The following is a 121,896-nucleotide window of genomic DNA, read 5'->3' as shown; positions in this document are numbered from 1 at the left end:
TGCGCAGAAATGGTTTGTGATGGAATGGTCCGGGATGGGGGGGGGGGGGGGGAGGAAAGGGGAATTCTACAGCCGATACAATTTCTAGTCCCCCTTGCTGCGCTGCTGATTAACCCCAAGTTACATTTCCCACCCAATACCTGCGTGCTAGGCCCGTGGCTGTTTATCTGACCACAACCGTCCTTGCTTGGAGTGAGCAAGTTGTGCTGTTACCTACGTCCGCCGTTTAGCAAATGGGCCGACCCGTGGCAGGCGTGACTGTGCTTTGCTCGGAGGGGGGGGCTGTACCACTTTTGCGCAGGGAGGGGGGGGGGGAAATCATGGTCCATCCTTATCCTATCCTGTAACCCCCGACCCCTGCCTCCCCCCCTCTCCCCCCCCCCCCCCCCCCCCAGGTCCCCTTTCCCAGGGTCACTGGCCTGGGGTTACAGGCATGTTGAGCAGACTGGCCCTCTCCACACTGGAGTTTAGGAGAACGAGATCTCATTCAATCGTGCAATCTGATTGAAATATATAAGATTTTGACCGGGTAGATGCAGGGAGGGTGTTTCCCCCCCCCCCGGGGTTGGGGAGTCTAGAACCAGGGGTCACACAGTCTCAGGATAAGGACTCGGCCATTGAGGACTGAGATGAGGAGGAATTTCTTCACTCAGAGGGGGGTTAATCTTTGGAATTCTCTGCCCCAGAGGGCCGTGGAGGTTCAGTCGTTGAGTATATTCAAGGCTGAGATCGATAGATTTTAAGGGAATCGCGGGATCGGGCGGGAAAGTGGAGTTGAGGTTGAAGATCAGCCGAGATCTGATTGAATGGCGGAGCAGGCTCGAGGGGCCAGTTCAGTGCCAGACTGGGTATTTATACAATAAGGAACGACACTACAGGATACGAATGAGACAAACTCTCGCGCGCGCGCGCACAGAGAGAGAGGGGGGGACACAGATACCGGGGACGACCCAGTCACGGCAATGGCCACGGTCAAGTGTGTTCAGCAGAGGACGAAGACAACGGGCCAGCGACCAATCAGACAAGAGTCCGTCCCAGGGGGCCAGCCTCCGAGAGTGGACGATCGACGTTCAAAACGCTGCCTTCGCCCGTGGGGAAATGACCCCGGCTAACTGCGGCGGTCCTGTGTGTGTTTAGCGGTGGTTGGGGAGGGGGGGGGGGGTGGGGGGGAGGGAGGGCTTCACTGCGGTCGCTGTATGACACCCGTCTCTTCCCGCGTCACTCAAAGCCTGACCCATACAACTTCTCCAACTCTTCCCCCACCACCCCGTTATCCCACAGCCCCTTCTCGCTGTTGCCGGGGGGTAGAGTTTGTGTGTGTGTGTGTGTGTGTGGGGGGGGGGAGAAACCGCGGGGACGCCCCCGCCGGGCGGACCGGCCGCTCGACCGCGGGCGGCATCGCGGCGAGAGGGATGGAGTACAAAAGCAGGGAGGTCCTGCTGCAACTGTGCAGGGTATTGGTGAGGCCGCACCTGGAGTACTGCGTGCAGTTTTGGTCGCCTTACTTAAGGAAGGATATACTGGCTTTGGAGGGGGTACAGAGACGATTCACTAGGCTGATTCCGGAGATGAGGGGGTTACCTTATGATGATAGATTGAGTAGACTGGGTCTTTACTCGTTGGAGTTCAGAAGGATGAGGGGGGATCTTATAGAAACATTTAAAATAATGAAAGGGATAGACAAGATCGAGGCAGAGAGGTTGTTTCCACTGGTCGGGGAGACTAGAGCTAGGGGGCACAGCCTCAAAATACGGGGGAGCCAATTTAAAACCGAGTTGAGAAGGAATTTCTTCTCCCAGAGGGTTGTGAATCTGTGGAATTCTCTGCCCAGGGAAGCAGTTGAGGCTAGCTCATTGAATGTATCCAAGTCACAGATAGATAGATTTTTAACCAATAAAGGAATTAAGGGTTACGGGGAGCGGGCGGGTAAGTGGAGCTGAGTCCACGGCCAGATCAGCCATGATCTTGTTGAATGGCGGAGCAGGCTCGAGGGGCTAGATGGCCTACTCCTGTTCCTAATGCTTATGTTCTTATGTTTATGTTGGCGGTCGGCCGGCGATGGCGAAGAGCCCCTGGGGCACTTGTCCGCCTTCCCTCGCCTCTCCCCCACACAGCAACCCCCTCCCCCACTTAGCGGGGGCCCCTAACCCACCGCCCCACGGCACTGTCGCAAGGGCGGGCGGCCAAATGGCGGCAGCTCCGGCTCTCGGGTCCAGGCGGGAGCCACGCGGCGACACTCCGGCCCCGGTTGAGGGAGGGAGGGAGGGACGAGGGGGCCGGGGGGGTGGGAGAAGAGGCAAGCAGCAAACACAAGCTTAGTGCACAATCGCCGGGCAACACAGGCAAACACTGCGATCGGGGCGTGAGGGCGAGGGAGATGAGGGGCGGGGGGGGGTTGTTTTTTGGCCGACACAGGTACAGCCAGCTCGCTGCGTCGCCGCGCTCGACAGTCCAGGCAGCGATTTGCCGCGATGGCTCCACCCTCCCACAGCGTCCGCTCCAGTCCGCCGGCTACATCGTGTAGTACAACACCGGTTTATCCAGCCTACTCACTTTCCGCTCTTCCGCGGCCTTCTGCTCTTTCTGCTTTATCTTGTCGCTCAACTTCTTCTTTCTCTTCTCGGGAACCTTGACTCCTACCCAGCAACGGAGACGGGAGACAACACAGGGGCTTCAAGTCGGAGCGAGGGCTCGGCAGTTCTATCGCGCCTCCCACGCCCGGCGCACGTCCCAAAGGGCGCTTTTCGCCAATGAAGTGCTGTTGCAGCAAACGCAGCAGCTCAACACGCGCACAGCAAGCTCCCACGGACGGTAATGTGACCAGGGCCCCGATCGTCGGTCTTTTAGTGGTGCTCCACATCAGCCCCCCTCCCACCCCTCTTCATCTCCCATCACCATATCCCTCTCATCCTTTCTCCCTCGTGTGTTTATCCAGCTTCCAGGGCTGTAGTGATACCTGCCCTCCTGTACGGCTCAGAGACACGGACCGCGTACAGCAGACACCTCGAGCCGCTTGGAGAAATACCCCCCCGACGGTGTCACCGCGAGATCCCGCAACTCCCCCGGTCAGGACAGACGCACACCAACGTTAGCGTCCTCGACCAGGCCCAACATCCCCAGCATCGAAGCACTGGCCGCACTCGACCAGCTCCGCTGGGCAGGGCCATATTGTCCGCATGTTCCCCAAAGCAAGCACTCTACTCGGGAACTCCTACACGGCAAACGAGCCAAAGGTGGGCAGAGGAAACGTTACAAGGGACACTCTCAAAGCCTCCCTGGTAAAGTGCAACATCCCCACCGGCACCTGGGAGTCCCTGGTCCAAAGACCAGTCCGCCCTAAGTGGAGGAAGTGCATCCGGGAGGGCGCTGAGCACCTCGAGTCTCATCACCGAGAGCGTGCAGAAACCAAGCGCAGGCAGCGGAAGGAGCGTGCGGCAAACCAGTCCCACCCTCCCCTTCCCTCAACCACTGTCTGTCCCACCTGTGACAGGGGACTGTTCAGCCACCTGAGAACTCATGTGTTTATCCAGCTTCCCCTTAAATACATTGATACTATTCGCCTCAACCCCTCCCTGTGGCAGCGAGTTCCACATTCTCACCGCTCTCTGGGTAAAGAAGTTTCTCCTGAATTCCCCGTTGGGTTTATCAATGACTGTCTGATATTGATGGCCCCTGGTTCTGGTCTCTCCCACACAAGTGGACACACCTTCTCTACATCTCTCAAATCCTTTCATAATCTTACAGGCCTCAATTAGGTCACTCCTCAGCCTTCTCTATTGTAGAGAAAAGAGACCCAGCTTGTTCAACCGCTCCTGATGCGTATAACCTCTGGGTTCTGGTATAATTCTAGCAAATCTTCTCTGCACCCTCTCCAATGCCTCTGCACCCTTTTTATAATATGGAAACCAGAACTGTACGCAGTGCTCCAAGTGTGGTCTAACCAAGGTTCGATACAGGTTTAGCATAACTTCTCTACTTTTGAATTCTATCCCTCGAATCCCAGTGCTTTTTATGGCTTGTTATTTCGCTCCCTACGCGGCTAATCTAGTCCAGCAGGAACCTCAAGTCGCTGGAGAAATACCACCAGCGATGTCTCCGCAAGACCCTGCAAATCCCCCGGGAGGACAGACGCACCAACGTTAGCGTCCTCGACCAGGCCAACATCCCCAGCATCGAAGCACTGACCACACCCGATCAGCTCCGCTGGGCGGGGCCACATTGTCCGCATGTCCCCCAAAGCAAGCGCTCTACTCGGGAACTCCTACACGGCAAACGAGCCAAAGGTGGGCAGAGGAAACGTTACAAGGGACACCCTCAAAGCCTCCCTGGTAAAGTGCAACATCCCCCACTGACACCTGGGAATCCCTGGTCCAAAGACCAGTCCGCCCTAAGTGGAGGAAGTGTATCCGGGAGGGCGCTGAGCACCTCGAGTCTCGCCGCCGAGAGCGTGCAGAAACCAAGCGCAGGCAGCGGAAGGAGCGTGCGGCAAACCAGTCCCACCCTCCCCTTCCCTCAACCACTGTCTGTCCCACCTGTGACAGGGGACTGTGGCTCTCGTATTGGGACTGTTCAGCCACCTGAGAACTCATGTGTTTATCCAGCCTCCCCTTAAATGCATCGATACTATTCGCCTCAACCCCTCCCTGTGGCAGCGAGTTCCACATTCTCACCGCTCTCTGGGTAAAGAAGTTTCTCCTGAATTCCCCGTTGGGTTTATCATTGACTGTCTGATATTGATGGCCCCTGGTTCTGGTCTCTCCCACACAAGTGGACACACCTTCTCTACATCTCTCAAATCCTTTCATAATCTTACAGGCCTCAATTAGGTCACTCCTCAGCCTTCTCTATTGTAGAGAAAAGAGACCCAGCTTGTTCAACCGCTCCTGATGCGTATAACCGCTGGGTTCTGGTATAATTCTAGCAAATCTTCTCTGCACCCTCTCCAATGCCTCTGCACCCTTTTTATAATATGGAAACCAGAACTGTACGCAGTGCTCCAAGTGTGGTCTAACCAAGGTTCGATACAGGTTTAGCATAACTTCTCTACTTTTGAATTCTATCCCTCGAATCCCAGTGCTTTTTATGGCTTGTTATTTCGCTCCCTATGCAGGAACCTCGAGTCGCTGGAGAAATACCACCAGCGATGTCTCCGCAAGACCCTGCAAATCCCCCGGGAGGACAGACGCACCAACGTTAGCGTCCTCGACCAGGCCAACATCCCCAGCATCGAAGCACTGACCACACCCGATCAGCTCCGCTGGGCGGGGCCACATTGTCCGCATGTCCCCCAAAGCAAGCGCTCTACTCGGGAACTCCTACACGGCAAACGAGCCAAAGGTGGGCAGAGGAAACGTTACAAGGGGCCACCCTCAAAGCCTCCCTGGTAAAGTGCAACATCCCCCACCGACACCTGGGAATCCCTGGGCCAAAGACCAGTCCGCCCTAAGTGGAGGAAGTGCATCCGGGAGGGCGCTGAGCACCTCGAGTCTCGCCGCCGAGAGCGTGCAGAAACCAAGCGCAGGCAGCGGAAGGAGCGTGCGGCAAACCAGTCCCACCCTCCCCTTCCCTCAACCACTGTCTGCGACAGAGACTGTCGGTCCCGGATTGGGCTTCATCAGTCACCCGAGAATGTGCATCAGTGTGGACACGAGTCGTCCTCCACTCTGAGGGAACTGCTGAAGAGGAGGTTTCTGTTACCTGATTGCTTTACTTCTTGTGCGCATTGGTCCTCCTCATCATCCCAGTTATCCTGCACAGTAAAAGCAGCAGTTAGGGGGGGTGTCGATTCACAACGTGCATTTGAGCAGTGCCTTCTGGCCCGAAGAGGAATTTTCCCAATTTCCCCTGCCCGACACATCACATAGAAACATAGAAAATAGGTGCAGGAGTAGGCCATTCGGACCTTCGAGCCTGCACCGCCATTCAATGAGTTCATGGCTGAACATGCAACTTCAGTACCCCCTTCCTGCTTTCACGCCATACCCCTTGATCCCCCGAGTAGTAAGGACGACATCTAACTCCCTTTTGAATATATTTAGTGAATTGGCCTCAACAACTTTCTGTGGTAGAGAATTCCACAGGTTCACCACTCTCTGGGTGAAGAAGTTTCTCCTCATCTCGGTCCTAAATGGCTTACCCCTTATCCTTAGACTGTGACCCCTGGTTCTGGACTTCCCCAACATCGGGAACATTCTTCCTGCATCTAACCTGTCTAAACCCGTCAGAATTTTAAACGTTTCTATGAGGTCCCCTCTCATTCTTCTGAACTCCAGTGAACACAAGCCCAGTTGATCCAGTCTTTCTTCACCACCCAATTGGCCCGGACTTTTAATAGTCTGACTTTCCCAGGAGATGACATGGATTCCCGAGGAGGGTCAAGGAAGCGTCTGCATCAGAATGACTGACCTCGCTCGACCAGCCCGACACGAGGCTCCCAAAGCAGGCGCTCGACTCGGAACTCCGACACGGCAAGCGAGCCCCAGCTGGGCAGAGGAAACGTTACAGGGACACCCTCAAAGCCTCCCTGAAAAACGGGACAGGCTAGAGGCACCGGTGGCAAGGCCGGCATTTAGTGCCCCTCGAGAAGGTGGTGGTGAGCCGCCTTCTTGAACCGCTGCAGACCGTGTGGTGAAGGTGCTCCCACAGTGCTGTTACGGAGGGAGTTCCGGGATTGTGACCCAGCGACGATGAAGGAACGGCCGATATATTTCCAAGTCGGGATGGTGTATGACTGGGAGGGGAACGTGGAGGTGGTGGTGTTCCCATGCGCCTGCTGCCCTTGTCCTTCTAGGCAGCAGAGGTCTCGGGTTTGGGAGGTGCTGTTATGTACGCTGTTCCCTCACCGTTAATCATCCTGTGCTGGGTCAGGCTCCCGCTGCGTGCCTCGCATTAAACACAGGAGGGAAGTCTGTGTTCCGCTCCGATCTCTCTGCCCAGCAGAAAGTGTCACGCTTCTGTCTTTCTCGCAATCTTCCTCAGGAGTCTGTATACCAGCAGGGGTACCCACCTCACTCCAAACAAACTTCAGTAAAAAACACTGGCATTTATATAGCGCCTTTCACGACCACCGGACTTCTCAAAGCGCTTTACAGCCAACGAAACACTTGGAGTGCAGTCACTGTTGTATTGTGGGAAACGCGGCAGCCAATTTGCGCACAGCAAGCTCCCACACACAGCAATGTGATAATGACCCAGATTATCTGTTTTAGTGATGTTGGTTGAGGGATAAATATTGGCCCCAGGACACCGGGGAGAACTCCCCCTGCTCTTCTTCCAATAGTGGCCCTGGGATCTTTTAGGCTGGTACTGAGGGAGCGCCGTACTGTCGGGGGGGGCAGTACTGAGGGAGCGCCGCACTGTCGGAGGGGCGGTACTGAGGGAGCGCCGCACTGTCGGAGGGGCGGTACTGAGGGAGCGCCGCACTGTCGGAGGGGCGGTACTGAGGGAGCGCCGCACTGTCGGAGGGGCGGTACTGAGGGAGCGCCGCACTGTCGGAGGGGCGGTACTGAGGGAGCGCCGCACTGTCGGAGGGGCGGTACTGAGGGAGCGCCGCACTGTCGGAGGGGCGGTACTGAGGGAGCGCCGCACTGTCGGAGGGGCGGTACTGAGGGAGCGCCGCACTGTCGGAGGGGCGGTACTGAGGGAGCGCCGTACTGTCGGAGGGGCGGTACTGAGGGAGCGCCGCACTGTCGGAGGGGCTGTACTGAGGGAGGGAGGGGCCGATACTTGTGACTCGACCAACGTGGAGCAAAGCAGATTATCCGGCTCGTGAGCACAGTGCTGCCGGTGGGATCTTGCCATTCCCCTCAAACGCAACAACAGCGCCTACACTTGGGCCGCTCCGAGGGGAGAGGCGCTATATAAAGGCAGATTGTACCCACCACCCCCCCGGGTAGATTTCCCGCACCTTGACCGTCCGCTCCTCGTCCTCTCCCGCCCAGCGGTCCGATACCGCTGCCATCGCCACCGCTTTCTGTCCGGCCTCTTCCGGCTCGAAACCTTCCGCGTCTGCAGGGTGGGGGGAGGCAAAAAAACACACCCGGCGTTAAACCCCCCCGTCGGTGTGGGGGGGGGCGGTAATATCGCCTACAGAAGGGGCCCGGGCCTTAATATCACTCCCCGCGGCCCAATATCGCGTGCAGAGGGGGCGCTCGCACCGCCCCGGCCTTAATCTCGCTCCCCCGCGGCCCAATATCGCGTGCAGAGGGGGCGCTCGCACCGCCCGGGCCTTAATCTCGCTCCCCGCGGCCAAATATCGCTCCCCGGGGGTGCGCAACACTCCCCTCGGACACCCAGCCCCCCGCTTCCCGGGCCGCAGCCCTTCCCTCCGGACTCCGGACCCCCCAGCCACCCGCCTCCACCTCCGCCGCTTACCCCAGGTATCCATGGCCGCCATCTTGTGCTCCCTGCACCGCGCCTGCGCTGTCCGGGGGGCTCCTCCCGGCCGCCGGGTGGCGCTGTGGCTTCAATATTTCCTCCTCCCGGCCGCCGGGTGACGCTGCAGATGAAATAGCTTCTCATCCCAGCCGCCGGGTGGCGCTGTGGGGTTAACATTTCTTCATCCCAGCCACTGGGCGGCGCTGTGGTTAAATATTTCGTCCTCCCAGACGCTGGGTGGCGCTACAGATGAAATATTGTCTCCTCCTAGCCGCTGGATGGCGCTGTGGATTAATTATTTCCTCATCCCCATCGCCGGGTGGCGCTGTGGGTTTAATATTTCCTCATCCCAATCGCTGGGTGGCGCTACAGATGAACTATTGCCTCATCCCAGGCGCTGGGTGGCGCTGTAGCTAAATATATCGTCCTCCCAGGCGCTGGGTGGCGCTACAGATTAACTATTTCCTCATCCCGGCCGCTGGGTGGCGTTGTAGATTGATTATTTCCCGATCCCAGGCGCTGGGTGGCGCTACAGATTAAATATTTCCTCATCCCAGGCGCTGGGTGGCGCTACAGATGAACTATTTCCTCCTCCCAGGCGCTGGGTGGCGCTGTGGGTTTAATCTTTCCTCATCCCAGGCGCTGGGTGGCGCTACAGGTGAATTATTTTCTCATCCCAGCCACTCGGTGGCGCTATTGGTGAATTTTTTTCCTCATCCCAGCCTCCTGGTGGCGCTGTAGGAGGAGGAACAATTGAGGCAATGGCTTTATGAGTAATCTGGAGCAGCAAATCCACTGGATTAATTGCAACATGCCCAAAGATTCATGTTTTAGCAAAATATATTAAAATGCATTCATATTTTTTTTTTATTTCGTAGCCAATCTTTCCAATTCTTTGTCAAATCACAAACGCCAGAGGTCACCTTGCACACATCAAGGATCACTCTGCGCCAATGCTCTTAGCCAAAAGGCCGAGAGCCACTGCACCGTTCCTGGAAGTACTGCAATACCAGGTTCGTGCCATGGAGGTGGATGGGTCAGGCCCCCCACACACCTCCTATTGCTTTTTAAAAGTTTAGTCACTGTTGTAATGTGGGAAACGCGGCAGCTCAATTTGCGCACAGCAAGCTCCCACACACAGCAATGTGATAATGACCCGGATCATTTGTTTTAGTGATGTTGGTTGAGAGATAAATATTGGCCCCAGGACACCGGGGAGAACTCCCCCTCCTCTTCATAGAACGTTCACAGAATATTACGGAACAGAAGGATCCACCGTGTCTGTGCCAGAATAGTGGCCGTGGGATCTTTTACATCCGCCTGAGAGGGCGGACGGGGCCTCGGTTTAACGTCCCATCCGAATGACGACACCTTCGACAGTGCGGTGCTCCCTCAGCACCGCCCCTCCGACAGTGCGGCGCTCCCTCAGCACCGCCCCTCCGACAGTGCGGCGCTCCCTCAGCACCGCCCCTCCGACAGTGCGGCGCTCCCTCAGTACTGCCCCGCCGACAGTGCGGCGCTCCCTCAGTACTGCCCCTCCGACAGCGCGGCGCTCCTTCAGTACCGCCCCTCCGACAGTGCGGCGCTCCCTCAGTACCGCCCCTCCGACAGTGCGGCGCTCCCTCAGTACCGCCCCTCCGACAGTGCGGCGCTCCCTCAGTACCGCCCCTCCGACAGTGCGGCGCTCCCTCAGTACCGCCCCTCCGACAGTGCGGCGCTCCCTCAGTACCGCCCCTCCGACAGTGCGGCGCTCCCTCAGTACCGCCCCACCGACAGTGCGGCGCTCCCTCAGTACCGCCCCTCCGACAGTGCGGCGCTCCCTCAGCACCGCCCCTCCGACAGTGCGGCGCTCCCTCAGTACCGCCCCTCAAGCCTGTTCCACCAATTCAATGAGATCACAGCTGATCTGTGACCTAACTCCATCCCCCACGCCTTTATCCCATCGCCCTTAATTCCTTTGTTCACAAAAATCCATCAATCTCACAGATTTAAAATTAACACTTGACCCCCAGCATCGATTGCCTTTTGCGGAAGAGAGTTCCAAACCTCTACCACCCTGTGTGTGTAGAAGTGTTTCCTAATCTCACTCCTGAAAGGTCTGGCTCTAATTGCCCCTCGTCCTAGACTCCCTTCTCTATCTGTTCCCTTTATTATCCTGAAAACTTTGATCAGATCAGCCCTTAACCTTCTAAATTCTAGAGAATACAACACGAATTTGTGTAATCTCCCCTAGAAACTTAACCCTTGATGTCCGGACAATGTGGACCATTTCCCATACCTCGGGAGCCACTTATCAACAAGAGCAGACATTGACGACGAGATCCAACACTGCCTCCAGTGCGCCAGTGCAGCCTTTGGCTGCCTGAGGAAAAGAGTGTTTGAAGACCAGGCCCTCAAATCCACCACCAAGCTCATGGTCTACAGGGCTGTAGTGATACCCGCCCTCCTGTATGGCTCAGAGACATGGACCATGTACAGTAGACACCTCCAGTCGCTGGAGAAATACCACCAACGATGTCTGCGCAAGATCCTGCAACTACCCTGGGAGGACAGACGCACCAACGTTAGCGTCCTCGACCAGGCCCAACATCCCCAGCATCGAAGCACTGACCACACTCGACCAGCTCTGCTGGGCAGGGCCACATTGTTCGCATGCCCCAGACACGAGACTTCCAAAGCAAGCGCTCTACTCGCAACTCCTTCGCGGCAAGCGAGCCAAAGCTGGGCAGAGGAAACGTTACAAGGGACACCCTCAAAGCCTCCCTGATAAAGTGCAACATCCCCACCGACACCTGGGAGTCCCTGGCCCAAAGACCAGTCCGCCCTAAGTGGAGGAAGTGCATCCAGGAGGGCGCTGAGCACCTCGAGTCTCGTCGCCGAGAGCATAGAAACATAGAAAATAGGTGCAGGAGTAGGCCATTCGGCCCTTCTAGCCTGCACCGCCATTCAATGAGTTCATGGCTGAACATGCAACTTCAGTACCCCATTCCTGCTTTCTCACCATACCCCTTGATCCCCCCTAGTAGTAAGGACTTCATCTAACTCCTTTTAGATCCCCAACGTCGAAACCAAGCGCAGGCAGCAGAAGGAGCGTGCGGCAAACCTGTCCCACCCTCCCCTTCCCTCAACCACTGTCTGTCCCACCTGTGACAGGGACTGTGGTTCCCGTATTGGACTGTTCAGCCACCTGAGGACTCATTGTAAGAGTGGAAGCAAGTCTTCCTCGATTCCGAGGGACTGCCTGTGATGATGACGCAGTCCGGAGAGCAGTTGAGAGTCAACCACGCTTGTGTGGGGACTGGAGTCACGTATAATTCAGAGCGGGATTGCGGCCCTAACGTACATTATATTGCCGATCCTGGGGCTGACTACCTCCCGTGGGCCCTGAGGCACTGAATTGGAAGAAGAACAACCGCAGTTAGGATTAAAATTTTATTTTTGTTCCCGGACAAGGGGGCATTCTTTAATTTTTTTTTTGCACACATGGAGGAAATTACACAGTTACTGTTGGCCGAGCCTCATCCAATCAAATGAGCAGGGCCGCCATATTCGCTCGACCAATCCTCACCGACGGGCACAGGAGCTTGGAACCGTCAACCAAAGAGCGAACCAAGCCGGTTGTGGAGGGAACCGCGCGGTACTTGTTGACGTATGACGTGGGCGGGGTAACGGTCTACACTGTGTGAGGCTGCTCACAGGTTGGTAAAGCTGTTGCTGCGTGGAGGGGGTTGCCTGTACGGGCTGCTCTTGCACACGCTCCACCTCACCATCCTCATCTGCCGTCCGGGAAAAATGTTTTTAAATTAAAAAATTTTTTAAAAAAAAAAACAAAAAAAAAATTTTAAAAAAAAATTAAAAAAAATAAAAATAATAAAAAATTTAAAAAAATAAAAATTAAATAAAAAAAAATAAAAATAAATTAAAAAATAAAAATAAAAAGAAATAAAAATAATAAAAAAATAAAAAAAATTAAAATAAAATACATTTAAAAAAAAAAATAAAAAGAAAATAAAAAAATAAAAAATCCTCGTCTGCCGTCTGAACACGCCATGGCGCACCACCTTGCCGTCCGGAGGAAGCGGGGGTTCCCCGGTGGGGTGCCCTCTACGCGGGAGCCCTCCCGTTATCCATCGGGGTCTTGGCCTGGAGGGTGTTGCGCGGGGCAGTCCCGTGCAATCGATTTTTAAAGTCGGTTCGTGGGCTCCCGGGCCGCCTGCAATTTCTGCCGTCGGGAGGAGCCCGTGTTCCACGTGTGTACGTTCGGTGTGCGAGGTTGCAGCCCCCTGTTCCAATATTTGAAGGGGCTGCTCCTCAAATTCTGGCTGCACTTCAGTCCCACTCTCCTGATCTTTGAGCACCCTGTGCGGAGGGGAGCGGGCAGGTCTGAGCGCCTCCTCGTAGGACTGCTCCTGGGCCTGGCCAAGGGGGCCATCAGCCGGTCCAGGCAGCGGGCGGTCGAGGGAGTCGTTCAGCCTGACTGCCTGCCTCTCTTCCGCGGTTACATCCGAGCCAGGGTGTCCCTGGAGATGGAGCACGCGGTGTCCACCGGTACGCTCGCGGCCTTCCGCGAGAGGTGGGCGCCGGAGGGACTGGAGTGCATCGTTACCCCGGCAACCAAATTTTAATTTGATTTATGTTTCTGGCTAAAAGTTAATTGGTTTAATTGTCGGCTTTAGTGCTCCCCTTTAATAGGGGGGGGGGCAATTGATTTGTGGTTTCAACTTAAAATAGTTGTAGAGCTGTTGAGTAGGGAGGGGCTTAGCCGGTCACGTGATGTTCGCAAGACTCAATAAAACCCCAGCCAGTTGGGTTGAGGTCATCCACGATGAGGCATGCAGTTGTGAGCCCGGTGGATGAACTGGTAAATGTGCAGTGGTGTGATTGTTAAATCTACTGTTCGTGGACTGACTCGTTCTCAATTGCAATGTGTTGCGATGAATTCTTAGGCAAAGAACCCAGGAAGCAAATACATCACAGATGGCGTCCGATGTCAAGTCGGACGAAAGTCAAGATGTCAACACAAGGCCCAAGGGCTCACGACATTGAGCAGGCAACAAATACCCACTGCTGCCCCCCCACTCCCTTCCCAACATTCCTGGCCCCTCCCCACACCAAACCTGATGTCACACAACCATGGCCACAGCAACATGCCACAAGGGAGCCACGAGGTGATCGACCAGTTGACCTGTTGGTGCTTGGTTGAGGGGCAGAATGTTGGCCGAGGCAGCAGGAGACCCTCCTGCCCCCACCTCCCCGGACCCCTCTCCCCCTCCCCCCCCTCCACCCCAACACAAACTGCTCTTCTGGGAAAGGTGCCACAAGGGGGCTTTAATGTCCAACTGACCCATCAAGGCAGGGACCTCAGTTTTAATGGTGATTGGACAATGCTGCGTTCCCTCAGTACCGCAGGGAGCCTCGATCTCAAAGGCCACAACCCCGACCCTGACTGCAGGCCACTGGGGTGTCCGTGGGCAAACAAATGAAACCACAGTTGAGACATGGTCGGAGCAAGGAAACGAATATCTCACATCTTAAAAAGGTCTTTGAAAACAGGAGTTTTTTTTCAGGGCAGTTGCCCTGTTATCCTGGGTCCAATTGTCGTCCAGTTACGCCTGGCTCCGATCCAAGTTCCTGTCCCTCCTACTTTAAGGGCGGGGTCCCCAAAGGGTTGAGGATTGGCTGGCAATATGGCTCACAAAGTGACAATGCAGGTAAGTGCTATTAAGGCAGCGGTGCCCACATTTTGACGGTGCAGGAGAATTAATTGGGCGCCAGGCTTGGCGGCATTGCGAACACATTCTTCCCCAAGGGGTCTTCGCCACACGTAGCAGAGGGTCTTCACCACCACCCCACCCCCTTGCGCCCCCCCCCCCCCCCACTCTCCCATGCGCGTTCTTACACAGGATCAGGCACTTGAAGGACACCTGGTCCACCTTAGCATTTTTACTGGTACAGGAACAACGAAAGGGGGGATGGAGGTGCGGGACACATACATTTTGGAGTCACGCTTTAGGTGGGCGGTCTACGATGTAGCGTGACCCTTCGCTGCACAGCGACCGTGACTCGTGACGAGGGCAAGGCGAAGAAAAGTGCGAGTTTTTTTATCCGCTCACTTTGGATGAGGGGAACGACCTTTCACCTTGATTTTTTTTTGCCAGTGGGCGCGCACGGTGAAAGGGGTTGAACCGGACAGCAAATGGCCGACGCCGGGGCAAGACACGGTGGATTTATTAATCCTGTGCCGCGCCCTGAAGGTTGCCTCTTTACCTGAGGCCGTTTGGAGAGCGACTGGGGTCGCAATGCATGGCGTCTTCCGTTCGGGAAATTCAAGATGGCGGACTGCCGACTGGGCCTCTGGGCTGAAGTTATCAATGACCTTTGAACCCCAGCCAATCAAATCAACGGGTGTTTGATACGTCAAAGCCCCAGCTCGTGTCAATTGGGTGAAGTCGTGTTTTCAATCCAACCTTTAGCTACGCAAGTCTTAGAAATGGTTAAGAGCTAAAGGGGGAGGAATTTCCCTTCTTTGCACCGCCTGTTAGCGCCTCCAACGGGGTGCAAGTGGGGCGCTATCGGATTACCGACAAGGGCAGCAGGCGCATGGGAACACCACCCCCTCCACGTTCCCCTCCGAGCCACACACACACCATCCCGACTTGGAAATACATCGGCCGTTCCTTCATCGTCGCTGGGTCACAATCCCGGAACTCCCTCCCTAACAGCACTGTGGGAGCACCTTCACCACATGGGACTGCAGCGGTTGAAGAAGGAGGGTCACCACCACCTTCTCGAGGGGCGATTAGGGGACGGGCAACAAATGCCGGCCTTGGCCAGCGACGCCCACATCCCGGGAACGAATGGAAAAAAAAAACAAGGGATGCATAGCTGTTAATTGCAAACTTCGAGCCGCTGAACACAATTTGGGGGAGTTCGGGCTATGAGTCGACACGTGACTTAACTCACCCCACCTCCAGGTCTGGCGGACTGTCTCCACGCAACACTCGGCCCAGGCCACGTGAAAGATCGGGGATTCTAAGTGATTGATACTTGGGGTCTTGTGTTAGCTTAGCGGCTACCCGTCTGAATGTTAGCGGAGAGTTTTAGGGTCGGGCCGGGATCCAGTGTGCAAACATATTTGCGCGCATGTGCATCGAGGCTCCGGCCATTCGGCCTGTTGCCGCCATTCAGTGGGACCACGGTCGATTGGTAGGCCCATGGTCTCCTGCGCAAGGGGCTTAATGAGGCGTTAGGGGCCCTGGGAGTGGGGGGCAAGAAGATTAAGGAGACTCGGTTCTGTGGCGGGGGGGGAGCCGGATCTCTCGCGCGCCTCACGCGCCCGCTCCCATCGAGCGTGCCGCCAAGCTTCCCTCGCCCCGGCTGCCAGGAGCAGCGAACGGGGAAACTCCGGCCCAAACTCCCCGGGCACGGTTTCCGCCCGGGGCGGAACGGCGGCCGACCAACGGGACGGGTGACGGACCGGCGTCCGGGACAGCGGGGGAGGGGGGGGGGGGTTGGAGATCGCGAACCTCCGCTGCGAAGGCGGACGGGTCGAGCCTGGCGATCTCCGGGTGGGGGAGGGGAGGGGGGCGCGGGCACGCGCGCAACGGCGCCGTCCGCCATCTTGCTCGCGGGCGGGGGTCTCGACCGACGCGCGCGCGCACGCACGGCGGCGAGACGCGGAGGGCCAAGGGGGAGGGAATGCTTATTCCCGCGTTTCCGTCCGAAGGTTGTGGGGGGGGGGGGGGTTGGGGGGTGCGTTAAAACCTCGCGGCTCGCCAATCCACCCCCAATCCTCTTGCCTCACTCCCTCTTCTGCTTGGTCCTGTCGGGACAGCTGCTCTGGAGGAAGGACGAGGAGCAGGGTGACCAGGACAGGAGCAGCGCGAAGATTGCGATGAGCAACAGGTTGAGCATCAGGGCGCCCACCATCACCCCCAGGGTCCCGGCGAGCGACGGCAGTGGCGTGTGGGCCTGCAGCCAAGCCCGGCGGCAGCCCATGTCCGTGATGATGGCCTCCAGCTGGAAGTGCGTGCCGGCCACTGCACTGATGTGGAAGAGCTGGTGGCTGTGACCTGCCGGGACACAAAGACACAAATCAGGACGGCACACGGGAACGTTGGCCTTTATCCCAAAAGGGAGACGCGATATAAAAGCAGGGAGGTCCTGCTGCAGCTGTACAGGGCATTGGTGAGGCCACACCTGGAGTACTGCGTGCAGTTTTGGTCTCTGTATTTAAGGAGGGATATACTTGCTTTGGAGGCAGTATGAAAGCATGGGCCTGACATAGAAACATAGAAAATAGGTGCAGGAGCAGGCCATTCGGCCCTTCGAGCCTGCACCGCCATTCAATAAGATCATGGCTGATCATTCCTTCAGTACCCCTTTCCTGCTTTCTCTCCGTACCCCTTGATCACCTTAACCGTAAGGGCCACATCTAACTCCCTCTTGAATATATCCAATGAACTGGCCTCAACAACTCTCTGCAGCAGGGAATTCCACAAGTTAGAAACATAGAAACATAGAAACATAGAAAATAGGTGCAGGAGCAGTCCATTCGGCCCTTCTAGAGCCTGCACCGCCATTCAATGAATTCATGGCTGAACATGCAACTTCAGTACCCCATTCCTGCTTTCTCGCCATATCCCTTGATTCCCCCTAGTAATAAGATACCCCTTGATTCCCCCTAGTAATAAGATACCCCTTGATCCCCCCTAGTAATAAGATACCCCTTGATTCCCCCTAGTAATAAGATACCCCTTGATTCCCCCTAGTAATAAGATACCCCTTGATCCCCCCTAGTAATAAGATACCCCTTGATTCCCCCTAGTAATAAGATACCCCTTGATTCCCCCTAGTAATAAGATACCCCTTGATCCCCCCTAGTAATAAGATACCCCTTGATCCCCCTAGTAGTAAGATACCCCTTGATTCCCCCTAGTAATAAGATACCCCTTGATCCCCCTAGTAGTAAGATACCCCTTGATTCCCCCTAGTAGTAAGATACCCCTTGATCCCCCTAGTAGTAAGATACCCCTTGATCCCCCTAGTAGTAAGATACCCCTTGATCCCCCTAGTAGTAAGATACCCCTTGATCCCCCCAGTAGTAAGATACCCCTTGATCCCCCTAGTAGTAAGATACCCCTTGATCCCCCTAGTAGTAAGATACCCCTTGATCCCCCCTAGTAGTAAGATACCCCTTGATCCCCCTAGTAGTAAGATACCCCTTGATCCCCCCTAGTAGTAAGATACCCCTTGATCCCCCTAGTAGTAAGATACCCCTTGATTCCCCCTAGTAGTAAGATACCCCTTGATCCCCCTAGTAGTAAGATACCCCTTGATCCCCCTAGTAGTAAGATACCCCTTGATCCCCCTAGTAGTAAGATACCCCTTGATCCCCCTAGTAGTAAGACAACTCTCTGAGTGAAGAGGTTTCTCCTCATCTCAGTCCTAAATGGCCTACCCCTTATCCTTACGCTAAACAAAGGTCCTCCACCAGCCTGTCCTCGCCACACAGCACTGCCCCCCCCAGTCATCAAGATCCACGGCGTGGCCCTGGACAACGTGGACCATTTCCCATACCTCGGGAGCCTCCTATCAACAAGGGCAGACATTGACGACGAGATCCAACACTGCCTCCAGTGCGCCAGTGCAGCCTTCGGCCGCCTGAGGAAAAGAGTGTTTGAAGACCAGGCCCTCAAACCTACCACCCAGCTCATGGTCTACAGGGCTGTAGTGATACCCGCCCTCCTGTATGGCTCAGAGACATGGGCCATGTACAGTAGACACCTCAAGTCGCTGGAGAAATACCACCAACGATGTCTCCGCAAGATGCTACAAATCCCCTGGGAGGACAGACGCACCAACGTTAGCGTCCTCGACCAGGTCAACATCCCCAGCATCGAAGCACTGACCGCACTCGACCAGCTCCGCTGGGCAGGGCCGCATTGTCCGCATGCCCCGACACGAGACTCCCAAAGCAAGCGCTCTACTCGGAACTCCTTCACGGCAAACGAGCCAAAGGTGGGCCAGAGGAAACGTTACAAGGGACCACCCTCAAAGCCTCCCTGATAAAGTGCAACATCCCCCACCAACACCTGGGAATCCCTGGCCAAAGACCAGTCCGCCCTAAGTGGAGGAAGTGCATCCGGGAGGGCGTTGAGCACCTCGAGTCTCGATGCCGAGAGCGTGCAGAAACCAAGCGCAGGCAGCGGAAGGAGCGTGCGGCAAACCACCCTCCCCTTCCCTCAACCACTGTCTGTCCCACCTGTGACAGGGACTGTGGTTCTCATATTGGACTGTTCAGCCACCTAAGGACTCACTTTAAGAGTGGAAGCAAGTCTTCCTCGATTCCGAGGGACTGCCTATGATGGAGTACTGCGTACAGTTTTGGTCTCCGTATTTAAGGAGGGATATACTTGCATTGGAGGCAGTTCAGAGAAGGTTCACTCGGTTGATTCCTGAGATGGTGACAGATTATCTGAATGGTGACAGATTAGGAAAAGGGGAGGTGCAAAGAGACCTGGGTGTCATGGTACATCAGTCATTGAAGGTTGGCATGCAGGTGCAGTAGGCGGTTAAGAAAGCAAATGGCATGTTGGCCTTCATAGCAAGGGGATTTGAGTACAGAGGCAGGGAGGTGTTGCTACAGTTGTACAGGGCATTGGTGAGGCCACACCTGGAGTATTGTGTACAGTTTTGGTCTCCTAACCTGAGGAAGGACATTCTTGCTATTGAGGGAGTGCAGCGAAGGTTCACCAGACTGATTCCCGGGATGGCGGGACTGACCTATCAAGAAAGACTGGATCAACTGGGCTTGTATTCACTGGAGTTCAGAAGAATGAGAGGGGACCTCATAGAAACATTTAAAATTCTGACGGGGTTAGACAGGTTAGATGCAGGAAGAATGTTCCCAATGTTGGGGAAGTCCAGAACCAGAGGTCACAGTCTAAGGATAAGGGGTAAGCCATTTAGGACCGAGATGCGGAGGAACTTCTTCACCCAGAGAGTGGTGAACCTGTGGAATTCTCTACCACAGAAAGTTGTTGAGGCCAATTCACTAAATATATTCAAAAAGGAGTTAGATGAGGTCCTTACTACTCGGGGGATCAAGGGGTATGGTGAGAAAGCAGGAATGGGGTACTGAAGTTGAATGTTCAGCCATGAACTCATTGAATGGCGGTGCAGGCTAGAAGGGCCGAATGGCCTACTCCTGTACCTATTTTCTATGTTTCTATGTTTCTATGAGGGGGTTGTCTTATGAGGAAAGGTTGAGCAGGTTGGGCCTGAAGTTTAGAAGAATGAGAGGTGATCTTATTGAAACGTACAAGATTCTGAGGGGGCTGGACAGGGTAGATGCAGAGAGGATGTTTCCCCTCGTGGGGGAATCTAGAACTAGGAGTCACACAGTCTCAGAATAAGGGGTCGCCCATTTAAGACGGAGATGAGGAGGAATTTCTTCTGGTGAACCTGTGGAATTCTCTGCCCCAGAGAGCTGTGGAGGCTGGGTCATTGAATATATTCAAGGTGGAGATGGACAGATTTTTGAGCGATAAGGGAGTGAAGGGTTATGGGGAGCGGGTGGGGAAGTGGAGCTGAGCCCATGATCGGATCAGCCGCGGTCGTATTAAATGGCGGAGCAGGCTCGAGGGGCCGAATGGCCGACACCTGCTCCTATGTCTTATGTAAATCAGGAAGGGGAAGCCAAGTGATCAGATTGCGCAGGAATCTCTCTACTCCCTGCTTTTATACTCCATCCGCCGCCCTTACCCGGGTCTGGCCGATACGTGACTCCAGACCCACAGCGATGTGGTTGACTCTTAACTGCCCCTCTGGGATGGCCCCTCAGTTGTACCAAAAACCGCTGTGGGAGCACCTTCTCCACACGGGACTGCAGCGGTTCAAGAAGGAGGCTTACCACCACCTTCTCGAGGGGCAATTAGGGCTGGGCAATAAATGCCGGTCTTGCCAGCGACACCCACATCCCGAGAACGATTTATCTTTCGAAACAGCCGCGCGTCTGGGACTTGGATGGGGGGGGGGAGACCAAAGGTCAAAGGGCAGCTCCGATACGCCAACTGGAGTGAATGTTGGTCTAGCGGATCGTTGCGTTTCAGGCCGGGAAAGCGGGGCGGGGTGGGGGGGAGGGAGGAAGAGCGATTGAGGTCAAACACGGCTGCACTCACACCACCCTACCCCCCCGCGACCCCTCACCAATCCCCCTGCTCCCTGCTCCACCCAATCCGGAGACTCACCGATGTAATCGAAGCAGCCAGGAGCCAGGCGTTCCGGGAGATGGGAGGTGAAAAGGAAGCAGGTGAGGAAGGCAAACATCAGATGGTGGTAGTGAGAGGGAACGGCGTCGTTATGGCTGCAGTCTTCGCCCCAACAGAGCAGCAACTGCGGAGAGAGGGGAACGGGAGAGATGAGCGTTATACATCCCAACCCTCCCAACGCTCTCCGGGAGGAACAGCTTGTTCATGCCGACGCGATCTGTCCTTCACACATGACCGCAAATCTTTGCGTCCTGCCTCCGAAACCTCACTTTCTGCCGCCAACTTTCGCGGTCACTTGAATTGTCCCAGTTTCCGCCATTATTTGCACTTCCAGAAGGCATTTGACAAGGTGCCACATGAAAGGTTACTGCACAAGATAAAAGTTCGCGGGGTTGGGGGGGGTAATATATTAGCATGGATAGAGGATTGGCTAACGAACAGAAATCAGAGAGTCGGGATAAATGGTTCATTCTTGGGTTGGCAATCAGTAACTAGTGGGGTGCCGCAGGGATTAGTGCTGGGACCCCAACTATTTACAATCTATATTAACGACTTGGAAGAAGGGACCGAGTGTAACGTAGCCAAGTTTGCTGACGATACAAAGATGGGAGGAAAAGCAATGTGTGAGGAGGACACAAAAAATCTGCAAAAGGACATAGACAGGCTAAGTGAGTGGGCAAAAATTTGGCAGATGGAATATAATGTTGGAAAGTGTGAGGTCATGCACTTTGGCAGAAAAAAAATCAAAGAGCAAGTTATTATTGAAATGGAGAAAGATTGCAAAGTGCCGCAGTGCAGCGGGACCTGGGGGTACTTGTGCATGAAACACAAAAGGATAGTATGCAGGTACAGCAAGTGATCAGGAAGGCCAATGGTATCTTGGCCTTTATTGCAAAGGGGATGGAGTACAAAAACAGGAAAGTCTTGCTACAGTTATACAGGGTATTGGTGAGGCCACACCTGGAATACTGCGTGCAGTTTTGGTTTCCATATTTACGAAAGGATATACTTGCTTTGGAGGCAGTTCAGAGAAGGTTCACTCGGTTGATTCCGGAGATGAGGGAGTTGACTTATGAGGAAAGGTTGAGTAGGTTGGGCTTTTACTCATTGGAATTCAGAAGAATGAGAGGTGATCTTATCGAAACGTGTAAGATTATGAAAGGGCCTGACAAGGTGGATGCAGAGAGGATGTTTCCACTGATGGGGGAGACTAGAACTAGAGGGCATGATCTTAGAATAAGGGGCCGCCCATTTAAAACTGAGATGAGGAGGAATTTCTTCTCTCAGAGGGTTGTAAATCTGTGGAATTCGCTGCCCCAGAGAGCTGTGGAAGCCGGGACATTGAATAAATTTAAGACAGAGATAGACAGTTTCTTAACCGATAAGGGGATAAGGGGACGGGCAGGGAAGTGGAGCTGAGTCCATGATCGGATCAGCCATGATCGTATTAAATGGTGGAGCAGGCTCGAGGGGCCGAATGGCCGACTCCTGCTCCTATTTCTTATGTTCTTATGTAGGAGCTGGTGCTGAGACACACACACGGGCCGTACAATATTAGACGGGAGTGAATCGTTTCCTTGTACCCGCGGTATACAGCCATCAATCTCTATCAGGCAGTTAGTTGATGCCTTACCCTGTAGAAGAGCGGGATATTGTCGAACAGGAAGGGAAAAGTGAAGGCTGTGATTCTCAGTGCTTTACTCAGCTTGGGTTGTTCAATCTCCAGGAACCTGGTGAGAAGAAAGCAGCCAAAAGAACTTTAACAAGGAACCTTGCGGCATCAGTACTCCCAATATCAGCCGTGGCTCAGTGGGCAGCAGAAGGTTGTGGGTTCGAGTCTCACTCCAGAGACTTGAGCACAAAATCCAGGCCGACACTCCCAGTGCAGTGCTGAGGGAGCGCCGCACTGTCAGAGCGGCGGTACTAAGGGAGCACCGCAGTGTCGGAGGGGCAGTACTGAGGGAGCGCCGCACTGTCGGAGGGGCAGTACTAGGGAGCGCCGCACTGTCGGAGGGGCGGTACTGAGGGAGCGCCGCACTGTCGGAGGGGCAGTACTGAGGGAGCGCCGCACTGTCGGAGGGGCAGTACTAGGGAGCGCCGCACTGTCGGAGGGGCGGTACTGAGGGAGCGCCGCACTGTCGGAGGGGCGGTACTGAGGGAGCGCCGCACTGTCGGAGGGGCGGTACTGAGGGAGCATCGCACTGTCGGAGGGGCAGTACTGAGGGAGCGCCGCACTGTCGGAGGGGCAGTACTGAGGGAGCGCCGTACTGCGTTGGTGAAGGGGCAGTATTGAGGGAGTGCTGCGCTGTCGGAGGGCAGTACTGAGGGAGCGCTGCACTGTCGGACGGGCAGTACTGAGGGAGCGCTGCACTGTGCTGTTGGAGGGGCAGTACTGAGGGAGCGCCGCACTGTCGGAGGGGCGGTACTAAGGGAGCACCGCAGTGTCGGAGGGGCAGTACTGAGGGAGCGCCGTACTGCGTTGTCGGAGGGGCAGTATTGAGGGAGTGCTGCGCTGTTGGAGGGCAGTACTGAGGGAGCACCGCACTGTCGGAGGGGCAGTATTGAGGGAGTGCTGCGCTGTTGGAGGGCAGTACTGAGGGAGCGCCGCACTGTCGGAGGGGCAGTACTGAGGGAGCGCCGCACTGTCGGAGGGGCAGTATTGAGGGAGTGCCGCACTGTCGGAGGGGCAGTACTGAGGGAGTGCCGCACTGTCGGAGGGGCAGTATTGAGGGAGTGCCGCACTGTCGGAGGGGCAGTACTGAGGGAGCCCCGCACTGTCGGAGGGGCAGTACTGAGGGAGCCCCGCACTGTCGGAGGGGCAGTACTGAGGGAGCGCCGCACTGTCGGAGGGGCAGTACTTAGGGAGCGCCGCGCTGTCGGAGGGGCAGTATTGAGGGAGTGCCGCACTGTCGGAGGGGCAGTACTGAGGGAGTGCTGCACTGCACTGTCAGAGGGGCAGTACTGAGGGAGCGCCGTACTGCGCTGTTGGAGGGGCCGTCTTTCAGATGAGACGTTAAACCGAGGCCCCGCCTGCCCTCTCGGGTTAGCATAAAAGATCCCGGGGCCACTAGTGGCTGAAGAGCAGGGGGAGCAATTGCCGGTAACCGCATTAACGGACTAGATATTTAACTGCAAAACCCCAAAATCGGAGCTTTAACCGTGAACCGTGACGATATCGGTTGTGGCCCCGAGGGAGCCGAGATCTGTAACGCAGGTAACTAACTCCAACACCATTAGCAGGGGTGCGTCTGTTCAGCGGAACAAAATATTCCAAAAGACACAAAAACGGATCCACTTGTATTCTCCGCGGCAAGAAATTCGAAACCAAGGACGGGGGACACACCTTGAATATTTGTGGAACAGATGGGGAGGACAGAGTTCAGGGAACACGCTGTCTGATCTCAAACTCATGGCTCAGTAATGCAGCTGGAGATGTATCGTGAACACTTTTTATTCACTCGCTCCGCTTCTCCGAGCTCAGTATATCTTTCTCGTCCATCGGCATTGCGGCTCCCGGTGCAGGAATACAGCGTTTCCTGCGATATCTTTGCGGTAACTCGAGCCAAAGTGTCAGTGTGGCTCACTGGGCAGCACTCTCTCTCGCCTCGTGTCAGAAGGTTGTGCGTTCGAGAGCGACTTGAGCACAAAAAAAATCTAGGCTGACGCTCCCAGTGCAGTACTGAGGGAGCGCCGTACTGCGCTGTCGGAGGGGCAGTGCTGAGGGTGCACCGGACTGTGCTGTCGGAGGGCAGTACTGAGGGAGCGTCGTACTGCGCTGTCGGAGGGCAGTACTGATGGAGCGCCGTACTGTGCTGTCGGAGGGGCAGTGCTGAGGGTGCGCCGGACTGTGCTGTAGGAGGGGCAGTACTGAGGGAGCGCCGCACTGCGCTGTCGGAAGGGCAGTACTGATGGAGCGACGTACTGCGCTGTCGGAGGGGCAGTGCTGAGGGTGCGCCGGACTGTGCTGTAGGAGGGGCAGTACTGAGGGAGCGCCGTACTGTGCTGTCAGAGGGGCAGTACTGATGGAGCGACGTACTGCGCTGTCAGAGGGGCAGTACTGAGGGAGCGCTGCACTGTCAGAGGGGCAGTACTGCGGAAGCACCGTACTGCGCTGTCGGAGGGGCAGTACTGAGGGAGCGCTGTACTGCGCTGTCGGAGGGGCAGTCCTGAGGGAGCGCCGTACTGCGCTGTCGGAGGGGCAGTACTGAGGGAGCGCCGCACTGCGCTGTCGGAGGGGCAGTACTGAGGGAGCGCCATACTGCGCTGTCGGAGGGGCAGTCCTGAGGGAGCGCCGTACTGCGCTGTCGGAGGGGCAGTACTGAGGGAGCGCCATACTGCGCTGTCGGAGGGGCAGTACTGAGGGAGCGCCGCACTGCGCTGTCGGAAGGGCAGTACTGTGGGAGCGCCATACTGCGCTGTCGGAGGGGCAGTACTGAGGGAGCGCCGCACTGCGCTGTCGGAGGGGCAGTACTGAGGGAGCGCCGCACTGCGCTGTCGGAGGGGCAGCCCTGAGGGAGCGCCGTACTGTGCTGTCGGAGGGGCGGTACTGAGGGAGCGCCGTACTGTGCTGTCGGAGGGGCAGTACTGTGGGAGCGCTGCACTGCGCTGTCGGAAGGGCAGTACTGATGGAGCGACGTACTGCGCTGTCGGAGGGGCAGTACTGAGGGAGCGCCGCACTGCGCTGTCGGAAGGGCAGTACTGATGGAGCGACGTACTGCGCTGTCGGAGGGGCAGTGCTGAGGGTGCGCCGGACTGTGCTGTAGGAGGGGCAGTACTGAGGGAGCGCCGTACTGTGCTGTCAGAGGGGCAGTACTGATGGAGCGACGTACTGCGCTGTCAGAGGGGCAGTACTGAGGGAGCGCTGCACTGTCAGAGGGGCAGTACTGCGGAAGCACCGTACTGCGCTGTCGGAGGGGCAGTACTGAGGGAGCGCTGTACTGCGCTGTCGGAGGGGCAGTCCTGAGGGAGCGCCGTACTGCGCTGTCGGAGGGGCAGTACTGAGGGAGCGCCATACTGCGCTGTCGGAGGGGCAGTACTGAGGGAGCGCCGCACTGCGCTGTCGGAAGGGCAGTACTGTGGGAGCGCCATACTGCGCTGTCGGAGGGGCAGTACTGAGGGAGCGCCGCACTGCGCTGTCGGAGGGGCAGTACTGAGGGAGCGCCGCACTGCGCTGTCGGAAGGGCAGTACTGAGGGAGCGCCATACTGCGCTGTCGGAGGGGCGGTACTGAGGGAGCGCCGTACTGTGCTGTTGGAGGGGTGGTACTGAGGGGCTGTCGGAGGGGCAGTACTGAGGGAGCGCCATACTGCGCTGTCGGAGGGGCGGTACTGAGGGAGTGCCGTACTGTGCTGTCGGAGGGGCAGTACTGAGGGAGCGCCATACTGCGCTGTCAGAGGGGCAGTACTGAGGGAGCGCCGTACTGCGCTGTCGGAGGGGCAGTATTGAGGGAGCGCCGCAATGTCGGAGGGGCAGTACTGAGGGAGCGCCGTACTGTGCTGTCGGAGGGACAGTACTGAGGGAGCGCCGCACTGTCGGAGGTGCCGTCTTTCAGAAGCAACGTTAAATCGAGGCCCTGACTGTCATGTGTTCAACTATGATTGTAACCCATGTATAAACTGACCTAAGTTGTACACCTTGAGAACATTGACCACAAGTGGGTGAACTTGTGGGAGACACTCCTAACCTGGACTTTCAGGTATAAAAGGGGAAGCTCCACCCACCTTCATCACTTGAGGTCTTGGTAATAAAGGTAACTGGTCACAGAGTGACCTTCTCTCAAGTATGGGCCTCGTGTGCATTTATACTGTATAGTAAGGACATATCATTGGCGACGAGAAACTGGGATTTAAACCACGCAAGCATGGCCACTAACAGCACAGACGAGGGGTACTGTGTTGGTGATGATTGGGATGACTTTATTGAGATACTACAGCAAAGTTTTGTCACTAAGGAATGGCTGGGACAGGATTCGGCCGACAAACGCAGGGCTCATCTCCTGACGGTTTGTGGATCAGGACGTACTCCCTGATGAAGGACCTTCTAGTGCCAGAGAAGCCGGCGGACAAGACGCTCGAAGAGCTTAGTAAGTTGATTGTGGAACACCTTAAACCGGCGAGCAGCGTGCACATGGCGAGACAACGGTTTTAGACACACCGGCGGCGAGAAGGGCAAAGCGTTCCAGACTTCGTGGCAGATCTCCGGCGACTGGCGAGCCTATGTAAGTTCACAGATGCATGCAGAGCGGAGATGCTGCGAGACTTTTTTATTGAGGGTATCGGGCACGCTGGGGTTTTCAGGAAACTGATTGAGACCAAAGACTTGACCTTGGAAGTGGCGGCTCTGATAGCCCAGACATTTATCTCAGGGGAGGAAGAGACCAGAATGATGTATGACAAAAATCTTGGCTCAAATGCGGCAAACGACCAGGGAGTCAACATTGTTAACGCGGCACACAGTTCTCTAGGCAGACAAGGGCAATCGGACATACCCCAGCATGTAGTCGAACCCAAAGGGGGAATTCAACAGAGACAATGGCTAGCTGAACGGCGATTCATGCCATCGCAATGGACAATGCGGCCAGTAATGGGGCCATCAATACCTGTTAATGGTGCGCTTAAGTTCAGTCACAGAGACAGTCAGAGACGATCGACTGGTAATGGACCTTTTGTTTCTCCAGCTCATGCTTGCAGGTATCAGCAATATACCTGCAGAAACTGCAACGTCAGTGGTCACTTGGCGCGTATGTGCAGGAAGCCTGCAGCCAGGTTGATGTATGAGGAGGACGGGCCCGATGTAAGCCCTACGAGGCCAAATGAATACTGGGGGAAATCGCTGGAAGCTGAAGTTCAGCGAGTTCATGTGGAGCACATATACCGTTCATATATCAGGACGCCACCGATAATGATGAAAGTGCTCCTCAATGGCACCCCAGTATTAATGGAGCTAGACATGGGGCCAGCCAGTCCTTGATGAGTATCAAGTTGTGGGTGTCCAAGGCCAGGAGGCCAAAATTATTGCCGATTGACGCATAGCTACGGACATATACAAAGGAGATCATTCCGGTGCTAGGCAGCGCCACGGTAGTCATGACCCACAAAGATTCGGAGAACAGACTGCCACTCTGGATTGTCCCGGGGGACGGTCCCGCACTACTGGGGAGGAGTTGGCTTGCTGTCATGAACTGGAAATGGGGCGATGTCAATGCAATTTCTTCTGTGGAGCGAGTATCATGCTCACAGGTCCTGGACAAATTTGACTCATTATTTCAACCCGGCATTGGCACTTTAATGGGGACCAAGATAGTGATTCTCATAAACCCGGACGCCAGGCCAGTACACCACTAGGCCAGAGCGGTGCCGTACATGATGCGGGAAAAGATAGAAGGCGAATTGGACCGCCTGTTGAGGGAAGGCATCATCTCGCCAGTCTAATTCAGTGACTGGGCGAGCCCGATTGTGCCGGTGCTCAAGGCGGATGGGTCGGCCAGGATATGTGGCGATTACAAGGCCACCATCAATCGGGTGTCACTCCAAGACCAGTACCCGCTACCGAGAGCGGAGGACCTCTTTGCGACGCTATCCGGTGGCAAACTTTTTCCAAAATTGGACCTGACCTCAGCTTACATGACCCAGGAGCTGGCGAGTGAGTCGAAGAAGCTGACCACCATCACGATACACAAGGGGTTGTTTGAGTATAACAGATGTCCGTTCGGGATTCGTTCGGCCACCGCGATCTTTCAGCGAAATATGGAAAGTCTCCAAGTCGATTCCAGGGACGGTGGTTTTTCAAGACGACATCCTCATCACGGGTCGCGATACTGAAGAACACCTCCACAACCTGGAGGAGGTGCTACGCAGACTGGACAGGGTAGGGCTGCGACTGAAAAAGGCGAAGTGCGTCTTCCTAGCTCCAGAGGTAGAATTCCTGGGGAGGAGGGTAGCAGCAGACGGGATCAGCCCTACTGCGTCCAAAACGGAAGCGATCCAGAGAGCACCCAGACCCCGTAACACGACGGAGCTGCGTTCGTTCCTGGGGCTCCTGAACTATTTTGGTAACTTTCTTCCCAAATTGAGCGCGCTGCTAGAGCCGCTACACGTGCTCCTACGCAAAGGTTGCGATTGGGTCTGGGGGGACAGCCAGGAAAGGGCTTTTGATAGAGCACGCAATTCGTTATGCTTCAACAAACTGTTAACGTTATATGACCCATGTAAGAAATTTGTGTTAACGTGCGATGCGTCGTCCTATGGTGTCGGGTGTGTGTTGCAGCATGTCAATGCCAAGGGTCAGTTACAGCCGGTAGCTTATGCCTCCAGGAGTCTGTCCCAGGCAGAAAGGGGCTACGGGATGGTAGAAAAGGAAGCGCTAGCATGTGTACATGCAGTAAAAAAAAAATGCACCAGTACCTGGTTGACAGGAAATTTGAGCTGGAGACAGATCACAAACCTTTAACGTCCCTTTTGGCCGACAACAAGGCCATAAATGCAAATGCATTGGCCCGCATACAGAGGTGGGCACTTACGTTAGCTGCCTATGACTATACAATTCGGCACAGACCGGGCACTGAAAACTGCGCCGATGCACTCAGCAGGCTCCCACTAGCCATCACTGAGGGGGCAACTGAACATGATGCTGAGATGGTCATGGCTGTTGAAGCTTTTGAAAGCGAAGGCTCACCTGTGACAGCCCGTCAGATTAAAGTCTGGACAAATAGAGACCCGCTATTGTCTCTAGTCAAGAAATGTGTCCTGAATGGGGACTGGGCAGCCACGTACAGGGCATGCCCTGAGGAATTTAAACCGTTTCATAGGTGCAAGGATAAACTCTCGATTCAGGCCGATTGCCTACTGTGGGGAAACCGAGTAGTCATGCCCCAGATGGGCAGAGAGGTGTTTATCAGAGAACTTCACAATGAGCACCAGGGCATTGTCATGATGAAGGCAATTGCCAGGTCACACGTCTGGTGGCCAGGGATAGATGCAGACCTGGAACTTTGTGTTCGCAGGTGCAACACGTGTGCCCAGCTGGGCAATGCGCCCAGGGAAGCCCCCCTTAGCCCCTGGTCCTGGTCCGCCAAGCCATGGTCACGCATCCATGTGGACTACGCAGGTCCTTTCATGGGAAAAATGTTTTTGGTTGTAGTAGACGCCTACTCCAAATGGATTGAGTGTGCCATTTTAAATTCAGGCACATCCTCTGCCACAGTAGAAAGTCTACGGGCAATGTTCGCCGCCCATGGTCTACCGGACATCTTGGTCAGCGACAATGGCCCGTGCTTCACAAGCACTGAATTCCAGGACTTCATGGCAGGCAATGGTATCAACCATGTCAGAACGGCACCGTTCAAGCCGGCCTCAAACTTTGGTGGTAAAAACAGAGAGACAGACTATTATCTGAATGGTGACAGATTAGGAAAAGGGAAGGTGCAACGAGACCTGGGTGTCATGGTACATCAGTCATTGAAGGTTGGCATGCAGGTACAGCAGGGGGTTAAGAAAGCAAATGGCATGTTGGCCTTCATAGCGAGGGGATTTGAGTACAGGGGCAGGGAGGTGTTGCTACAGTTGTACAGGGCCTTGGTGAGGCCACACCTGGAGTATTGTGTACAGTTTTGGTCTCCTAACTTGAGGAAGGACATTCTTGCTATTGAGGGAGTGCAGTGAAGATTCACCAGACTGATTCCCGGGATGGTGGGACTGACCTATCAAGAAAGACTGGATCAACTGGGCTTGTATTCACTGGAGTTCAGAAGAATGAGAGGGGACCTCATAGAAACGTTTAAAATTCTGACGGGTTTAGACAGGTTAGATGCAGAAAGAATGTTCCCAATGTTGGGGAAGTCCAGAACCAGGGGTCACAGTCTGAGGATAAGGGGTAAGCCATTTAGGACCGAGATGAGGAGAAACTTCTTCACCCAGAGAGTGGTGAACCTGTGGAATTCTCTACCACAGAAAGTAGTTGAGGCCAATTCACTAAATATATTCAAAAGGGAGTTAGATGAAGTCCTTACTACTCGGGGGATCAAGGGGTATGGCGAGAAAGCAGGAAGGGGGTACTGAAGTTTCATGTTCAGCCATGAACTCATTGAATGGCGGTGCAGGCTAGAAGGGCTGAATGGCCTGTTCTTGCACCTATTTTCTATGTTTCCATGTTTCTAAATGGCCAGGCAGAACAAGCAGTGCAGATAATCAAACAGGGGATGCTCAGAATCCAAGGAGGTTCCCTACAAAGCCGCTTGTCACTCCTCCTGTTGGCCAATAGATCCCGACCACACTCGCTCACAGGGATTCCACCCGCAGAGCTGCTAATGAAAAGGACGCTCAAAACCCGGTTATCCCTTATACACCCGACTATGAAAGAAATTGTTGAGAGCAGGCGTCAGTCACAATGTGACTACCATGACAGGAATGCGAGGGCACGATGTATTGATGTCAATGACCCTGTTTTTGTCCTTAATTACACTGCAGGGCCCAAATGGCTCGCAGGCACTGTGATTGCCAAAGAGGGAAATAGGATTCTGGTAGTTAAACTTACCAATGGACAAATCTGCCGCAAACACGTGGATCAAACTAAAAGGAGGTTCAGCAACCCCACAGAAGAAGCAGAGGAGGAACACGACGTAGAGTTTACTCCACCACAGGTGAGCGAACACCGGAACCAAGTGGAGGAGAGCCCAGTCACTGTGGGCAGTCCGGACAGGCCTGAGGCACCGCAAGCAGCAGACACTCAGGCCAGCGCCCAACAACCAGAGCCCCAACTCTACAAGGGAGCGTAAACCACCAGAGAGACTGAACCTGTGATCCCAACAAGATTTTGGGGGGGGGAGGTGATGTCATGTATTCAACTATCATTGTAACCCATTTATAAGCTGACCTAAGTTGTACACCTTGAGAACACTGACCACAAGGGGGTGAACGTATGGGAGACACTCCTAACCTGGACTCTCAGGTATAAAAGGGGAAGCTCCACCCACCTTCATCACTTGACGTCATGGTAATAAAGGTAACTGGTCACAGAGTGACCTTCTCTCAAGTCTGGGCCTCGTGTGCATTTATACTGTATAGTAAGGACATATCACCATCTGCTCTCTCAAGTGGATGTAAAAGATTCCATTGCACTATTGGAAGAAGAGCAGGGGAGTTATCCCTGTTGTCCAGGGGCCAATATTTATCCCTTAATCAACACAACTTAAAAACAGATGATCTCGCTCATTATCACATTGCTGTGTGTGGGAGCTTGCTGTGCGCAAATTGGCTGCCGCGTTTCCCACATTACAGCAGTGACTACACTCCAAAAAGTACTTCGTTGTACCGCGGGCGGGAGTTTGAGTCTGAACGCAACACCCGGGTTGGCGATTGGCGGCGTCAAGTTCTCGCCCCCCCCCCCCGCCTCCCCCCTCCGCCCCAAAACGCTGGTTTGAAAAGCTCAAGGCTGACCTTGGGCAACCGGGCCTACCTGATCGCCACGGCAACCGGGCCTACCTGATCGCCAAGGCACACCGGGCTAAGTGATCACCACAGCAACCGGGCCTACCTGATCGCCACGGCAACCGGGCCTACCTGATCGCCACGGCAACCGGGCCTACCTGGAGTAACAGGCGAGGGTTGTGCAGACCACGGTGTTGAAGACGGCCACGGGGACGAAGCAGGCGTGGAGAGCGCTGTTGACCCAGCGGTCAGGCATGACGTAGGCCCGATAGGTGACGGCGCAGCCTGCAACAGAGTAACGGGGAGGATGATGGGTAATAGCACAGGTCAAGCGGGGGTGATACAGAAACCTTTGCACTTGTTTTCGAAATAAAGTGCCGGGAACTTGCGTAGCGCCCCTCCCCCCACCGACAGTTTTGGGGGGTGTGGGCATGCGGTAATATCCACCAGGGAGGGGTTGGTGCAACATTCGCAGAGGTCCTGCGCCCCCTCGTGAAATTGGGGTTACCACTCCCCCCGAGAGAGGGGTGCGGGGCTTTGGAAGATGCACTGGGCTGTGTAGACATGGCCTAGGATAGCTTGGGAAGTGTCGATGTACAGAGGAACCTGGGGGTCCTTGTACGCCTGTCATTGAAAGCAAACATGCCGGTGCAGCAAGCAGTTAGGAAGGCAAATTACATATTGGCCTTCATTGCGAGAAGGTTTGAGTACAGGAGCAAGGATGTCTTACTGCAGTTATACAGGACCTTGGTGAGACTGCACCTGGAGTATTGTGAGCAGTTTTGGTCTCCTTACCTAAGGAAGGATATACTTGCCATAGAGGGAGTGCAGCGAAGGTTCACCAGACTGATTCCCAGGATGGCAGGACTGTTGTATGAGGAGAGATTGGGTCGACTGGGCCTGTATTCACTGGAGTTTAGAAGAATGAGAGGGGATCTCATTGAAAGGTATAAAATTCTGACGGGGTTGGACAGACTGGATGCGGGGAGGATGTTTCCCCCGGGGCTGGGAAGTCTAGAACAAGGGGTCACACAGTCTCAGGATACAGGGTAGGAAATTTAGGAGCGAGATGAGGAGAAATGTTTTCACTCCGAGGGAGGTGAACCTGTGGAATTCTCTACCACAGAAGGCTGTGGAGGCCAAGTCACTGAATATATTTAAGAGGGAGAGAGATAGATTTCTAGACACAAAAGGTGTTATGTCTGTAATGAACTTGTGAATGACTCCACGGGGCAATGTGTTGTACTCAAACTGGAGTGACCTTGGTCCTTTATTTGTAACTCCAGAGTGAGGCACAAGCGTGGTGGGCGGCCTTTTATACTGGGCCCTGCACACCTATGCAGGTGACCCTCAGGTCTCCCACCGCAGTGCCCTCTGGTGGACAGCCTCTGCCACAGGGACAGGAAACCCCGGTCTCCACCAGTTGCACCCTCTAGTGGTGCCAGCATGGTATAGACCCAGTGTAAACCTTATTGTTAGTACATCAGGTAATAAGTCACCATCTTATGCAACTATACAGTGACTACAGGGAGCGTATAGATATAGTCTGCATAGATAACAAAAGGCATCAAGGGGTATGGGGAAAAAGCGGGAATATGAGATAGTTGTGATAGACGATCGGCCGTGATCATATTGAATGGCGGTGCAGGCTCGAGGGGCCGAATGGCCTACTCCTGCACCTATTTTCTATGTCGATGTCTATGTCGCTCCCGTCATTAAAGGGGAAGGCCCAGCAGTGCTCTCCCTGGGCCACCGGGGAGCGGGGGAGGGAGCCATGCAAATCAGCCCCCCCTGCCCCTGCACCGGGCAACTCCAGCACGGCGCCGGGAGATGGCAAATGGAGGCACGGACCGCCCGCGTTCAAGGGGGTTACGGCTCGCGGCATGCCACCTCCCCTTTAACGGGCGTCCCGCTAGCACACGGACGCCATGTTTAGCCCCCGTGAAGCTATCTCTGTCACCGCCCGGCACGCCTTCAGTCCCGGCGTTCCCGGAATTTTTTTTTGCTCCGGGGCAGAAACCGCCCGATGCATACCGTGATGACGTCGCTGTCAAATAGAGACATCATTATTATTCACAGGGAGAAAGATTGCAAAGTGTTGCAGTGCGGAGGGACCTGGGGGCCCTTGTGCATTGAAACACAAACCATTAGTATGCAGGTACAGCAAGTGATCAGGAAGGCCAATGGAATCTTAGCCTTTATTGCAAAGGGGGATGGAGTATAAAAGCAGAGAAGTCCTGCTACAGCTGTACAAGGTATTGGTGAGGCCACAGCTGGAGTACTGCGTGCAGTTTTGGTCTCCGTATTTAAGGAGGGATATAGTTGCATTGGAGGCAGTTCAGAGAAGGTTCACTCGGTTGATTCCGGAGATGAGGGGGTTAACTTATGAGGAAAGGTTGAGCAGGTTGGGCCTCTACTCATTGGAATTGAGAAGAATGAGAGATGATCTTATCGAAACGTATCAGATTATGAGGGGGCTGGACAAGGTGGATGCAGAGAGGATGTTTCCACTGATGGGGGAGACTAGAACTAGGGGGCATGATCTTAGAATAAGGAGCTGCCCATTTAAAACTGAGATGAGGAGGAATTTCTTCTCTCAGAGGGTTGTAAATCTGTGGAATTCGCTGCCTCAGAGAGCTGTGGAAGCCGGGTCATTGAATAAATTTAAGACAGAGATAGACAGTTTCTTAAATGATAAGGGGATAAAAGTGCGGGCAGGGAAGTGGAGCTGAGTCCATGATCAGATCAGCCGTGATCTTATTAAATGGCGGAGCAGGCTCGAGGGGCCGTATGGCCTACTCCTGCTCCTATTTCTTATGTTCTTATCCACCTGGCCTGCTACCTTCAGGGATCTGTGGACCTGCACTCCAAGCTCCCTTTGTTCCTCTACACTCAGTGTCGTACCATTTAATGTGTATTCCCTTGCCTTGTTAGACCTCCCCAAATGCATTACCTCACACTTCTCCAGATTGAATTCTATTTGCCGCTGTCCTGCCCACCTGACCAGTTCATTTGGTGAGCCGCCTTCTTGAACCGCTGCAGTCCTTTTGGTGAAGGTACAGCCTTGACTTTATCGTAACTGTTTGGTTCAACTGCAGAGGGGCAGTTAACCACAGCCAACCACATGGACAAGCAATTAAGAAATTAAGCAATTAAGAAGCAAATGGTATGTCGGCCTTTATTGCAAGAGGATTTGAGTATAAGAGTAAAGACGTCTTACTGCGGTTATATCGGGCCCTGGTGAGACCGCACCTGGAGTACTGTGCACAGTTTGAGTCTCCTTACCTAAGGAAGGATATACTTGCCATTGAGGGAGTGCAGCGAAGGTTCACCAGATTGATTCCTGGGATGGGGGGGATTGTCCTATGAGGAGAGATTGAGTAGACTGGGCCGATATTCTCTGGAGTTTAGAAGAATGAGAGGTGATCTCATTGAAACATATAAAATTCTTACAGGGCTTGACAGGGTAGATGCAGGGAGGGTGTTTCCCCCCGGGCTGGGGAGTCTAGAACCAGGGGTCACACAGTCTCAGGATAAGGGGTCGGCCATTTAGGACTGAGATGAGGAGGAATTTCTTCACTCAGAGGGTGGTGAATCTTTGCAATTCTCTGTCCCAGAGGCTGTGGAGGCTCAGTCGTTGAGTGTATTCAAGGCTGAGATCGATAGATTTTTGAATATTAAGGGAATCGAGGGATCGGGCGGGAAAGTGGAGTTGAGGTCGAAGATCAGCCGTGATCTCATTGAATGGCGGAGCAGGCTCGAGGGGCCGAATGGCCGACTCCTGCTCCTATTTCTTATGTTCTTGTGTTAAACAGACCTCTTTGACAACCTGTCATAATATCCCCTTATGTGGCTTGTTGTCAGATTGTGTGTCATTTATGCTCCTGTGAAGCACCTTCTCCATTAAAGGCGCTGTATAATTAATATATTGCATTTATATAGCGTCTTTCATGACCATTGGGAGTCCCAAAGTGCTTTACTGTCAATGAAATACATTCAGAGTGCGGTCACTGTTGTAATGCGGGAAACGCGGCAGACAATTTGTGCACAGCAAGCTCCCACAAACAGCAATGTGATGATGACCCGGATCATCTGTTTTAGTGATGTTGGTTGAGGGATAAATATTGGGCCCAGGACACCGGGGAGAACTCCCCCTGCTCTTCTTCCAATAGTGGCCCCGGGATCTTTTACATCCACCCGAGAGGGCAGACGGGGCCTCGGTTTAACGTCTCATCCGAAAGAGGGCACCTCTGACATTGCGGCGCTCGCTCAGTACTGCCCCTCCGACAGTGCGGCACTCCCTCGGTACTGCCCCTCTGACAGTGCGGCACTCCCTCAGTACCGCCCCTCCGACAGTGCGGCGCTCCCTCAGTACTGCCCCTCCGACAGTGTGGCGCTCCCTCAGTACCGCCCCTCCGACAGTGCGGCGCTCGCTCAGTACTGCCCCTCCGACAGTGCGGCACTCCCTCAGTACCGCCCCTCCGACAGTGCGGCGCTCGCTCAGTACTGCCCCTCCGACAGTGCGGCACTCCCTCAGTACCGCCCCTCCGACAGTGCGGCGCTCGCTCAGTACTGCCCCTCCGACAGTGCGGCACTCCCTCAGTACTGCCCCTCCGACAGTGCGGCACTCCCTCAGTACCGCCCCTCCGACAGTGCGGCCCTCCCTCAGTACCATCCCTCCGACAGTGCGGTGCTCCTTCAGTACTGCCCCTCCGACAGTGCGGCACTCCCTCAGTACTGCCCCTCCGACAGTGCGGTGCTCCTTCAGTACTGCCCCTCCGACAGTGCGGCACTCCCTCAGTACTGCCCCTCCGACAGTGCGGCGCTCCCTCAGTACCACCCCTCCGACAGTGTGGCGCTCCCTCAGTACCCGCACTGTCAGAGGGGCGCTCCCTCAGTACCGCCCCTCCGACAGTCGGCGCTCCCTCAGTACTGCCCCTCCAACAGTGCGGCGCTCCCTCACTACTGCCCCTCCGACAGTGAGGCATTCCCTCAGTACCGCCCCTCCGACAGTGCGGCACTCCCTCAGTACCGCCCCTCCGACAGTGCGGCGCTCCCTCAGTACTGCTCCTCCGACAGTGCGGCGCTCCCTCAGTACTGCCCCTCCGACAGTGCGGCACTCCCTCAGTACCGTCCCTCCGACAGTGTGGCGCTCCCTCAGTCCTGCCCCTCCGACAGTGTGGCGCTCCCTCAGTCCTGCCCCTCCGACAGTGCAGCACTCCCTCAGTACCGCCCCTCTGACAGTGCGGCACTCCCTCGGTACTGCCCCTCTGACAGTGCCGCGCTCCCTCGGTACTGCCCCTCCGACAGTGCGGCGCTCCCTCGGTACTGCTCCTCCGACAGTGCGGCGCTCCCTCGGTACTGCCCCTCCGACAGTGCGCCGCTCCCTCAGTACTGCCCCTCCAACAGTGCTCCGCTCCCTCGGTACTGCCCCTCCGACAGTGCGGCGCTCCCTCAGTACTGCCCCTCTGACAGTGCGGCACTCCCTCGGTACTGCCCCTCCGACAGTGCGGCACTCCCTCGGTACTGCCCCTCCGACAGTGCGCCGCTCCCTCAGTACTGCCCCTCCGACAGTGCGCCGCTCCCTCAGTACCGCCCCTCCGAAAGTGCGCCGCTCCCTCAGTACTATCCCCCTGACAAGATTAAGGCAACTTTCTGAAATCAGGAGGAGGAGAGAGAGGCGGGGAGGTTGGGGGAGGGAGTTCCAGAGCTTGGGGGCCCAGGCAGCTGAAGGCACGGCCGCCGATGGTGGAGCGATGGAAATCGGGGGATGGGCAAGCGGGCAGAATTGGAGGAGGGCAGAGACCTCGGGTGGGGGAGGGGCGGGGTTTGTCGGTGACGGAGATAGGGAGGGAGAGGTGGCCAGGAGGGAGTTGAACACGAGGACGAGAATTTTTAAAAGCGGGGCGATGATGGACTGGCTTGTAACAAGGATTACGAGGTTGTTCCTGGATGGTCACGAGAATTCTCTGTCTTTCTCGCCCCCTCCCCCCCGCCCTCACCGCCCAGCATCTATGTCTGGGTTACGGTCGAGCTGCCCCGATACGAACTCCAGGAGACTGAGATCACACAGTTCTGGTGGGGCTTTGAAACAGCGCAGCATGCCTTCAGAGTGGGGAGGGGGAGGGGGTGTGTGGGGCGGAGAGATGGGGTCTTGGTGTGGGGGTGAACATCGCTACAGCTGCACTCTGTGGCTTTCTGAGTCAAACAGGCCTGACTCCAAGCGACATAGACAGAGCCATTGTCTCGGTGAATAAAGGCCCAATTCACAGCCCTGTTATTGAGCACAGTGCTACATTAATTTACAGCGCACAAACTGCCCTTGTTGTCCACAATGTGAACCTCACAGGGGTGCGTTTCAAGCAGATGCTGCACACTGAATGAGCGAAATTTAAACCGAAGGGACGTCTCGGCCGAGGGAGCCGCTTCTATGTTCGGACTACCTTCCAGAGGGAGTGAACCCGAGTCAGATCCTCGAAGCACAGGCGCAAAAAAACCGCAAGAAACAGGAGTCGGCCATTCGGCCCCTCGAGCCTGCTCCGCCATTCAATGAGATCGCGGCTGATCCGATCATGGACTCAGCTCCACTTCCCCGCCCGCTCCCCATAACCCTTCACTCTCTCGTCGTTCAAAAATCTGCCGGTCTCCACCTTGAATATATTCGATGACCCCAGACCCCACAGCTCTCTGGGCCAGAGAATTCCACAGGTTCACCAGATTCATCTCCGTCTTAAACGGGCGGCCCCTTATTCTGAGACCATGTGCCCCCTCGTTCTAGATTCCCCCACAGCGGCAAATAGAATTCAATCTGGAGAAGTGTGAGGTAATGCATTTGGGGAGGTCTAACAAGGCAAGGGAATACACATTAAATGGTACGACACTGAGTGTAGAGGAACAAAGGGAGCTTGGAGTGCAGGTCCACAGATCCCTGAAGGTAGCAGGGGGAATACAAGAGCAGGGAGGTTATGCTTGAACTGTATAAAACACTGGTTAGGGCACAGCTGGAGTACTGCGTGCAGTTCTGGTCACCACATTACAGGAAGAATGTGATTGCACTGGAGAGGGTACAGAGGAGATTTACCAGGATGTTGCACTAGAGAGGGTACAGAGGAGATTTACCAGGATGTTGCACTAGAGAGGGTACAGAGGAGATTTACCAGGATGTTGCACTAGAGAGGGTACAGAGGAGATTTACCAGGATGTTGCACTAGAGAGGGTACAGAGGAGATTTACCAGGATGTTGCACTAGAGAGGGTACAGAGGAGATTTACCAGGATGTTGCACTGGAGAGGGTACAGAGGAGATTTACCAGGATGTTGCACTAGAGAGGGTACAGAGGAGATTTACCAGGATGTTGCACAAGAGAGGGTACAGAGGAGATTTACCAGGATGTTGCACTAGAAAGGGTACAGAGGAGATTTACCAGGATGTTGCACTAGAGAGGGTACAGAGGAGATTTACCAGGATGTTGCAATAGAGAGGGTACAGAGGAGATTTACCAGGATGTTGCACTAGAGAGGGTACAGAGGAGATTTACCAGGATGTTGCACTAGAGAGGGTACAGAGGAGATTTACCAGGATGTTGCACTGGAGAGGGTGCAGAGGAGATTTACCAGGATGTTGCCTGGACTGGAGAATTTTAGCGAGAAAAGATTGGATAGGCTGGGGTTGTTTTCTTTGAAACAGAGGAGGTTGAGGGGAGACCTGATTGAGGTGTATAAAATTATGAGGGGTCTGGATAAAGTGGATAGGACGGACCTGTTTCCCTTGGCAGAGGGGTCAACAACCAGGGGGCATAGATTGAAAGTAATTGGGGGGAGGTTTAGAGGGGAAATTTCTTCACCCAGAGGGTGGTCGGGGTCTGGGGTGGAGCTCGCTGCCTGAAAGGGTGGTAGAGGCAGATACCCACACCACATTTGGATGTGCACTTGAAGTTCCGTAACCTACAGGGCTACGGACCGAGAGCGGGAAAGTGGGATTAGGCTGGGTGGCTCTTTGTCGGCCGGCGTGGACATGATGGGCCGAAATGGCCTCCTTCCGTGCTGTAAATTTCTGTGCTTGTATGATATCGAGTTGCAATTTCAACACTCACTCCCTCCACCACCGGCGCACCGTGGCTGCAGTGTGCACCGTCTACAAGATGCACCGCGGCAACTCGCCAAGGCTTCTTCGGCAGCACCTCCCAAACCCGCGACCTCTACCGCCTAGAAGGACAAGGGCAGCAGGCGCATGGGAACACCACCACCTCCACATTCCCCTCCCAGTCACACACCATCCCCACTTGGTTACTGCACAAGATAAAAGTTCACGGGGTTAGGGGTAATATGTTAGCATAGATAGAGGATTGGCTAACTAACAGAAAACAGAGAGTCGGGATAAATGGGTCATTCTCTGGTTGGCAACCAGTAACTAGTTGGGATCAGTGCTGGGACCCCAACTATTTACAATCTATATTAACGACTTGGAAGAAGGGACTGAGTGTAACGTAGCCAAGTTTGCTGATGATACAAAGATGGGAGGAAAAGCAATGTGTGAGGAGGACACAAAAAATCTGCAAAAGGACTCAGACAGGCTAAGTGAGTGGGCAAAAATTTGGCAGATGGAGCAAAATGTTGGAAAGTGTGAGGTCTTGCACTTTGGCAGAAAAAAAATCAAAGAGCAAGTTATTATTTAAATGGAGAAAGATTACAAAGTGCCGCAGTAGAGCGAGACCTGGGGGTACTTGTGCATGAAACACAAAAGGATAGTATGCAGGTACAGCAAGTGATCAGGAAGGCCAATGGTATCTTGGCCTTTATTGCAAAGGAGATGGAGTATAAAAGCAGGGAAGTCCTGCTACAGTTATACAGGGTATTGGTGAGGCCACACCTGGAGTACTGCGTGCAGTTTTGGTTTCCATATTTACGAAAGGATATACTTGCTTTGGAGGCAGTTCAGAGAAGGTTCACTCGGTTGATTCCGGGGATGAGGGGGTTGATTTATGAGGAAATGTTGAGTAGGTTGGGTCTCTACTCATTGGCATTCAGAAGAATGAGAGGTGATCCTATTGAAACGTATAATATTATGAGGGGGCTTGACAAGGTGGATGCAGAGAGGATGTTTCCACTGATAGGGGAGACTAGAACTAGGGGGCACGATCTTAGAATAAGGGGCCGCCCATTTAAAACAGAGATGAGAAGGAATTTCTTCTCTGAGAGGGTTGTAAATCTGTGGAATTCGCTGCCTCAGAGAGCTGTGGAAGCCGGGACATTGAATACATTTAAGACAGTTTCTTAAAGGATAAGGGGATAGGGGGAGCGGGCAGGGAAGTGGAGCTGAGTCCATGATCGGATCAGCCATGATCGTATTAAATGCCGGAGCAGGCTCGAGGGGCCGTATGGCCGACTCCTGCTCCTATTTCTTATGTTCTTACGGATATCGGCCGTTCCTTCATCGTCGCTGGGTCACAATCCCGGAACTCCCTCCCTAGCAGCACTGTGGGAGCACCTTCACCACACGGGACTGCAGCGGTTCAAGAAGGCGGCTCACCGCCACCTACTGGAGGGGCCAATTAGGGGAATGGGCAATAAATGCCGGCCTTGGCCAGCCACGCCCACATCCCGGGAACGAATGGAGAACGGGCGTTGCCGCGGCCAGCGATGCGCGCGCGGGGCGTTTCTTACCTACCGAGGCTGTAGAGGCTGAGCGCTCCGTAGTCGAAGAAATAGCAGATGTGGCGGGCCTGTGCGGACATGGTGCTGAATGTGTGCGCGCAGCTGGACGTGAATGGGTAGACGCAGATGAAGAGCATGTAGACGAAGAGCGGCCACGTGTAGGCCTCGTTGTAGAAGTCCACGGAGTGCGAGAGAACCAGGAACTTCCACAGGAAGTACCTGCGGGGAAAGAAGCGAGAGTCACGTGAGGCCAAGGGGGCGTGCCGATCAGCTGGGCGCCGGTCATCTTTGCCTTGTCTGGAGCCGCAGCTCAGTCGGGCAAGTGGGGAGCCTTCCATCGCACTCCTTGGCTTGTGGAAAGGCCTTGGGACGCCAGGAGGCGAGACACTTGTCACAGAATACCCACCGCCTCTGACCCGCTCTTGTAGCCGTAGTATTTATGCGGCTGGTCCAGTTAGGTTTCTGGTCAATGGTGACCCCCTCCCAGGATGTTGCTGGTGGGGGGGGGGGGAATCAGCGATGGTAATGCCGTTGAATGTCAAGGTGGAGGTGGTTGGACTCTCTCTTGTTGGAGATGGTCTTCCACCCTTCAGGATGTGGTTCAGGTACCTGGAGTATTAGGTCCTTCATTGAAACACCTGTAAACTCGTCCTTTTTTGGCGTGGAACTATCTATGATGATGGTGATGAGATAGTCATTGACGCGCCTTTCGGAGTCGGTGTGCGAGGCGCTGGTGAGGGATCTGTTGGCCATCTCTAGAAACAAGGTCAATGGTGTTCACTCGGCTATGGTCTCGTCTTCAATCTCAATGACAATGGGATCAACCTTAGTCATGTCACATAGAAGAGTGAGGGGGTAACCGGATAGGGATTAAAATTATGATGGCGTTTGCTACGGTAGATGTAGAGAAGGTGAGAACATTAAGCAACAGGAGCAGGAGTCGGCCATTCGGCCCCTCGAGCCTGCTCCGCCATTCAATACGATCCTGGCTGATCTGATCATGGACTCAGCTCCACTGCCCCGCCCGCTCCCCATAACGCTTCACTCCCTTATCGCTCAAAAATCTGTCTATCTCCGCCTTAAATATCTTCAATGAACGTACATCTATAACATCATGAACTCGCGGATTGACCCCTCCCTGACCTCTTTGCCCCCCCCCCCCCCACGCACCCCACCCGCCCGTACCTCACATCTCGACCAATCACATACCACGTAGGGAGGAAGTGGGTCCAAATGTTAAGTGTCTCATTGGTCATTTGAAAGGTGCTGAGGAGGCAGTCCATGGCCGAGCTTTTTGGGTGCCGATATCCAGAGATGATTCCGTCTTCGCGGAAAACCTGGACATCGCAGAAACACAAAGTAAAGAAAGAAAAAGCACTTGCATTCCTATAGCACCTCTCACCTCCTCCAGGCGTCCCCAAGCGCCTCACAGCCAATGGGGTACCTTTTCGAAGTGTAGGAAACGCGGCAGCCAATTTGCGCACAGCAAGATCCCAAGAACAGCAATGTGACAACGACCCAGGTCACCTGTTGGTTGAGGGATAAATATTGGGCCCCAGGACACCGGGGAGAACTCCCCCTGCTCTTCTTCCAATAGTGGCCCCGGGATCTTTTACATCCACCCGAGAGGGCAGACGGGGCCTCGGTTTAACGTCTCATCCGAAAGACGGCACCTCCGACAGTGTGGCGCTCCCTCAGTACCGCCCCTCCGACAGTGCGGCGCTCCCTCAGTACCGCCCCTCCAACAGTGCGGCACTCCCTCAGTACCACCCCTCCGACAGTGCGGCGCTCCCTCAGTACCGCCCCTCCGATAGTGCGGCACTCCCTCAGTAGCGCCCCTCTGACAGTGCGGCGCTCCCTCAGTACCGCCCCTCCAACAGTGCCGTGCTCCCTCAGTACTGCCCCTCCGACAGTGTGGCGCTCCCTCAGTACCGCCCCTCCGACAGTGCGGCGCTCCCTCAGTACCGCCCCTCCGACAGTGTGGCACTCCCTCAGTACCGCCCCTCCGACAGTGCGGCGCTCCCTCGGTACTGCCCCTCCGACAGTGCGGCGCTCCCTCAGTACCGCCTCTCCGACAGTGCAGCGCTCCCTCAGTACTGCCCCTCCGACAGTGTGGCGCTCCCTCAGTACCGCCCCTCCGACAGTGCGGCACTCCCTCAGTACCGCCCCTCCGACAGTGCGGCACTCCCTCAGTACTGCCCCTCAATGCACCGCTCCCTCGGTACTGGCACTGAGAGCACCAGCCTGGATTACGAGGCTCAAGTCTCTGGAGCGGAGGCTCGAACACACGACCTTCTGACCCAGAGGGCAGGGTGTTACCCACTGAGATATGGCCAACACCAGGAGAGGTGGATTGAGTTGAGGACGGGCTACAGATCCTGGGGATCACTTTGCAGCCTCCTCCGTTCTGGGGTCAGCCGAAGAGAGGCGAGGTTTCCGACTGAGTGCTGAATTGACACTGCGGTAGAATTTCCACAAGGTTACGCCAGTACTGCGCGAACCCGATGGAACCAGCCCGAAAGACTGGGGGAATTTTACGTCGGTTCAAGACCCAATGTCGATGGGTACAGTCCCACCCACAAACCTGGCCACGCCCCCAACACCGGCCACGCCTCCAACACCGGCCACTCCCCCGACAGTGGCCACGCCTCCAACACTGTCACGCCTCCAACACCGGCCACGCCTCCAACACTGGTCACGCCCCCAACACCGGCCACGCCCCCAACACTGGTCACGCCGCCAACACTGGTCACGCCTCCAACACTGGCCACGCCTCCAACACTGGTCACGCCTCCAAAAGTAGCCACGCCCCCTCAGGACAAATCGCGAAGCTCCGCCCATTGTGCTTTTTCAACAGCGATCTTCAAATCGCGCTCAATTTTTGAGGTACACTGGCAGGAACGTTTTACAAGTTTTTTCCTATCAAAAAATAATTCAATTTTCTAAGAAACTGACTGGCGTACACCCCATTGAAACTATTAAATGGTGCAGTATAGTTTCTTTTATAAAGTCACCTTCAATGATTTTAAAACAGGTTAAACCTTATTAAAAATACATCTTTTTGCCGACATATAATATAATAAAACAGGTTACCACGTAAACACATGAAGGAATACTTTATAAATGCAACATTTCCATTCTATTATGCTGCCAAATTCTGCAGGTTCATCAGAGATAATACGTTTGTGATTATACAATTGAATTTGAGACAAAGGTATTAAGACTAACAGAACACAGGCGGGTATATGGTATGTTGGCCTTTATAGCTAGGGGATTTGAGTATAGGAGCAGGGAGGTCTTACTGCAGTTGTACAGGGCCTTTGTGAGACCACACCTTGAGCATTGTGTTCAGTTTTGGTCTCCTAATCTGAGGAAGGATGTTCTTGCTATTGAGGGAGTGCAGCGAAGGTTCAGCAGACTGATTCCCGGGATGGCAGGACTGACATATGAGGAGAGACTGGATCGACTGGGCTTATACTCACTGGAATTTAGAAGGATGAGAGGGGATCTCATAGAAACATATAAAATTCTGACGGGTTCAGACAGGTTAGATGCAGGAAGAATGTTCCTGATGTTGGGGAAGTCCAGAACCAGGGGTCACAGTCTAAGGATAAGGGGTAAGCCATTTAGGACCGAGATGAGGAGAAACTTCTTCACTCAGAGAATTGTGAACCTGTGGAATTCTCTACCACAGAAAGTTGTTGAGGCCAGTTCGTTAAATATATTCAAGAGGGAGTTAGATGTGGCCCTTCCGGCTTAAGGGATCAAGAGGTATGGAGAGAAAGCAGGAAAGGGGTACTGAGGTGAATGATCAGCCATGATCTCATTGAATGCCGGAACAGGCTCGAGGGACTGAATGGCCTCCTCCTGTCCCTGTGTTCTTGTGTGGATGTCTGGTTACATGTGTGTGCCTAGCTATCTCCAGCAGGGGGCATGAGTGAGTGATCAGGAACTATAAATGTTATCTGAAAGAGGGTCAGATAAATGATACGAATTTTACAAAATGTTTGAAATTTCACACAGTCAGTTGTAGAATATTTAGTTTTGTTTTATATACATTACAAGACTGGTGCTGGAATCGGGAGGAGAGAAACTTTAGTAAACTGCTCTGCAGCGCCATCAAGTGGCCAGAGTCTGAAACTACTCCGTGACCGTTTACATAGCAAAAACTGATTGGGCAATGTGAACATAGCAAGTTAGCACTGGGCTTGATGTCACAACAGCGTGACTGGAACCTGCGACAACAGGAAGTAAGGTCTGAGGGCAGGAGGTGGGTGTCCCATGCAAGGTTTGCTTGTTTAACGTGGGAGGCGTAAGAGATTTTATGGCCACTGTCGGGGGGTAATTAGTGAACGTTTGGACGAGATGTCAGTTACACCGGACTTACTCTCGGGACTTGGTGATTGTTTAAGAGGTGGGGCAATTTGACTGTTAACATCTCGGAGTCCTGTTCCCGTACTAGCTGGCGCACTACCCTGGTTTTCCTGTAGGTGTCCAGTCTTGGAGGACCAAGGTAGCCCAGTCTGGTGCCTTCCTCACCTTCTCTTCCTCACCTCCATTGCCTGTCCAGTGCCTGTCTGCAGGAAACAAGTTAGAGGTAGTTTTAGATCAAAGGCAGCAAACCATGAGGCAATTCCTTTAACAACCCTACAACAATTTACCTTCATACAGCACTCCCAAAGCGAGCGCTCTACACGGAACTCCCTCACGGCAAACGAGCCAAAGGAGGGGGGGCAGAGGAAACGCTACAAGGGAAACCCTCCCTGATAAAGTGCAACCTCCCCACCGACACCTGGGAGTCCCTGGCCAAAGACCAGTCTGCCCTAAGTGGAGGTAGTGCATCCGGGAGGGCGCTGAGCACCTCGAGTCTCGTCGCCGAGAGTGTGCGGAAACCAAGCGCAGGCAGCGGAAGGAGCGTGCGGCAAACCTGTCCCACCCTCCCCTTCCCTCAACCACTGTGTGTCCCACCTGTGACGGGGACTGTGGCTCTCTTATTGGACTGTTCAGCCACCTGAGGACTCATTGTTAGAGTGGAAGCGAGTCTTCCTCGATTCCGAGGGACTGTCTATGATGATGATAAACTTGGTCAAACGTCCCAGGGTGCTTCACAGGAGCGATTATCAGACAACATTTAACACCGAGCCACATGGGTAGATACTGGAACAGGTGACGAACAGCTTGCTCAAAGAGGTCGCTTTGAAAAAAGAAAGACTTGCATTTATATAGCGCCTTTCACGACCACCGGACGTCTCAAAGCGCTTTACAGCCAATGAAGTACTTTTGGAGTGTAGTCGCTGTTGTAATGTGGGAAACGCAGCATCCAATTTGCGCACAGCAAGCTCCCACAAACGGCAATGTGACAATGACCCAGATCATCTGTTTTTTTGTTATGTTGATTGAGGGATACATTTTAAGGAGCGTCTTAAAGGAGGAGAGAGGGGTGGAGAGGTTTAGGGAGGGTGTAATGCATTTGCTTCATGGGTTCTTTGCTTAAGAATTCACATTTGCTATTAAGAACTAGTTGGTTTATGAGCAAAGGTTTAACAATCACACCACACATTACCAGTTCATCCACCAGGCTCACAACCATCTGCCCTATCGTGGATCCCCCGAACCCAACTGGCCGGGGTTTTATTGAGTCTTGGGAACGTCACGTGACTGGCTAAGCCCCGCCCAACTCAACAGCTCGACAAACCGGTGCATATATGCTGGATGAGGTCATCGAAACCCAGGACGCTGTTTGGAGCGGGGGCAGGAGCACCGGCGGGGCCCAGGTACAGCGGAGGAGCGGGTAGGTCGGAGCGGCAGAGCGGCGATGGGTCGTGGCGGAGCTGCAGCGAACGTTTGAGGCGGAGAAGCGGCGAGAAATCGAGGGAGAAATGCGGCAAATGACCGGTGCGCGGGAGTGCTGAGCGATCGTGGCTGAGATTCGGCGCGTGGTCGTGACGGAGGTGCGAGGAATGTTTGGCGCGGAGGTGCGGCGAATGAGCGTAAGGGGGCCCAGAAGAGGCGAGGGCCCAGGGGCAGCACGGGGGCCCAGCCCACACTGTGCGATATGTGCGCGCACTGGGTCCGTGCAGCAGAGCTGGTCTCCAGTCGTCCTGGTTAACCCTTGCCCCTGGACCAAGACCTCGCTCTGTCAAGCCCCGTGTGGTGGCTGGTGTGCAACGGTCACCCCACGTTAAATAAATCCACCCACAGGTATCTGGAGTTTTTTGAGGATGTTTCCAGTAGAGTGGACAAGGGAGAACCAGTTGATGTGGTATATTTGGACTTTCAGAAGGCTTTCGACAAGGTCCCACACAAGAGATTAATGTGCAAAGTTAAAGCACATGGGATTGGGGGTAGTGTGCTGACGTGGATTGAGAACTGGTTGTCAGACAGGAAGCAAAGAGTAGGAGTAAATGGGTACTTTTCAGAATGGCAGGCAGTGACTAGTGGGGTACTGCAAGGTTCTGTGTTGGGGCCCCAGCTGTTTACACTGTACATTAATGATTTAGACGAGGGGATTAAATGTAGTATCTCCAAATTTGCAGATGACACTAAGTTGGGTGGCAGTGTGAGCTGCGAGGAGGATGCTATGGGGCTGCAGAGTGACTTGGATAGGTTAGGTGAGTGGGCAAATGCATGGCAGATGAAGTATAATGTGGATAAATGTGAGGTTATCCACTTTGGTGGTAAAAACAGAGAGACAGACTATTATCTGAATGGTGACAGATAAGGAAAAGGGGAGGTGCAACGAGACCTGGGTGTCATGGTACATCAGTCATTGAAGGTTGGCATGCAGATACAGCAGGCGGTTAAGAAAGCAAATGGCATGTTGGCCTTCATAGCGAGGGGATTTGAGTACAGGGGCAGGGAGGTGTTACTACAGTTGTACAGGGCCTTGGTGAGGCCACACCTGGAGTATTGTGTACAGTTATGGTCTCCTAACTTGAGGAAGGACATTCTTGCTATTGAGGGAGTGCAGCGAAGGTTCACCAGACTGATTCCAGGGATGGTGGGACTGACATATCAAGAAAGACTGGATCAACTGGGCCTGTATTCACTGGAGTTCAAAAGAATGAGAGGGGATCTCATAGAAACGTTTAAAATTCTGACGGGTTTAGACAGGTTAGATGCAGGAAGAATGTTCCCAATGTTGGGGAAGTCCAGAACCAGGAGTCACAGTCTAAGGATAAGGGGTAAGCCATTTAGGACCGAGATGAGGAGAAACGTCTTCACCCAGAGAGTGGTGAACCTGTGGAATTCTCTACCACAGAAAGTAGTTGAGGCCAGTTCACTAAATATATTCAAAAAGGAGTTAAATGAAGTCCTTACTACTCGGGGATCAAGGGGTATGGCGAGAAAGCAGGAATGGGGTACTGAAGTTGCATGTTCAGCCATGAACTCATTGAATGGTGGTGCAGGCTCGAAGGGCCGAATGGCCTACTCCTGCCCCTATTTTCTATGTTTCTATATTTCCACTCCTTCGATTGGAGTTCAGGACTGGAACATCGGGTCCTTCATTGAAACATCTGTGAACTCATCCCTTTTGGTGGGGAAGCAAGTCATCCTCGCTTCGAGGGACCCCCTATGATGAGGTCCACGTATTATAGGGTTTGGAGCCCAGGCAGCTGAAGACATGGCCGCCAATGGTGGAGCGAAGGAATGGCCGTTTGGCCCAACTGGTCTATGCTCCACACGAGTCTCCTTTCACTCTGATAACCTCTTCCCACCTTGCCCCTGTACCCCTCTATTCCTTTCTCCCTCGTGTATGCATCAACCCTCCCCTGAAATACGTCAAAGCGCGACCACTCACTGCGGTAACGCGCCCCACATTCTCACCACTCTCTGGTCGAACGAAATCCCCCCTAAATTCTTTATTTGACCTGTTGGTGACTATCTTGTGTTTATGTCCCCGAGTTCTGGACTCACCCAGAACTCTGGAAACAGTCTCGAGCCTATGGAGTCCCTCAACAGCAAGAACGTCCTTCCTCAGACTAGGAGACCAAAACTGAACACAATATTCCAGGTGAGGCCTCACTAAGGCCCTGTACAACTGCAGTAAGACCTCCCTGCTCCTATACTCAAATCCCCTAGCTATGAAGGCCAACATACCATTTGTCTTCTTCACCGCCTGCTGTACCTGCATGCCAACTTTCAATGACTGATGAACCATGACTCCCAGGTCTCGTTGCACCTCTCCTTTTCCTAATCTGCCGCCATTCAGATAATATTCTGCCTTCGTGTTTTTTGCCCCCAAAGTGGATAACTTCACATTTATCCACATTATACTGCATCTGCCATGCATTTGCCCACTCACCTAACCTGTCCAAGTCACCCTGCAGCCTCTTAGCGTCCTCCTCACAGCTCACACTGATACCCAGCTTAGTGTCATCTGCATTTAATCCCCTCGTCTAAATCATTAATATATATTGTAAAGAGCTGGGGCCCCAGCACAGAACCTTGCGGTACCCCACTAGTCACTGCCTGCCATTCTGAAAAATACCATTTACTCCTACTCTTTGCTTCCTGTCTGCCAACCAGTTCTCAATCCACGTCAGCACACTGGAGTTTAGAAGGATGAGAGGGGAGCTCATAGAAACATATAAGATTCTGACGGGACTGGACAGGTTAGATGCGGGAAGAATGTTCCCGATGTTGGGGAAGTCCAGAACCAGGGGACGTGGTCTTAGGATAAGGGGTAAGCCATTTAGGACTGAGATGAGAAGAAACTTCTTCACTCAGAGAGTTGTTAACCTGTGGAATTCCCTGCCGCAGAGAGTTGTTGAGGCCAGTTCACTGGATATATTCAAGAGGGAGTTAGATATGGCTCTTACGGTGAAGGGGATCAAGGGGTATGGAGAGAAAGCAGGAAAGGGGTACTGAAGGAATGATCAGCCATGATCTTATTGAATGGTGGTGCAGGCTCGAAGGGCCGAATGGCCTGCTCCTGCACCTATTTTCTATGTTTTCTGTTTTATGTATGGAACCCCTTTCATCACTTCGATCCCCTCGATCTGGTCCCCTCGCAATCAATCTTCCCTAGCCTGCTCAATCTTTCCTTTAATCTATTGGTTCACGGGATGTGGGCGTGGCTGGCAAGGCCGGCATTTATTGGCCGTCCCTCATTGCCCCTTGAGAAGGTGAGCCACCTTCTTGAACCGCTGCAGTCCGTGTGGTGAAGGTGTTCCCACAGTGACTGTGTGTCTGGGTGTCTCGCTAGTCCATTTCAGAGGGACAGTTCAGAGTCAACCCCATCGCTGTGGGTCTGTGGAGTCACATATCGGCCAGACCGGGTAAGGGCGACAGATTTTCTTTCCTAAAAGGGACATTAGTGAACCAGATGGGTTTTAACGCCAATCCCGTAGTTTCATGGTCACCCATTCACTGATACTCGCTTTTTAAAAAAAATTCCAGGTTTATTTCATGAACTGAATTTAAATTCCCCAGCTGCTGTGGTGGGATTTGAACCCGGGTCTCCGGATCAGCAGTCCAGGGTCTGGAGCGCCGCACTGTCGGTACTGAGGGAACGCCATACTGCGCTGTCGGAGGGGGCAGTGCTGAAGGAGCACCGTACTGCGCTGTCGGAGCGGCAGTACTGAGGGAACGCTGTACTGCGCTGTCGGAGGGGCAGTGCTGAGGGAGCGCCGTACTGCGCTGTCGGAGGGGCAGTGCTGAGGGAGCGCCGTACTGTCGGAGGGGCAGTGCTGAGGGAGCGCCGTACTGCGCTGTCGGAGGGGCAGTGCTGAGGGAGCGCCGTACTGCGCTGTCGGAGGGGCAGTGCTGAGGGAGCACCGCACTGTCGGAGGGGCAGTGCTGAGGGAGCGCCGTACTGCGCTGTCGGAGGGGCAGTGCTGAGGGAGCGCCGTACTGCGCTGTCGGAGGGGCAGTGCTGAGGGAGCGCCGTACTGCGCTGTCGGAGGGGCAGTGCTGAGGGAGCGCCGTACTGCGCTGTCGGAGGGGCAGTGCTGAGGGAGCGCCGTACTGCGCTGTCGGAGGGACAGTACTGAAGGAGTGCCGCACTGTCGGAGGGGCAGTACTGAGGGAGCGCCGTACTGTCGGAGGGGCTGTACTGAGGGCGCGCCGTACTGCGCTGTCGGAGGGGCGGTACTGAGGGAGCGCCGTACTGTCGGAGGGGCGGTACTGAGGGCGCGCCGCACTGTCGGAGGGGCGGTACTGAGGGAGCGCCGCACTGTCGGAGGGGCGGTACTGAGGGAGCACCGCACTGTCGGAGGGGCAGTACTGAGGGAGTGCCGCACTGTCGGAGGTGCTGTCTTTCGGATGAGACGTTAAACCGAGGCCCCGTCTGCCCTCTCGGGTGGATGTAAAAGATCCCGGGGCCACTATTGGAAGAAGAGCAGGGGGAGTTCTCCCCGGTGTCCTGGGGCCAATATTTATCCCTCAACCAACATCACTAAAACAGATGATCTGGGTCATTATCACATGGCTGTGTGTGGGAGCTTGCTGTGCGCAAATTGAGCTGCCGCGTTTCCCACAATACAACAGTGACCACACTCCAAAAGTACTTCATTGGCTGTGAAGTGCTTTGGGACATCCTGATGTTGTGAAAGGCGCTATAGAAATACACGTCTTTTCGATGTGTGAACACCAGGGGTCTCGGTGCGGGCCCCTGCGGAAAATCACTTCCTGCTTATCGCCATCCCGCGGAATCTTCCTAAAAATCCCACCCTGTTTTTGCAGCCATCTTTCTGTCCATTCTGCTCGTTGACCCCTGACCCCCGCTCCCCATGAACCCTGACCTCTGCCGTAGCTCTTCCAGAAACCCGAGCAACAACTCCATCTCCTCCCCTGGGGCTGCATAAAAGAACATTTACAAGTTGCCACAACTTTTGCTCAGCCTGTGTATATTTTATTTTTCATTTCCTTAAGCCTTTTTCGATCTGAAACACAACATGTTATGTAAAGTTCCCGCACAACTTAATTTGCAGAAGCATTTGTTTGAAAGATAGTTGAGGCTTGTTCGCTTTCAGTCAGCTATTGTCAGCCGTGGCTCAGTGGGTAGTACTCTCGCCTCCGATTCAGATGGTTATCCCACTCCAGAGACTTCAAGCACAAAAATTTAGGCCAACACTCCCAGTGCAGTACTGAGGGAGCGCCGTACTGCGCTGTCGGAGGGGCAGTACTGAGGGAGCACCGTACTGAGCTGTCGGAGGGGCAGTACTGAGGGAGCGCCGCACTGTCGGAGGGGAAGTACTGAGGGAGCGCCGCACTGCTCTGTCGGAGGGGCGACACTGAGGGAGCGCCGTACTGCGCTGTCGGAGGGGCAGTACTGAGGGAGCGCCGTACTGCGCTGTCGGAGGGGCGGTACTGAGGGAGCGCCGTATTGTCGGAGGGGCAGTGCTGAGGGAGCGCCGCACTGTCGGAGGGGCGGTACTGAGGGAGCGCCGTACTCTCGGAGGGGCAGTGCTGAGGGAGCGCCGCACTGTCGGAGGGGCGGTACTGAGGGAGCGCCGCACTGTCGGAGGGGCGGTACTGAGGGAGCGCCGTACTGTCGGAGGGGCAGTGCTGAGGGAGCGCCGCACTGTCGGAGGGGCGGTACTGAGGGAGCGCCGCACTGTCAGAGGGGCGGTACTGAGGGAGTGCCGCACTGTCGGAGGTGCCGTCTTTCAGATGAGACATTAAACCGAGGCCCCGTCTGCCCTCTCGGGTGGATGTAAAAGATCCCGGGACCACTATTGGAAGAAGAGCAGGGGGAGTTCTCCCCAGTGTCCTGGGGCCAATATTTATCCCTCAACCAACATCACGAAAACAGATGATCCGGGTCATTATCACGTCGCTGTGTGTGGGAGCTTGCTGTGCGCAAATTGGCTGCCGCGTTTCCCACATTACAACAGCGACCACAAAAGTACTTCGCTGTAAAGCGCTTTGGGATGTCCGGCCGTCGAGTCTGTTGCTCTGGGAATGACTTGAAACAGACAGTTTGTAAAGAGGTTTAACTGGGGAACTCACCAACCTGTTGTGCTGCAAAGTGGTAGCTGTCTCTCTCCCTCTACTCCGGACTGCGTCGCCCCTGAGAGTCGCGACTGCTCATGGTGACTGTCACCATGTGTGTGTGTGTGTGTGTGTGTGTGTGTGTGTGGCGTGTAGCCAGCGGCCAGCTCCCAGCCCCCTTCTCTCTCCGCTGCGCCACCCCCCCTCACTCTTACACCCCTCCCTGCCCCTCTCCTGCCTGCTCTGCGCTGTCACAGGAGCTCGAGGCTGCAGCAAGTCTTTCGCCTTGTCGGAGCGAGCTGATTGGCAGAGGGCTGAAGAAAGGGGCCCCTTGTTTTCCCAGGATCAGCCGACAGAGGAAGCTGGCGTTTAAAGGGACAGTGTGTCGCCAGTCGGCAAATCTGGTCCTGCCATTTAAAGGGACAGCACGCCTCTCTGGCGACCTCTGCCCTGTCATTCAGAAGAATGAGAGGCGATCTTATCGAAACGTATCAGATTATGAGGGGGGCTTGACAAGGTGGATGCAGAGAGGATGTTTCCACTGATGGGGGAGACTAGAACTAGGGGGCACGATCTTAGAATAAGGGGCCGCCCATTTAAAACTGAGATGAGGAGGAATTTCTTCTCTCAGAGGGTGGTAAATCTGTGGAATTCTCTGCCCCAGAGAGCTGTGGAGGCTGGGACATTGAATATATTTAAGACAGAGAGAGACAATTTCTTAACCGATAAGGGGATAAGGGGACGGGCAGGGAAGTGGAGCTGAGTCCATGATCGGATCAGCCATGATCGTATTAAATGGCGGAGCAGGCTCGAGGGGCCGAATGGCCGACTCCTGCTCCTATTTCTTATGTTCCTGTGGATAGGCTGGGGTTGTTTTCTTTGGAACAGAGGGGAGACCTTGTTGAGGGGTGTAAAATGATGAGGGGCCTGGATAGAGTGGATAGGACGGACCTGTTTCCCTCGGCAGAGGGGTCAACAACCAGGGGACAGAGATTGAAAGTAATTGGGGGAGAGGTTTAGAGGGGATTTGAGGGGAAATGTCTTCACCCAGATGGTGGTGGGGATCTGGGGAGGAACTCACTGCCTGAAAGGGTGGTAGAGGCAGAAACCCTCACCACATTTGGATGTGCACCTGAAGTGTCGTAACCTACAAGGCTCCGGACTGAGAGCTGGAAAGTGGGATTAGGCTGGGTGGCTCTTGGTCGGCCGGCACGGACACGATGGACCGAATGGCCTCCTCCCGCGCTGTAAATTTCTGTGATTCTGTGATTGAAGGACACACAATCTCCATTGGACAAGACGGCCTTCACATTTTAAAGGGAGTGCGTCACCTCTTTAAAGTGCCCTACAAAGTGCCATTTCTAATCCCTTTTCCACGCTCATTTTAAACCCCGTTCTGCTTTCTGCAAGTCTCCCACATCAAAATGACGAAGGGTTTTGAATCGAGCAAATACGGACATGCTGTTCACAGGGGCAGGTGGGTCGGTAAACAGAAGGCCGTGGATTTGATGAAATGCATCCCAGGGTATTAAAAGAGATGGTGGAAGTTATAGCAGATGCATTCGTTATAATCTACCAAAATTCTCTGGACTCTGGGGAGGTACCAGTGGATTGGAAAGCAGCTAATGTAACGCCTCTGTTTAAAAAAGGGGGCAGACAAAAGGCAGGTAACTATAGGCCGGTTAGTTTAACATCTGTAGTGGGGAAAATGCTTGAAAACTATCATTAAAGAAGAAATAGCGGGACATCGAGATAGGAATAGTGCAATCAAGCAGACGCAGCATGGATTCATGAAGGGGAAATCATGTTTAACTAATTTACTAGAATTCTTTGAGGATATAACGAGCATGGTGGATAGAGGTGTACCGATGGATGTGGTGTATTTAGATTTCCAAAAGGCATTCGATAAGGTGCCACACAAAAGGTTACTGCAGAAGATAGAGGTATGCAGAGTCAGAGGAAATGTATTAGCATGGATAGAGAATTGGCTGGCGAACAGAAAGCAGAGAGTCGGGATAAATGGGTCCTTTTCGGGTTGGAAATCAGTGGTTAGTGGTGTGCCACAGGGATCGGTGCTGGGACCACAACTGTTTACAATATACATAGATGACCTGGAAGAGGGGACAGAGTGTAGTGTAGCCAAGTTTGCTGATGATACAAAGATGGGAGGGAAAGCAAGTTGTGAGGAGGACACAAAAAATCTGCAAAGGGATATAGACAGGCTAAGTGAATGGGTAAACATTTGGCAGATGGAGTATAATGTGGGAAAATGGCAGAAATAATAGAAAAACAAATTATAATTTAAATGGAGAAAAATTGCAAAGTGTTGCAGTACAGCGGGACCTGGGGGTCCTTGTGCATGAAACACAAAAGGTTAGTATGCAGGTACAGCAAGTGATCAGGAAGGCCAATGGAATCTTGGCCTTTATTGCAAAGGGGGATGGAGTATAAAAGCAGGGAAGTCCTGCTACAACTGTACAGGGTATTGGTGAGGCCACACCTGGAGTACTGCATGCAGTTTTGGTCTCCGTATTTAAGGAAGGATACACTTGCTGTGGAGGGAGCTCAAAGAAGATTCACTCGGTTGATTCCAGAGATGAGGGGGTTGTCTTATGTGGATTGTTTGAGGAGGTTGGGCCTCTACTCATTGCAGTTCAGAAGAATGAGAGGTAATCTTATCAAAACGTATAAGATAATGAGGGGGCTCGACAAGGTGGATGCAGACAGGATGTTTCCACTGATGGGGGAGACTAGAACTAGGGGGCATGGTATTAGAATAAGGGGCCGCCCATTTAAAACTGAGATGAGGAGGAATTTTTTCTCTCCGAGGGTGGTAAATCTGTGGAATTCTCTGCCCCAGAGAGCTGTGGAGGCTGGGTCATTGAATATATTTAAGGCGGAGATAGACAGGTTTTTGAGCGATAAGGGAGTGAAGGGTTACGGGGAGCGGGTGGGGAAGTGGAGCTGAGTCCATGATCGGATCAGCCAGGATCGTATTGAATGGTGGAGCAGGCTCGAGGGGCCGTATGGCCGACTCCTGCTCCTAGTTCTTGTGTTCGTGGTGCGGTGGCCAGAATTGTGCACATTACTCCAGTGTGATAACGCTCCTTGGGATGTTACAGGAGGCAAATAAATGCAAGTTGTTGCAATGTACAGGTACCAGTGGAGCCCGTATTGTGACATCCCCGGCGTACTGCGTCAGTTTAACCTGATCAGTCGCGATCATCGGCCACGTTTCGGCACTGAGGCACAGTAACCCTCAGATCCCACAGGGTATACCTCCACGGGTCTGATACCCACATCTTCTGGGCGGGATTGATGGGGAACGGTCAGCGTGGTCCAGACAACACGCTTCGTGCTCCAATTTATTCTGACGCACGTCGCAAATCAGCGCATCCCGCTTAAACTGAGTGGTGTGGCCACTGCTAGGGATCAGCACTTGTACCATCACACGGATTACAGCGGGTATACGCCACCGAAACACGCCACTCGGCCCAACCAGTCCGTGCCGGCGTTTATGCCCCACTCGAGCCTCCTCCCGTCTTTCCTCATCTCACTCTATCCGTATAACCCTCAATGCCCCTCTTAGTCACAAGGTTGTGGGTTCACGTTCCACTCCGGGGACTCAAGCACAAAAGATCCAGGCAGACACTCCACTGGAGTACTGAGGGAGCACCGCGCTGTCGGAGGGGCAGTACTGAGGGAGCGCTGCACTGTCGGAGGGGCAGTACTGAGGGAGCGCCGCGCTGTCGGAGGGGCAGTACTGAGGGAGCGCCACGCTGTCGGAGGGGCAGTACTGAGGGAGCGCCACGCTGTCGGAGGGGCAGTACTGAGGGAGCGCCACGCTGTCGGAGGGGCAGTACTGAGGAAACGCCGCACTGTCGGAGGGGCGGTACTGAGGGAGTGCCGCGCTGTCGGAGGGGCGGTACTGAGGGAGCGCTGCGCTGTCGGAGGGGCGGTACTGAGGGAACGCCGCGCTGTCGGAGGGGCGGTACTGAGGGAGCGCCGCTCTGTCGGAGGGGCAGTACTTAGGGAGCACCGCGCTGTCGGAGGGGCAGTACTGAGGGAGCGCCGCGCTGTCGGAGGGGCAGTACTGAGGGAGCGCCGCGCTGTCAGAGGGGCGGTACTGAGGGAGCGCCGCGCTGTCGGAGGGGCAGTACTGAGGGAGCGCCGCGCTGTCGGAGGGGCAGTACTGAGGGAGCGCCGCGCTGTCAGAGGGGCGGTACTGAGGGAGCGCCGCACTGTCGGAGGGGCAATACTGAGGGAGCGTCGCACTGTCGGAGGGGCGGTACTGAGGGAACGCCGCACTGTCGGAGGGGCGGTACTGAGGGAGCGCTGCACTGTCGGAGGGGCAGTACTGAGGGAGCACCGTGCTGTCGGAGGGGCAGTACTGAGGGAGCGCCGCGCTGTCGGAGGGGCAGTACTGAGGGAGCGCCGCGCTGTCAGAGAGGCAGTACTGAGGGAGCGCCGCACTGTCGGAGGGGCAGTACTGAGGGAGTGCCGCACTGTCGGAGGGGCAGTACTGAGGGAGCCTCGCGCTGTCGGAGGGGCGGTACTGAGGGAGCACTGCGCTGTCGGAGGGGCGGTACTGAGGGAGCGCCGCACTGTCGGAGGGGCAGTACTGAGGGAGCGCCACACTGTCGGAGGGGCAGTACTGAGGGAGCACCGCGCTGTCGGAGGGGCGGTACTGAGGGAGCGCCGCACTGTCGGAGGGGCAGTACTGAGGGAGCGCCGCACTGTCGGAGGGGCAGTACTGAGGGAGTGCCGCACTGTCGGAGGGGCAGTACTGAGGGAGCACAGCACTGTCGGAGGGGCGGTACTGAGGGAGTGCCGCACTGTCGGAGGGGCGGTACTGAGGGAGCACCGCGCTGTCAGAGGGGCAGTACTGAGGGAGCACAGCACTGTCGGAGGGGCAGTACTGAGGGAGCACCGCGCTGTCGGAGGGGCGGTACTGAGGGAGTGCCGCACTGTCGGAGGGGCAGTACTGAGGGAGCGTCGCACTGTCGGAGGGGCAGTACTGAGGGAGTGCCGCACTGTCAGAGGGGCAGTACTGAGGGAGCGTCGCACTGTCGGAGGGGCAGTACTGAGGGAGCGTCGCACTGTCGGAGGGGCAGTACTGAGGGAGCGCCGCACTGTCGGAGGGGCGGTACTGAGGGAGCGCCGCACTGTTGGAGGGGTAGGACTGAGGGAGCGCAGCACTATCAGAGGTGCTGTCTTTTAGATGAGACATTAAACCGAGGCCACGTCTGCCCTCTCAAGCGGACGTAAAAGATTCCACGGAACTATTTCGAAGAAGAGCAGGGGGAGTTCTCCCCGGTGTCCTGGGGCCAATATTTATCCCTCGGCCAACATCATGTTCTGAGTCATTATCACATTGCTGTGTGTGGGAGCTTGCTGTGCGTAAATTGGCTGCTGTGTTTCCCACAATACAACAGTGACCACACTCCGAAAAGTACTTCATTGGCTGTAAAGCGCTTTGGGATGTCCGGTTGTCGTGAAAGGCACTATATAAATGCAAGTCTTACTTGCTTTAAAATTAAAGTTACATCCCCTTGTTCTGGATTCCCCCAACAGAGGAAATAATTTCTCTCTTTCGACCCTATCAACCCTTCAAGCAAATTAAATGCTTCAATTGGTTGACCACTTAATCTTCTATAATCGAGGAAATCAAGCCACATCTGTGCAAACTGCCCACACAATTTAACCCTTTGAGCCCCTGTATAAGTATGTGTTTAATTCTCATACGAGGTGAAGGTGGTAGTATTGTACACTGGAATCATAAGAACATAAGAAATAGGAGCAGGAGTAGGCCATTCGGCCCCTCGAGCCTGCTCCGCCATTCAATACGATCGTGGCTGATCCAATCATGGACTCAGCTCCACTTCCCTGCCCGCCCCCTTATCCCCGTATCGGTTAAGAAACCGTCTATCTCTGTGTTAAATTTATTCAATGTCCCGGCTTCCACAGCTCTCTGAGGCAGCGAATTCCACAGATTTACAACCCTCTCAGAGAAAAAATTCCTCCTCATCTCAGTTTTAAATGGGTGGCCCCTTATTCTAAGATCATGACCCCGCGTTCTAGTCTCCCCCATCAGTGGAAACATCCTCTCTGCATCCACCTTGTCAAGCCCCCTCATAATCTTACACGTTTCGATAAGATCATCTCTCATTCTTCTGAATTCCAATGAGTAGAGGCCCAACCTACTCAACCTTTCCTCATAAGTCAACCCCCTCATCTCCGGAATCAACCCGAGTGAACCTTCTCTGAACTGTCTCCAAAGCAAGTATATCCTTTCGGAAATATGGAAACCAAAACTGCACGCAGTATTCCAGGTGTGGCCTCACCAATACCCTGCATAACTGTAGCAAGACCTCCCTGCTTTTATACTCCATCCCCTTTGCAATAAAGGCCAAGATTCCATTGGCCTTCCTGATCACTTGCTGTCCCTGCATACTAACCTTTTGTGTTTCATGCACAAGTACTCCCGGGTCCCGCTATCGAGCCCCCTCATAGTCTTACACGTTTCGATAAGATCACCTCTCAATTCTTCTGAATCCCAATGAGTAGAGGCCCAACCTGCTCAACCTTTCCTCATAAGTCAAGCCCCCTCATCTCCGGAATCGACCGAGTGAACCTTCTCTGAACTGCCTCCAAAGCTCCACCCTGGGTTGCAAGTATATTTCCCCTCCGTTAACTAACTGGAACTGTGTGTGTTGAGTACAACTTGACCAAAAGATGTTGTGCAGCGTTTCCATTGTGACCAGTCAGGAAAGACTTTCGGTCTTCTGTCGCGGCACACAAGGAGCGAGGGACATCCCGCCCTGCTTCCCGGCCAATGAACGCACTTTTTATCTTGAAGTGTGGCCACCAGTGCAATGTAGCGACATGCGGCTGCCACTTTGGCGCACAGGAAGATCCCACAAGCTCCAACGCGAAGGTTGTAAAGCGCGTTCTCTTCCGCGGTGTCCACCGGTACCTCGCGGCCTTCCGCGAGAGGTGGGCGCCCGAGGGACTGGAGTGCATCATCACCCCCCCCCCCACCCCTCCGGCAACCAAATGTTCATTTCAACCACAATATTTAAAGTTTAATTTGTTTAAGTTAGTCAGGGGGGCCACTTGTATACTTTGTGTTTTTGGTGCCCTCAGAAAAAAAAACCCAAAAAACCAAGGGGACACTTGATTGAAAGTATTTGGAGTGTGACCCTTTAAGCAGGGGTCACTGGTTTATAGATACAATGAAAATAGCTGTAAATTCCGCTGGGGGTGTGCAGCGAAGGTTCACCAGACTGATTCCCGGGATGTACAGGGCCTTGGTGAGGCCACACCTGGAGTATTGTGTTCAGTTTTGGTCTCCTAATCTGAGGAAGGACGTTCTTGCTATTGAGGGAGTGCAGCGAAGGTTCACCAGACTGATTCCCGGGATGTACAGGGTCTTGGTGAGGCCACACCTGGAATATTGTGTACAGTTTTGGTCTCCTAATCTGAGGAAGGACGTTCTTGCTATTGAGGGAGTGCAGCGAAGGTTCACCAGACTGATTCTCGGGATGGCTGGACTGACATATGAGGAGAGACTGGATCAACTGGGCCTGTATTCATTGGAGTTTAGAAGGATGAGAGGGGATCTCATCGAAACATATAAAATTCTGACGGGATTGGACAGGTTAGATACGGGTAGAATGTTCCCGATGTTGGGGAAGTCCAGAACCAGGGCTCACAGTCTAAGGATAAGGGGTAAGCCATTTAGGACCGAGATGAGGAGAAACTTCTTCACCTAGAGAGTTGTGAACCTGTGGAATTCTCTACCACAGAGAGTTGTTGAGGCCAGGTCGTTGGATATATTCAAGAGGGAGTTAGATGTGGCCTTTAGATACGGCTAAAGGGATCAAGGGGTATGGAGAGAAAGCAGGAAAGGGGTACTGAGGTGAATGATCAGCCATGATCATATTGAATGGTGGTGCAGGCTCGAAGGGCCGAATGGCCTGTTCCTGCACCTATTTTCTATGTTTCTATGTTTCTATGTGATATAAAATGCACGTTCGTCCCTCTGACAGTTAAACTGAACACAGATCCTGAGATAATTGGCCCCTTTAGCAACAGGTATCATCGATTTCAACAATAAATTCCGCTTCTCTGTGTCTGATAACGGATGCATTCAAAGTGGGCATGAGGTTGTAAAGAGAATAAAATGGTTTTTATTGCAACGCTAATAAAGACAAGAATCAAAGATTGATCAAAACTACCGGCAGAGGAAAGTCACACTGGGAGTTCGGGGACATTGGAGTGAATGGTCACCGTGCACAGGTTGTGACTGAGGGCGCGGCGAGTGGGCGCTGTATTTCTCAAGGCCCCAACTCTTCCGATCCGGCAAACCCTTCCCGCTCTCACGATGCGGTCTAATCCACAGCGAATGCCAGGTGCGCGTACATAGTCTGTGAAGGAACAACACGAAAAAACCGTTACCTTCCTGCTCAACTATATTGAAAGGAAATAGACGTGCATTTCTATAGCGCCCTTCACCACCACCGGTCGTCCCAAAGCGCCTTACAGCCAATGAAGTACTTTTTGAAGTGCAGTCACTGTTGTATTGTGGGAAACGCGGCAGCTCAATTTGCGCACAGCAAGCTCCCACACACAGCGATGTGATAATGACCCGGATCATCTGTTTTTAGTGATGTTGGTTGAGGGATAAATATTGGCCCCAGGACACCGGGGAGAACTCCCCCTGCTCTTCTTCCAACAGTGGCCCCGGGATCTTTTACAACCGAGAGGGCAGATGGTGCCTCGGTTTAACGTCTCAGCCGAAAGACGGTCCCTCCGACAGTGCGGTGTTCCCTCAGTACTGCTCCTCCGACAGTGCGGCGCTCCCTCAGTACTGCCTCTCCTCCAGTCCTACACCCCTCCATATCTCTGCAACCTCCTCCAGCCTCTACATCCCTCCCTAACTCTGTAACCTCCTCCAGCCCCTACATCCCTCCCTATCTCTGTGACCTCCTTTAGCCCCTACACCCCTCCCTATCTCTGTAACCCCCTCCAACCCCTACACCCCTCCCTATCTTTGTAACCCCCTCCAACCCCTACACCCCTCCCTATCTCTGTAACCTGTTCCAACCCCTATACCCTCCCTATCTCTGTAACCTCCTCCAGCCCTACACCCCTCTCTATCTCTGTAACCTGCTCCAGCCCCTACACCCCTCTCTATCTCTGTAATCTCCTCTAGACTTTACACCCCTCCCTATCTCTGTAACCTCCTCCAGCCCCTACACCCCTCCTATCTCTGTAACCTCCTCCAGCCCATACACCCCTCCTTATGTCTGTACTCTCCTCCAGCATCTACATCCCTCCCTATCTCCTACTTCTCCTCCAATTCTGCCCTCTTGACCATCCCTGATTATAATCGCTCCACCATCGGTGGCCGTGCCTTCAGCTGCCTGGGTCCCAAGCTCTGGAACTCCCTCCATAAACCTCTCCGCCCCTCTCTCCTCCTTAAAACCTCCCTCCTCGGCCAAGCCTTTGCTCACCTGTCGTAATCTCTCCTCGTGGGGTTCGGCCTTTAATTTTTGTCTGACTAATGCTCCTGTGAAGCGCCTTAGGACATCAAAGGCGCTATTTAAATGCAAGACATCACTGTTGCAAAGAGATTTAGATAGGTTAAGCGAATGGGCTAAGGTTTGGCAGATGGAATACAATGTCGGAAAGTGTGAGGTCATCCACCTTGGGAAAAAAAACAGTAAAAGGGAATATTATTTGAATGGGGAGAAATTACAACATGCTGCGGTGCAGAGGGACCTGGGGGTCCTTGTGCATGAATCCCAAAAAGTTAGTTTGCAGGTGCAGTAGGTAATCAGGAAGGCGAATGGAATGTTGGCCTTCATTGCGAGAGGGATGGAGTACAAAAGCAGGGAGGTCCTTCTGCAACTGTATAGGGTATTGGTGAGGCCGCACCTGGAGTACTGCGTGCAGTTTTGGTCACCTTACTTAAGGAAGGATATACTGGCTTTGGAGGGGTACAGAGACGATTCACTAGGCTGATTCCGGAGATGAGGGGGTTACCTTATGATGATAGATTGAGTAGACTGGGTCTTTACTCGTTGGAGTTCAGAAGGATGAGGGGTGATCTTCTAGAAACATTTAAAATAATGAAAGGGATAGACAAGATAGAGGCAGAGAGTTTGTTTCCACTGGTCGGGGAGACTAGAACTAGGGGGCACAGCCTCAAAATACGGGGGAGCCAATTTAAAACCGAGTTGAGAAGGAATTTCTTCTCCCAGAGGGTTGTGAATCTGTGGAATTCTCTGCCCAAGGAAGCAGTTGAGGCTAGCTCATTGAATGCATTCAAGTCACAGATAGATAGATTTTTAACCAATAAGGGAATTAAGGGTTACGGGAGCGGGCGGGTAAGTGGAGCTGAGTCCACGGCCAGATCAGCCATGGTCTTGTTGAATGGCGGAGCAGGCTTGAGGGGCTAGATGGCCTACTCCTGTTCCTAATTCTTATGTTCTTATGTTCTTATGCAATTCATTGCAGGTGAATAGCTTTGGGTTGTTTCTGAGAGAGGCACAAGTGTATTAATGTGAATGTCTCATTGAAGTTACTGACAACGGACATGTCCATGGACACCAATGAAACACTTGACACCAGTATAGAATCTTACAGCACAGAAGGAGGCTAGTTGGCCCTTCGAGCTTGTGTCGGCTCTTTGAAAGCATGATCCAATTAGTCCCGCCCCCCGCTCTTTAATGAAAATAACATCTCCCATCTTTGTGGCACCTACCTCCTCTTCTGCTTTCTTTATTCTTGAAGCGGTACCTCGGTCAGTCGTGGCTGCACTCTCTAGGTTTAAGAAGATGACTGGCGTTAATGTCCAGGCCGGCACGCCAAAGGGAGAGGTTCAGCTAAAGGCGAAATTGAGGGTTTGGCTCAGACGGGCAGTACCTGGTTGGCGAGTCTTGCCACGCCGTGCCACCGCGACACCGATCAACCCCATCACAAGAGGAGCCATCGCCAGGCTGGCATAAAGCGCGAAGCGGCAGGTCGAGCTGTGAAGGGGCTCTGAACGGCAGAAAGACAACTCTTGTGAAATGAGCGAAACACAAAATAATTCAGTCAAATTCTGAAACCTCGTCCGCTGAGGGTTTGAAGCTGGTTTTTGGCCCGAATCATCAAAGACATGGTGACGAACTATGAACTGTCTCAACGTAAGTGGCTGTGATCTCTGCGCTCTTCCAATCCTGGCCTCTTGAGCATTCCCCCCGATTTCTATCGCTCCACCATTGGTGGCCGTGCCTTCAGCTGCCTGGGGCCCCAAGCTCTGGAACTCTCTCCCTAAACCTCTCCGCCTCTCCTCCTTCTGTAAAACCTCCCTCTTTGACCAAGCTTTTGGTCAACTGTTCCAATATCTCCTTATATAAATTCAAGTACCCCGTAAGCCAGTTTAACCAGCTCGCCAACCTGCCCTTCCCACATTTACAGGTTTGTGTATATGGTCTCTCTCTGTCTCGCTGTTTTCCAAACTCATGTCATTTATAAAATACTACTTTTCCATACTAGTGCTCCCAATATACAACAACTTATATTTATATAGCGCCTGTAACGTAGTAAATCGCAAGTGAAGAACGTTCTCCCCATCTTAGTCTTAAATGGCCAACCCCTTACCCTGAGACTGTGTGACCCCTGGTTCTAGACTCCCCAGCCCCGGGGGGAAACACCCTCCCTGCATCCACCCTGTCAATCCCCCTCAGAGTCTTGTACGTTTCAATGAGATCACCTCTCCTTCTTCGAAACTCCATAAGAACATAAGAAATAGGAGCAGGAGTCGGCCATTCGGCCCCTCGAGCCTGCTCCGCCATTCAATACGATCATGGCTGATCCGATCATGGACTCAGCTCCACTTCCGTGCCCGCTCCCCATAACCCCTTAATTACTTATCAGTTAAGAAACTGTCTATTTCTATCGTAAATTTACTCAATGTCCCGGCTTCCACAGCTCTCTGAGGCAGCGAATTCCACAGATTTACAACCCTCAGAGAAGAAATTCCTCCTCATCTCAGTTTTAAATGGGCGGCCCCTTATTCTGAGATTATGCCCTCTAGTTCTAGACTCCCCCATCAGTGGAAACATCCTCTCTGCATCCAGCTTGTCAAGCCCCCTCATAATCTTATACGAAACTCCAGAGAACATAGGCCCATTCTACACAATCTCTCGTGCTAAAAAAACCCTCACATCCCAGCAATACTATAATGAACATTATTATCACTAACTATTTGGCAAACCGCCAGTAGCTCCAGTTACCTCCCGGAGACGCGACGCTTTCACTCAGGAGATCCCCGGTGGCGTTGATCGGAACGGTGCAAGTGCAGACGGCGCCGCTGCGCCAGGTTTCGGCCGAGATGCTCAGGACGCTTCTGGCGGTATAGCTCCCATCCGGCTCCAGCGTCCCGGGCTCGCTCCGTCCCTCGGCAACCAGCCAGCGGATGGGGAAGGAGTCGGGAGCAACGCCCCGCACCAGACACATCAAGGGCACCCTCTCCAGCCGGGGAATCTCAGCCGGCGGCGGCGTTAAGAGGAAGAGGACCGGGGGGCCCGCTAGATGGAAGGGAAATTGGAATTAACCAGGCGCACAAGGCAGGTTTGAATTGGTGTCTCGACGCACAATTGGATGGACGTGTGGGATTACCTGTGATCACCAGCGTGGTGCCAGTCCCGAATATCAGGGACCGATTCCCGGCGTTTGGAGCAGCGCAGTAATACCGCCCAGAATCGCTCCTCTGGACGTTGTCAATGACCAGCGAATGATTCCCCGATTGCTCGCATACCTCGCCGGAAAATCTTCCCCCGGGCGTCACGAACCGTCCGGTTTTGTAAACGAGCCGCATGCCCTCTCGGGGCCAGTGTGTGTACCAGTAAACGATGCTTGGGGCCAGCCTCCCGGTCTGGCATTGCAGTTTGACCAGGCTCCCGACATCGGCCGTTAGCAGCGCCGGAAATTGGCTCAAGACTGCCTGAGACACGACAGCTGAGACAAGGTTGCGGGGGGGGGGGGGGGACACAAAAATTAAAACACAATCTTAACAACAGGTTATAGGCCCCCGAGTCACCCTGGATACCGACACATCTCAAATTCCCCTCCACTGGCGCGTCGGGAGCGCGTGTGGGAAATTCCGCCGCGCTGCGCACCGTTAAATTGCGCCTCTCCGCCCGCAATTCCCACAGGCGCACAGTCCAAGTCCGTTCGCTGTGAAATCCGCTCCAATCATTGGCGAGCACCATGGCGACTGGCTGCAGTTAAGATTGCAAAAGCCTTCTCCCAAACCGATTATGCTTCCCCCTGGTCTAACCCGGCTCTCCAATCCATCTCTCCAGGAGTTGGGGACCGGGGGGCGCTTGATTGTGTTAAAATGGGGCGATAGCTTTCTCACTAATTCCACTAGACAGGCCCCCCTCTCCCAACGGCAGACCCTCGCCTTCAAATACCGGAGTTCACTGACATCTTTATCTCAGTTAGGGGGCAGTTCAGTGTCACATTCGCCTCCACTCACCCATCACAATGTTCGGCTCCAAAGTCGCGCTATCGGTATTGAGCGAAGCCCGCACACCTTTATACTTTGCCCAATATCTAAGCTGCTTCTTAAAAAAATTATAGTTAAACGCAAACTTGTGTATCATCGAACGATGCAACACAGGAGGCCATTCGGCCCATCAAACCTGTGTTGTGCCGGCTCTGTGACAGAGCGACTCAATCATTCCCACTCCGCCCCTGCTCTTTCCCCACAGCCCGGCATATTGCCTCCTTTCCAAATATTTATCCAATTCCCCCGTTTGAAAGTCACTTTTTCATCTGCTCCCAGTGCCCCTTTCAGGCAGCGCGTTCCCGAGCACAAGCTCCCAGGGCTTGAAAACACGTCCTGATCTCCCCCTCTGGTTCTGTTACCGATTATCTTAAACATGTGTCCTCTGCTTACCCACACCCTCCTCCCACTGGAAACAATCTCTCCTTCTTTACTCGATCGGAAACCTACCCCTTATTAATTCTATACAAAACCCTTCTCCTTATTAATTCGCTCCAAAACACTTCTCCTTATTAATTCGCTCCAAAACACTTCTCCTTATTAATTCTCTCCAAAACCCTTCTCCTTATTAATTGGCTCCAAAACCCTTCTCCTTATTAATTCGCTCCAAAACCCTTCTCCTTATTAATTCGCTCCAAAACACTTCTCCTTATTAATTCTCTCCAAAACCCTTCTCCTTATTAATTCTCTCCAAAACCCTTCTCCTTATTAATTCTCTGCAAAACCCTTCTCCTTATTAATTCTCTCCAAAACCCTTCTCATTATTAATTCTCTCCAAAATCCTTCTCATTATTAATTCTCTCCAAAACCATTCTCATTATTAATTCTCTCCAAACCCCATCTCCTTATTAATTCTCTCCAAAACCCTTCTCCTTATTAATTCTATCCAAAACCCTTCTCCTTATTAATTCTCTCCAAAACCCATCTCCTTATTAATTCTATCCAAAACACCTTCTCCTTATTAATTCTATCCAAAACACCTTCTCATTATTAATTCTATCCAAAACCCTTCTCATTATTAATTCTATCCAAAACCCTTCTCCTTATTAATTCTCTCCAAAACCCTTCTCCTTATTAATTCTTTCCAAAACCCTTCTCCTTATTAATTCTATCCAAAACCCTTCTCATTATTAATTCTATCCAAAACCCTTCTCCTTATTAAATCTATCCAAAACCCTTCTCCTTATTAAATCTATCCAAAACCCTTCTCCTTATTAATTCTCTCCAAAACCCTTCTCCTTATTAATTCTTTCCAAAACCCTTCTCCTTATTAATTCTATCCAAAACCCTTCTCATTATTAATTCTATCCAAAACCCTTCTCCTTATTAATTCTCTCCAAAACCCTTCTCCTTATTAATTCTTTCCAAAACCCTTCTCCTTATTAATTCTATCCAAAACCGTTCTCATTATTAATTCTATCCAAAACACCTTCTCATTATTAATTCTATCCAAAACCCTTCTCATTATTAATTCTATCCAAAACCCTTCTCCTTATTAATTCTCTCCAAAACCCTTCTCATTATTAATTCTCTCCAAAACCCTTCTCATTTTAATTCTATCCAAAACCCTTCTCATTATTAAATCTATCCAAAACCCTTCTCATTATTAAATCTATCCAAACCCTTCTCCTTATTAATTTTCTCCAAACCCTTCTCCTTATTAATTCTCTTCAAAACCTTTCTCCTTATTAAATCTATGCAAAACCCGTCTCCTTATTAATTCTCTCCAAAACCCTTCTCCTTATTAATTCTATCCAAAACCTTTTTCATTATTAAATCTATCCAAACTCTTCTCCTTATTAATTCTATCCAAAACCCTTCTCCTTATTAATTGTATCCAAAACCCTTCTCCTTATTAATTGTATCCAAAACCTTTCTCCTTATTAATTCTCTCCAAAACCCTCCTCCTTATTAATTCTATCCAAAACCCTTCTCCTTATTAATTCTCTCCAAAACCCTTCTCCTCATTAATTCTATCCAAAACCCTTCTCCTTATTAATTCTCTCCAAAACCCTTCTCCTTATTAATTCTATCCAAAACCCTTTTCATTATTAAATCTATCCAAAACCCTTCTCCTGATTAATTGTATCCAAAACCCTTCTCCTTATTAATTCTCTCCAAAACCCTTCTCCTCATTAATTCTATCCAAAACCCTTCTCCTTATTAATTCCCTCCAAAACCCTTCTCCTTTTTAATTCTCTCCAAAACCCTTCTCCTCATTAATTCTATCCAAAACCCTTCTCCTTATTAATTCCCTCCAAAACCTTTCTCCTTTTTAATTCTCTCCAAAACCCTTCTCCTTATTAATTCTCTCCAAAACCCTTATCCTTATTAATTCGCTCCAAAACCCTTCCCTTGGTTTACTCTCTCCTAACCCCTTCCCCACTCTGGCAAAACATCGAAGGCTATCTCACCTTGGAAGAGATGGAACAGCACACAGAGGCCACAGAAGCTCATTATCCCTGCCCCAGGAGGGTTGAACTCTGATGCTGGGACTGGCAGCTCAGGGAGGAATGGTTGTCAGCAGGTCGGTGCGAGGCTGGTGTGAAATGCCGAGCCAATTGTGGTAAGCACGCACTGTGTTTATTAATAAATGTACGATTTGGGCTGCAAAATAGTGCCAAGGCAGAAAGCTCTGTGTGGGTTTCCTGTTTTTACAGGTAAAGAGATAAAACACACACACACCATCTGTGTTACAGAAGGCACCTCGTCTCTACGCATGTTAGTTTGACCACACTTGGAGCACTGCGCACGGTTCTGGTCTCCATCTTTCAAAAGAATATAGAGACACTGGAGCGGGTGTAAACAAGATTCAGAAAGATGACACCAGAATTGAGAGAGGTTATACTGATCAGGAAAGGCTCAACAGACTGGGGCACTTTTCTCTCGAAAATTAGAGAGAATGTACATCACAGAAACAGATCATTCAGCCCCACCGCTCCGTGCCGGGGTTTATGCTCCACACCAGCCCCTCCCACCACTCTCCATCTCACCCCATCCCCATATCCTTCTATTACTTTCTCCCTCATGTGTTGATCCAGCCTCCCCTTAAATGCATCGATACTATTCGCCTCAGATTCTGCCGGGATTGGACCGGGTAGATGCAGGAAGAATGTTCCCGATGTTGGGGAAGTCCAGAACCAGGGGTCACACTCTCAGGATAAGGGGTAAGCCATCTAGGACCGAGATGAGGAGAAACTTCTTCACTCAGAGAATTGTGAACCTGTGGAAGTCTCTCCTGCAGAGAGTTGTTGAGGCCAGTTCGTTGGATATATTCAAAAGGGAGTTAGATGTGGTCCTTACGGCTGAAGGGATCAAGGGGGTATGGAGAGAAAGCAGGAATGGGGTACTGAAGTTGCATGATCAGCCATGATCATATTGAATGGTGGTGCAGGTTCAAAGGGCCGAATGGCCTGTTCCTGCACCTATTTTCAACCCCTCCCTTTGGCAGCGAGTTCCACATTCTCCCCATTTTCTGGGTGATGAAGTTTCTCCTGAATTCCCCATTGGATTTATGGGTGACTGTCGTATAGTGATGGCCCCCTAGATCTAGGCTCTCCCACAAGTGGAAACATCTCTATTGTGAGACGGTAGTGGATAGGATCCATACAGCCTTCTCTATAACGGGGTGGGGGGTGAGCACATATTTGAGGTATGGAGAAGTCAGATGTAATGTAGACGTGTTAAGAATGTAAAAACACACAAGATAAGGCCCGAGGACTGTGCAAGAAACAGACCCGAGAACTAGAATTGGCTCCTCTTAGAAAAGGAGGATCGGAAACAATATTGAGAATAAATAACTAACTTTACTGTGTGCATTTCTGTTCGAACTAGGTGTAATCGGTAAACAGGGACCGACAAGTTCTAGAGACTGGGGCCTGTCTATAACCCACACTTCTTAATTTAGGGAATTTATATAGTGCCTTTCATGACATCAGGACGTCCCAACGCGCTTTACAGCCAGTTTAGTGATTTTCTTTTGGTAAGCGTGAGTTTGTGGGAGCTTGCTGTGCGGAAATTGGCCGCGTGTCCCGACATTGCACCAGTGACCACACTTGAAAATGTTGCTCCGTTGACTGTAAAGCAGATCCGGAAATCCCGAGGTGGTGTGTGACTTGTGGTAGCAATGGAATGCTATCAAATATCTTTGGTAAATTTTATCCAACTCACGCGTAGTTCCGGCTAGTTCAAATAGAGAAATTTACCGGGGTTGGAGTAATCCCAGTATACAATACCTCATTTGAGACTTAAACAGATACTTTATGCAGGGGCTAGAAAGAAGAAAGCCATTGCATTTATATAGCGCCTTTCATGACCACTGGACGTCTCAAACTGCGCTTTACAGCCAATGAAGTACTTTTGGAGTATAGTCACTGTTGTAATGTGAGAAACGCAGCTGCTGAATTTGCGCACAGCAAGCTCCCACACACAGCAATGTGATAATGACCCAGATCATCTGCTTTGTAGATTGAGGGATAAATATTGGCCAAGAACCAGAGATAACTCCCCTACTCTTCTTCGAAATAGTGCCAAGGGATCTTTTACATCCACCTGAGAGGGCAGACAGGGCCTCGGTTTAAATGTCTCATCTGAAAGACAGCACCTCCGACAGTGCGGCGCTCCCTCAGTATCGTCCCTATGACAATGCGGCACTCCCTCAGTACGGCCCCTCCGACAGTGCGGCGCACCCTCAGCACTGCCCCTCCGACAGTGCGGCACTCCCTCAGTACCGCCTCTCTGACAGTGCGGCGCTCCCTCAGCACTGCCCCTCCGACAGTGCGGCACTCCCTCAGCACTGCCCCTCCGACAGTGCAGCGCTCCCTCAGCACCGCCCCTCCGACAGTGCGGCGCTCCCTCAGCACCGCCCCTCCGACAGTGCGGCGCTCCCTCAGCACTGCACTGGGAGTGCCATCTTGGATTTATATGCTCAAGTTCCTGGAGTGGGACTTGAACCGATGACCTTCTGACTCTGAGACGAGTGTGCTACCCACAACCACAGCTGACACTATGGGAAAGAGTTCAATTGTGAGGACCGTTTGCATGGACGAGGCTTGAATTCTCTTGAATATAGAAGATCAAGGAATGATCTATTTGAAGTATTTAAGATGATTGAAGGAGTTGAGGGGGTAGATCGAGAGAAACTATGGCCTCTTGGTGGGGGGAGTCCAGAACAAGGGGATGTCACCTTAAAATTAGAGCCAGGCCATTGAGGGTTGATGTCAGGAAGCCCTTCTTCACACAAAGGGTAGTGGCAATGTGGAACTCTCTACCTCAGAAAGCTGTCGAGGCTGGGGGGGGGGGCAATTGTAAAATGTCAAAACTAAGATGGATAGTTATTTGTTGGGTAAGGGTATTCAGGGTTATGGGACCAAGGCAGGTGGATGGGGTTAAGATACAGATCAGCCCATGAGCTAACTGAATGGAACCGCAGGCTCGAGGGGCTGAATGGCCTCCTCCTGGTGCTAAAAGATGGGTTATTTGCGGGACCCCTGCAATGAACTGCATTTCTCTGTTGTGTGGGGGATATCAGATTTCAACTGAGCACTGACCCACCAGTCCTCTTGAATTAGTGGGTCCGCGCGTTACTGGCCAAAGAAATGTCCGGATCGTCAAATACCCAAGGAACCTCTCACCCTGGGGTACTGAGTGCGATAACTGGCCTTTGGGGGGGGTGTTGCACGACATCAATTTCATCGCTAGCCGGCGCTATACCGCAGTGCTGTCAGTAGAACTTCCCGTTTCAGGTCCATTTATTCTCAACTTCCAGTGCAAAATAAAAGCCCTTGATATCACTGGCAAACAAATCTTTCAATGATTCGGATGTGAATCAACCGTTGTGCACGACGCGCATACACATTGACGTAGAAGACAGAGCTGTCCTACAATATAATCATCATCGTCGGCAGGCCCTCGGAATCGAGGAAGACTCGCTTCCACTCTTAGCATGAGTCCTTCGGTGGCCGAACAGTCCAATACGAGAGCCACAGTCCCCTGTCACGGGTGGGACAGACAGTGGTTGAGGGTAAGGGGAGGGTGGGACAGGTTTGCCGCACGCTCCTTCCGCTGCCTGCGCTTGGTTTCTGCACGCTCTCGGCGACCAGACTCGAGGTGCTCAGCGCCCTCCCGGATGCACTTCCTCCACTGGTCTTTGGCCACAGGGACTCCCAGGTGTCGGTGGGGATGCCACGATGATAGAAGTGGCGATTCCCAGGAGTGACCAAACCGCCCATTTGCTGATTTGAGGCCTGGGACAGAATAAATTGGAGCACAGATCTCCATACTGGGACAGCACATTGTCTGCAACACGCTGGCTTTTCTGGTTCCAAGCCCCCTCAACGTTTTATACAGAGTTTGCAGATTATAGCTGGTAACACACCCTTACTGCTGCTTTCTGGCATAATTTGTTCTTTTTAAACCCATATATTCTGACATAAAGTTCCATCAATCCTAAAAGGGGACGACGGATTTTGCAATGAGTTGTGCTGCGAGTTAATCTTATTTACTCGTGTGAATAATTGGTTATCTGGATAATTCTGGAAATTAAGACACGTGTATTATAGACAGCACCCAGTTGAACCCGGTTTGCCCCAGTCTCCAGAAATCGTCGAGCCCTGTTTATTCGATTACACCTGACCTCGTTTATAGTTCGAACAGAAATGCATGCAGTAAAGTTAGTTATTAACTCTCACTATTGTTTGGGATCCGCCTTTTCGAAGCCAATTCTAGATGCAGGAAGAATGTTCCCGATGTTGGGGAAGTCCAGAACCAGGGGTCACAGTCTAAGGATAAGGGGTAAGCCATTTAGGACCGAGATGAGGAGAAACTTCTTCACTCAGAGAATTGTGAACCTGTGGAATTCTCTACCACAGAAAGTTGTTGAGGCCAGTTCGTTGGATATATTCAAAAGGGAGTTAGATGTGGCCCTTACGGCGAAAGGGATCAAGGGGAATGGAGAGAAAGCAGGAATGGGGTACTGAAGTTGCATGATCAGCCATGATCATATTGAATGGTGGTGCAGGCTCGAAGGGCCGAATGGCCTGCTCCTGCACCTATTTTCTATGTTTATATGTCTATGTTTCTCAGGTCTGTTTCTTGCACAGTCCTCGGGCCTTATCTTGTGTTTTTTTTACATTCTTAACCCATTTTCATTGCATCTGGGTTCTCCATACCTCAAATATGTGCTCACCACCGTTATAGGGAAGTCTGAATGGATCATATCCACTACTGCCTCACAATAGAGATGCTTCCACTTGAGGGAGAAGACCAGAACGAGGGGGCCATCGATATAAGACAGTCACTCATAAATGGATTCTGGAGAGGTCCCAGCAGATTGGAAAACTTCAAATGTAACGCCCCTATATAAAAAAGGAGGCAGACAAAAATCAGGAAACTATAGACCAGTTAGCCTAACATCTGTGGTCGGGAAAATGTTGGAGTGCATTATTAAAGAAGCAGTAGCAGGACATTTGGAAAAGCAAAATTGGGTCAGGCAGAGTCAGCATGGATTTATGACGGGGACGTCATGTTTGACAAATTTGCTGGAATTCTTTGAGGATGTAATGAACAAGATGGATAAAGGGGAACCAGTGGAAGTGCTGTATTTGGACTTCCAGAAGGCATTTGACAAGGTGCCACATAAAAGGTTACTGCACAAGATAAAGGTTTACGGGTTTGGGGGTAATATATTAGCATGGATAGAGGATTGGCTAACGAACAGAAAACAGGAGTCGGGATAAATGATTCATTCTCAGATTGGCAATCAGTAACTAGGGGGGCTGCCACAGGGATCAGTGCTGTATTGGCGACTTGGAATCTAGATTGACGACTTGGAAGAAGGGACTGAGTGTAACGTAGCCATGTTTGCTGACGATACAAAGATGGGAGGAAAAGCAATGTGTGAGGAGGACACAAAAAATCTGCAAAAGGACAGAGACAGGCTAAGTGAGTGGGCAAAAATTTGGCAGATGGAGTATAATGTTGGAAAGTGTGAGGTCATGCACTTTGGCAGAAAAAAATCAAAGAGCAAGTTATTATTTAAATGGAGAAAGATTGCAAAGTGCTGCAGTACAGCAGGACCCGGGGGTAATTGTGCATGAAACACAAAAGGATAGTATGCAGGTACAGCAAGTGATCAGGAAGGCCAATGGAATCTTGGCCTTTATTGCAAAGGGGATGGAGTATAAAAGCAGGGAAGTCTTGCTACAGCTATACAGGGTATTGGTGAGGCCACACCTGGAATACTGAATACAGTTTTGGTTTCCATATTTACGAAAGGATATACTTGCTTTGGAGGCAGTTCAGAGAAGGTTCACTCAGTTGATTCCGGGGATGAGGGGGTTGACTTATGAGGAAAGGTTGATTAGGTTGGGCCTCTACTCATTGGAATTCAGAAGAATGAGAGGTGATCTTATCGAAACATATAAGATTATGAGGGGGCTTGACAAGGTGGATGCAGAGAGGATGTTTTCACTGATGGGAGAGACTAGAACTAGGGGGCATGGTCTTAGAATAAGGGGCCGCCCATTTAAAACTGAGATGAGGAGAAATTTCTTCTCTCAGAGGGTTGTAAATCTGTGGAATTTGCTGCCTCAGAGAGCTGTGGAAGCTGGGACATTGAATAAATTTAAGACAGTTTCTTAAACGATAAGGGAATAAGGAGGCGGGCAGGGAAGTGGAGCTGAGTCCATGATCAGATCAGCCATGATCGTACTAAATGGCAGAGCAGGCTCGAGGGGCCGAATGGCCTACTCCTGCTCCTGTTTCTTATGTTCTTATAAACCCAATGGGGAATTCAGGAGAAACTTCTTGACCCAGAGTGCGCTGAGATGTGGAACTCGCTGCCACAGGGAGGGGGTGAGGCGAATAGTATCGATGTATTTAAGGGGAGGCTGGATGAACACATGAGGGAGAAAGGAATAGAAGGATATGGGGATGGGGTGATATGGAGAGGGGTGGGAGGGGCTGGTGTGGAGCATAAACCCCGGCACGGAGCGGTGGGGCTGAATGGTCTGTTTCTGTGATGTACATACTATGTAATTTTCTGGAGAAAAGTGCCCCAGTCTGTTGAGCCTTTCCTGATCAGTCTCACCGCTCTCAGTTCTGGTGTCATCTTTCTGAATCTTGTTTACACCCGCTCCAGTGTCTCTATATTTTTTTGAAAGATGGAGACCAGAACCGTGCGCAGTGCTCCAAGTGTGGTCAAACTAACATGCGTAGAGACGAGGTGCCTTCTGTAACACAGATGGTGTGTGTGTGTTTCATCTCTTTACCTGTAAAAACAGGAAACCCACACAGAGCTTTCTGCTTCGGCACTATTTTGCAGCCCAAATCGTACATTTATTAATAAACACAGTGCGTGCTTACCACAATTGGCTCGGCATTTCACACCAGCCTCGCACCGACCTGCTGACAACCATTCCTCCCTGAGCTGACAGTCCCAGCATCAGAGTTCAACCCTCCTGGGGCAGTGATAATGAGCTTCTGTGGCCTCTGTGTGCTGTTCCATCTCTTCCAAGGTGAGATAGCCTTCGATGTTTTGCCAGAGTGAGGAAGGGGTTAGGAGAGAGTAAACCAAGGGAAGGGTTTTGGAGCAAATTAATAAGGAAAAGGGTTTTGGAGAGAATTAATAATGAGAAAGGCTTTGGAGAGAATTAATTAGGAGAAGGGTTTTGGAGTGAATTAATAATGAGAAGGGTTTTGGATAGAATTAATAAGGAGAAGGGTTTTGGAGAGAATTAATAAGGAGGAGGGTTTTGGAGAGAATTAATAAGGAGGAGGATTTTGGATAGAATTAATAAGGAGAAGGGTTTTGGAGAGAATTAATAATGAGAAGGGTTTTGGAGAGAATTAATAATGAGAAAGGCTTTGGAGAGAATTAATTAGGAGAAGGGTTTTGGAGTGAATTAATAATGAGAAGGGTTTTGGATAGAATTAATAAGGAGAAGGGTTTTGGAGAGAATTAATAATGAGAAGGGTTTTGGAGAGAATTAATAATGAGAAGGATTTTGGAGAGAATTAATAAGGAGAAGGGTTTTGGTTAGAATTAATAAGGAGAAGGGTTTTGGAGCGAATTAATAAGGAGAACGATTTTGGAGATAATTAATAAGGAGAAGGGTTTTGGAGAGAATTAATAAGGAGGAGGGTTTTGGAGAGAATTAATAAGGAGGAGGATTTTGGATAGAATTAATAAGGAGAAGGGTTTTGGAGAGAATTAATAATGAGAAGGGTTTTGGAGAGAATTAATAATGAGAAAGGCTTTGGAGAGAATTAATTAGGAGAAGGGTTTTGGAGTGAATTAATAAGGAGAAGGGTTTTGGAGAGAATTAATAATGAGAAGGGTTTTGGAGAGAATTAATAATGAGAAGGATTTTGTAGAGAATTAATAAGGAGAAGGATTTTGTAGAGAATTAATAAGGAGAAGGGTTTTGGAGCGAATTAATAAGGAGAAGGGTTTTGTAGAGAATTAATAAGGAGAAGGGTTTTGGAGAGAATTAATAAGGAGAAGGGTTTTGGAGCGAATTAATAAGGAGAAGGGTTTTGTATTGAATTAATAAGGGGAAGGTTTCCGATCGAGTAAAGAAGGAGAGATTGTTTCCAGTGGGAGGAGGGTGGGGAAGCAGAGGACACATGTTTGAGATAATCGGTAACAGAACCAGAGGGGGAGATCAGGACGTGTTTTCAAGCCCTGAGAGCTTGTGCTCGGGAACGCGCTACTTGAAAGGGGCACTGGGAGCAGATGAAAAAGTGACTTTCAAACGGGGGAATTGGATAAATATTTGGAAAGTAGGCAATATGCCGGGCTGTGGGGAAAGAGCAGGGGCGGAGTGGGAATGATTGAGTCGCTCTGTCACAGAGCCGGCACAACACAGGTTTGATGGGCCGAATGGCCTCCTGTGTTGCATCGTTCGCTGATACACAAGTTTGCGTTTAACTATAATTTTTTTCAGAAGCAGATTAGATATTGGGCAAAGTATAAAGGTGTGCGGGCTTCGCTCAATACCGATAGCGCGACTTTGGAGCCGAACATTGTGATGGGTGAGTGGAAGCGAATGTGACACTGAACTGCCCCCTAACTGAGATAAAGATGTCAGTGAACTCCGGTATTTGAAGGCGAGGGTCTGCCGTTGGGAGAGGGGGGCCTGTCTAGTGGAATTAGTGAGAAAGCTATCGCCCCATTTTAACACAATCAAGCGCCCCCCGGTCCCCAACCCCTGGAGAGATGGATTGGAGAGCCGGGTTAGACCAGGGGGAAGCATAATCGGTTTGGGAGAAGGATTTTGCAATCTTAACTGCAGCCAGTCGCCATGGTGCTCGCCAATGATTGGAGCGGATTTCACAGCGAACGGACTCGGACTGTGCGCCTGTGGGAATTGCGGGCGGAGAGGCGCAATTTAACGGTGCGCAGCGCGGCGGAATTTCCCACACGCGCTCCCGACGCGCCAGTGGAGGGGAATTTGAGATGTGTCGGTATCCAGGGTGACTCGGGGGCCTATAACCTGTTGTTAATATTGTGTTTTTTTAAATTTTTGTGTCCCCCCCGCAACCTTGTCTCAGCTGTCGTGTCTCAGGCGGTCTTGAGCCAATTTCCGGCGCTGCTAACGGCCGATGTTGGGAGCCTGGTCAAACTTCAATGCCAGACCGGGAGGTTGGCCCCAAGCATCGTTTACTGGTACACACACTGGCACCGAGAGGGCATGCGGCTCGTTTACAAAACCGGACGGTTCGTGATGCCCGGGGGAAGATTTTCCGGCAAGGTTTGCGAGCAATCGGGGAATCATTCGCTGGTCATTGACAACGTCCAGAGGAGCGATTCTGGGCGGTATTACTGCGCTGCTCCAAACGTCGGGAATCGGTCCCTGATATTCGGGACTGGCACCACGCTGGTGATCACAGGTAATCCCACTCGTCCATCCAATTGTGCGTCGAGACACCAATTCAAACCTACCTTGTGCGCCTGGTTAATTCCAATTTCCCTTCCATCTAGCGGGCCCCCCGGTCCTCTTCCTCTTAACGCCGCCGCCGGCTGAGATTCCCCGGCTGGAGAGGGTGACCTTGATGTGTCTGGTGCGGGGCGCTGCTCCCGACTCCTTCCCCATCCGCTGGCTGGTTGCGGGACGGGCCGCCGAGGGACGGAGCGAGCCCGGGACGCTGGAGCCGGACGGGAGCTATACCGCCAGAAGCGTCCTGAGCGTCTCGGCCGAAACCTGGCGCAGCGGCGCCGTCTGCACTTGCACCGTTCCGATCAACGCCACCGGGGATCTCCTGAGTGAAAGCGTCGCATCTCCGGGAGGTAACTGTGGCCGGTGTCCCCTTCACTAATATCTTCAATGGTGATGTGAGTCTCACTTCTTCGCAACTTTTTGTATATTGAAGGCCTGGAGTTCAGAAGAATGACAGGGAATTCAGAATACATAGCGCTGTATTTGGCCACTGTCCTTACCTAGAAACATAGAAAATATGTGCAGGAGTAGGCCATTCGGCCCTTCGAGCCTGCACCACCATTCAATATGATCATGGCTGATCATTCACCTCAATACCCCATTCCTGCTTTCTCTCCATACCCCTTGATCCCTTTAGCCGTAAGGGCCATATCTAGCTTCCTCTTTAATATATCTAACAGACTGGCATCAACAACCCTCTACGATATGTCGGTTACTGTTCAGTCTAACCTCTATTTTAGAATATACGAATTAGGAGCAGGAGGAGGCCATTCGGCCCCTCGAGCCTGCTCCGCCATTCAATAAGATCACGGCCAATCTTCGACCTCAACTGGAATGGAATCTTGGCCTTTATTGCAAGGGGGATAGAGTATAAAAGCAGAGAAGGCCTGCTACAACTGGAGAGGGTATTGGTGAGGCCACACCTGGAGTACTGCGTGCAGTTTTGGTCTCCGTATTTAAGGAAGGATATACTTGCACTGGAGGCAGTTCAGAGAAGGTTCACTTGGTTGATTCCGGAGATGAGGGGGTTGACTTCTTAGGTAAGGTTGAGCAGGTTGGGTCTCTACTCATTGGATTTCAGAAGAATGAGAGGTGATCTTATCGAAACGTATAAGATAATGAGGGGGCTCGACAAGGTGGATGCAGAGAGGATGTTTCCACTGATGGGGGATACTAGAACTAGGGGGCATAGTCTCAGAATAAGGGGCCGCCCATTTAAAACTGAGATGAGGAGGAATTTCTTCTCTCAGAGGGTTGTAAATCTGTGGAATTCTCGGCCCCAGAGAGCTGTGGAGGCTGGGACATTGAATATATTTAAGGTGGAGATAGACAGATTTTTGAGCGATAAGGAAGTGAAGGGTTATGGGGAGTGGGCGGGGAAGTGGAGCTGAGTCCATGATCGGATCAGCCAGGATCGTATTGAATGGCGGAGCAGGCTCGAGGGGCCGAATGGCCGACTCCTGTTCCTATTTCTTATGTTCTTATATTCTTACGTCCTTTTCTGCGTCTCCGTGTATAATTATACCACGATCTCCCTATCACATATCTCTCAATGTTTCAGTGTCCACCTTGCTGAATTTTGAAGTCTATCTGTCTAGCTAGGGAATAAATGTTCGGAGTAAGGTACCTCCCTGCTTAAAAGTCAAAAAATGTGATTACATTTCCACTGTGCTATGTTCTATCACGATGTCTATCCTAGAATCATAGAAATTTACAGCACGGAAGGAGGCCATTTCGGCCCATCGTGTCCGCACCGGCTGACAAAGAGCGACCCAGCCTAATCCCACTTTCCAGCTCTCAGTCCGTAGCCCTGTAGGTTACGGAACTTCAAGTGCACATCCAGGTGCTTTTTAAATGTGGTGAGGGTTTCTGCCTCTACCACCCTTTCAGGCAGTGAGTTCCACCCCAGACCCCCACCACCCTCTGGGTGAAGACATTTCCCCTCAAATCCCCTCTAAACCTCCTCCCAATTACTTTCAATCTGTGCCCCTGGTTGTTGACCCCTCTGCCAAGGGAAACAGGTCTGTCCTATCCACTCTATCCAGGCCCCTCATAATTTTATACACCTCAATAAGGTCGCCCCTCAGTCTCCTCTGTTCCAAAGAAAACAACCCAGCCTATCCAATCGATCTATCTCACTATCTATCTCTCTCTCTATCTATCTCTCTATCTATCTCTCTATCTCTATCTCTAACTCTAAATCTCTATCTCTCTTTCTCGCTCTCTATATATATATATATATATATATCTATCTCTCTATCTCTCTCTCTATCTCTATCTGTCTATCTATCAGACAGGGAAGTAGAGCTGAGCCCGAGACCAGACCAGCTGTGGAGCCAAATGGCTGACTCCTGCTCCTATTTCTTGTGTTCTCATCTGTCTATCTCTCAGGTGTCTGCCTGTCTATCGCAACATCGCAGTCCTTGTTAATTGCAAAGTTATCGGTAAGCAGCGGGCTCTCAGATATCTGCTCGCTGGGGAACTATGCAAAATGTTTTGTGTGAAATTCCACAAGCAGATTTGCTCGGTGGCTGCACTTGTTTAACTCTTAGCAGAAACGTCCTTTTTCTTAAAAAAAGCTCTTTTCTTACAGTGTCTCCGTCACAGAGCGCCTGCGGATTGCGGTTGGTCCTGAATTTGTTGGCGACGCTTCTCCTGTTCCTGATGGTGTCTGTGGCGGCTGTCCGGAGCGGCAGTCAGGTAGGGATGGTCGCAAGGTGCTTCAAACTCCTCCGCACTCCCAATTTATCCGCTTGCAGGGTGGTTCGCTGTTCCAGGCGGTAGATAGGAAAAGAGCTGTCTTCGCTTAACAGGACAGAATGGTAGCATAGTGGTTATGTCAGCGGGCTAATAATCCAGGCGCCTGGACTATTAATCCCGGGGACCCGAATTCTAATCCCACCATGGTAGGTGAGAAGTTTAAATTCAATTAATCAAATAAATGTGGAATTAAAAAGTAACGGTGACCATGAAACTACCAGATTGTAAAACCCCATCTGGTGTCACTAATGTCTTTGAGTATAGGACAGTATTGGGGATTTGAGTATAGGAACAGGGAGGTCTTACTGCAGTGGTATCATCATTATAGGCAGTCCCTCGAAGTGAGTATGGCTTGATTCCATGCCAAAAAGGGATGAGTTCACAGTGTTTCAATAAAGGACTTAAAATTCTAGATCCAGAACTACGTCCTGAAGGGTGGAAGATGCCTGTGGGTGGATTTTTTTAACGTGGGGTGGCCGTTGCACACCAGCCACCACACGGGCTTGACAGAGCGAGGTCTTGGTCCAGGGGCAAGGGTTAACCAGGACGACTGGAGACCAGCTCTGCTGCATGGGCCTAGTGCACACATATCGCACAGTGTGGGCTGGGCCCGTGCTGCTTCTGGGCCCCAGATTCATGCATCTCTTGGTCCTTGGTCACTTCCCTCTATGGACTCTTGCCGCTCCGCCGCCCCTCCTGCTGTGCCTGCCCACACTGCAACCAGCGACCTGGCTTCGTAGCCGTCGCCCTCCTACAGGGCCTCGGTGAGGCCACACCTGGAATATTGTGTTCAGTTTTGGTCTCCTAACCTGAGGAAGGACATTGAGGGAGTGCAGCAAAGGTTCACCAGACTGGTTCCCGGGATGGCAGGATTGACATATGAAGAAAGACTGGATCGACTAGGCTTATATTCAGTGGAATTTAGAAGAATGAGAGGGGAATCTCATAGAAACATATAAAATTCTGACGGGATTGGACAGGCTAGATGCAGGAAGAATGTTCCCAATGTTGGGGAAGTCCAGAACCAGGGGTCACAGTCGAAGGATAAGGGGTAAGCCATTTAGGACCGAGATGAGGAGAAACTTCTTCACTCAGAGAATTGTGAACCTGTGGAATTCTCTACCACAGAAAGATGTTGAGGCCAGTTCGTTGGATATATTCAAAAGGGAGTTAGATGTGGCCCTTATTGCTAAAGGGATCAAGGGGTATGGAGAAAAAGCAGGAAAGGGGTACTGAAGTTGCATGATCAGCCATGATCATATTGAATGGTGGTGCAGGCTCGAAGGGCCGAATGGCCTACTCCTGCACCTATTTTCTATGTTTCTATGTTTCTATGTTTCAGGGAAGGAAATCACAGAAATCTACTGCCCCTTACCCAGTCTGGCTGATACGTGACTCCAAACCCACAGCGATTTGAATGGTGCTTAACCACCCTCTGTGGTTCAAGAAGGCGGCTCACCACCACCTTCTCAAGGGGCAATTAGGGATGGGCAATAAATGCCGGCCTTGCCAGCCACGCCCACATCCCAGGAACGAATAAACAAATTCACCTTTTATTTGAAAGTAAATTCAAATATCTATATTTGGATATTTTCAGTCAGTAATTATAAATACCCACAGGATTGCCGATTCACTACAATTATACCTGAGCTATCAACAACCAATAAAATGTCCCAACATGCTAAAAGGGTTATATTATGGGACAGGTTGCATATACCTGTTGAGTAGACTGGGCCTATACTCTCTGGAGTTTACAAGAATGAGATGTGATCTCATTGAATCATATCAGGGCTGGGGAGTCTAGAACCAGGGGTCACACAGTCTCAGGATAAGGGCTCGGCCATTTAGGACTGAGATGAGGAGGAATTTCTTCACTCAGAGGGTGGTGAATCTTTGGAATTCTCTGCCCCAGAGGGCTGTGGAGACTCAGTCGTTGAGTATATTCAAGGCTGAGATCGAGAGATTTTCGGAATCGAGGGGAACAAGGGATATGGAGATGGGGCAGGAAAGTGGAGTTGAGGTCGAAGGTCAGCCGCGATCTCATTGAATGGCGGAGCAGGCTCGAGGGGCCCGAATGGCTGACTCCTGCTCCTAAATCTTATGTTCTTATGTTCTTAGACTGGCCTTGTTTTCCCTCGAGTGTAGATTACAGGGTGATGTAATCGAGATATTTAAGATGATTAGAGAATTTGAGAGAGTCTGGGGAGTCCAGAACAAGGGGGCTTGACCTTAAAATTCGAGCCCTGCCGTTCAGGGGTGATGTCAGGAAACACATCTTCAGACAAAGGGCCGCGGGAATCTGGAACTCTCTCCCTCATACAGTTGTTGAGGCTGAGGGTCAATTGAAATGTTCAAAACTGCGATGAAAGATTGGTGTTGGGCGAGGGTATTTAAAGCGGGCGGATGGAGTTCAGATACACATTAGCCATGATCAAACTGAATGGGGGAACAGGCTCGAGGGGCTGAATGGCCCTCTCCTGTCCCACTGTTCCGACGCTGAAGATGTGGGCCGTGGTAATTGTTTCTGTTTTCTCTCACAGACTCTTTATGCCCAGCTGGCATTTAACACGGAGCCAACACTCTGATGGGAAAGGAAAGACGATATGGAGTGCAAAGCTTCCTCTGTTTTGCCGGACAGTCGGTGCAATTTCAAACATAGTTTGGGCGCGATTTCCCAATTGGGTCCAATCGAAAACTCTACCATTGAAATGGTCTCTTACATAGTGTTGTGTTGGGCCACTGTTCTTACGATGATATGTCGGTTACTGTTCAGTTTAATCTCTATTTTAGAATATACGAATTAGGAGCAGGAGGAGGCCATTCGGCTCCTCGAGCCTGCTCCGCCATTCAATAAGATCATGGCCGATTTTCGATCTCAACTGGAATGGAATGTTGGCCTTTATTGCAAGGGGGATGGAGTATAAAAGCAGAGAATTCCTGCTACAACTGTACAGGGTATTGGTGAGGCCACACCTGGAGTACAGCGTGCAGTTTTGGTCTCCGTATTTAAGGAAGGATATACTTGCATTGGAGGGTGTTCAGAGAAGGTTCATTCGGTTGATTCCGGAGGGGGTTGACTTATGAGGAAAGGTTGAGTAGGTTGGGCCTCTACCCATTGGAGTTCAAAAGAATGAGAGGTGATCTAATGGAAACATATAAGATAATGAGGGGGCTCGACAAGGTGGATGCAGAGAGGATGTTTCCACTCATAAGCGAAGCTAAAACTGGGGGGCATAGTCTCAGAATAAGGGGCCACCCACTTAAAACTGAGATGAGGAGGAATTTCTTCTCTCAGAGGGTTGTAAATCTGTGGAATTCGCTGACTCAGAGAGCTGTGGAAGCTGGGTCATTGAATATATTTAAGACAGAGATAGACAGATTTTTGAGCGATAAGAGAGTAAAGGGTTATGGGGAACGGGCGGGGAAAGGGAGCTGAGTCCATGATCAGAGCGGCCATGATGGTATTAAATGGCGGAGCAGGCTCGAGGGGCCGAATGGCCAACTCCTGCTCCTATATCGCTCTCCGTCTTGAATATACTCAACTAATTTCAAGTATTGTAATGCCAAATTCTTGTATTTGTGGTTTCCGTGCTGAGTACATCTTTATACAGCACGTGATATAATTCATATGTAATGTTTACAGATAAATTAAACTGGTTTTAAACCCCAGCGTTGTGGATGTGAATCCTGCTCTTTGATCGCTCGGTCCAGATGCACTCAGAATATCTCTGCGGCCGATTTACAGCACAGATTGAAAGAACAAATGTGTGCGGTGTGTCAGTGAAACCAAGGACCCACAGGGTAGCTCAGGCACTGACTCCGGGGCATTGTTGGCAAAGCTGGCGTGTAAGTGGATCCAGGGCGTTCTCTGGTTGTATCCTGGGAATGAACCCTGTCACATTTACTATTAAAAGTGGATTATTTTAAATTCAAATTGCGCTTTTCAATAATGCAGTGCAGTGATATCTTCAGCAAAATTCTGGCGGAATTTACCTGCTATTAGAATCACCTTACAGCACAGACGAGGTCTTTAAAATTATGAAAGGTTTTGATCGAGTAGACACAAACAGAGTGTATCCACCTATGCCAGAAGCGCATAACTAGAGGCCATCAATATCAGATAGTCACCAAGAAATCCAAGGGGCAATTCAGGAGAAACTTCAGGACTGAGATGAGGAGGAATTTCTTCACTCAGAGGGTGGCGAATCTTTGGAGTTCTCTGCCCCAGAGGGCTGTGGAGGCTCAGTCGGTGAGTATATTCAAGACAGATATTGGAATATTAAGGGAATCAAGGAGACAGTGCAGGAAAGTGGGACTGAGGTCGAAGATCAGCCGTGATCGTATTGAATGGCGGAGCAGGCTCAAGGGGCCAAATGGCCGACTCCTGCTCCTGTGTCTTATGTTCTGATGTCATGATCTTATATCTGGGACGTCACAGGAAGGATATGGTCCTCACTCTGCTTCGTGACCTCAGCTCTGAAGCGGGCAAAGCAGCCGCTAAGGTGGGGGGGGGGAGGGGAAACAGAGAAACGCTAACAGACACAGGCCCTTATCACATGTTGCCTCCAGGGGGCGCTAGGCGACCCCATTCAGATCGAAGTTCAGCTCCATTAAATTGAGTCAGTGCTCTGTTGCAAGACCAATTGACTGGGAAATCGTTACTGAGTCATTGCAATGTCAGAGTGAGAAAATACATATTGTTTTCACTTCATTATGTACTTTGAATGCGGGGGTTTGTGGATTATAGCCGGGTATACACTCTTATTGCTGTTTACTGGCATAACTTGCCATTTTTAAAATGTTATTCAGATATAAGGTTTTATCAGTTTACCAAAACATGCACGTTGGATTTTGCATTGAGCTGTGCTGCATGTTATTCTTACTTACGTAGAAAGGAACGTTCATGTGAGTAATTGGTTAGCTGGATAATCCAGGAAATGGAAAAATGTGGATTATAGACAGCACCAAGCTGGACTCCAGGTCGAGAAGTATTCCATCCCTGGGTTGTATGCTCAATCTCTGAAGTGGTACTTCAACCCACAACCTTCTGACTCTGAGACGAGAGTGCTACCCACTTGCTCCTGCTTTGGCCAGCGTCAGAATTTCATGGGCATACGCCGGGCAGAATGTGGGCTATTTTTGTTGGCACAAGTACGAATCGTAGAATCATAGACATTTACGGCAAGGAAGGAGGCCGTTTCAGCCCATCGTGTCCGCGCCGGCCGACCAAGAGCTACCCGGCCTAATCCCACTTTCCCGCTCTCGGTCCATAGCCCTGTAGGTTACGGCACTTCAAGCGCACATCCAGGTACTTGTTAAATGTGGTGAGGGTTTCTGCCTCTACCACCCTTTCAGGCAGTGAGTTCCGCCCCAGACCCCCACCGCCCTCTGGGTGAAGAAATTTCCCCTCAAATCTCCTCTAAACCTCCCCCCAATTACTTTAAATCTGTGCCTCCTGGTTGTTGACCCCTCTGCCAAGGGAAACAGGTCTGTCCTATCCACTCTATCCAGGCCCCTCGTAATTTTAGACACCTCAATAAGCTCTCCCCTCAGCCTCCTTTGTTCCAAAGAAAACAACCCCAGCCTATCCAATCTTTCCTCATCGCTAAAGTTCTCCAGTCCCGGCAACATCCTGGTAACTCTCCTCTGCCCCCTCTCCAGTGCAATCACATCTTTCCTGACCACAACTGCACGCAGTACTCCAGCTGTGGCCTAACCAGTGTTTTATACAGTTCAAGCATAACCTCCCTGCTCTTGTATTCCATGCCTCGGCTAATAAAGGCAGGTATTCCGTATGCCTTCTTAACCACCTTATCCACCTGGCCTGCTACCTTCAGGGATCTGTGGACCTGCACTCCAAGGTCCCTCTGTTCCTCTACACTTCTAAGTGTCTGACCATTCAATGTATTCCCTTGCCTTGTTAGCCCTCCCCAAATGCATTACCTCACACTTCTCTGGATTGAATTCCATTTGCCGCTGTTCTGCCCACCTGACCAGTTCATTGAGCTTATCATCATCATCACAGGCAGTCCCTCGGAATCAGGGAAGACGTGCCTCCACTCCCAAAGTGAGTTCTCTGGTGGCTGAACGGTCCGATACGAGAGTCACAGACCCTGTCACAGGTGGGACAGACATTCGGCGGGGGAAGGGGTGGGTGGGGCTGGTTTGCCGCGCGCTCCTTCCGCTGCCTGTGCCTGACCTCTTCACGCTCTTTGCGTCGAGACTCGAAGGGCTCAACGCCCTCCCGGATGGACGTTCTCTACCTCGGGCGGTCTGCGGCCAGGGTCTCCCAGGTGTCGGTGGTGATGTCGCACTTTACCAGGGAGGCTTTGAGAGTGGTCCTTGTAACGTTTCCTCTGCCCACCTTTGGCTCGATTACCATGACGGAGCTCCGCATAGAGCATTTGCTTTGGGAGTCTCGTGTCTGGCATGCGAACTATGTGGCCTGCCCAGTGGAGCTGATCGAGTGTGGTCAGTTCTATTGTCCTGCAGCCTACAGCTAATAGGTGATGATATTTTATTTTCCTGTTGCTTTAAACTCTTACGCTGATAAAAAAAAAAGAGGCCTTGTGCCTGCTTTTTTACCAGTGTAAGAATTTGAAGGGCATTCTCTGGGCAGAATGTGATCCATTTTTTGTTGGTACGAGTAAGGGTGTATCAATGAATGCATTCTGGACCAATCGATCGCAACACTCAGAAACAGGATAATTTCCCCGCGGCCACTCGAATTGCACAAGCGGTACACGGTGTGTGGAATTCTGCACCGCCTGGCGTTAGTTCACGGTTTAATGGGTCTCGACTGCACAGCACCCTTCAGACCAGCTGTAACACATTGCCCTTTGCAGGCACATCTGTGCGTGGGCGCCTCGTGTGTCAACAGGAAACCTGCAGCCAGCTTTTGCACCGGGTTGGATTTTCCAGACCGCTATTTTTAAACGCACGTTCTGCAAGCTGTGTGCATTTCACGTCGCTTGCGGGCGCAAAGACCTCCCAGCAAAGCGTCAGTGTGAAGCTGGACAGCAAACGCCTCAGGTCGCAGACAATGCATCGCTTAGCTCCCTGCGTGCTCGCCCTTCTCTTTCCAGGTCAGTCGAATTTGCTGGTAATCCATGGCGGAACTGCGGCGTAAGATCAGCGAGCTCGTCAGCCGAGTCGGAGATTACGCGCTGCGTTCGCTGATATTAGCATCTTGCAATATCTCAGGCTGGTGGGAAATAGACCCAATGTCAATATTCTGCATCTATTGCCTGAGACGTTAAACCGAGGCCCCGTCTGCTCTCTCGAGCGGACGTAAAAGATCCCACGGCCACTATTTCGAAGAAGAGCAGGGGAGTTCTCCCCTGTGTCCTGGGGCCAATATTTATCCCTCAATCAGCATCTCGAAAACAGATGATCTGGGTCATTATCACATTGCTATTTGTGGGAGCTTGCTGTGCGCCGTGTTTCCCACATTACAACAGTGACCACACTTCAAAAAGTACTTCATTGGCTGTAAAGCACTTTGAGTCCAATGGTTGCGAAAGGCGTTATATAAATCCAACTCTTTCTTTCTTTCCCTCTCTCTATCTCTTTATCTTTCTTTCTCTCTCTCTTTTTCTCTATCTGTTTCTCTCTCTTTCTCTCTATTTCTTTCTCTCTCTTTTTCTCTATCTTTCTCTCTCTCTCTTTCTTTTTCTCTCTCTATCTTTCTCTCTCTTTCTCTCTATTTCTTTCTCTCTCTTTCTTTTTCTCTCTCTCTTTCTCTATCTTTCTCTTTCTCTATCTTTCTCTTTCTCTATCTTTCTCTCTCTCTCTCTTTCTCTCTATTTCTTTCTCTCTCTTTCTCTCTTTCTTTTTCTCTTTCTCTATCTTTCTTTTTCTCTTTCTCTTTCTTTTCTCTCTCTATCTCTTTCTCTTTCTCTTTCTTTTTTTCTCTTCCTTCCTTCTGTTCTCCTGTTATTGGCTCAATGTTAACCCTCAGCATTGAACTCAATTAGAAATGAGGCTCCTTGAACACGAGCGCCTCTCTCACCGTTCACTGCTTTGTGGGTTTCTTGATCTGAAGCGGTGTTTATTCCTGTTGTAACAGATCCCGTGGTGATCATGTTCTTCTCTCAGTTATTGCCTCCCAGGACTATTTCGCCCAGAGTCCGTCGGTCCAGACTCTCTCGGTTGGCAGTACCTTCAAGGCGGATTGTCACGCTGGTCAGTTGCTGACTCGAGCTGTGCAGTGGTATAAGCAGCAGAACCGAGGACCTCTCCAGAAAGTTTACACCGTGAGGAACTACAATCTTCCTGAAGGGAGATTTTCCGGACAAATTGACGACAAATTCAATATTTACTCTCTGTTTGTGAATGAGGTCCAGGGGAACGATTCAGGGGTGTATTACTGCGCAGCTAAGAAATCTAGTCTATTGCACCTTATATTCGGAAACGGCTCGAAATTGCTCATTAGAGGTAAGAATTCGTTTACGAATTTCGTCATAAATAACGGCCGATTTCCGTCGAATATTAATCCTCCCCAAATTCGGCAGGGTCTCCGGAAATACAGCTCTTAACTCCGCCGCAGGACGAAATTCCCTCGCTGGCGAGGGTCCCGCTGCTGTGTCTGGTCAGAAGCCTGACTCCCGATTCCCTTCCCGTCCGCTGGAATGTTTCGGGACGGCTCGCCGAGGGACGGAGCGACTCCGGGACCACCGAGCCGGACGGGACGCTCACGGTCGGGAGTCACCTCAGCGTCTCGGCGGAAACATGGCGGAGTGGCGCTGTCTGCACTTGCGCCGTTCCGGTCAATTCCACCGGCAATTTCATCAGTGAAAGCATCTCATCGCTGAGCGGTAACTATTCTCCTTCACTGATATCTTCAATGGTGATGTAAGAGATCATTGTTAGCCCTGTCACGTTATACATTCAAATTCTCTTCCTTTCTGCAAATTCGTGTGTAAGTATCTCAATGATTTACCTCTCCCAGATCTCTCAATGTTTAGCTTTCTCAATTATAAGGTCCTTCTGTCCTGCTAGGTCATATCTACCTGCTGGGAGAGCAGGTATATTCCTGGGCGATCCATGGGTCAAATTGGAGAATAATATACTGCCATTTCCGGTGGATCACGTCCTCGCTCGATGCCATTCACAGTACATTGTCTGTCCATGTTGGTCCTTCCAAACTGAAACACTTAACACTTCCCCGCTTTGAACCCCACCGGCCGTGCTGACGGCCATTTCACCAACCCGTCTGTGCTCTCCTGCAGCCTATAATTATCCTCATCCTGATCCACTGCTTTACCAAGTGTTGTATTATCTGTAAACTATCTGTCTGTTTACCATCTATCCGTCCGTCCAAATATAGAAACATAGAAAGTAGGTGCAGGAGCAGGCCATTCGGCCCTTCGAGCCTGCACCACCATTCAATATGATCATGGCTGATCATTCAACTTCAGTACCCCATTCCTGCTTTCTCTCCATACCCCTTGATCCCTTTAGCCGTAAGGTCCACATCTAACTCCCTCTTGAATATATCCAACGAACTGGCCTCAACTACTTTCTGTGGTAGAGAATTCCACAGGTTCACAATTCTCTGAGCGAAGAAGTTTCTCCTCATCTCGGTCCTAAATGGCTTACCCCTTATCCTTAGACTGTGACTCCTGGTTCTGGACTTCCCCAACATTGGGAACATTCTTCCTGCATCTAACCTGTCCAGTCCCGTCACAATTTTATATGTTTCTATGAGATCCCCTCTCATTCTTCTAAATTCCAGTGAATATAAGCCTAGTCGATCCAGTCTTTCTTCATATGTCAGTCCTGCCATCCCAGGAATCAGTCTGGTGAACCTTTGCTGCATTCCCTCAATAGCAAGAATGTCCTTCCTCAGATGAGGAGACCAAAACTCTACACAATATTCCAGGTGAGGCCTCACCAAGGCCCTGTACAACTGCAGTAAGACCTCCCTGCTCCTATACTCAAATCCCCTCGCTATGAAGGCCAACATGCCATTTGCCTTCTTCACCGCCTGCTGTAGCTGCATGCCAACTTTCAATGACTGATGTACCATGACACCCAGGTCTCGTTGCACCTCCTCTATCTATCTATCTATCTATCTATCTATGTATGTATCTATGTATCTATCTGTCGATCGATCTATCTATCGATCTATCTGTCTATCCATAAATATGTCTGTCTATCTGTCTATCTGTCTATCTATTGATTTATCTATCCATCTAACTGTCTGTCTATCCATAAATCTGTCTGTCTATCTATCTATCTATCTATACACCTGTCTATACATCTATCTATCTATCTATTTTTCTATACATCTGTTTATCTATCTATCTATACATCTGTCTATACATCTATCTATCTATTTATCTATACATCTGTCTGTCTATCTATCTATCTATCTATCTATCTATCTATCTATACATCTGTCTATCTATCTATCTATCTATCTATCTATCTATCTATCTATCTATCTATCTGTCTGTCTGTCTGTCTGTCTGTCTGTCTATCTGTCTATACATCTGTCTGTCTGTCTATCTATCTGTCTATATGTCTGTCTGTCTGTCTATCTGTCGATACATCTATCTATCTATCTATCTATCGATCTATCTATCTATCTATCTATCTATCTATCTATCTGTCTATACATCTATCTGTCTCTCTGTCTGTCTGTCTGTCTGTCTGTCTATCTGTCTATACATCTGTCTGTCTGTCTGTCTATCTATCTGTCTATCTATCTGTCTATACAGCTGTCTGTCTATCTATCTGTCGATACGTCTGTCTGTCTATCTCTATCTATTGATGTTGGGAAGACTTGGTATTGAGTATCTAACCCTCGTGGACCCTGGAAGATGGTACTGGGTCTCCCTGAACCTCCTGCGAGAAGCAGAGGGCTTGGGTTACGGGATTTTTTTTAACTAAGTGGCTGTTTTTCCCCCTTGTGTACAGGGCTCCCGCTGCACAGCGACTGTAGTTTATGGGTTTTGGTGACTTGCTCGGTGGTGCTTCTCCTCCTCCTGATGGTGACGGTGACGGCAAGCTGGAGCTGCAGGACCCGGCAGTCAGGTAGGGGCGGTGGAGGGAGGGGCGGCCAATCTATCCAGTTACTGTGTTATTTTTTTAAATTTCAAAATATACTTTATTCGTCTAAAAATTTGTACAGTACATTCAAAAGCAGTTCAGTACATTTAGCTGCGGTCAGCAATCCCATACACTACATTTGGGTGCTGACGGCAGTTCCGTTCGATACATTTCTTTGCTTTTCAGTTCAAGTACAATTCGGTACAATACGGGATACCTTGTAGTACATTCGACAAATTACATTACATGTGTCACTATACAGTACACGGAATGGGTGACGGTACATTTACATTTTTCTTTTCAACGTGCATTACGAAACAGACCTTACATTGTACATGGCACTACATAGGTGTTTACAGATCATGGTGCTCCATGTACACAAAAAAGAAGTTACAAGTACGGCCCGAGGGGAGTTTTGTACTGATTCCTGCCCCCTGGGTTTACCGTGTCAGAAGGGCTTTAAACTGCGGCCCTTCCCCACCGTGCCTTTGCGACGACTGCACCAATTTTAAGTGTGTCCCTCAGCACGTAATCCTGGATCGTGGATTGCGCCAGTCTGCAACACGCAGACGTGGACATCTCCTTGCTCTGGAAGACCAGCAAGTCTCGGCAAGACCAAAGAGCGTCTTTGACCGAGTTGATGGCCCTCCAGCAGCAGGTGATGTTAGTCTGGGTGTGTGTCCCTGGGAACAGCCCGTAGAGCACAGAGTCCTGTGTTACGGAGCTGCCCGGGATGAACCTCAACAGCAACCACTGCATCTCTTTCCAAACCTGCCTTGCGAAGGGGCAATCCTGAAGGAGATGGGTGACAGTCTTGTCCGCCCTGCAGCCGACTCGGGGGCACCGTGCCGTGCTGCTGAGACGCCGGCTGTGCATGAAGGCTCTGACGGGTAAGGCCCTCCTCACCGCCAACCAAGCTACGTCTTGGTGCTTGTGTGAAAGCTCTTGCGATGAGACGTTCTGCCAAACGAGTTCGACAGTCCGCTGTGGTGAAGGTGCTCCTAACAGTGCTGTTAGGGATGGAGTGCCGGGATTGTGACCCAATGACCTATGCCCAAGTCAGGATGGCCAAATCGTGAGGGGTCCAGACAGAGAGGAACTGTTCTCGTTGGGAGAAGGGTGGAGAAGCAGAGGACACAGATTTAAGGCAGAAGAAGCAAAGGCGAAATGAGGAAAAACTATTTTTAAGCAGCGAGTGGTTAGGGTCTGGAACATACTGCCTGAGAGGGTGGTAGAGGCAGACTCAAACGTGGCTTTCAAAAGGGAGTTGGATAATTACCTGAAGGAAACAACGTTTGGCTCGGTGCATGTCAGCGTGAAATGTGTGTGCATTTAGACTTCGATTGCATTCCCTTTATTTCAGGTAACACGGCCAGCGATGAGAAATTCACGGATTCCAGACCAGGTGCAAGAGATAAGGAGGTGAGAGTGAAAATAATTGTCTTTGCTTGACACCTTGCAGTTACCTGCACTCATCCTTAATCCAACGGTTAAGATTCATAGTTAACGATTCTATAAAACTTTGCATAATGAACTCTGCAGGAAAGCAGTTTATTTTGCTAAAACTGCAAAAACAGATTACAAAATATCGGTCTATATTTTAAGTTGCCGATTATATATAATTACAAGTTGACAGAATAATCATAGAATCACAGAAGTTTACAGCGCGGAAGGAGGCCATTCGGCCCATCGTGTCTGCGCCGGCCGACCAAGAGCCACCCAGCCTAATCCCACTTTCCCGCTCTCGGTCCGTAGCCCTGTAGGTTACGGCACTTCAAGTGTACATCCAGGTACTTGTTAAATGTGGTGAGGGTTTCTGCCTCTACCACTCTTTCAGGCAGTGAGTTCCGCCCCAGACCCCCACCACCCTCTGGGTGAAGACATTTCCCCTCAAATCCCCTCTAAACCTCCCCCCAATTACTTTCAATCTATGCCCATTGGTTGTTGACCCCCTCTGCCAAGGGAAACAGGTCCTTCCTATCCACTCTATCCAGGCCCCTCATCATTTTATACACCTCAATCAGGTCCCACCTCAGCCTCCTCTGTTGCAGAGAAAACAACCCCCAGCCTATCCAATCTTTCCTCGTCGCTAAAATTCTCCAGTCCATGCAACATCCTAGTAAATCTCCTCTGTACCTTCTCCAGTGCAACATCCTGGTAAATCTCCTCTGTACCCTCTCCAGTGCAACGTCCTGCTAAATCTCCTCTGCACCCTCTCTAGTGTAACATCCAAGTAAATCTCCTCTGTACCCTCTCCAGTGCAACATCCTGGTAAATCTCCTCTGTACCCTCTCTAGTGCAACATCCTGGTAAATCTCCTCTGTACCCTCTCCAGTGCAACATCCTGGTAAATCTCCTCTGCACCCTCTCTAGTGCAACATCCTGGTAAATTTCCTCTGCACCCTCTCCAGTACAACATCCTGGTAAATCTCCTCTGCACCCTCTCTGGTGCAACATCCTGGTAAATCTCCTCTGCACCCTCTCCAGTGCAACATCCTGGTAAATCTCCTCTGCACCCTCTCCAGTGCAACATCCTGGTAAATCTCCTCTGTACCCTCTCCAGTGCAAAACCGTGGTAAATCTCCTCTGTACCCTCTCTAGTGCAACATCCTGGTAAATCTCCTCTGCACCCTCTCTAGTGCAACATCCTGGTAAATCTCCTCTGCACCCTCTCCAGTGCAACATCCTGGTAAATCTCCTCTGTACCCTCTCCAGTGCAACATCCTGGTAAATCTCCTCTGCACGCTCTCTAGTGCAACATCCTGGTAAATCTCCTCTGTACCCTCTCTAGTGCAACATCCTGGTAAATCTCCTCTGCACCCTCTCTCGTGCAACATCCTGGTAAATCTCCTCTGCACCCTCTCCAGTGCAACATCCTGGTAAATCTCCTCTGCACCCTCTCCAGTGCAATCACATCTTTCCTGTAATGTGGTGACCAGAGCTGCACGCAGTACTCCAGCTGTGGCCTAACTAATAATACAGGGGCTAAAAGCGTTAAATTATTAAGACAGGTTGCACAGACTAAGCTTTTATTCCCTGGAGTATAGAAGATTAAAGGGCGATCTAATCGAGTTGTTTATGATGATTAAAGTGTTCGATAGGGTGGATAGAGAGAGAAACGAGTTCCTTTGGCGGGGTGAGTCCAGACCAAGGGGACGTCACCTTAAAATTCGAGCCAGACCGTTCAGGGGTGATGACAGGAAACACTTCTTCACACAAAGGGGAGCGGAAATCTGGAACTCTCTCCCCCAAAAAGCTGTCGAGGTCGGGGGTCAGTTGGAAATGTCAAGACAGAGGTGGATCGACTCTTGTTGGGTAAGGGGATTAAGGGTTAGGGAACCAAGGTGGGTAGAGTGAGTTAAGATACAGGATCAGCTGTGGATGCAGAGAGGATGTTTCCACTGATGGGGGAGACTAGAACTAGGGGGCACGATCTTAGAATAAGGGGCCGCCCATTTAAAACTGAGATGAGGAGAAATTTCTTCTCTCAGAGGATTGTGAATCTGTGGAATTCGCTGCCTCAGAGAGCTGTGGAAGCCGGGACATTGAATAAATTTAAGACAGAGATAGACAGTTTCTTGAACGATAAGGCGATAAGAGGTTATGGGGAGCGGGCAGGGGAGTGGAGCTGAGTCCATGATCAGATCGGCCATGATCTCATTAAATGGCGGAGCAGGCTCGAGGGGCCGAATGGCCGACTCCTGCTCCTATTTCTTATGTTCTTATCTTATTGAGTGGGGGAACATGCTCGAGGGGCTGAATGGCCTCCTCCTGTCACTCCGTTCCGATGGTGATGATGTGAGCCGCGATAATGGTTTCTGTTTTCTCTCATAGACTCTTTACGCCCAACTGGCATTTAAGGCGGATCCAACAGTCCGACGGGAAAGGAAAGTGAACAGCTCATGGATATGAAGCATGGTGGAAAGTTTCCTCTGAAACCATAGAAACGCTAGAAACTTACAGCGCGGAAGGAGGCCATTACGGCCCATCGTGTCCGGGCCGGCCGACCAAGAGCCACCCAGCTTAATCCCACTTTCCCGCTCTTGGTCCGTAGCCCTGTAGGTTACGGCACTTCAGGTGCACATCCAAATGTGGTGAGGGTTTCTGCCTCTACCGCCCTTTCAGGCAGCGAGCTCCGCCCCAGACCCCCACCACCCTCTGGGTGAACAAAGTTCTCCTGAACTCCCCTCTAAACCTCCCCCCAATTACGTTCAGTCTATCCCCCCTGGTTGTTGACCCCTCTGCCAAGGGAAACAGGTCCGTCCTATCCACTCTATCCTGGCCCCTCAGCATTTTACACACCTCAATTAGCTCTCCCCTCAGCCTCCTCTGTTCCAAAGACAACAACGCCAGCCTATCCAACCTTTCCTCTGAATATAAGAACTCTGTCGATCTGATGCGCATTGATCAATAATTAATCGCAAGAGGAAACTGACCAACGCAGAACCATTGTAACGCCGATTGGAGAACCTTAACGCCGAAACACCACCGGTGCAATTTCAAGCCGCTTTGCAAACGGGGAATTCTGCGGGAGCTTCGAAACATGTCGAAATCCTCTCTTGACCCATCATCCGCTACTCCGAAGACGACACGTCGCCTGCCATTTCCGTTCAGTCCCGGCTTGTCTCTCCTCACTTGTATTGTTCTTAAATGCATTGTGCTGTCTGTGAGCACGATATTATTCAAGTCGTAGTTAACACGGCTCACTGTCCGATGTTACAAATACAAATAAACAGGTTGTCAAACCCTAGCATTGCGTTTGCGATTCCTGCTCTTTGAACGTTAAAGCCCAGATGCGCTCAGTGTATCTCTAATGCTGATTTACAGCGCACATTTATAGAGCAAATGTGATTTATGTGGGGCTTAGGACCTCTGGGGCAACTCAGACACTGATTCCAGGTTTAAGCTGCATTGATATTAAAGCTGGCGTTTACATGGATCCCAAACATTCTCTGGCTGTGTCCTGGAGGTGAACCTTGTCACATTTACTATTGAAACTGGATTATTTTAAACCCAGCAGCTCCTTTTAAGTGTCAGCTGTGGCTCAGTGGGCAGCACACTTGCCTTTGAGACAAGAGGTTGTGGGTTCAAGTCCCACTCCAGAGACTTGAGCACAAAAATCTAGACTGACACTGCAATGCAGGGCTGAGGGAGCACCGCACTGTCGGAGAGGCAGTACTGAGGGAGCGCCGCACTGTGGGAAGGGCAGTACTGAGGGAGTGCCGCACTGTGGGAGGGGCAGTACTGAGGGAGGGCAGTGCGGAGGGAGCACCACACTGTCGGAGGGGCAGTACTGATGGAGTGTTGGAGGGGCAATACTGAGGGAGTGCCGCACTGTTGGAGGGGCGGTACTGAGGGAGCACCGCACTGTCGGAGGGGCAGTACTGAGGGAGTGCTGCACTGTCGGAGGGGCAGGACTGAGGGAGCGCCGCACTGTTGGAGGGGCGGTACTGAGGGAGCACTGCACTGTCGGAGAGGCAGTACTGCGGGAGCGCCGCACTGTTGGAGGGGCAGTACTGCGGGAGCGCCGCACTGTCGGAGGGGCAGTACTGCGGGAGCGCCGCACTGTCGGAGGGGCAGTACTGCGGGAGCGCTGTAGTGTCGGAGGTGCCGTGTTTCGGATGTGACATTAAACCAAGCTGCTTTCTCATCTGGATATAAAATATCGCACTGTTTCGAAGAAGAGCAGGGGAATTATCTCCGGTAGCCTGGCCAATATTTATCGCTCAATTAACAAAATAAAACAGAATATCTGGGTCATTTTCATATTGCTGTTTGTGGGAGCTTGCTGTGCACAAATTGGCTGCTGCGTTTCCCACATTACAATAGTGCACTCCAAAAGTACTTCATTGGCTTTAAAGCACTTCGAGATGTCCGGTGGTCGTGAAAAGCACTATATAAATGTATGTTCTGTATGTTCATAATAATGCAGTGAAGTGATTTTGTCAGCAATTCGTTATCTATTATAAATATCTGTTCCTTCTTAGAAAATAAGTTTCCATAATGGAGTAGAGGAACAGAGGGATCTGGGGTACAGATACACTAATTACTAAATGTAACGACATAGCTTAACAAGCCCATTAAAACAAGCAAAGAACCAGGATTCATTTGTAGAGGGATAGAATTGAAAAGTCGGGAAATTATGTTAAACTTGTATCGGAACTTGGTTAGACCACACTTGGGGCACTGTGCACAGTTCTGCTCTCCGTATCATAAAAACGATATAGAGGCACTGGATAAGGTGCAAAAAAGATTGACTAAAACGATACCAGAACTAAGAGGTTTTGCCATCAGGAAAGGCTGAACCTGCTGGGGCCCTCGAAAAGAGACGGAGGGTCAACAAGATACAGGTCTTTAAGCTTCTGAAAGGGTTCGATAGGGTAGACGTGGAGTGTTTCCACTTGTGGGAGAGACCAGAACCAGGGGCCATCAATATAAGACAGTCACTAATAAATCCAATGGGGAATTCAGGAGAAACTTCTTTACCCAGAGGAGATATTGAGCCAGAAACAGGGCTGTACCACAGGTAGTTACATTGCGTTATCCACCAGAGTCAGTTTAATCACTCCCCTTCCGATCACTTTGGAATCAGCAGGTACAACCGGATGAGATTCGGGAACAGCAACAATCCTGGCAAAGACCCATTCAAATCCATCGCCCAGAAACTTCCCAAAACATCTTATGAGAGTTTGAATAAATTCCCAGCGACCCAGTGTTCTTGTTAATGTTAATTTATATTGTAGGTTTTTACAAAGAGCCTTTAAGTTCACCAGTACCATGTTGGGCAAAAAGGGTTAACTTATAAGGACAGTGTGCACAGACCCCCCTTGCGTATAAAAGATTAGGGGGTTATCTAATTGAGGTGATTAAGGCGATTTAACTATTTCATAGACTAGATAGAGAGAAACGATTTTGTTTGGTGGAGGCCCATCTACTCTCTCAGTGGACATAAACAATCCCAAGGCATTATTTCGAGTTCTCCCCGGTGTCCTGGGGCCAATATTTATCCCTCAACCAACATAACAAACAGATGATCTGGGTCATTATCACATGGCTGTTTGTGGGAGCTTGCTGTGCGCAAATCGGCTGCCGCGTTTCCCACAATACAACAGTGACTACACTCCAAAAGTACTCTCCATTGGCTGTAAAGCACTTTGAGATGCCTGGTGGTCGTGAAAGGCGCTATATAAATGCAAGTCTTTCTTTTTAAGGAAGTGCAAAGGGGATAGTGAAAGGGGGAGGGGAGGAAAGAGGCAGGGGCGGAGATGAGGGGGTTACCTTAATGTGATAGATTGAGTAGACTGGGTCTTTACTCGTTGGAGTTCAGAAGGATGAGGGGTGATTTTATAGAAACATTTAAAATAATGAAAGGGATAGACAAGATAGAGGCAGAGAGGTTGTTTCCACTGGTCGGGGAGACTAGAACTAGGGGGCACACCCTCAAAATACGGGGGAGCCAATTTAAAACCGAGTTGAGAAGGAATTTCTTCTCCCAGAGGGTTGTGAATCTGTGGAATTCTCTGCCCAAGGAAGCAGTTGAGGCTAGCTCATTGAATGTATTCAAGTCACAGATAGATAGATTTTTAACCAATAAGGGAATTAAGGGTTACGGGGAGCGGGCGGGTAAGTGGAGCTGAGTCCACAGCCAGATCAGCCATGATCTTGTTGACTGGCGGAGCAGGCTTGAGGGGCTAGATGGCCTACTCCTGTTCCTAATTCTTATGTTCTTATATTATGTTCTTATGTTCTTATGAAAGAACAAATGGGAAGGTCTGTGATCGGGGGGAAGGCAGGAGAGATTAGAGAGGCAAAAGGGGACAATGGGCCGAATTGAGATGGTAACGGTATAAGATAGGAAAGTAAAGCTGAGTCTAGATGGGGTGTGAATGTTGAAATCATCACTAGTTGCCATGGGAAAGAGAAAGATAAATATTATCTTGCTCGCCTTCTACCATCCTGGTGGTCGCGTGATCCAATGATAATGGTAAACCATCGCAACCCATTAGTCTACAACAGACCCAGACCTGACTTGAGCAAAGCCCCCAGTTATGGAGAGCTTTGGGGACCACAGGTCCAAAGTCATCCAGTCCTCCCAAGTCATGCTACACTCACTCATCTGTCTCGGACAGTCGTTCTAGCAAGGTTGAGAAAGCAGTTACAAAGGCTGACGGGTATCTGGGGTCCATAAGTTGAGGTGTAGAGTGGAAAAGTGGGGAAGTTATCTGTTTGGCCCCCAACTGGAGCATTGTGTCCAATTCTGGGCACCGCACTGTGGGAAGGATGTGAAGGCCTTGGAGAGGGTGCAGGAAGGATTTACGAGAATGCTTCCAGGAATGAGGGACTTCAGTGACGGGGCGAGACTGGAGAAGCCGGGGTTGTTGTCCGTGGGGCAGAAACGATTGAGAGGAGATTTGATCGAGATGTTCAAAATCATGGGTGGTCTGGACCGAGTAGATCGAGAGAAACTGTTCCCATTGGTGGAAGGGTGGAGAACCAGAGGACACAGATTGAAGGCGATTGGTAGACGAACCAAAGGCGACGTGAGTAAAAACGTTTTTACGCAGCAAGTGGTTGGGATCTGGAATGCGCTGCCTGAGAGGGTGGTGGAGGCAGACTCAATCGGGGCTTTCAAAAGGGAGTTGGGTAAGTATCTGAAGGAAAGAATTTTGCAGGGCTACGGGGAAAGGACGAGGGGGTGAGTTGGACTTGTTCAGAGTCGGCACGGACTCGATGGACCAAATGGCCTTCCTCTGTGCTGTAACCATTCTATAATTACTACACATACCAAAACACACAAGCCAAAGGTAAAATGGATAAATTCCTTGCATCTCTGCCCTCGTTTCTCTCCTGTTGTTAGTCTGTAAGCAATTAAGCCTATCGCGGCCTCAGACAGTGAATAGCGAGGGGATTTGAGTACAGGGGCAGGGAGGTGTTGCTACATTTGTACAGGGCCTTGGTGAGGCCACACCTGGAGTATTGTGTTCAGTTTTGGTCTCCTAACTTGAGGAAGGACATTCTTGCTATTGAGGGAGTGCAGCGAAGGTTCACCAGACTGATTCCCGGGATGGCGGGACTGACCTATCAAGAAAGACTGGATCAACTGGGCTTGTATTCACTGGGGTTCAGAAGAATGAGAGGGGACCTCATAGAAACGTTTAAAATTCTGATGGGTTCAGACAAGTTAGATGCAGGAAAAATGTTCCCAATGTTGGGGAAGTCCAGAACCAGGGGACACAGTCTAAGGATAAGGGGTAAGCCATTTAGGACCGAGATGAGGAGAAACTTCTTCACCCAGAGAGTGGTGAACCTTTGGAATTCTCTACCACAGAAAGTTGTTGAGGCCAATTCACTAAATATATTCAAAAAGGAGTTAGATGTAGTCCTTACTACTAGGGGGATCAAGGGGTATGGCGAGAAAGCAGGAATAGGGTACTGAAGTTGCATGTTCAGCCATGAACTCATTGAATGGCGGTGCAGGCTACAAGGGCCGAATGGCCTACTCCTGCACCTATTTTCTATGTTTCTATGAATATCGCCACTAACACTCTTTCAATTCAGGACTGATATTGGCAGCTCAGAGCCAGCGAAGTTTTATCCAGATGATATTTAATTGTAAGTGAAGCATTGAACGATAGGAACCTCCTGTGCATCATTACAGTCAAAGGACCATTTATTTTATTTATATTCAAGCATTTGCGACAAAAAATAAACCCCAATCTTGTTACTGACCGGAATTACAGGGTCAGCAGAAAAAGATTCAGAGAATCAGGAAACTGAGAAGACCCTGGTCTAAATGGTGGTCTCACTAATACAGTGGGACATCTTTACAATACTCAAAGCACGGGTCTTTTACATTCAACAGAAAGAGTGTTTGCAAACCCTTCCAAACACAGGGAGGTAGGCCAGACTATCGCCCAAAAAATGAACGATGTTCCAGCGATGGTCGATGTGTCAGCCTTACTGATCGCTGGAACATCGCCCATTTTTTGTATCGCCATTTTCCACTCGCCGATAGGTCAGCGAAGTGAAATGGGCGATAGCAGGGCATTTTGGGTGATATATGGGCACTAGGCCAGCGATGTGAAGTGCAAAGCCCAGCCCCCGGATGTTTGATTGGAGTCTCTGTGGCTTCAGTCTTATCTCCGCCGGGCTGGGCATTCTTCTTTGCGAGTTCCGTCTCCTCCCTCGTCCACCGGCTAGAAACCCCTCCGGGGTTCTCATCAGCGACCCGCCTTCTTTCTTGATGACTTTTCCGCGGCTTTGAATTGCAGAGAGGCGTAGAAAGTCTGGTCTTGCGGGGCGCCCTGAGACAGGAACACACGTTAAATATCGACAAGTTCCAAGTTATTCGAAAGGCAGCTCAAACTATCCCATCCCGCAATCGCGTTTCAAGGAATCGTAGCATGATACAGCACAGGCATAGGCCATTCGGCCCATCGTGCCCGTGCCAGCTCTTTGAAAGAGACAAGCCAATTATTTGCATGCGATACCCAGAAAATCGGCAAGTTCCTGTATATTATTGCAACAGGGTCAATGAATTTACTTACATGTCTTGTACCCTGATGTGTCTGCCTTGCCTCCATTTGATGGGTGTCAACTGTGTATAAATAGTTAAGAATTTGAATTTAATTATTGTCAAGTCCGGCTCATTTATAATAAATTATAGAGGCACTGAGCGCCAATAGTCCATCATTAAGCCTATGACCCCCAATAAACCAATGGTCCATTAATACACCAATGTTCCCCCAATACACTGATGGTCCAATACACCAATGGTGCAATACACCAATGGTCCAATAAACCAATGGTGCAATAAACCAATGGTTCAATACACCAATGGTCCAATACACCAATGGTCCAATACACCAATAGATGGGCACGGACGATCTACCCCCGGTGTCTACTGTCCACCCGATACATTATTTAACAATCTGATACATTATTAATTGGCATGACTAAGCAGTAATTAGCCTTTCTGGATGTCCGGCAGACAGGAGGATATTTTGAAGGCGGGCAATGACCCAATTGAATTTTGAAATATCCTGCATTTGACGTTCTATTTGCGCCAACATTTCAATCCAACTCATCCAAGTGTGGTTCACCTCCTCCTGCTCTGTTCACTGTCCCTCTGGAGCTGAAACCGTGTGGGAACAGAAACAGGAGACAAACATTACTTCTTGTGATGCTCAGCGGGTCAGGCAGCATTTGTGGAGAGAAACTGAGTTAACCTTTCAGGTCTGTTACCCTTCGAGAGAACGTTAGAGATAAAACAGAAATGAAACAAAGACAGACTGGCGTTTCTGTAGCGACCACTGGGCTCCCAAAGCACTTTACAGCCAATGGCATACTTTTTTGAAGTGTAGTCATTGTTTTAATGTAGGAAAAATGTTTCCAGCAAGTACAGAGAAAGTGGAGCTTAAACCCGGTTACATCTCTAACTTGTTCCGTCGCTGTCTCTGTCTCTCTCTCTCGCTCTCAATCTCTGCCTCTCTCTCTCTCTCTGTCGCTGTCTCTCTCTCTCTCTGTGTCGCTGTCTCTGCCTGTCCCTGTCTCTCTCTGTCTGTCTCTCTATCTCTCTGCCTCTCTCTCTGTGTCGCTGTCTCTGTCTGTCTGACTCTGTCTGTCTCTCTCTCTCTGTCTGTAACTCTGTATCTGTCACATTGCTCGCATCCGCAGTATTTTACTTTTCTACCTCCTGTGAATCCGTGGCCACGTGCCGTAAATACCGAGAACAGAGTTGTGGAATGGTCTTGGAACCATACTCAAAAAGAACGTGGAAAACACAAATAATATCTGGCACTGGAATCAGAGTTGGGGTTAAACTGGTTCTGACGCGGTGTTAAACCCAGCGAGACTCTCATTGATCAACTTTGCAAGTAGTTCAATTACTCACCTTTCCTGGCGGGGCCTCTTGTCTCGTCCTTCTGAAACAGTTCACTGTAAATTAGTATCGAAAGATACGAGAAGGGACTCACGTTGAACAAGCATTTATAAAAGATATTTTTGACGGATATAAACACTCACCTCGTCTGCCGCAGTTATGATGACACAGAATAATAAGGATCAGTACTAGAACCAAGATCGCCGAGACACGAATTGCAAACGGAAGGATCGGTGTACACCAGTCTGCAAAGACAGGACACTTAGAAAATGTTGCTGGGTCAAGCCACTCTTTCTGCGACTCACTTGTGAGAAACGCGACCCAGTTACAATTTAGGCGCATCCAACGCGGCTGTGAAACCACAAACCAGCCAACGCGACCAATATTGGACGAGTGAATGCTCGCCAATGGAATAAGTTGCACTATTACACAGGATTATATAGAAACATAGAAAATAGGTGCAGGAGCAGGTCATTCAGCCCTTCGAGCCTGCACCACCATTCAATAAGATCATGGCTGATCATTCCCTCAGTACCCCTTTCCTGCTTTCTCTCCATACTCCTTGATCCCTTTAGCCATGAGGGCCACATCTAACTCCCTTTTGAACATATCTAACGAACTGGCCTCAACAACTCTTTGTGGTAGAGAATTCCGCAGGTTCACTATTCTCTGAGTGAAGAAGTTTCTCCTCATCTCGGTCCTAAATGGCTTACCCCTTATCCTTAGACTGTAACCCCTGGTTCTGGACTTCCCTCAACATCGGGAACATTCTTCCTGCATCTAACCTGTCCAGTCCCGTCAGAATTTGATATGTTTCTATGAGATCCCCTCTCATTCTTCTAAATTCCAGGGAATATAAGCCCAGTCGATCCAGTCTCTCCTCATATGTCAGTCCTGCCGTCCCGGGAATCATACTGATGAACCTTCGCTGCACTCCCTCAATAGCAAGCACGGAATAAGTTGCACTATTACACAGGATTACATCGGATCTAAGAACATAAGAACATAAGAACATAAGAATTAGGAACAGGAGTAGGCCATCTAGCCCCTCGAGCCTGTTCCGCCATTCAACAAGATCATGGCTGATCTGGCCGTGGACTCAGGTCCACTTACCCGCCCGCTCCCCGTAACCCTTAATTCCCTTATTGGTTAAAAATCTATCTATCTGTGACTTGAAACCACAAACCAACCAACGCGACCAATATTGGACGAGTGAATGCTCGCCAATGGAATAAGTTGCACTATTACACAGGATTATATAGAAACATAGAAAATAGGTGCAGGAGCAGACCATTCTCACTCAACTGTTGTCTTTATATACGTCTGGCATAACTTCCTTGCTTCTGTAGTCTATTAATAAACCCAAGGATTCTGTATGTATACATTCAATGAACTAGCCTCAACTGCTTCCTTGGGCAGAGAATTCCACAGATTCACAACCCTCTGGGAGAAGAAATTCCTTCTCAACTCGGTTTTAAATTGGCTCCCCCGTATTTTGAGGCTGTGCCCCCTAGTTCTAGTCTCCCCGACCAGTGGAAACAACCTCTCTGCCTCTATCTTGTCTTTCCCTTTCATTATTTTAAATGTTTCTATAAGATCACCCCTCATCCTTCTGAACTCCAACGAGTAAAGACCCAGTCTACTCAATATGGAACAGAAACAGGCCATTGGGCCCAACCAGTCCGTGCCGGTGTTTATGCCCCACTCGAGCCTCCTGCCGTCTTTCCTCATCTAAATCTATCAGCATATCCCTCTATTCCCTTCTCCCTCATGTGTTTATCCAGCCTCCCCTTAAATACATCGATACTATTAGCCTCAACCCCTCCCTGTGGCAGCGAGTTCCACATTCTCACCGCTCTCTGGGTAAAGAAGTTTCTCCTGAGGAGAACAATCCCAGTTTCTCAAGTCTCTCCACCTCACTGAAGTCCCTCAACTATTTTGCGTAAAACTTTCAAATCAAGTGCCTTCTTTTTTAAGGACGCAATCAACAGGTCTGCAACTATTTTAGTTGAAACCGTCAATCGAAAATCAAATGCCCCCTTATTAGAGGGGGCACTAAAATCGACAAGAAAACAAATTCGGTTTTGGCCATCAACTGAATTCAAATGAAAATTTGTCTGCCGGGGGCGGGGGGGTGATGATGCACTCCAGTCCCTCCGGTGCCCACCTCTCGCGGAAGGCCGCGAGCGTACCAGTGCAGGACCATTCCCGTAAATCTCCTCCACGCCCTCTCCACGGCCTTGACATCATTCCTAGAGTGCAGTGCCCAGAATTGGACACAGTACTCCAGCGGTGACCCAACTGTTGTCTTTATATACGTCTGGCATAACTTCCTTGCTTCTGTAGTCTATTAATAAACCCAAGGATTCTGCATGTATTATTAACAACCATTTCAATTTGTTCTGTCACCTTCAAAGATTTATGTACATCCACCCTTATTTTTTATGAGCTGTAAACATAGAAACATAGAAAATACGTGCAGGAGTAGGCCATTCGGCCCTTCGAGCCTGCACCACCATTCAATAAGATCATGGCTGATCACGCAACTTCAGTACCCCATTCCTGCTTTCTCTGCATAACCCTTGATCCCTTTAGCCGTAAGAGCCACATCTAATGCCCTTTTGAATATATCCAACGAACTGGCCTCAACAACTTCCTGTGGTAGAGAATTCCACAGGTTCACCACTCTCTGGGTGAAGAAGTTTCTCCTCATCTTGGTCCTAAATGGCTTACCCCTTATCCTTAAACTGGAACGATAACCCGATTTCGCTGAAGCGTCACAACCCGAGGGTAATATGTCTGATTTGCAGATATCCACAAGTCAAAATTAAAATTAAAATAGATTTTAATCTTAAAATTATTCCAAGACGCGCTGCCGGGCAGTAGAAGCAGATTCATTAATAACTTTCAAAAGGGAATTTGATAAATACTTGGAGAGTGACACTTTGCAGGACTGTGGGGAAAAGGTTGGGGGAATGGGGCTAATTGGACAATGGTTGGGGTGGAGTGTAGAATGTTTCGGTGTAAGGGGTGTCGCAGTTGTGTGGGGCGGACTGGTTGGGCTGGGTGCTCTTTGCCTTTCCGTCATTGTTCATCGTTCGTAGGTTTATATGTAACCTTCAGGGCTGCTGACCGAGGGCTGTGTGGCTCTTTGTCGGCCGGTGTGGATACGATGGGATGAAATGGCCTCCTTCTGCGCTGTAAATTTCTATGTTTCTATGTTTTAAACTCCTAGCTTAGAAGAATGAGAGGTGATCTCATTGAAACATACAACATTCTGACAGGGCTCGACAGGGTAGATGCAGGGAGGGTGTTTCCCCCCGGGCTGGGGAGTCTAGAACCAGGGGTCACACAGTCTCAGGATAAGGGCTCGGCCATTTAGGACTGAGATGAGGAGGAATTTCTTCACTCAGAGGGTGGTGAATCTTTGGAATTTTCTGCCCCAGAGGACTGTGGAGGCTCAGTCGTTGAGACAGGGAGCAATAGATTTTTGGACTCGAGGGGAATCAAGTGGGGACAGTGCAGGATTGTGGAGTTGAGGTCGAAGGTCAGCTGTGATCTTCTTGAATGGTGGAGCAGGCTCGAGGGGCCGAATGGCCGACTCCTGTGCTGTATTCGATAATTCTAAGATGACACGCCGAAATCGAAGGGCAGTCAAGAGCAGAGAAAATATTTAAAAGGCCTGGTTTGGAGGGTGACCATAGCTTATTTCAACATATTTTTTAACAGACAGACTGATTGCCTTGTTTCTCCCGATATAGAATATACATGAGAACATAAGAAATAGGAGCAGGAGTCGGCCATTCGGCCCCTCGAGCCTGCTCCTCCATTCAATAAGATCATGGCTGATCTGATCATGGACTCAGCTCCACTTCCGCGCTCGCTCCCCATAACCCTTCACTCCCTTATCGTTCAAAAATCTGTCTATCTCTGTCTTAAGTATATTCAATGACCCAGCCTCCACAGCTCTCTGGGGCAGAGAATTCCACAGATTTACAACCCACTGAGAGAAGAAATTCCTCCTCATCTCTGGGCGACCCTTATTCTGAAACTATGTGCCCCCTAGTTCTTGTCTCCCCCACGAGGGGAAACATCCTCTCTCCATCTACCCTGTCCAGCCCCCTCAGAATCTTATACGTTTCAATAAGATCGCCTCTCATTCTTCTAAACTCCAATAAGTACAGGCCCAACCTGCTCAACCTGTCTTCATAAGACAACCCCTTCATCTCAGGAATCAACCGAGTGAACCTTCTCTGAATTGCCTCCAATGCAAGTATATCCCGCCTTAAATACGGAGACCAAAACTGTACGCAGTACTCCAGGTGTGGCCTCACCAATACCCTGTACAGTTGTAGCAGGACTTCTCTGCTTTTGTACTCCATCCCCCTTGCAATAAAGGCCTTCCTGATTACTTGCTGTACCTGCATACTAATGTTTTGTGTTTAAGAACACAAGAACATAAGAAATAGGTGCAGGAGTCGGCCATTCGGCCCCTCAAGCCTGCTCCGCCATTTAATATGATTATGGCTGATCCGATCATGGACTCAGCTCCACTTCCCTGCCCGCTCCCCATAACCCCTTATTCCCTTATCGCTCAAAAATCTGTCTATCTCCGCCTCAAATGTATTCAATGACCCAGCCTCCACAGCTCTCTGGGGCAGAGAATTCCACAGATTTACAACCCTCTGAGAGAAGAAATTCCTTCTCATCTCAGTTTTAAATGGGCGACCCCTTATTCTGAGACAATGACCCCTAGTTATAGTTTCCCCCATGAGTGGAAACATCCTCTCTGCATCCACCTTGTCGAGCCCCCTCATTATCTTATATGTTTCGATAAGATCACCTCTCATTCTTCTGAACTCCATGCACAAGAACCCCCAGGTCCCTGGGTACTGCAGCATTTTATAATCTCTCCCCATTTAAATAATAATGTGCTTTTTAAAAATGTTTCCTGCCAAAGTGGATAACCTCACATTTTCCCACATTATACTCCATCTGCCAAATGTTTGCCCACTCACTGAGCCTATCTATATCCCTTTGTAGATTATTGGCGTCCTCCTCACAATGACCTCCTTCTACATAAGAACATAAGAAATGGGAGCAGGAGTCGGCCATTTGGCCCCTCGAGCCTGCTCCGCCATTTAATACGATCATGGCTGATCCGATCATGGACTCAGCTCCACTTCCCTGCCTGTCCCCTTAGTCCCTTATCGGCTAAGAAACTGTCTCTCTCTGTCTTAAATTTATTCAATGATCCCCACTGATGGGGGAGACTAGAACTAGGGGGCATAATCTTAGAATAAGGGGCCATCCATTTAAAACTGAGATGAGGAGAAATTTCTTCTCTCAGAGGGTTGTAAATCTGTGGAATTCGCTGCCTCAGAGAGCCGGGACATTGAATATATTTAAGACGGAGATAGACAGTTTCTTAATCGATAAGGGATTAAGGGGGCGGGCAGGGAAGTGGACCTGAGTCCATGATCGGATCAGCCATGATCGTATTAAATGGCGGAGCAGGCTCGAGGGACCGAATGGCCGACTCCTGCTCCTATTTCTTATGTTATTATGTTCTTCCACAGCTCTCCGAGGCAGTGAATTCCACAGATTTACAACCTTCTGAGAGCAGAAATTCCTCCTCATCTCTGTCTTAAATGGGTGACCCCTGATTCTGTGCTGTGTAAGTCTATAATTCGAAGGTGACAGGCAGAAATCGAAGGGCAGTCGAGAGCAGAGAAATTATTTACAAGACCTGGGACGGGTGGGCTTATTTCAAGGTATTTCCCAATAGGCTGGCTGCACTGTTTCTCCTGATAGATATCTCTCTGTGTTTGACCCGCGGAGTTGCTTAATAGGGGCGAGAGAACCAGTCCAACTGATGTTACACTTTCGCAACCGAGCTCCCCGTCACAGTCTAAGGATAAGGGGTAAGCCATTTAGGACCGAGATGAGGAGGAACTTCTTCACTCAGAGAATTGTGAACCTGTGGAATTCTCTACCACAGAAAGTTGTTGAGGCCAGTTCGTTGGATATATTCAAAAGGGAGTTAGATGTGGCCCTTACGGATAAAGGGATCAAGGGGTATGGAGAGAAAGCAGGAATGGGGTACTGAAGTTGCATGATCAGCCATGATCATATTGAATGGTGGTGCAGGCTCGAAGGGCCGAATGGCCTGCTCCTGCCCCTATTTTCTATGTTTCGATGTTGCTATGACTCACCTGTCGCCGCTTCAGGACGGGACACGCTCTTGGTCCAAGACTTGCCCGGCGACCCCAGCTCGACGATACAAGTGCAGACCCCTCTGTTGCTCCAGATCTCTGCCCCGACCATCACGTGGCTTCTGATGCTGTAGGTCCCGTCGGGGTCCAGGGTGCCGACCTCGCTCCGTCCCGCGACGAACTGTCCCGACACGTTCCAGTAAATGGCAATTTGCCTGGAGGACACGCCGGTCACCAGACACACCAAGGGGATGGTTTCCCTCACAGGTGGCTCCCCTGGAGTCACAAACACCAGCACATCGGTCTTAGGCGTAGAACTGTCTGGGTGGGGATGGAGATGGAAGAAACAGTTAAATTCTGGCTAATGCAATTTTAATCGCATGTGCATGGGATGAATTCAATCGGGCTTTGTTCTTACCTCCAACCAGCAGCAAGGAACTGTTCCTAAGGGAAGCATAGCCATCCCTATCAGCACAGTAGTAGGACCCGGCGTCAGAAGTGTTCACTTTCAGGATTTGCAGGACCAGGATATATTTGTTGCGCCCTCTCTTCGAAGTAAACTTGCAGATGGTTCCACGGCAGGCTGGTATATGCACCAACTTGGGCGCTTCCCCCACGAGTTGCTTGTACCAGAAGTAGCTGTCCACGAATTCCACTTCGTAATCCAGGTGGCATTCCAGTTCCACCGTCTCCCCGGCTGCCGCCGTCACAGTGAAGGGTTCAGATCCTGCGACTGGACAGAGGGGGGGGGGTCCCATTAGAGACGGTTTGTCCACTCCAACCCCCGCGCCTTCAACGCCAGTTCATCCCACACTTCTGCAGCCCCGACCTGTGTCCCAACTCGCAGCCAGTCCCGCTCACCCATCGCCCCTGTGCTCGCTGACCCACACTGGCTCCTGGTTAAACAACGCCCCAATTTCAAAATTCACATCCTTGTGTTTAAATCCCCCCCATGGCCGCGCCCCCTCCCGAGCTCTGTCACCTCCTCCAGTTCTACACCCCTCCCTATCTCTGTCACCTCGTCCAGCCCCTACACCCCTCCCTATCTCTGTAACCTCCTCCAGCCCCTACACCCCTTCCTATCTCTGTAACCTCCAGCCCCTACACCCCTCCCTATCTCAGTAATCTCTTCCAGCTCCTACACCCCTCCCTATCTCTGTAACCCCCTCCAGCCCCTAAACCCCTCCCTATTTCTGTAATCCCCTCCAGCCCCTACACACCTTCCTATCTCTGTAACCTCCTCCAGCCCCTACACACCTTCCCTATCTCTGTAACCTCCTGCCCCTACACCCCTCCCTATCTCTGTAATCTCCTCCAGCCCCTACACCCCTCCCTATCTCTGTAACCTCCTCCAGCCCCTAATCCACTCCCTATTTCTGTAATCCCCTCCAGCCCCTACACCCCTTCCTATCTATGTAACCCCCTCCAGCCCCTACACCCCTCCCTATCTCTGTAACCTCCTCCAGCCCCTACACCCCTCCCAATCTCTGTAACCTCCTCCAGCCCCTACACCCCTCCCAATCTCTTAACCTCCTCTAACCCATACACCCCTCCCTATCTCTGTAACCCCCTCCAGCCCCTAAACCGCTCCCTATCTCTGTAATCCCTTCCAGCCCCTCCACCCCTTCCTATCTCTGTAAATCACTCCAGCCCCTACACCCCTCCCAATCTCTGTAACCTCCTCCAGCCCCTACACCCCTCCCAATCTCTGTAACCTCCTTCAGCCCCTACACCCCTCCCTATCTCTGTAACCTCCTCCAGCTCCTACACCCCTCCCTATCTCTGTAACCTCCACCAGCCCCTAAACCGTTCCCTATCTCTGTAACCCCCTCCAGCCACTATTTCCCTCCCAATCTCTGTAACCTCCTCCAGCCCCTACACCCCTCCCTATCTCTGTAACCTCCTCCAGCTCCTACACCCCTCCCTATCTCTGTAACCTCCACCAGCCCCTAAACCGTTCCCTATCTCTGTAACCCCCTCCAGCCACTATTTCCCTCCCTATCTCTGTAACCCCCCTCCAGCCCCTACACCCCTCCCGATCTCTGTAACCCTCTCCAGCCCCTACACTCCTCCCTATCTCTTAACCTCCTCTAACCCATACACCCCTCCCTAACTCTGTAACCTTCTTCAGCCCCCACGACCCTCCGAGATCTCTGCACTCCTCCAATTCTGCCCTCTTGCCCATCCCCCGATTTCCATCGCTCCACCATCGGTGGCCGTGCCTTCAGCTGCCTGGGCCCCAAGCTCTGGAACTCCCTCCCTAAACCTCTCCGACTCGCTCTCCTTCTTTAAGACGCTCCTTCAAACCGATCTCTTTGACCCAGCTTTTGGTCACCTGTCCCTAATATCTCCTCATGTGGCTCGGGGTCAAATTTTTAAAAATAATTCTCCTGTGAAGCGTTTTACTAAAAAGAAAGAAAGACTTGGATTTATATAGCGCCTTTCACGACCACCGGCCGTCTCAAAACGCTTTACGGCCAATTAAGCCCTTTTTTTGGAGTGTGCTCACTGTTGTAATGTGGGAAACGCGGCAGCCAATTTGCGCACAGCAAGCTCCCACACACAGCAATGTGATAATGACCCAAATCATCTGTTTTAGCGATGTTGGTTGAGGGATAAATATTGGCTCCAGGACACTACATTAAAGGCGCTATATAAATACAATTTCTTCATGTTGATTTTTGAGAGATGGAGAGAGGCCGCTTTCAAACCCATCGCCTGTAACTTAAGACCAGCGGCATTATTGCCTTTAGTTATGGCAGATTGGACCCATTCTCTACTTTGCCTTTGCTTAGCCTTGTAGAAGGACCTGAAAGTAAACCAACATTATCAACAACAAAATATCTCTTTTATAAAGCGCCTTCAACGTAATTGAATGTCCCAAGACGCTTCACGGAAATTTGACATCGAGTCACAAAATGAGATATTAGGTAATGATCAAAAGCTGGGACAAAGAAGTCGGTTTTAAGGAGCGTCTTAAAGGAGGAGAGAGAGGCGGAGAGGTTTAGGGAGGGAGTTTCAGAGCTTGGGGCCCAGGCAGCTGAAGGTACATCCACTGATGGTTGAGTCATTACAATTGGGGTTGTTCAAGAGAATTGGGGAGCGCAGAGATCTCGGGGGGTTTGGAGGGCTGGAGGAGGTTACAGAGATAGGGAGGGTTGCAGGGGCTGGAGGGAGTTACAGAGATAGGGAGGGTTGCAGGGGTTGGAGGGGGTTACAGAGATAGGGAGGGGTGTAGGTGCTAGAGGAGGTGACAGAGATAGGGAGGGTTGTAGGGGCTGGTGGGGGTTACAAAGATAGGGAGGGGTGTAGGGGCTGGAGGGGGTTACAGAGATAGGGAGAGGTGTAGGGGCTGGAGGGCGTTACAGAGATAGGGAGGGTTGGAGGGGCTGGAGGGGGTTACAGTGATAGGGAGGGTTGCAGGGCTGAAGGAGGTTACAGAGATAGGGAGGGTTGCAGGGCTGAAGGAGGTTACGGAGATAGGGAGAGGGGGCGAAAATATCGGGGCAAAAGCTGGGTCACATTTTCAACTCCGCAACCACAGTCCCCTTGTTTCCCGTTTTCGGCTGGTCCCAAGCACGGGTCACTCACCGTAATTCCAACACACGTGGTGGAGTGTGAGGATCAGGGGAAACGCTTCCAGCAACATCCTGGGGCCGGGGACACACTCAGCTATTCCCGTGCTCGCTCAGAACATTCTACAGTCGGAGAGGGCGACAAATGTTCCGTGCACACACACACACACACACAGTCGGTTGCAGCCCCTTCAGATGCAGTGGAAACTATTACGACCTAAGCCTTTTGGGTGCCGTGCCCTGAGCAATCCCATCCTTCATGCACTTGAGATGTGGCCAGCGTCTGTGCGTCACAGTGGCCAGGCTAGTGCGAGTTGCAGAGTGGACGCGAAGAGCTTTGCTGCATTGTCGTTCGGAGAGCATGGCGGAAAGATTACGGTATGGGTGTGCACATTTTACACTGTTCTGACTATTCATTTTGGCAGTTAAAAGTTTAGAATTGTGTTTGATTCGTTCACAGGATCTGGGCGTCGCTGGCCGGGCCGGCATTTATTGCCTATCCCCAATCGCCCCTTGAGAAGGCGGTGGTGAGCCGCCTTCTTGAACCGCTGCAGTCCGTGTTTTTGTTTTCCAAAAATATACTTTATTCATATAAAATGTTCACAATACATTGGAAAATAGTTCAGCTACTTGTGGCCAGCAATTCCATGCAGTTCGTTTGGATGCTGACAGCAGTTCCGTATAATGCACTCGAGTGCATTTCATTTCAAGGTACGGTTTAGTACAATCCGTAAATCATGTTACATGTAGCGCTGTGCAGTTGAAAGCAGTGCACGGAACGGGGTGAGAATACATTTACATTTCTTTACAAGTTACTAAACAGTGCAGAGACTTGCATTGTACATGGCACAAACACAGGTGTTAGTCAGTACATGGTGCTCTATGTATACAAGCAGATTAACAAGTACAGCCCGAGACTGTCACCCTTCTCCTTCAGGATTGCCCCTTCGCAAGGCAGGTTTGGAAGGAGATGCAGTGGTTGCTGTCGAGGTTCATCCCGAGCAGCTCCGTAACACAGGACTCTGTGCTCTACGGGCTGTTCCCAGGGACACACACCCAGACTGACATCACCTGCTGCTGGAGGGTCATCAACTCGGTCAAAGACGCTCTTTGGTCTTGCCGAGACTTGCTGATCTTCCAGAGCAAGGAGATGTCCACGTCTGCGTGTTGCAGACTGGCGCAATCCACGATCCAGGATTACGTGCTGAGGGACGCACTTAAAATTGGTGCAGTCGCCGCAAAGGCACGGTGGGGAAGGGCCACAGTTTAAAGCCCTTCTGACACGGTAAACCCGGGGGCAGAAATCAGTACAAAACTCCCCTCGGGTCGTACTTGTAACTTCTTTTTTGTGTACATGGAGCACCATGATCTGTAAACACCTGTGTCATGCCATGTACAATGTAAGGTCTGTTTCATAATGCACGTTGAAAAGAAAAATGTAAATGTACCGTCACCCATTCCGTGTAATGTATAGTGACACGTGTAATGTAATTTGTCGAATGTACTACAAGGTATCCCGTATTGTACCGAATTGTACTTGAACTGAAAAGCAAGGAAATGTATCGAACGGAACTTCCGTCAGCACCCAAATATAGTGTATGGGATTGCTGACCGCAGCTAAATGTACTGAACTGCTTTTGAATGTACTGTACAAATTTTTATATGAAGAAAATATATTTCGAAATTTAAAAAAAGTACGGCCCGAGGGGAGTTTTGTACTGATTCCTGCCCCCGGGTTTACCGTGACAGAAGGGCTTTAAACTGTGGCCCTTCCCCACCGAGCCTTTGCGGCGACTGCACCAATTTTAAGTGCGACCCTCAGCACGTAATCCTGGATCGTGGATTGCGCCAGTCTGCAACACGCAGACGTGGACATCTCCTTGCTCTGGAAGACCAGCAAGTCTCGGCAAGACCAAAGAGCGTCTTTGACCAAGTTGATGGCCCTCCAGCAGCAGGTGATGTCTGTCTCGGTGTGTGTCCCTGGGAACAGCCCCTAGAGCACAGAGTCCTGTGTTACGGAGCTGCTCGGGATGAACCTCGACAGCAACCACTGCATCTCTTTCCAAACCTGCCTTGCGAAGGGGCAATCCTGAAGGAGATGGGTGACAGTCTCATCCGCCCTGCAGCCGACTCGGGGGCACCGTGCCGAGTTGCTGGGACGTCGGCTGTGCATGAAGGCTCTGACGGGTAAGGCCCTCCTCACCGCCAACCAAGCTACGTCTTGGTGCTTGTGTGAAAGCTCTGGCGATCAGACGTTCTGCCAAACGAGTTCGACAGTCCGCTGTGGTGAAGGTGCTCCTAACAGTGCTGTTAGGGAGGGAGTTCCGGGATTGTGACCCAATGACCTATGCCCAAGTCAGGATGGCCAAATCGTGAGGGGTCCAGACAGAGAGGAACTGTTCCCATTAGGAGAAGGGTGGAGAAGCAGAGGACACAGATTTAAGGCAGAAGAAGCAAAGGCGAAATGAGGAAAAACTATTTTTAAGCAGCGAGTGGTTAGGGTCTGGAATATACTGCCTGAGAGGGTGGTAGAGGCAGACTCAAACGTGGCTTTCAAAAGGGAGTTGGATAATTACCTGAAGGAAACAACGTTTGCAAGGGTACGGGGGAAAGGGCGGGGGAGTGGGACTGGCTGAGGTGCTCTTGCAGAGAGCCGGCACGGGCTCGTCGGGACAAATGGCCGGACTCTGTGCTGTAACCCTTCCCTGATTCTATGTGTGGGACTTGGAGGTGGTGGTGTTCCCATGCGCCTGCTGCCCTTGTTCTTCTAGGTGGTGGAAGCCGTGGGTTTGGGAGGTGAAAGCTCGCTGTGTTATCCGAAAGTGGTCATTATAGTTTATTCTGCAAAGAGGTTGTGACACATTCTTGCTCCAGCTTACTTGCAGGGGACCAGACAGCGCTGGATGTAATGTGTTAGTTACTGGTCTGTTGCTCCCCAGGACAGAAGATGCACGCGGAAATCTAATCGGTGAGACACCTTCGTTCATTGCACTCAGACAGAAGCTGAATGAATCCAAATCCTTTCTTAAATCAGTCCTACTATTTAAAAATATATCGTGCACTGCCCTCCTTTCTGTTAAGGCCCATTGCGTGGGTTTCCACTGACTGAACCTATTGCATAAATAACGGCAGAGACAACCGTGTTTATTCTTCTGAATTCACTCGATCCACAGGAAGAATTCACTATTTACCAATGTGGCTCAGTGGGCAGCACGCTCGCCTCTGAGTCAGAAGGTTGTGGGTTCGAGTCCCACTCCAGATACTTGAGCATGTAAATCCAGGCTGACACTCCAGTGCAGTGCAGAGGGAGTGCCACACTGTCGGAGGGGCAGTACTGAGGGAGCGCCGCACTGTCGGAGGGGCGGTACTGAGGGAGCGCCGCACTGTCGGAGGGGCGGTACTGAGGGAGCGCCGCACTGTCAGAGGGGCAGTACTGAGGGAGCGCCGCACTGTCGGAGGTGCCCTCTTTCGGATGAGACATTAAACCGAGGCTCCGTCTATTCTGTCAGGTGGATGTAAAAGATCCCACGGCCAGTATTGGAAGAAGAGCAGGGGGATTAATCCCCGGTGTCCTGGGGCCAATATTTATCCCTCAACCAACATCACTAAAACAGATGACCTGGGTCATTATCACATTGCTGTGTGTGGGAGCTTGCTGTGCGCAAATTGGCCGCTGCGTTTCCCACATTACAACAGTGACCGCGCTCCAAAAGTACTTCATTAGCTGTGAAGCGCTTTGAGATGTCCATTGATCGTGAAAGGCGCTATGTAAATGCAAGTCTTTCTTTCTTTCTAATAGTTTGATTGAACACCTCGGCAAACGATAACAATGATTGCAGTGTTCCACGATGTATTGTAATTTGTGTCCACAGGAAAATTCATAGCACAGTTATGCTCTGTTTGCATTGGTCGTTAAGACTCTTTGATATTACGGCACAGAAGCGGCCCATCGCTCCGTGCCGGGGTTTATGCTCCACACCAGCCCCCTCCCACCCCTCTCCATCTCACCCCATCACCATATCCGTCTATTCCTTTCTCCCTCATGTGTTTATCCAGCTTCCCCTGAAATGCATCGATACTATTCGCCTCATCCCCTCCCTGTGGCAGCGAGTTCCACATTCTCACCGCTCTCTGGGTAAAGAAGTTTCTCCTGAATTCCCCATTGGGTTTATTAGTGACTGTCTGATATTGATGGCCCCTGGTTCTGGTCTCCCCCACACAAGTGGAACCACTCCCTCTCTCTGTCTGCCCTACCCTTTCATCGTTTTAAAGACCCCCTATTAGGTCACTCCACAGGACTTTCCTGATAGGTGTAACCCTGTTTCCCTTGGCAGAGGGGTCAACAACCAGGGGGCAGAGATTGAACGTAATTGGGAGGGGGGGGGCTGTTTAGAGGTGATTTGAGGTGAAATGTCTTCACCCAGAGGGTGGTGGGGGTCTGGAACTCACGGCCTGAAAGGGTGGTCGAGGCAGAAACCCTCACCACATTTGGATGTGCACCTGAAGTGCCATAACCTACAGGGCTACGGACCGAGAGCTGGAAAGTGGGAATAGGCTGGGTGGCTCTTTGTCGGCCGGCGTGGACACGATGGGCCGAATGGCCTCTTTCCCTGCTGTAAACGTCTCAGATTCTATGATTCCAATCCCTCAGTTCTTGGTCTCATCCTTGTTTATCTTTTTCGTACCTTCTCTATTTTTCGAACATGGAGACCAGAATTATGCACAGTGCTCCAAGTGTGGTCCAACCTTGGTTCCATGTAAGCATAGAGCATCTTGCCTTTGCAATTCCACTGCTCTAGAAACGAACCCAGAGCTGTGTGTGCAGTCCACCCCGGTAAATGAATCGCATCAAAGAGGGTTTTGTTTCAGAATTCATTACACTGAGCGATAGAACCAGCCCTGTGATCAGTTCCAATTGTCTCCAGCGGGGTTGCAATTGGCAGAGGTCACACTCCACATTAGGGGTCACAGTCTAAGGGTAAGGGGCAAGCCACATAGGACCGAGATGAGGAGAAACTTCTTCACCCAGAGAATGGTGAACCTGTGGAATTCTCTACCACAGAAAGTTGTTGAGGCCAGTTCGTTGGATATATTCAAAAGGGAGTGTTGGCGCGGATGTTTTCTGGAAGAATCGATCGTCACTCGGGTCGGTTCCAAACGTCAAAAATGGTTTGTTTACGCCGGCGGGGAGACAGCCTCTGGGTAACTCCAGGCACTCCTCTCCGCCGAACAAAGCAATTCGTCACTACTTATATGTTTTACAGTCAGTTCACTACAATTACTCAGCCCATCTCGGCTGGACACAATCCAATCATAACGAGTATCGGTTACATATCGGTTCCTTTGGGCCAATGGATTTGGCCCCTCAGTAGCAGGGGCTGTGTGATCACTTCATGTCCAGGAAGGGAGTTACTTGTGGTCTCCTGATGTTTTTCCAGACCCCCTTACCTCGACTGTCCTTGGGTTTTGTTGGCGCCTAACCTCCTTATCTTGATACAGTTATGTGAATCCCATTACTCAGTTGCACAGTTACAGGGATCCCATTGTCTAGTAATCTACCAGGACATCTTGTCTGGGGGGGTTGCTGATTCGAGACATTCTGCTGAGCGCGCCCTTTTCAGTTGCTAGGAACGTAGTCAAGCTGGCTAGCTAAATTCCCCTAATGCTTTGCGGAATCTCTGGCAGCCATTTTATATATCTGGCCGCCCTTTACATATACATGCACACGTACACCCTGCAGGTGCCTTTGCCTTTGGAAGTGCCCGACAACAGGGAGTTAGAGTTGGCCCTTACGGCTAAAGGGATCAGGGGGTATGGAGAGAAAGCAGGGAATGGGGTACTGAAGTTGCATGACCAGCCATGATCATATCGAATGGTGGTGCAGGCTCGAAGGGCCGAATGGCCTACTCCTGCACCTATTTTCTATGTTTCCGTGGCTGTAAATTCCCCGGGACAGCATTGGGCCACACAGCCGAGTGGTGGTGGTCACAGCCGAGCCTTTTAACCGGAGTAGGACTATGTTAAAAAAAATTTCCTACTTGTGTTCGATGCTCCTAAATTGCAAGTGTTTTGCCAGGAGGAGGTTACATTGAACATTTGTCCCCCCCCCCCCCCCAACGCTGCACGCAGGCGTTTCCGTACACCGAATAACCGAAGGGAAATTGAACCCCGGCTGCAATCTATTAGCGGTACCGTTAATGCTGTCTTATGATCGCTATTGTTAGCGGAACCGCGAAGGTATTCCAGCTGGCTTGTGATTTCACTGCGAATAATTCTGAGTGGAAATTCAACAAAATTTGAGAGCAAAATCTCCGAGAATCTGCACTGGGGCGATCTGGGAGGAAGTACACTGAGGGAGTTGGGTGAAAAGTTTGTAAAAATTTGATATATACGCACTTTGCTTTTTATTTTAAGTACTAATTCAACTTTTATGGATGAATTATGCATGAATAAGTCTGGATTTAAAAAAAAATACAAAATCCGATCACTTGTTTGCACGTTTGAATTGGAAAACGAGAAAAATATATCCCCTAGAGAACCTGTTAAAGTAATAAAAAACATGCTTTGGTTACAGTTCTGGCAGATGGCTTGCTCATCTCCGATATATTGATTCATAGACATAGACATAGAATAGACATAGAAAATAGGTGCAGGAGTAGGCCATTCAGGCCTTCTAGCCTGCACCGCCATTCAATGAGTTCATGGCTGAACATTCAACTTCAGTACCCCATTCCTGCTTTCTCGCCATACCCCTTGATCCCCCTAGCAGTAAGGACCTCATCTAACTCCTTTTTGAATATATTTAGTGAATTGGCCTCAACAACTTTCTGTGGTAGAGAATTCCACAGGTTCACCACTCTCTGGGTGAAGAAGTTCCTCCGCATCTCGGTCCTAAATGGCTTACCCCTTATCCTTAGACTGTGACCCCTGGTTCTGGACTTCCCCAACATTGGGAACATTCTTCCTGCATCTAACCTGTCTAACCCCGTCAGAATTTTATATGTTTCTATGAGGTCCCCTCTCATTCTTCTGAACTCCAGTGAATACAAGCCCAGTTGATCCAGTCTTTCTTGATAGGTCAGTCCCGCCATCCCGGGAATCAGTCTGGTGAACCTTCGCTGCACTCCCTCAATAGCAAGAATGTCCTTCCTCAGGTTAGGAGACCAAAACTGTACACAATACTCCAGGTGTGGCCTCACCAATGCCCTGTACAACTGTAGCAACACCTCCCTGCCCCTGTACTCAAA

The 121,896-nt window shown here is 51.2% G+C and overlaps 2 protein-coding genes and 1 long non-coding RNA gene across 3 annotated transcripts; all 3 read right to left on the bottom strand.

The window, feature by feature from the left end:
• Nucleotides 1–366: 366 nt before the first annotated feature.
• Nucleotides 367–8,468, bottom strand: LOC139240167 (eukaryotic translation initiation factor 3 subunit J-like). The gene is made up of 4 exons (XM_070868574.1): nt 8,374–8,468; nt 7,907–8,007; nt 5,698–5,749; nt 367–2,636 (listed from the first exon to the last, which is right to left on the bottom strand). The coding sequence occupies exons 1-4, from the start codon at nt 8,393–8,395 to the stop codon at nt 2,512–2,514; spliced, it is 300 nt and encodes a 99-aa protein (XP_070724675.1). The 5' UTR covers nt 8,396–8,468; the 3' UTR covers nt 367–2,511.
• A 7,708-nt stretch (nt 8,469–16,176) lies between these two features.
• On the bottom strand, nt 16,177–46,161 carry paqr6 (progestin and adipoQ receptor family member VI). The gene is made up of 7 exons (XM_070868728.1): nt 46,111–46,161; nt 42,933–43,060; nt 41,737–41,942; nt 32,229–32,355; nt 22,282–22,378; nt 20,628–20,772; nt 16,177–16,448 (listed from the first exon to the last, which is right to left on the bottom strand). The coding sequence occupies exons 1-7, from the start codon at nt 46,159–46,161 to the stop codon at nt 16,177–16,179; spliced, it is 1,026 nt and encodes a 341-aa protein (XP_070724829.1).
• Nucleotides 46,162–62,031: 15,870 nt separating this feature from the next.
• LOC139240271 (uncharacterized) lies at nt 62,032–66,011 on the bottom strand. The gene is made up of 4 exons (XR_011588703.1): nt 65,948–66,011; nt 64,593–64,709; nt 64,432–64,490; nt 62,032–62,089 (listed from the first exon to the last, which is right to left on the bottom strand). It is a non-coding gene; the product is annotated as an uncharacterized lncRNA (long non-coding RNA).
• Between the last annotated feature and the right edge of the window lie 55,885 nt (nt 66,012–121,896).

The sequence above is a fragment of the Pristiophorus japonicus genome, chromosome 30 (genome assembly GCF_044704955.1).
Source record: "Pristiophorus japonicus isolate sPriJap1 chromosome 30, sPriJap1.hap1, whole genome shotgun sequence".
NCBI classification, from domain to species: domain Eukaryota; kingdom Metazoa; phylum Chordata; class Chondrichthyes; family Pristiophoridae; genus Pristiophorus; species Pristiophorus japonicus.
The sequence above is the reverse complement of the archived record's forward strand: the minus strand, read 5'-3'. Positions and strand labels throughout refer to the sequence as shown.

What these genes read in the sequence shown, in the direction of transcription:
- LOC139240167 (XM_070868574.1), bottom strand. Translation starts at nt 8,395, where the DNA reads ATGGCGGCCATGGATACCTGGG. An exon ending in ACGAGGAGCGGACGGTCAAG is followed by an intron (nt 5,750 to 7,906) that starts GTGCGGGAAATC and finishes TTTACTGTGCAG; the next exon opens with GATAACTGGGATGATGAGGA. An exon ending in ACAAGAAGTAAAGCAATCAG is followed by an intron (nt 2,637 to 5,697) that starts GTAACAGAAACC and finishes GTTGCTGGGTAG; the next exon opens with GAGTCAAGGTTCCCGAGAAG.
- paqr6 (XM_070868728.1), bottom strand. Translation starts at nt 46,161, where the DNA reads ATGTTAACAGTCAAATTGCCCCACCTCTTAAACAATCACCAAGTCCCG. An exon ending in ACAATCACCAAGTCCCGAGA is followed by an intron (nt 43,061 to 46,110) that starts GTAAGTCCGGTG and finishes TGCGATGTCCAG; the next exon opens with GTTTTCCGCGAAGACGGAAT. An exon ending in TGGCTGCTTCGATTACATCG is followed by an intron (nt 16,449 to 20,627) that starts GTGAGTCTCCGG and finishes GTGTCCCGGCAG; the next exon opens with GTCACAGCCACCAGCTCTTC.